The 144,179-nt window shown below is 42.8% G+C and overlaps 2 long non-coding RNA genes across 3 annotated transcripts; one reads left to right on the top strand and one right to left on the bottom strand.

Annotated features, from left to right (window-relative positions):
* The first annotated feature begins 28,649 nt into the window (after positions 1-28,649).
* LOC129136241 (uncharacterized) lies at positions 28,650-52,567 on the top strand. Its single transcript, XR_008537653.2, has 3 exons — positions 28,650-29,130; positions 29,710-29,797; positions 48,409-52,567. It is a non-coding gene; the product is annotated as an uncharacterized LOC129136241 (long non-coding RNA).
* Positions 52,568-79,689: 27,122 nt separating this feature from the next.
* Positions 79,690-142,466, bottom strand: LOC129136240 (uncharacterized). Of its 2 annotated transcripts, none has more exons than XR_008537652.2 (2): positions 130,678-142,466; positions 79,690-114,362 (listed from the first exon to the last, which is right to left on the bottom strand). It is a non-coding gene; the product is annotated as an uncharacterized LOC129136240 (long non-coding RNA). The 2 variants fall into 2 exon arrangements; XR_008537651.2 differs by lacking the exon at positions 130,678-142,466 and adding an exon at positions 115,823-116,794.
* Positions 142,467-144,179: the final 1,713 nt, after the last annotated feature.

The following is a 144,179-nucleotide window of genomic DNA, read 5'->3' as shown; positions in this document are numbered from 1 at the left end:
GGGAACCAGAGAAACCAGGTTCTTGTCATAACCCTTGGGCTATTGTCTTTCTGAATGACCCCGGGCAGGTCACAGAATTCCCAAGTCTGAATTTTGTTGTTGAAGAAATTACAAGGGTTGGATGAAATGATGGCTATCTTTCTTTCCCGCTGTCACGTTTCTCAATTCCACTCTTTCCTTGGGCTTATCTGGTACGGAACATCCCACTAGATGACATGAGGTCATTAAAAGGGAAGGGAAGGCTGAAACAGTGTGGAGCTTACGATTTAATTGAAGAAAAGAAACAGGCACATATGAAAAATACAGCAGCAAGAGTGCCAAGTCCACCGCAGACAAGACCTTGAGAAGAGCGTTTGCAGTTGGACCTCGACAGGTGGCTCTGGCTGTGCAGAAGTGGGAGGCAGGCCTGAGACGCCTTCTTAGTAGACGGGGGCTGGAGGGGAGAAGGACTCCTGGGAGTCTCGTGTTTTGAAACTGCTTCTCTCAAGAAACCATGAAGCCCATTCTCTTTCGTGAAGTGAATCATAGACATAGGACCCAGCTACAAACCTAACTAGAAATACAAACATACATACAGAAATATAAATATTAATATTTTCATAGATATAAAGAAATGTTGAACATATAAATACAGGTATCAACACACATGGAAATCAGAATAGAAACGGAAATGTTTATGCACGCGTTCTGCTGCTGTGGCCCGTTCCGGGACGGTCTTGGGCCACACAGGAGAGCAGAAAGCCCAGGTGTGTCTCCCCTCGGGAGGGGCTGGGGGACTGAAAAGGTCTGTTGGGGAACATTGCGTGTAGACATGGATATTACAGAGATAGACTCATAATGAACAGAGTGGGGACCGGAGGGACAGGCAGGAGGTGGCAGGAGCACAGAGGACCCCTGCAGGATGCAAGCTCTGGCGTTTAACCTGGAAGAAATAATACGCTTCACAGAAGACCACAGTCCTTCAGAAACCTTAGTGTGGAGCAACCCGTCGTTATAAACCACTGAATTTGGAAACATCTCTCCAGGACAGAGCTACTAATACATCCTCTAAACAGATGCAGTGCAAGCCTCTGTAGGGACCGCAGCAGGACCAGGCCAACCACGCTGCAGGGAAGGGCTTTCCTCGTGTCCACGTACACAAGGGACTTCTCTGAATGGGAGCCAGTGACTCACATGCCCATGATCCCAGGCCTGGGGGGCTCAGGAGACCTCAGTGTACGATATGCTGGTTTTCCCTCTTTTAAATGGGTACCCGCATTTTGTGCCACTTCTTGAAGTCACGCTGTTGAAGTAAACAATGACAAACCCATTTGTAATGAGCAAAGGGGATTCTACAGGTGGAGTCTAGGTGATGTTAGTACGCTGGACGTTCAACGCTGGGGGGCCTCAGGCAGACAGCTGCCCTCTGGAGTGGGGTTTTGGCTACTCATCAGGTGGCTGTGGCTTTGTGGGGCTTCACAGGTTTTCTGACCGCCGACACGAGGCTGGAAAGTTTCTGAAAATGACCACATGTGACTTGACATCGTGTTCTGTGCCCTGCTCATTCTGCCTTTTGTCTACTGCGTTCATTCCTCTCAGGTTGGTTCTTTGTCTCTCAATTTTCTTTGATTTCACCCAACCCAAGGAGCTTATTTTCAAAATCCTTCTGAAGAGGTGATTCTTTTTTCTTTCTTATTCTGATTTTTTTTACGAGAGAAGAATGAAATACAGTTTCTCTGTCTTATTCCTATGTTTTCTCCTTTCCAAATGATAATTGGTATACCATGAGGACCCTTCTAGAGCCATAAAATATTCAAAAGTGTTTTGAAAACCAGTTTCTATCTTCGAGAAACATCTCATCTGGTAGATAATGTAAAGAAATATGGCTTGGTAAATATTAAGTAGTAAATTTCTTCTAAAGAGTCCGTGGCAACGCCGTCAACTTTATTGGTGAGTCTTCTGTGTTTAGGGGTATCTTATGTAGTTTGGACTTCCAACTGAATTGTATTTTCTCTATCAACCCAATTTTAACTGAGAAAGATTTTTTTATTAGTGAAGAATATAAAATTATGTCATTGAAGTGTAGAAGGCAATTTAGAAAGGGAAGTTCCAAAATTATTCTCAATAATGACTGTCTTTAGGATAAACACGTTGCCTGCTGAGTGATTTTGAAGAAAATAAAATCAATCTGCAAATATAAATCATTGTAAGTTGAAAAAATAATTTATGTTATTTGAATATTATTATGAAAGGGGAAAGAAAGGAAGAGAGAAATGAAGGAAATAAGAGATAGTGAGTAAGATGCAGAAGTTAAACGTCAAAATTAGAAAGTAGAACTATAATGTTCTTTAGACAAAAAACATTTCACCCATAATTTCCCTCGGAAATGCCTTTTCAATCTGATTATGCAACATTTTTTTGTTCTAGGAAATTGAAGTTTTTTTTCCACTTGTAGGAAAATTATTTGCAGAACCTTCAACAGAGTTGCTTATTGATGAATCCATCACCTGTAGAGCTTCCCCCTTCAACTGTGGCCTGAAGGATGATGTTGGCTCACTTGAGGCAGTGCTAGAAATTGCCGTGTGTTCAGGGTGGGCGTAAACCTCTGAACCAGAGAAGCTTTTATAGATTTAGAGAAACTTTGTGGGGTACAGACTAAATGGGGAGACTTCATCTTCTCATCAGAGCACTCTGGCAACTGATATCTGTACCACCAGAACATTGTGTTTGCAGATTGAATGCCTGATGGTCAACAGGTTACTCTACCAGAGGCGGCACCTTCACACTCAGAGAATAAGGCACCCATGGGTCTGGTACCATGTGACCAGCACTCCTCTGTGTTGTAGAAAACAATTTGTTAAAGGGAATATTGAGCCCAGCTTGGTCTTTGTGTCATTGAAGATGAAAAGAAACAGGAGATGGAGTTTTGGGCTGTAAGTAACTTTGAAGTGAATTGAGAAGATGTGAAATACATAATATAAATAATAATGAAATAGTTGATGAGTAAGTAGTGATGTGCATAGGCCAGCCCGTGATAACAAAGCACTGGTGCTGGCCGTGTTGTCCAGGGCTGTGATGGAAGCTGAATGAAAGAAAAGAGATTGGACATGGTCTTTAGAGATTAGCCAGGATTTGGGTAAACTGAGGGGACGGCAAATGAAGAGAAGCAGGTTCAGCAGCCCCAGGGATGATTGAGCAAGCCAGGGGCTCACATAGCGTCAGCTGGAATCCAGAATGCTTCACAGAGACCCAGTTGTCAAGGGCTAAACCAAGAGGATAAACCAAGAACTTGGAATTTTCCATTAGCAGTGGAAAGCTCTAGGAAATCATTCTCCAAAATTGTAGGAGGACTATTTCCAATGTACTGATTTCATTACCTGGCAACCTCACTTCTGATCATTCCTTGTCAGAAATTGGTAATCTGGGGAAACGTGGTGGACATGCTGTTTACGAAAAAGTGAATCTGGTCTCTTCTAAAGAATGGATGTGTGAGCAGAAAAACGGGATGTATGGAGCCAATTAGCTCACCAGACTTAGACCACTGAGTTATGACATCCCAGGCTGGGGAACTGAAAACATCTGTTGGGAAATATCATATGTCTACATGAATATTGACAGAGATAGACTCATACCAGAGTGGGGACCTGGTCGTCCGTTATGAGTCTAACTCTGTCTATATTCCTGTATACATATAAGCATCCAGTGATTCATACGAGTGCTGGGGACCTGGTCATCTCCACTGTGGTCGCTATGAGTTTATCTCATATATTTGAAAACTGAGCAGAGTTTCCAAATTCGGTGATTTGGAAGCGGCACAGAACAGAACTTGTAGGAAGACAAGAGTTTAGGGCTTAGGGACTAAAGAGCCATGGAGGATAAAAGAGAGAAAGAAACAAATAGACTCTGACTTTTCCTCTCAGAGGAATAACTTACTTTGGATGCAAAGAGGATCAAAAAAGAAACTTCCAGCCAACATGTCTATCTTCCCTAATAATCTAGTCCAACAAAGTTTAATAGGAATATATTTCTATTTTCTATGATATTCAGCAATATGATATAAAATTTTAAATGTACTGGTTACCACATTAAAATAATTTAAAAGACAGACTTTAATATTTTATTTAACCCTATATATGATAATATATAAATATTATCATTTTAACAGGTAGTCAACATAAACAATTATTTATGAGATACTGTCGATGCTTTTTTTTCCATAGTAAGTCTTTGAGATCCAGCATGTATTTTAAGTTAATTGGAAGCTAATTGTTCTAGAGAATGGAAGTTGTTTTTCCTACTCTTAGGAAAATTATTTGCAGAACTTTCAACAGAGTTGCTCATTGGCAAATTCATCAGATTTAGACCTCACAACTAAGACTGTGGCCTGAAGGACTTACTGCATATCTCGTTTCTTATCAGCCACGTGTCAAAGGCTCAATGACCCCACGTGGCAGTGGCTACCATATTGGAAGGAGCAGCTCTAGGCTTGGAATGAGCAATATCAGAAAGAGGTAAAACCTCTACCTAGCATGCTCGTAGCATAGCCGTCTCAAAGACCAAACTATACAAGCAGTGCCTGCGTGTGTGCGTGCAAATGAGGGCTTTGATGCACATTGTGTGGGTGTGGTGTGCGTGTGTGTGTGGACATGGTGTGCATACATGTAGTATACATGAGTGCATGAGTGCATGCGCACAAACCTGGCCACACGTGTGCCCTTGATTCATGAGAAGCCCTGAGTTCAAGAGTTCTAGGAAAGCGTTTCAGCAACATTCTTCAGAAAAGTGCTTTACTCTCATTTCCCAAATTTATCCCTGCCCTCTGCTTCTCAGAATCATGTTTTTGAGAAGAGAAGGCTATACGGGGGTTTTCCTGAAAGACTAATCCCTTTGCCCAGTTGGAGACCATCCCCTAAAATGCTTTGATCCAAATGTAGCTGATAGACTGTGGCTTCAGAAGACTTGGACAGCACAGTATTTAAAACAAAAACAGAAGCACAGCAACAGTGGCCTGGGTGTTTAGGCAGAGCTGGGTCCTCCACATTTCATTGCTTTCTTCTACCATCTCCTCCTGCTTGCATGACCAGCCTGCCTTTGATGGCAATTCTGCTGCTTCTCCCCTAGGTATTCAGAATAGATGCCTGATAAAAGCTGAACTAGCAGGGACAGAAAACCTAGCCCACAACTCTTTGATTCACTGGCCGACTGGCTTTTGTGGAGTTGCTTTCTGCCTTCGAACTCTCAACCCAGATGATCACATCCACTCTTAGGACGTTGTTGGTGACATTTAACACATTCCACCCTGCAGCTGAGGCAGAGACTTTTCTTTTATCTGGATGCTAGAATTGCTGAGCTTCTTCAGGGCACATAATCAGGAAATGGAGAATAATTTCCTCTTCTATTTACAGCTTGCAAAGTCGGCCAGAAAACTGACAGCTAAATTTTATCCCACTTCCAGCTAATGCACATGTATGTTATTAATGCAGTTGTTTTCTGATAAACTCACTCTTCACTGTACTTCTCCAGGCTCACTCTTCTGTAGGAATTTCCTCAGGTACTTTTTAAATTTTATTTTGTTGTGCTATTTCTATTTAAGGTGCAGATTCTAGCTGTCTATTTAACTTTCTATCAACTATCTTTATTTACCTATCACCTATCTATTTATGTATCTATGTATCTATCTAACATCTATCACTATCTATCTATCTATTATCTATGTATCAATCTATCTACCTATCATCTCTCTATCTAATCTATTACCTATCTATGTATTTATCTATCTAATCTATCACTATCATCTATCTCTATTTACCTATTATCAATTACCTATCATGTATTAATCATCTATCTCTATTTACCTATTACCCAGCTATCTTTCTATGTATCTATTTCCATTTACCTATCATCTATATATCTCTATCCATTCATCTATCAATAATCTGTTACTATTTATTATCTATCTAATCTAACCCTATTTACCTATTATCTATCATCTACCTCTATTTACTTATTATCTGTCTATTGATATCTATCTATCATCTATCTCTATTTACCTATCATTTATGTCTATCTATCTATCATCTATCTATATCTATCTCTATTTACCAATTATCTATCTAGCTAGGTAGCTATCATCTATCTATTACTATTTATCTATGATCTATCTGTCTACCTATGTATTTATCTAATCTATCTATCACTATCATTTATCTCTATTTACCTGTTATCCAGATATCTTTCTATGTATCTATTTCCACTATGTATCTATATCTATCTATCCATCCATCTATCAATCATGTCACTATTTATCTATTATCTATCTATCTCTATTTACCTATTATCTATCTATCATCTACCTCTATTTATCTGTCTATCTATCAAATATCTATCTACCTACCTACCTGTCTATCCATCACCTCCCTCTCTCTCTCTCTCTCTTTCCATATACCCAAAAATCTTCAGGACACCACAGCTCCACAATCTGAGTTGTATGCACAAGGCAGCTACCATATTCTTGATTTACTTGGTGCTGAGCCACAGTTGCTTGGCTCAGAGTTGAGCCCTTGACTCAAGGCAGGGCCAGTGAGTCTTTCTCCAACAAGCTTTTAGACTTAGGATTCAGACCAATATCTCACCAGGGGTTGAGCTGTAATAGTATTAGTATATGTAATAGTACACTCAAATAATATTGCTGGTAACAGAACGGTAATAGTGATAGTAGCACTAGACTAGTAACACAGGACAGCAATACTGGTGGTAACACTAGATAGTAACACAAACACAGTGACAGTGGTGGCGAGACAAGAAGTGTGACGAGGTAAAAAAACACTCAAGCACTGTCAGCAGCCCTGCCCCCGCCACTCAAGAAGCCACTCTGGGAAGGAATGAGTGCAAATCACTGTTGTGGGGGCAGGGAGAGAGGAGAGTTGGGGAGAAGTGCTGGTCCTGTTTCTGAGGTTGAGATCAGTCTTGGCCTTTGCTGAAGTTTGGCTATTGGGTTTTGTTTTGGACTCTGTGAGACAACTGCCTCCTTTCCTAGCAGAGGCCTTTCACATGAAGTTAGTGACTGGTGGAAAAGTCTCAGCACTTACAACTAAAGAGTTACAGTCAACACACTGTTGTTCAAATAACACAACCAAGACAAGTTAGGCAATTAATAGGTTCATAAATGTAATTCTTCTGGCAAGTTTATCTCTTGATAAGCAGGCAAGACCCCACATCTGTCATTCCTTTTTTTTTTTTTTGAGATGAAGTTTCACTCTTGTTGCCCAAGCTGGAGTGCAACGGCAAGGTCTTGGCTCGCCGCAACCTCCACCTCCTGGGTTCAAGTGATCCTCCTGCCTCAGCCTCCCAAGTAGCTGGGATTACAGGTGCCTGCCTCCACGTCCAGCTAATTTTTGTATTTTTAGTAGAGACGGGTTTCACCATGTTGGCCAGGCTAGTCTCCAACTCCTGACCTCAGGGGATCAACCCACCTCAGCCTCCCAAAGTCTGGGATTACAGGCGTGAGCCACCGCGCCCGGCCTGTCATTCTTTCTGAACTAGTGCATGCTATGGATGAATTGTACCAGTTGTAGAATCTGATGGATGCAACCAGTTCTGAAATATTAAGAACAGTGCATAAGTGCAGTGTCATTTGTTTGTGAAACAGATTCACTGGCATGAAACTCCATTTCAAATGGTCATCGTTTGTCTAGAATTGTCCTAGCCTTCTTATTTTTATACAGGGCTATTGCCTCAGGCCAGCACACAAAAACAATTGTGCATACTAATTCCCTGGGAAGGTACCCTATTGGAACTGACTCACGGCCAGTCATGTAATAATTCCACCATGACCTGTCGTCCCATCGACATTTGAACAGATTGCGTGTTCTCTCATTGACCAAGCGCCAGGTGAAACAAATGGCTTGCACTTAGAGGATGGTGCCATGCAAAGCACGAACATATATTTAGACACTAAACATGCAATAATTACAGTGAAATTCTTTTACTAGAGAGGGGCATAATAACTGAAATGGGTGGAAGTTACACGCATACTAAAAATGCCTCATTCTCACACTCACTCAGGATAAAAATTTCGAGCGGAATGCTGAAAAGAATTGGTGCACTGACTAAACTGTATAAATTGTCCTCTCGCTCTTGAGTAAAGTTGAATTGACATGAGTCGAAAGAACTTATACAATCCCATTATACAATTTTACTGTAAAACAATTACCACAGCATTTAATAATATTAAACCTATGTTTATTTTTTACATTTTCTTAATTTATTACTCCATTATGCTCATAGCATAGGCTATTAATACAATTTAGAAGTGAGCTTAATACTGCAATTGGATGAAGTTTTCATGTTCTTCTTTTTTAGTTACTGCAGCAATAAAGAAGAAGAAAACACCAGAGAGGTGTCAAAATGGTGAATGTCTGTCAGGTTAGAAAAGGAAAGACTCAAACTTCCAGGGTAAAAAAAAAAAAAATTGATAAAATTACACTTCATTCTCATGAATTTTGTGATGTACTTTGAGTTTCAATTTCCAATTATATTCCCAAAGGCTTCTCTTTCATATGTTTGATAACATATAAGATTTCTGAAAAAAAAAAATTTCTAGGATTCTTTTTCACCAGGCTTTTCCCTCATGAATTTGATACTTTTTGATATTATATCTATGCAATATAACAATAATTGAACAAAAACTTTTAACAGGGTAGCTAGAAATATACTTTTTTTTTCCAGTATGCCAAATAACAGATTTCAAAAACTCCCCCAATACACTGATGATGTGACTCATACTTTGACCACTTTAATGTGTTTTTTTTTGGTATATGTAAACAAAATCTTAGAAAACATTGGTAATACACTGAGGTTAATTCTGTTTAGACATATCTCCCCTCGAGTGACTCTGGTTTGATGCCTTAAACCACATACTTCCCAACTTTCAGTTGCCATTCATGTATATGCTACCATACTCAAAAAAAAAAATCTTTGTATTCAAATGTCCTCTTTTCTATATTACCAACTTACCTCAGAATTACTTTTTTCCTCAACAAAACTACTAAACCAATTAAGCATAACTAATTGAAAAAAACATTCACAGGGTTAGAATCTGAAGTGGTCTCATATCTTTTCACATTTTATTAATTTGTTGCCTTCAGAATAAAAATTGACAGTCTTTATTTTCTAGTTCAAGAATTGCAGACATTCTTACAAATTTCCTGTCTTTAATAAGCAGGCTAAAATAACATCTTAACACACACATAATATCCTTTATAATTCATTCCTAAGTTTCTCAAGAAATGCTAGTCATGCACTTTGAGTTTCAATAACTATCTGCCAACCAGTCACCATAGGTGGGACCCCTTCTTGGAGCTGGGGCTATTGAGGACATTGTTAAACACGTATTTCCTGTCTGTGCCCATGAACAATCACATCCTAATAGTTGCAGAGCTTCATAGAAAATACACTTTCTGAAACACTTTATTGTACTTTAATGTTATTTCTCTCTCTCCTACTAGACATGAGCTCTGTGAAGTCAAAAACCACCTTGCACCCAACCCAGTTTCTGTCATTTAGTAGAGATCAGCAAATGATTGATGGATGAATCGATGAATGAATGAATCTTTAAATCAAGATATGTTCTTACTGTACAGCCTAGAAGATCTAAACTCCCTGTAAAATTATCATTGCACAGCTAATATGCCTTGTAGTCCTTTTAAATCTCTTTCTTTTTGAACCCTATTGCATTTATTTTATTGAGTCTGCTTTTGTTTTCTTAAAAGCTCAACTGAGAGTGAAAATGATACTATAGAATAGAAGTGGCTACAACCTGGTTAATTATTTGAAATTGAATTCTCCTTTAGGTATCATGATTTGGTTCAATAGGAAATCATAGACAAACTAGGAAGGTGTCCTGTGAATTTGAATGCACTGATTCATTTCTGTATCTGTCACTGTACACTTTTCTATTTCAGATATTAAGAGTTTGATGCAGCTGAGTGTTATTTGAGGGCTCCCCTATTGTGGGAAATATAATAATTAACTACCTCAAAAATATGTGAGAAGCTACTTTGGGCGTTTTATTTTTTTCAAGTCATTGATGAATACCAACCTGTGGTTCATTTGTCAGCAATTATTTAAACTAGTCACGTTCACTCACATTTAAGTTTGAATAATTGTAAGTTTCACAGTCCGTAAAGGACTGTCAAATTTATTATTTCATCTTGTATTCTCAAAAGCTTGGAGATGAGAGGTGGGAAAGACAGGAATTCATGCCCTATTTCTCAAAGGAGAAGGTTGGGAGATACTCAGTGGCTGCTATGAAGTTGATATTCAGAAATCCACCCAAGAATTCTGAACACCAGGCTCACAACTCTCTCCAGAAAGTAACTTCGCCCTAGCTGAGAGCTCAGTCACTGGGTGATCAATGTCTTAAGAGAAAAAAGACAAAGTCAACTAGATGTCCGAAGACTTAGGTGTGAGCGTGCACTCATTTCTCTAGAGGTTTTGCCTGGGCTTCTCTCCCAGGCCTGGAAAGGACGGAGGAAGCAGAAAGAAGACTATTCTTAGAATCATTAAGTGCTCTCTAGCAGATACGGTAGAGATCACGACTCGAAATGCCTGGGAGGGTTCTCTTAACTGACAGGCTTGATATAAATACATTGCTCACTGCCGATGGCACCCACTACGGAGCTTTAGGCAAAAGTCAAAGATAAAGTTGCAATCTCTAGTCAAATGCTGTACCGTGGAAGCCCAAATACTCGGTATTGAGGGGAATATATTGCTAATATGACCACATCTCTAAAGCAGGATTGTGAGAAAACTCTAACTACAAGTTGAAGAATCTCAGCTCCATTTATGTGAAATTGCTTAACACCCATTAGTTTGGAACCAACCCAAATGTCCAACAATGATAGACTGGATTAAGAAAATGTGGCACATATACACCATGGAATACTATGCAGCCATAAAAAATGATGAGTTAATATCCTTTGTAGGGACATGGATGAAATTGGAAACCATCATTCTCAGTAAACTATCGCAAGAACAAAAAACCAAACACTGCATATTCTCACTCATAGGTGGGAATTGAACAATGAGATCACATGGACACAGGAAGGGGAATATCACACTCTGGGGACTGTGGTGGGGAGGGGGGAAGGGGGAGGGATAGCATTGGGAGATATACCTAATGCTAGATGACGAGTTAGTGGGTGCAGCGCACCAGCATGGCACATGTATACATATGTAACTAACCTGCACAATGTGCACATGTACCCTAAATCTTAAAGTATAATTAAAAAAAAAAAAAAAAGAAAGAAGAAAAAGAAATTGCTTAACACCAACCTAAGAGCTAGGCTTATTGAGGAGAAATAGAAGCACTGTTGGGTAAAAGGCAAAATGGTTTATATAATGGAATATCTTGCATAACAAATGAAAAGTTTTGCAGGGCTGTACATAAGTATGTGATCAAAAGGAAGGACGTAATTCACTTTTATCTTTCCAGAATCTGCTTTGACCTTCAAACAAAATCACTCGCGTTGGTATTCTCTGTAGTACCTGCATCCTCCTCTGCACATAGTGGGTGCTTAGTAAATGTTTTTTGGTTTAATTAAACTTTCTAGTTAATACTCATATTTTAAACTATTTTGTTATAAGCTAGACTCTGGTTAGAATATGAAGAGAAATGCTTGCAAGGAGTCCATTGATGAACGCTATTTTTAATATATTTTATGAATTACCTGGTGGTGTTAAGAGAATGATTTTGCAGCTCAGATTCTGTAATTCTGTAGCTCACCAGCATTTTGTGTAAACTCAGTGAAGAACTTTAGCCTCCCTGTGCCTCAATGTCATCATTTGGGAATGAGAATCTGCAGGCTGTGAGTTGAAGTCACCTCCAACCGCATGATGACCGGGAGTTTGAAAGCAGCCTGACACCCGGCCACCAGGAACTCTAACCCTGTCAAATCTCCAACACATTACGGACAGGCCCCTGCTCCTCTGCTCATTTCTGAAACTTATTTTTAGACACTGCTTCTCCCCCACCCACCTGTCCTCACAGGACTGTGAGCTCTGGTTTGGGAACAGGGATTTGAGCTTTAGCCAAAGGGGTGTCAACGGCAGGTGCTGAAATACATCTGAACATATCTCACCCCTGAGTCCTCCTGAGGATAGAAAAAGGCACAACCTGGTATCACAGAATCTTTTATTAAGGATGTGGTGATAATTCTGAGTATTTGTTCCCTAATTTTATGCAAAGCATAGGCTGTCAGTGAGAGATCAAGAATGAGTTTATGAAACAAAATAAAAACTCCACGAAGTGTCGGGGTGCACGTAGCTTCGATTTGGAACCCCTTGAAGCGATTGTAACGCAAAGAGGAAAGTGTTTTTTCCCCACCATTTTTGTCAAAGTTTAACTTGGCGTTGCCACATCCCTAGTGTCTTGTAGGGAGGCAACATCAGCTCAAGGGAGAAGGCCTCTTGGTTTAAGGAAGGAGACCTCTGTTGAGGCTCACAGATGTCCGAGTTGCTGAATATCCTGGGTGAACAGGTAGGAATAAGAGCCAATTGGTAAGGTCTATAAAGGGATTTGACTCAGATAAAATACACCTTCCACATTAACATTTATTCCCATCATCTCACGTTAACTCTTAGGGCCTGGTTCTTTGCATGTGGGAGATGCTCAGTGGTTTTTTGAAAATCATATAGTGTTTCTTCTAACTCTGTGACTGTGAATGCATTTGTATTTTAATTGGAAGGTTAAAATACCATGAGCTATTATGGGCTATTAGGACCTAATTTTGCTGCAAGAATGAGTAGAAAAAAATGGCCCATATCTTTAATGTAGGGAAGGTAGGAGGACTTTTTGGAAAATGTAATCCAAATTTTGATCTTAAAAAGATATGAGCCATGGACTTGGATTATGCACTGTCAAAATCAGTCTAATGTGTTACTACTTCAGGAGAAAAAGTTAACCATTCTTAGAACGATCTAACCTGGTGTTTAAAAATAGAAACAAAATATTTTCCTACTCTTCAAAAGCTATGTTGCAGCTGTGCATGGGAAACTTTGCATGTATCATCCCTCATCTTGCTTTTATAGACAGACAGATACATTCTTTCAATATGGGAAGAACGGGGAACCAAATGTTAGGAGGAGGTGGCTGGAATGTCTTCCTTGTAAGAACTGACTGAAAAAATTAGAGTTCTTTTGTCTGAAAGATGAAGGCCGAGGTGAAGAAATGATCAAAGTTTGTAAATTCATGAAAGGCATTGCTAACGTGATCATGGACCTCTTAGCCAAATCCCAGAATATTTAAACTGTGGCGTCAGCCTTTGAAGTTTGAAGAGGGTAGTTTTAGGATAGATGAAAGGAAGTCCTTTCATACAGCAGAAAGGAAATTTATGGAAGTTTTCAGAAGTTACAGGCAGAAAATACTGCCTACACATTTTTAGGGGACAGGATCGATCTGTTTAAGTCTCTTGTGAGGAAGATTGTGTTACATGCAGAGCCTTTTAAGGGAATAGAAAGAGTCCATGTTCCTTATGAGACTCTCTTAGTTTCACTCTCTAGGTTATAATACATAGGGAGGAAAAATTACTTGTTCTAAGATGTTCATAATGGTTAATAAATGTTCATGTATGGAGCTAGGGTAAAAATACGAACATGACACCTGTCAGTGCCTACTCAGGCTGTGATTTCTGAAGTTTCTGTTTTTAGAAGAGATCGGTGTTCTCCAACTGGGGTCACTGGAACTTCTGTCTTCATAGGAGACCTGACTTCCATTTGCCTCTGATGCTCAGGCACAGCCCTCGGACGTGGACATCATCAAACGTCCTCTTCGCCTTGGAAGGGGGCAAACAAAATCCATATTTCAACTCCATTTTCTCACTGGGAGGAGAGGGGGCAGGTAAAACCCATATTTCCACTTCATTTTCTTTATATAGTTTGATCTCATTGTATCTAAATAATGACTTCTTAGCAACACATTCTTTTCACACGTGGGCTCTGCATCTTGATTTAGATGATTTCCACGGAAATACCTTTCCTTCCTTCCTGGCCATCTGTTTAAGTTGGACCATCATCCACCCGGGATCTATCAAGAGCCGGGCAGCACTCCGATTTCACACACGTTTCTGATCACTCTTCCTAACAATCCGGGCAAGCACACAGGGCAGAAGTCACGGACGGGCCACCTAGGCGGGCGCTCCGGCCCAAGCTTAGCAGGGACCCATGCTGGGTTCTTTAATGCCCCCTCGTCACTGCCTTGAAATTCTTAACTGTGCTTGTTCATGGGGCCTGCATGTTCATTTTGCACAGGGTCTTGCAGATTCTGGAGGGGGTCTTGGAGAAATGTCCTTTAATCCCCGTTAACAAATGAAGAAAGGAATGATCAGAACCAGCAAGCCGCTTATCTAGCACAGGGACTCACCAAGGGAGCGGCTGAGAGGAGTTGTCACCTTCGCAGAGAGGCCCTGCAGGCCGTCTTCCACAGTGGGAGGCCACTGGCCACGCCCCCAAGGAGAACACAGCGTTGTCCCCCGTGGCACTGCCGTAGGGAGGGCAGGTTTTCCAGATGCTGGGGAAGCACAGTACTTTCTGCATTTCAGTAAAGACTCATTTCTTCTCGTTGACCTTGGACGGCCCTGCCAGATAGGAGGTGGGGACTGGCACTGGGGACAAACATGGCTCAACACACTTTCAAACACGATGCACAGCCTCGATGAAGCCAGCCCTTTTGGCTCGAGCCCCACATTCCCTGCAAATGAGTGTTCTGTACTGAAGGACAATTTCCCCCTCACTGGGGCCTTCCTGTGGCCCCTCAGCCCCTGCCCCTGTCCCCAAGGCTGCGCAGGGTGTGCTGGGCACTAGGGGACAGTGACCCCGCTGTGGTATCAGTGCTCAGGAGCAGAACAATGATGCCATTTTCTTCGCTGAAAGGTCTTTTTTCAAAGCAAAATAAAATGCCCAAGGCTCGAGGGCCTTTGTTTTTTGGCTGAAATGTCTCTGTCCTCCCAGCAGGCTCCTGTTTTGTGACAATTCCTGCCAAAAGGTGTTTGACAGGCTTGGCTCCCCAGTGACCACTCCCTGGGACAGGCCTGCTGCCCACCGATAAAATAAGAGGTGCCGCCCAAGACCCCTGTCCTCTCAGGGCTCTGGTGTTTAAAGTCTCCATTGCATGTCATCCTTTATCTCCCCACAGCTGCTGCCTGGGTGAATGAAACATTTAATGCCTTGCTTCTTGTTTTAAGTGATTTTTCAGCTAATAGCAGCAGCTGAGTAGCCAGATGGAAAGACAAGGGCTAATGCAGTGACCGAAAGGTCTTTACAGTCGAGGCTGCTGGAAGAACACAAAAGAGAAGTTGTTTTGCCCAAGAAGAGGAAGGGGCGCTTGCTTTGAAACTTCCTTTGCTCCACCGTCTAGTTTGCACCATGGCCCAGGATGACCGTGGGCAGCTTTGCACAGCTGGCGTGAAGCCGTCTCTGCCATCGGGTGCCTCTGTGTTACATGTTTGAGAATGGAAGGCGGCTCCTAGGCAGTGCTGGCTGCAGGGAAGGGGACACGAACTTAGCTTAGTGCCCTAGGGTCCTGGGCTTGGCCGTCTGCATGATTTCCAGGATGACCACGGGCAGCTTTGCACAGCTGGCGTGAAGCCGTCTCTGCCATCGGGTGCTTCTGTGTTACATGTTTGAGAATGGAAGGCGGCTCCTGGGCAGTGCTGGCTGCAGGGAATGGGACATGAACTTAGCTTAGCCCTCTGCTGTCCTGGCCTTGGCCATCTGCATGATTTCTTCACAAGGGGACCCACATTTTCGTTTTGATTTGAGTCCCACAGATTTTGTCCCCAGTGCTGTCCGTTAGTGTTTCCTACCAACACTAAGGCTCAGCACGGAAGGCCCCAAACTCCTTTTCTTCATGATATGAAATCACTGCGTTTTCTACTTAAAATTAGATGTTATGTGCACGTGCACTATTGGGTGTGTATATGTCTGGTTTTTTTTTTCCTTTTTTACTTTCCAAGCCTTTTCTTATTGATATATAGTAGATGTACATATTTGGGGGTACATGTAATAATCTAATACTTCCATGTAATCAAATGGTAACTGGGATATCCATCACCTTAAATATTTATCTTTTAGTTACACTGTGTCTGTTTTTAAAGAGGTGCTTGTGAATCAGAGAAAAGAATGCTGGCAGGTGTATTTTGAATTAGAGTGATAAAAATAATAGAAAAACTTCCGAGTGAATTTCACATCCATTTGCAGTCATTGTTGCTCCATCTGTTCCAATGTAATGTGATATTTCTCACCTTCACCTTGAACGTCATGTTCTTGGATTAGATTTCAGTTTATTCACTCAGTACATGATACAATGGCTGGCCTGTTCCTCACAGGTGCATACTGAAATGAGGTGTCTTGCCCATATTATTAACATCACAGCTCCAACCTCTACTACCAGGAAGCAAAAGGCTCACTTTTTTTTAAGTTATAAATTTTGGTAAAATTTTTCACTTTTTTTAAGTTGTAAATTTTGGTAAATTTTCTTTAAAGGGACTCTGTATGGAGCCATTGACCATGCAATCTATGCGATGGGCGTGCTTGCGTTTCTAGGTGGCTCCTAATTGTAAAGGACACTAGATTTTAGAACACATGCAGGTAGTGAAATGGCTACATTTGTAAGAGGAAGAAGAAGGGCGGCAGGAGAGAGAGCCCATGTTCCTCACGGCTCTGTGTCCCAAAGCTGGCCCCAGGGCAGGTAAGGACAGGGAATTTGGGACTTGACCTTCATCTTGGTATTCGTCCCGCAGTTCTAGGGTCTGCTTTGCCAGATCCTATACGGTTGGGGGGGTGGTTTGCACACTTCCTGTGTTAAGGACCAGATAGTATCTATTTCAGTCTTTGTACACTGTAATGTCTCGGTTGCTGCTACTCAACTCTGTGGCCACTGCATAAAAGCGGCATGGGCACTGTAAACCAATGAGTGTAGCTGTGTTCCAATAGGAACAATCAAAAATAACAACAACCTGCTCCTAATGCTTGTCGGATATGATGGCCCTGATAGCTCAAGCACAAGGAATGATCAATTTTTTATACATTCTGCCATGGTGAGAGAAGGACCTAAAAAAGTCCATGCAGAGAAGTAAATGGCAAATAAGCTTCATTTATAACCTTCCCTAAGACATACATGTCTGTGCACACAGGTGGTGTGGGTGAAGGGTTAAGAAGGACTGAAAGAGGCATGGCTCTGGTTGGACTTGAGACAAATGCGTGAAGCCTCAATATGTAGTGGATGAGCCAGTGAGGGCCTGTGAGGCCTTTTCACACCTTGTGTTCCTGCCATACAGACCATGCCTCCTCCTCTACCAAAGGCCGGTCAACTCTCTCTCAAGGAGTGGACGATGCTACCCAGAAGGATTCTCTGAAAAGATGCAAATCTATTAGGAGGTGCTAATTTAATTTAACTTAGCATTAAATAAACTAGATCCACCAGGAGACAATGAAAAGCAGCTTCTTTCTTCCCCAGGTCTGTCCCTCTGCTGGCGTTTCCTCCCCAGAGATGGAATTCCAGGCAGGTTCCTGGAGGGACGGGCATAGACACCACTGGGTCTCCTGCGCATGAGGCCTCTGGATAGACTCCCTCTCAGCAGAGGGACCCAGCTGTCACGCACGAGGCCCACATCCAGCAAGTGCATACTGTGGTCCCATTGTCAGTAAAAGGGTATGGCCTCTCTCCTGTCTGAAAGATCCAGCCAGACTCACCTTTATCCTTTTTCAGGCATAAGTCAAATATTAGTCGCTTCTTCCTCAGATCCCAGGGATGTGGCTCAAGCTCTTTAACTGCTTTTTGTGAGGCTTATCTGACTTATCCTGAGGTGAGAAGGGAGAAATTCCCTTCTCCCGTGGGGTAAGCAGAGGCAGGGCAGGCGCTTTCCAAACCTCCTCAGCCCCTCACTGCTGACGTTGTCACCTTCCTGTATATCATGGTGAAGGTGATGATGCAGTGGCTCTGCCCATGGCGCTCCCCTGTTCCCCTGTCTCCACAGCCTGAGTAGTGTGTCCAGCAGCCGTCTGCAGTGGGCGAAAGTCCTTTGTGCCTGTGGTTGTTGTTGGTGGTGGTAGTGGTGCAGTTGGGAGCTTCTGCTTAAAATCTCAGGACAACAAGAGAAGCATGTCTAGCACCCAGTTACATCTGCAAACAGCCACAGCAGCAGAGCCAGCAGCTTTGCAAATGAACATGCACAAATTATTTTGCATCTGCACAGAGCAACAGCAGCGGAGCCAGCAGCTTTGGAAATGAACATGCACAAATTCTTTTGCTTCCATTTTGCTTTCTAGGTACCAGTAAGATAAGACAGAAAATCAAGAAAGGAGATAAGAGAAAAAAAAAGATGTCTGATTAAATGAGGTAAGCAAAAGCTTGCCTATCTCTTCATTGTGATAAAAAAAGTATTTTGCTTTAAGAAATGTTTTTAACTGCTATCAAAAATAATCAGAGGAGGGAAAATGTGCCCTTGTAATATTTCTGGGCTTTCTTTATGTTCTTGGGCTGTTCCTATCATTTCTCTATGAGTTTGACCTGCAGCAGGTAAGAAACAGAGCCTAATGGAGCGGCACCTTGCCTTCATGTCATCAGTTCCAGCAGCTGGTCCTTGGCTCACACTGAAGAAAGAGAATGAAGCACCACTTCCTGTGAAGAAGGGTTTGTTTTGAGACAGCATTGATCTCCTGTATGCTGCCAAGACATTATGTAATCAAGTACTCTACATTTAATGTATGCATGGTGTCATGGGGTTGCTGTCATCTTTGACAAAACAATATGCTTTTTAAATGTCTACTTTTGCAGTGTGCAGTGGCTCATGCCTGTAACACCAACACTTTGGGAGGCCAAAGCAGGTGAACTGCTTGAGCCCAGGAGTTTGAGACCAGCCTGGGCAACATGAGACCTCATCTCTACAAAAAATACAAAAATTAGCCAGGCATGGTGGCAGACACCTGTAGTCCCAGCTACTCAGGAGGCTGAGGTGAGAGGGTCGAGTGAGTCTGGGAGGTGGCAGCTGCAGCATATGGCACCCCTGTGCTCCAGCCTGGGTGACAGAGTCAGACCCTGTCTCAAAACAAACAAACAAATAAATAAATACCTACTTTGGGAAATATATATTTATAAACATTATGACCCAATACAGGTATCTCTTTCTAATCCAAAGACTGCTTCTAGTCTGTGTTCTAAATCATTTCACCTCCTCTTTGAAGCATCCTATGATCTAGGTGTAGAATGTTTTTAGATAGAACACCTTTTCCGGGGAGAGGGAATGTTTACATATCACATTGAATATCAGTTTTGTGGTATACAAAACTTGAGAGGTTAGAAGGACAGTTGTGGCTCAGCTCACCATTCTGAGGGCCTGCAGTTTGGGCTGGGTTCAGCCGGGTGGTTCTTTTGCTGATCTTCCCTGGCTCGCTCAGATAGTTTGGTCAACTGACACATTGGCTGAGTTGGTTGTTCCTGGATAGCCTCTCTCATGGGTCACATGCTCCAGCAGGCTGGCCCTGGCTCCTTTCCATGGTGTATGTGTTGTACAAAACTAAGAGAGAGAGAGACAGCAAAAGCTCCAGCACTTGGATGCTTTCGAGACTCTCCTTGCATTAGATTCATAATTGTCCCATTGGCAAAAGCAAGGCTCATGGCCAGCCCCAGATTCAAGCATGGTCATGGTGCCTGAAAGGCTTGTCTGTATCTTTTTCAATCTACCACTGTGTGCGAGTCCTGTCTGTATGGGGTGAGGCCAATGACCAAATCCATTAACCCTCCTCTCATTTGGGGGAAAAATAGTGTGGCTCACTGCCAGTGCTCATTTAACATAGACGAGCTCTTTGAGGCTAAGGAAAATCGGACTGACTTTCAATGTGAAAATAAAATATAAAAATTGTTCTTGGAGTTATCTCTAAACAGAACTAACATCAGAATTATCCGAGTAATCAGAATCATGTATTTTGGAAAAATTGGACTCACCAAATGAATCTTTGGCCAACAACTATTGGAGAATGATGTTAACATCACATATAGGAATGCTACGTTTCCTAGGATTAGACATTTTCAGCGATCGATAGTTACTACACTTTTTAAATGGAACGACCACTACTAAAAACAGAATGCTACAAATAGAATGATGTCTTTTGTTTCCAAAGTTGACATACCGGAGTGATATAAAAATAATAATAAGAGCAGGATATTTTGTGGCGAAGTTATCACCGGGTAAATACTGCAATCGCAAGCACCACTGGCAAGTATTCTTGGGGCAAATGGGAAAATGGTTAATTAGAATCAGGTTTAAATTTGTAATGTTTTATTTCTATAATATTTTTAAATTATAAAAGAAGGGCTCATTGAAAAATCTTCAAATATTAGAGAGAGACATAACATATAAAGCAAATGTCTCTGTGATGGTTATATATTTTATGTGCCAACTTGAGTAGACTGCATGGGGCGCCCAGATTAGACATTATTTCCAATGTGGCTGTGAGGGTGTTTCTGGATGACATTAGCTTTTGGATGGATGGGTGAATGCAGGAAAGCAGATGGCTCTCCCCAGTATGTGTGGGTGCCATGGAATCCATCTTCTGCCCTCAGACTGAGGTTTCACTGTTGGTTCCATGGCTCTCAAGCTTTAACATTCAGACTAAATTACCCATTTTCCTGGTTCTTCAGCTCACAGTCACATTATGGCCTCCATAATTGTGGCCTCCATAATCACTTAAGCTTATGAGTCATAACACACACACACACACACACACACAGAAAGAGACAGAGAGAAGAGAGTCTTTCTGAGACTCTGAGAGAGAGCGCCAATCGGGTATATCACTAAGAAGACACACAGGTGGGTCTTAGGATTTAGAGATGTTTTCTTTTCTGAATCAGAAGAAGCCTGCACGAAATCATATGAGCTACTGTTCATAGAACACTTCAAATGTGCATGGCAGAGCTTGGGTGGCCCCTCATATGTTAATCATTGAATATTCACAGCAGCTCTATTCCCATCTGGCATAGGAGGAGCTCAGGCCCCGAAGAGGAAAACTAACCTGCCTGGGTAGGACATGGTATCATGTGATGCCAGCCCAGGGAGCCTCATCCCAGAATCTGGGGTTTGGGCGAACATATTGTGCCGCTCTTTGATTTCTCACAGCTCCTCCCCTGGTTCTTTCTCTCGGTGTCTGTGGGCACCATGGAATCCATCTTCTGCCCCTAGACTGAGGTTTCACCACTGCTTCCACGGTTCTTGGGCTTCTTTCTCTCGTGAGCCTGGATGCAGACCAAAGCTGTGGTGGCGTCCTGTGACTCCAGAACTGGAGCACTGGTGACATTAGCCCTAGACTTGCTAAGGAGCACTGGTGACATTAGCCCTAGACTTGCTATGTCCAGACTTCTTGTTAATTGACAAGAGCTAATTTCATCTGTTTAAGTCTTTGTACTGATTTTCTGTGACTCCATCGAAACTCAGAAAATTTGCTGTGCAATTTGAATTTTTATTCATTAATATACTTCAGAGCTGTTTCCATGTGAATACCAAAGTATATGTATAGATTTACCACATTATTTATAATGTCCACATAGGATTGTGTCACATGGATGCCCAACAAATTATTAATTAGACCCATTAGGTGTAAACATTTAGGCTGTGTTCACTAATTTGCCAAAACAATGCTCTGTGGACACCCTGTGTCAAGTCAAGCGTCTTTCCCAGTGGTAGAAATTGAGATTCTGGTTGATTGGAGCAGGAAAGAAATTTACTAAAAGGATTTTTGGCAGTTCACAGCCAGCAGAACAGATAAAGTATTGATTCAGAAAATGGGATGAAGAAAAGGTTAGGCATCGAGAACTATTGCCCAAACCATGCGCAGAGGCAGCAGTGGGGGACTTCCCACCACCACCCTCAGCTGCTGCAGTTTGCGTGGGTTCCCCATTGGTACTAGTGTGTCCCGGATGCTGCTACCTCTGTTTCTCTTAGAAAAGATACAGTTTTTCCAGCCACTGCCCTACATATTTCCACTGCCTTTGCTGCTTTGTTTAACCATATCCAGGTTAGAAATGAATCAGTAGCATGATGGAGTTGAGCCTTGCTCACTCTCACACAGTTACCCAATGGACCACATCAGGAGGGCAACCATCAGCATGAGGGCCCAGCATCTTCAGTGTCTATGGTGAGTTATGGGCTCTGTTCTCACCAAGACTTACACATGGGAGATTTCTCCAGATAGAGGAAGGAGACCTTGTGTAGCCAGACTGGAAAAGAAAAGGTTCTAGGCCGGAAGCGATGGCTCACACCTGTAATCCCACCACTTTCAGAGTCCAAGATGGGCAGATAGCTTGAGGTCAGGAGTTTGAGACCAACCTGGTCAACATGGCAAAACCCCTTCTCTGCCCCAAAAAAAAAAAATCAGCCAGGCATTGTGGTGTGGCCTGTAATCCCAGCTACTTGAGAGGCCGAGGCAGGAGAATTGCGTGAGCCTGGGCGGCAGAGTCTGTGGTGAACCCAGATTGAGCCACTGCACTCCAGCCTGGGTGACAGAACAAGACTCCATCTCAAAAAAAAAAAAAAAAAAAAAAGGAAAGGATCTTGCATTCTCATCCATGAATCCATCTGAACTTGTGCAAGTTAATTTTCTGGGCAAGTCTTCAGAAGTGAGGCGTCAGGATCAAAGTTTTATATGCATTTCAAAATCGGGAGATGCTTCCAGATTTGTCTTACAAAAAGTTTGTACTAATTTATAGTCCCACTGCCAGTGGATGCAAGTTCTGATTTCTCCACACCCTCAAAACACTAGATATTTTTAGTTATTCAAATGAAATGTTTGTATAAGAAGCACTTAAGCGCCTCAAAAAATTCTTAGTTGGAATAGTCTAATCTTGCTCTGTCTGTGATTTTATATACTTAACACGTGTGTTCTCCCTTAAAACAGTAAACAACAACATTTTCAAAGAGGAATACATCTGTTAAGATACTAATAAATTTATTTTGAATCTTTCAGACGATTCCAAGTTTATTTTGCAGTATTGTATATGCATTAATAGAAATAAAAATACATCTTTATATCTGGATGCACACACACACATATATATATACACACACATAACTATATATGACTGAAATGTGTATGTTTGCATGTAGTTATATATACATAAAGAATAGCAAACTAATTTAAGTTTATTTTTTTCCTATGGTGAGATCACTTTCCAGCTAACATAAAAAATGTATTAATACATTATATGTCTAATATGCTCCAACAGAGAGCAATGAGCTTAGTGAGATAGTTATGCTAAGCCCACTGTGACTTCCATGTTGAAATATATCCTGCAGTGTTTTATCTTTGCTTCTCTTAAGATATCATGTTATACCTAAGATCTCCATTTCCTAAAGTTGTGGGTATCAAAAAATGATATTAAGGCCAGGCATGGTGGCTCATGCCTGTAATCCCAGCACTTTGGGAGGCTGAGGCAGGTGGATTGCTTGAGGACAGGAGTTTGAGACTGGCCTGGCCAACATGGCAAAATCTTGTCTCTACTAAAAATACAAAAGTTAGCTGGGCATGGTAGCACAAGACTGTAATCCCAGCTACGTCAGGGGGCTGAGACAGGAGAATCTCTTGAACCCAGGAGGTGGAGGTTGCAGTGAGCTGAGATCGCACCACTGCACTTCCAGTCAGAGCGACAGAGAGAGACTCTGTCTCAAAAACAAAACAAAACAAAAGATATTAAAAGTAATCATGGCAAAAGTCCATGGTCTAACAAGTTTGAGAGATCTTGGGTTAAGCAAATTAAACATTACTTTTCTGCAGGGCCTCTACCTGCCCTAATAGGCAAATAATAGTTTAAATCTCCAAGCCAAGAAAATAATTGGGAGCTTTTCCAATTGATAAAATAGATCTCTTTTATCATGGGACTACATCTATTTAGGGACTGTGTATTAAAAGTCCTAGTGTTAAGCGTATTCGAATGCAGGTGTTTATAGCCAGTGTGGACAACAGCCATATTGCTTTCCTGTGCCTAGACAGAGCACCTCAACTTAGTGACCCCCTAAATCTGGGGGGCTAACAGTGAATGACATCAGGTGTCCTGTGTGACGCAAACATTCTCCACCTCCCTGACTGCTGGATAAGCAAAGGATTCTCTCCATTTCATTGGAAATCAGACAACTGACATTCTTTCATGACTTCATTCCGAGTCTTGACTTGTTCGATGTGCACGATATCTAGAAACAACTTAATATTTGCATATTTATTAGTCATTTTAAAGTCCCCTTTGATAGAGCAGTTATTATTTAAATCTCATTTTGGCATCTTCTATTTTGGTTCAGTCTCCAATTTTCAATGTTATCATTTCTTTTTTTTATTATTATACTTTAAGTTCTAGGGTACATGTGCACAGCATGCAGGTTTGTTACATATGTATACATGTGCCATGTTGGTTTGCTGCACCCATAACTCATCATTTACATTAGGTATATCTCCTAATGCTATCCCTCCCCACTCTCCCCACCCCACAACAGGCCCCAGAGTGTGATGTTCCCCTTCCTGTGTCCATGTGTTCTCATTGTTCAATTCCCACGTATGAGTGAGAACATGTGGTGTTTGGTTTTTTGTCCTTGCGATAGTTTGCTGAGAATGATGGTTTCCAGCTTCATCCATGTCCCTACAAAGGATATGAACTCATCCTTTTTTATGGCTGCATAGTATTCCATGGTGTATATATGCCACATTTTCTTAATCCAGTCTATCATTGTTGGACATTTGAGTTGGTTCCAAGTCTTTCCTCTTGTGAATAGTGCCGTGATAAACATACGTGTGCATGTGTCTTTATAGCAGCATGATTTATAATCCTTTGGGTATATATCCAGTAATGGGATTATCATTTCTTAAGGGCTTGAGCAGCTTTTTGCTGCCTCCTCTCTGAGGTTTGGGCTAGAGATGAAGATGAATGATAGTTTTCACGATATGTCCTGCTTGTCCACAGCATGAGGTAGTGTCTTTACCTGCTGCCTGTGCTCTCTTTGATTGGAGTGTACTTCCCCATCATGGTCACCTATCAATCATGTGCTTATCTTTGGAATTGGGGCTTCCTGAGCCACCTTCCCCTGGGGAGGGACAGTATCCCTGGCCTCCTTAAATCCCTCTAGCCTGAGACATCTCAACCATTAGTTACTTGGCATCTAAGGGCTCAGATGGGTTTTCCAGCACATGGTATTAATATATCTCAATTTAATGCTTCTTGGACAAATAATTGAATAATCATGCTCTTGAAAGCTCTGCTTACTAGATTTGAATTTTTCTTTAGTAAAACTGGATGTTTCTGAAAATGTAGTTCTATAGTTCAACGAAATAAAGCTAGAAATGAGTTTTCTTGTCCAATGTTTCTCAGACTTAAGTCACGCATGCATGCCTTTTAAAGAAAGTAAAAGGTCCCATGGACTCACAGTGTTAAAGAGCTCATAATATAGTATTAATATTAAAATATACAATATGATATATAGATATAATAGCACAAACTTTTAAATATGTACTATATTATATATGGTATATTATAATTATAATATGGATAAACTTGAAGCGAGGTATAAATACATTATGCTTTTTAGCTTGGCAAAACAAAAGCTAATGTAGACTTGTACACGAATACAAGATTTAAAACCAATAAAATTCAAAATACCATTGCTTAATTTAATATGGCATAGTAGACTTTGCTCCTAAGGAGCTGCTATTCAAGATGCAAGTGTGACAGGGTGAGGCGTGGAGCCCTGGTTTCAGCAGGACTTTCCCACAGTTGCTATGTGATGACCAATCCACCTTCTGCTCTCCTGTAGCCAAGATTCTCCAACAACTTCTTCCCCAGTTATCATAGCACTGTCCTGTCATTTTGAGTTCACTAAGTGGAAACATTTTTTTTCATTAAGTGTATCTCTGTCTTTTCAGCATTGGGCCACCACAATGACATTAGTAATGTTTTATACCAATTTAATTAGAAATATCCATAAAAATAGATGCTCAAAAACTCAAAGGCACTATTCAGTCCTGAGGTGGTTTGAGAAGACCACATCACACACTTGTTAACATCATTGGTGAAATGAAATCATAACACCCAAATATTTTATAGGTGAGACCATTTACTGAGAACATGCCCTCATTTGAAAATCACTGCTGAAGGCAGAGGCCTCTGCATTCTTCCCAAGCCTGTATCTGCCAATGCACATTTTAGAACATAAAATTATTAACTCGAAGCAAAATGAACAATTCAGTTAATCAGAGCACATCCCTCCTTGGCCATAATGATTAACTAAGGTGTCCCTCTGGGTGTTTCAGTCCACACGCAACACTCATGGTGTCCCTCCATCAGTGGCAGTGACATGGCCATTTGGTAATGATTTCACAGCACTCCTCTCTACAGGGTGTTGTTGAACACAAGGTTTTTAAACATCAGTTTCAGTTTTGCATCTATCAAAAAAGGGGGGATAATCCTGAAAGCTTCTCAAGGTGCTGTGTGTCTTGTAAAAATTAAAGGGGGTTATGGACGTTGAGCCCTCTGTGCAGGAGCCCCACAGAGCTGGCTCTTCCCAGTTCTGCCCGTGCAATGTGGCCACTCCCGGGACCTCTTCACTCTTCTCCCAGGTCAGTCCCCATGCGGCCCTGCAGTGTTGACTTATCTTGTGCCACTGCCTTCGTCCTGTAAACTCCTGACGTGATAAAAGGATATTTTCTAAGAGGCTCTCCCATTATTAAAAGGAGTAGAGGGACCCTGACTCAGGAACGTTCGTGTGATCTTCACTCTGAAGAGTGGGTTTCTGAGAAAGTCAACCCATGTGTCCACTAAGCTTGCACACCTGTCTCTTAGGGATTTCAAGAATGGGATGTTGTGATTAACATGTGTTCAGAACTTGAAAGGGGTTGAAGCCAAGAGGTACTCAAGCATTGCTCCTCATGTGTCCTGGAGTCTCCTTATTTCAATTCTTGCCACATGGCAGAAAGAAAGGGATAAAACGCCTAAAATGGCCCTTAAACAGGTTGATGAGTCAAGCAACCTTGTTTAGACAACCTATTGGGTTGAAGACAGAATTGCAGCTTGAGAGGTAAGCCTTAAAAATGTCAGGAATCCACAGTCTAAGTCCGCCTCTTAATTAATGGGAAACTTCTCTGCCAACATCAGAAACAAGACAAGCCACCCACTAAAACTGGAAGACAAACCAAACATTTAAAATTAAAAAATACTAGAGTGGAAAGAAGGAACGGGTGAGGGGTAAGAAAGTTAGGCTTCCCTGATTATGTCTTGTTTTATAGATTTGATTGTGGAACCATACATATTTTTATATAAAACAAAATTAAACCAAAATTTACAAAGTAATTCCCAACTATTAAAAACAACAAAGAAAGGACGGGTGCAATGGCTCATGCCTGTAACCCCAGCACTTTGGGAGGCCAAGGTGGGTGGATCACAAGGTCAGGAGTTCGAGACCAGCCTGGCCAACATGGTGAAACCCCGTCTCTACTAAAAATACAAAAATTAGCGGGATGTAGTGGCGAGCGCCTGTAATTCCAGCTACTCAGGAGGCTGAGGCAGGAGAATCGCTTGAACCGGGGAGGCAGAGGTTGCAGTGAGCTGAGATTATGCCATTGCACTCCAGCCTGGGTGACAAGAGCAAGACTCTGTCTCAAAAAAAAAAGAAAGAAAAGAAAAAGAAAAGGAAAATAATTGGCGGTAGCTATGTATCAAGGTGGTAGCTAAGCCACAAGTAAAACACTGTCTTGTAACTTTAACACCATAACTGAACGGCACTAACAGGATACATATTGTGGACAAAACGAATACAGAGACATTTTAAATTATTTTCCGTGATTGTAATACCAGTGATAATACTGGTATTGTTATCTTAAGGGTTTATAGATTTCTAGATAGAGTCGATAATTAGGTTTGTGCCTTCAGAAACCAAAAATTTTAGCACAGGAAAAGGAGTGACATAAAAACTTTGTTAAAAAATTAAAAAAAAACTATAATTATAAATTTGAATTATACATATCAATATGTTTTATGGTGTATTTTTTCTTGCAAAAAAAAAAAAAGTATTTCTTAGCACTATGTACTGAAAAATCCCAGAAATAACATCTCACCCAGAAGCAGTGAGGATCACTAGGCACTCGGATTGTGATCTCTAAATACCACTTCCCATTACAGGGTGCCAGTGCTCCTTGGAGTCAGAAAACGCTGATTCCGGCTCTGGGAAGAAAGTGATCCTGGACCAGCCTCTTGCTCCAGAAGGTGAGAAAGCCTCCTGTTCTTCCGGTCATGACAGAAGGAATCAGAAGCCGACTAAAAAGTTTTTCCAGGGGCCACATAGAGACAATTTTAGCGTCAAATGATAACTACAATTGACGGCAACACGTTGGACCCATTAGGTCAGACTGATGCTGGGAATAAAGGCAGAACAGAAACATAAAGTTTTTTTTAAAAAAATTTCACCCTTTTTAAAGAATAAATTATTCTGAAAACTAGTGAAGGTAGCGCATAAAACAAGCATTTATCTCATTTTATTTGTGGAAACTGTGCTTTGGGGGAACAAATGAGTGTTGAAGGAATGGTCTTTATAGATGAAATCTGGGCAATACAAGAGGAAATCGGAACTATTAGGTTGGTGGAAAAACCGTGATTACTTTTGCACCAACCTGATAGAATATCCCAGTTGGGCAATCTCGAATGACGCAAGATGAGCGTCATCATCATCATTGCTGCCAACCCATCTGGTGAGGAGCTGGGAGAGAGCGTGGAAACACTGAGCCGGCGGCTCCATCGTTACAACGCCGCAGGCAAACAAGGGGAATTCTGGGAGAGAGCGTGGAAACACTGAGCCGACTGCTCCATCGTTACAACGCCGCAGGCAAACAAGGGGAATTCTGGGAGAGAGCGTGGAAACACTGAGCCGGCGGCTCCATCGTTACAACGCCGCAGGCAAACAAGGGGAATTCTGGGAGAGAGCGTGGAAACACTGAGCCGGCGGCTCCATCGTTACAACGCCGCAGGCAAACAAGGGGAATTCTGGGAGAGAGCGTGGAAACACTGAGCCGGCGGCTCCATCGTTACAACGCCGCAGGCAAACAAGGGGAATTCTGTGGCTCCAGTGTGATACGGTGAGGGGCGCACATCGCCGTGAACTCCTTTTTCCCCCACAAAAATCCGAATCAAATTAAGCCTCTACATTAGCGCTGTTCAACAGAAATATCACGTGAGCTATCTTACAGTATTTAAGACAGGAATCTTAAATTTTCTAGTAACCACGTTAAAAAGGTAAAAAGAAATTGTTGAAATTAATCGTATGTTTTATTTATCCCAATGTACCAAAAATATAATTTCATAATGTTATCAATGTAAAAAGTATTGATGTGATATTTTACATTTTTTCATACATCTTTGAAATCTTGTGTAAATTTTGCATTAGCAGTACATCTTCCATTGCTGATTTCTCATTGGAAATAGTCTGTATTTACAGTTTGTAAAATTTCCAGCTGAAAAACTAGATTTGTGAGCCGCAGTTGCTCCAATCATACTTGAAAATCTTCCAACAACCAAATAGAGTGTGTTTTAAAATTTACATTAATTTCAATTAACTAATATTAAAAGTTTTACAGAAGCCACATTTCAAGTGTTGAACAGCCACATGTACTAGTGGCAAGTGTGTTAAACAGCACATATGTAAATCTCGTCACCAGTCCACAGGAACGCACATGGGACCAAGAAGGGAAAGAAGATACCACGTATGTGCAGTCACTCAATTCAGAGTGTGGAAAATGCTACAGGGTAAGGAATCTGGTTAATTGCAATTAAAAAAAGAGAGAGAGATAACCTGTATATAAAATAAATTTAAGAGACTTGTCCAAGTAAATGTAATGTTTGAAATGTGTTGAATTCTGATTTAAACAAGCCAAACGTGTCTATACATATGTGTACACACATGGGCACATATATACAAACACATGCATATATATACATTTACAATCAATCTGAACACTCTTCAAGTACATACTTTATAGAATTAGTTATTGCTAATTTTTTTAGCCATATCGTGGTTATATTTTAAAAGAGAGAGGGACTATTTTGTAGAAACACAGACTGAAGTATTTACAAATGAAATGATTTCAAGTCTGAGATTTCCATAATAATCCCGGGGAGAGGAAGAGGTTACATGGGATTTTAGATGAGACAAGTTGGCCTGGGTTCATAATTGTTGAAACTGCATGATGGAGGCCGGGCGCACTGGCTCACACCTGTAATCCCAGCACTTTGGGAGGCTGAGGCAGGCGGATCACCTGAGGTCAGGAGTTCGAGACCAGCCTGACCAACATGGAGAAACCCCGTCTCTACTAAAAATACAAAATTAGCCAGGCGTGGTAGTGCATGCCTGTCATCCTGGCTACTTGGGAGGCTGAGGCAGGAGAATCGCTTGAACCCGGGAGGTGGAGGCTGCGATGAGCCAAGATCTCACCATTGCACTCCAGCCTGGGCAACAAGAGCGAAACTCCGTCTCATGATGTGTGAGTACATGGGGGTTTATTTTAAAAACTGACAGCATGTTAGATAGTAAGAAGTTTTGTCAGTGTAGTCAATAATCATAATGGTGTGTGGTTACATTTTTTAAAAGGTGGTGGGTGTGGTGGCACATGCCTGTAGTCCCAGCTACTCGGGAGGCTGAGGTGGGAGGATCACTGGAGCCCAGGAAGTGGAGGTTGCAGTGAACCAATATTGTGCCACTGCACGACAATCTGGGCAACAGAGTGAGATCCTGTCCTCGCTTCCCACAAAAAGGTTACCTATGGCTAACATAAAACAATATGAGGTCTTTGATTTTGCTGAAAACATTCTGGGAGACAATTGTTGGGGCGGTGGTGAAGCAGGAGGAAACACACTAGGGGCATGACTCAGCCAGTGGAAGAGGCACACATCCCTGCTTCCCCACCGGACCCGGCTCCAGCACTCACGGGCTGTCCCTGCCAAGATTTGGGACCTGAGGACCCAGACATCACAGCCAGAGAGAGTTTAGGGGAGAGAGCATAGCTTACGGGCAACCTTACTTCACTTAGATAAACCACCCTGGGGCTGATTCAGAGACGCTGAGACCAGCCCCTCTTGCCGTAGCTGAACGCCTCTCGCCGGGAGTCAAGGCTCAAAGTTTTGTGTTTTCCGGTGTGGTCTGGCGTGGTTTTCCAAAAATCTAAGCTGTCCTTCCTAGACTCTGCTCTGCATACTCTGCTGAGCTTGACAAAGAAATCCTGAGGTTGACAGTTACACACACCAAAGGGGCTAAACAGGAAGGGGAACATCACACTCCGGGGACTGTTGTGGGGTGGGGGGAGGGGGGAGGGATAGCATTAGGAGATATACCTAATGCTAAATGACGAGTTAATGGGTGCAGCACACCAACATGGCACATGTATACATATGTAACTGACCTGCACATTGTGCGCATGTACCCTAAAACTTAAAGTATAATAATAATAATAATAATAATAATAAAGGTTCACATTCATTAATTTCTCAACAAAAGGCAATTCCTGGATTTGTTTACTGGGAATACGTGTGAACGTCATTAAATTGGGGTGGATGAGTGCTGATTACCACCTGAATTGTTTTAGAAACCCTGGCCTGAACCTCAACTTTATCTGCCATCAAATGGAGTTACTTCCACTTGTGTCAGCCCTATTTTAAGAGGATCAATGAAGGTTTATGAAGAAAAAAAGCCTTGTCACCTACTTCCAAATGAACTAAATTAATTAAGTTGCTGGGGCCAAATCTATGACACTTTTTGTATATCGTTACTTTTTATGGACTAGTTGCTCACATGAGTTAGAACAAAAAGATGGGCCCTTTCAGCTGAGCACAATAGATGTTTGTTAACGAACAGGTATATTCATAATTTAACTTTCTTAGTTGCCAGGTCTGAATACTAGAAGTGTATTTCTGGTAAAGACCTGAGCAACTCCCAGTGTGTGGCAGGTGTGTAAAATTTGTGCTAGAATTAGTTGATAATAAATGTGCTATTTGAAGGTTTTACACTTGAGGTTACACTAAATTTTAATATAGAAAAATTAAAAATGACAACTACCAATTCATGGTAAAAATCTCTTTAGACACACAATCTTCTATATCTCTAATGAGAAATGTTTCCTCCCCTCCCATTAGGAAGTCCGTCTTGTCTTTCTTTCTGTTGAGTTCAGGGAGAGTCTCAGAGGTGTCCTCAGAGGTGTGGACAAGGTAGATGTGGGAGCTGGACGGGAGACCTGGCCTGGCCTCAAAGCATCCCCAGCAGGGTGGGCCTGAGCAAAGAGGAAATGGACCCTGTGTACATGTGCAATGTTCAATTTCACCTGTGTCCTAACATTGGCATTTCAGCCAGGGTTCTTTGAAAGGCAGTAAAGCTGAAAGGGCTCTATACTTAGAGACTGTGGGTTTCACGTGTCTTAACTGGGCTGCTACCACTCATGCACAAAAACAAGACGTCTGATCCCCTGGTCCCCATCATCCCGACGGCATGGCCCTGATCAAATGCACCAGGATGGAAGCCCTGCATCAGCTGTAGGGACAGCCCTCGGATGGCTCCCACTGCAGAGAGCGCCTCCTCCTCCAACTGCCCTTGAGAACTGTTCTGGGTCTTCAGAAGTGAAAGGGCTAACCTATGGAACTCATTCGAAAGAGGACACCAAAAGGCTTCTGTGTTTTCAACAAATTCCTCCTGTTACTATTACCCTGCTACCCCCAACGGTGAACACCTGAGCACCACGGTCGGCCAGTGAGGAATGACATTCATGGCAGGCGTTCTGTCCAAAGAACGCTTCGTGCTGGACCATGTGGGATGCATCTCAGAATCGAAAGCAGGTGCTGCATGCTAGAAATGGGCAGAGGAAAGTGGAAAAGGGGGCTGATTTGAAAAACGTGGTTCCAGTTCCTGCCCTCACTGCTTTCTAGCAGGGAAAGTTGCCTGAGGGTGGGTACAGCTGGTGAGCTCATCACTGAGTCCCACGTATCCCATCCCCTTCCTGCTGCAATGGCCCAGCAGAGCAGGCTTGTCCACACTGGGCTGCAGGGACACATGTAAGGAGGTTGTTTCTGGGACTCCTGAAGAAGAAAATCCTCCCTTAAGAGCTATGGAAAAAAATTATCTCTCGTAAATGAGGAATAGTCCAGCACAGAGATCCGGGCAGCCCGGTTGAGACTGCTGGAGTGGGGGCGGTGAGCCTGCTCAGAAGAGGGCCAGTCCTGGGCCAGCAGAGACGAGGGTCTGACCCCGGAGCCAGCAGCACCTGTTTCCTGGGAGTCCCCACTGGGACCTTCCTGCCACACGAGCCCACACAATCTCTTTAACCTTCTGCTCAGCTTGCGGTGGGTTTCTCCTGGTCTCCATGCAAGGGTTTCTCCTGATACATGACCTGAACAACAGCCAAACCCGGATCCATGACGGAGCAAAAGTGGTGACCTTGTGAATTGCAGGCACGGCCTCTTCTCATCATGGCGGTGGTATCTGCCAACACCAGGGCACCTGACAACTGCAGAGCTGCCCTCCTCACGCTTTCATGCATCATCCCGAGTTTGCCTTATTCGTTAGGAACCTGGGATCCTTTCAAATGAGAATGGAAAGTGCAGCAGCCATCCCTGCATGCCAATGTCTGGTACAATCTACTTAACAAACACTAAATAAAACAGGTTTATAATACTCAGTGCCCTTGCTAGGTCGTCTGCTAGAGAGTCGTGAAACAAACACCAAGAGTTAAACTGATCTACACACTCACTGGAAGCCGGAGGCCTGCCTTGCTGGTTTGGGGAAGAAGCTGCTGCATCTCTGTTTACTTCTGGGCCTCATCTCCTAGGCCTGATTAGGAGACTCCTGTGTGGCGTTTACAGCCACCACACACCCTCTTCCTGTTTAGGCTCTGCAGAGATTTGCAACACGTTGCATTGTATATGATTTCCCGGCTGGTAAAATTTTCTGAATGAAGTCAAAGCTTCCCATACATCGAAGTCTTATATAAAAATAATTTTAATATGTAGAGAAGGAGGTGAATTCTTCCAGTTTAGAAAAACTAAACTCATGTTCCATTACTCAACACACACCAGAGGAGAAAGACAACTTTAAGAGAAGGGTCTTGGGAGCTGCACTTAGAAGACACGTTAAACTGGGTTAATATCATTTTCTAAGGCCTCATGGTTAAAATTCTACTTGGCATTATAAGTAAAATACAAGTATATCTCACTCGCGTAATAGAAATTGCTACTGTTTCCAGAATTAGGAAGTAGTCCACCTGGGAATAATTTTTTTAAACTTATTTATTTTTTATTATTATACTTTAAGTTCTGGGGCACATGTGCAGAACGTGCAGGTTTGTTACTTAGGTATACTCGTGCCATGGTGGTTTGCTGCACCCATCAACCCCTCATCTACATTAGATATTTCTCCTAATGTTATCCCTCCCCTAGCCCCCAACCCTCTGACAGGCCCCGGTGTGTGATATTCCCCTCCCTGTGTTTTCATTGTTCAACTCCCACTTATGAGTGAGAACATGCGGTGTTTGGGATTTGAAGGCACTACGAATGCCACTTGCATAGCTTCTTGGTGGAATTGCCACCTTGTTGGGGCTGTGTACTCAGGAACACTTTTAGGGTTCCTACGGCACCCGGATGGCCAGAAGTCTCCAGCATAATGATCATAACCCAAAGACGGGAGCTGGCTCCCCTGTCCAGCATGAACACAAACTAACACAGCTTCCCATGGGCTCAGGGGCCTCAGGACTAAATGTGGAAACTAAGAAATGATAAAAGTCAATAATAGTTTATATCCAACCCTACACAGGCTTATTTTAGACATAGGACTCTTCCCTTGCTTTCTGTACCTTTTTCTATGACTTGGGTTGGCTAACTGAGCCTGAAATCACCCTGGTGCCCTCAGATTGCTACCAAAACTCCACGGTTTCTCTTATTGTCCACTGGTTATTCATATACTCAGCATTTGAAGGGTTTCACAGAGTTTATAAGACACTCTCTGACACACAATGGTATTTAATCCTCATAAAGCTCTGGGAGGTAAGAGGACATTCATTATTATTCCACTTTTGTAGATGAGGGAAGGCATGATTCTGAAAGGTTAAGGGGTTGCTTTTGCAGCTGGCCAGCTACCGTGGCTAGAAAACTGAAGCCAGAACTTGAAATCAGGATTTTAAGACCCAAATTCTATGTGAGGCTGAGGCAAGCGAATGGCTTGAACCAGGAGGTGGAGGTTGCAGTGAGCAGAGATCACGCCACTGCACTCCAACCTGGGCAACACAGAGAGACTCTGTCTCAAAAAAAAAAAAAAAAAAAAAATTCTAAGCTCTTTGTAGCATTCCAACTCTGGGTAGACACACAGTAGGGCAGAGATGATGTCAACAGGAGGCTCCGGGGAGCCAGGTGTTACTTGATCATAACCAGTTTTATAACACCTGTATTACCTGAGAGGTGACTTTACTTGTCATTGCTTATGTTAGTGACAACTTCAATCATTCATCCGTTCATCCTTGCTGATCAAGGTAGCTAGTCACAAGTAATGGTTTCTATTTTAAGAAATCACTTATTTTGGGGGGATTGGGAAGATGTTGGTTAAAGGATACAGAATTTCAGTTAGGAGAAATAAATTTAAGAGGTTTCTTGTACAGCCTCGTGACTACAGTTAATAAATACGTATTGCGTACTTGAAAATTGCTAATAGAGGAGATTTTAAGTGCTCTCATCACAAAAAATGACAAGTATGTGAGGTAATGCGTGTGTTAATTAGCTTGATTTAGCCTTCCCACAATGTACACATAAATGAAATTATCATGTTGTATACCATAAATATAAACTCATTCAGAAATTACTCATCCTGGATGTCTGCCTCACAAAGTGATTTTTCTCCTGATTACCTTTACTCATTTTGGTTTCCTTTGCCCCAGTTATTTTGCTCCCCATCCCCCCGATTTCCGCCAACTCCACCCATCCACCTTCTCCTCACGGTTATTCCAACGGGGACGCCCCTTCTTGCTGGTGGTAACTGTGAATGTTTCCCTCCAGGTCTAGCAGGCAGAACCCCACCTCTGGCCCTCTGGCCACACGAGGGAGGGATTTGCATAAACCCCTGGAAACACCTGCTAGCCCAGAAGAGGATCTTCAGCCACACTCATGAGCTCCCAACTCATTTAGTGCTGCATTTCACTTCTGTCCCCATTTTCCCAATAAAGAGATTCTCTCCTAGAAGAATGGGGAAAGTTCCATGTTAACCAATGAGAAATGGTACTAATTTGCCTTTTTCTCAAGCTTAAGAGGCTTACAACGGCGACATCTCCTAAACAAAGCTGCTTCAAGTCACAAAAGCCATGGAAAGCAACTTCCAGTACACACCTATACAGAAATATTTTTTTCTTCTCCTTTACTTGAAAATATTTCAAGGGGAACTAAGCCTAAAAGATTCTGGGCATTGGGTTGCTCAGGATACTAGAAAAAGAATCTTGCTGTTATAAACTGAGTGATCTCTGCGTGGCTCAGCATCCTCCTGGCCTCCTGTGGCCAGGCTGGAGGTCTCTCCTAAGCCTAGGTCTAGCCATGGTCCAGCAGATATCACCAATTCATATGCCATTTTCACTCAGGTCAACCAACATCCAATGCAGAGATAAGCACATGGTGAGGTTTTTCTCCTTGGGTGATCCCAAAGCAGAAGAGAAAGGGAAAGGAGAGCTGAAGGTATCTGTTCGGTCAGCCAACAGCCATCACCCAACGTGTGTTCTGGGCTGGAGGGCTTCGGACTGATCTCTCTATATGTCAGCCCTTCAATTGGTTCAATAACTGCGATGAAGAGTAGTTAATTGTTTTCTTCTTCCTATTTTTAATCGGGGTATTTGCACAGGCTTTTCAGTTTGGGTGCTCTGAGAAAGATTTATGTTTTCAGATTTCCTGTCTTCTAAATGTAATATATTGGCTACTATACAATCTGAAGATTCTGATAAGGATGGGGATGATAAATAGTAACGATCACAGAACTCAGTGAGCTCGAGCATATCAGAGTTTACCAGCTGTTTTCTTTGCCCTCTCTCTTTTACTCTTCATAACGCTCTAGGAGGATCTAGCATTTGTTCCATTCCACATTCCAGGACAACATCCAAACTAAACATGGCATTTTCTGAGAATCTTGCATTTCTCATCCCATGGACCAAATAAGGATGCTGACATTTTAAAATATGTTTAGCCCCAAACTGATTTAGTTTCAGGATAAATGAAAATGTGGAGTGCAGGGTTTCCAAAAAATTGGAAGCTTTGCAGCTACAGGCAAAGGGCGACAAACCCAGTAGAAAGCGGCGTCTTGCAGCAGAATTACTCTTTCCACATACACCTGACGGATGGGGCTTTGGGTTACTTGGTTGTTTCTGGCCAGGCAGAATGGCTGAACAGACCCAGTGAGTCCTGTGTCCACAGGGGCTTGGGTGAGGCTGCCCAGGGCTGGACTTGCTGCCTGAACCAGAGCTGTCAACCAGGCTCCCTCTGCCCCTTCAACACATCCTACAAATGCACGGGCAAGAGAGCCTTCTCCGTGGGTACCCCACCCCATGCATGCTCTGTAAATTCACACTCAGGTTAGAGTTTACATGATTATCTCTCTGTTCAAGACCACTTGGAAGAAAAAGAAGCCAATTTCCAATAGCCCAAAGGCTGTCATAAATTTCATGATTCAAACATGCATTTTTTATTTTAATTGAAATACTTTTATGGACTTCAAACTTAAGAAATTTGGAGTTAAGTTTGATGGGGTGGCATTGAACTTAACTCCAAATTTCTTAAGTTTAAAGTCCATAAAAGTATTTCAATTAAAATAAAAAATGCATGTTTGAATCTTGAATTTTATGACAGCCTTCGGGCCATTGGAAATATCAAGCTACCAATGACTTTCTTCACAGAATTGGAAAAAACTACTTTAAAGTTCATATGGAACCAAAAAAGAGCCCGCATTGCCACGACAATCCTAAGCAAAAAGAACAAAGCTGGAGGCATCACGCTACCTGACTTCAAACTATACTACAAGGCTACAGTAACCAAAACAGCATGGTACTGGTACCAAAACAGAGATATAGATCAATGGAACAGAACACAGCCCTCAGAAATAATACCACACATCTACAACCATCTGATCTTTGACAAACCTGACAAAAACAAGAAATGGGGAAAGGATTCCCTATTTAATAAATGGTGCTGGGAAAACTGGCTAGCCATATGTAGAAAGCTGAAACTGGATCCCTTCCTTACACCTTATAGAAAAATTAATTCAAGATGGATTAAAGACTTAAATGTTAGACCTAAAACCATAAAAACCCTAGAAGAAAACCTTGGAAATACCATTCAGGCCATAGGCATGGGCAAGGACTTCATGTCTAAAACACCAAAATCAATGGCAACAAAAGCCAAAATTGACAAATGGGATCTAATTAAACTAAAGAGCTTGTGCACAGAAAAGAAACTACCATCAGAGTGAACAGGCAACATACAGAATGGGAGAAAATTTTTGCAATCTACCCATCTGACAAAGGGCTAATATCCAGAATCTACAAAGAACTTAAACAAATTCACAAGAAAAAAATCAAACAACCCCATCAAAAAGTGGGTGAAGGAAATGAAGAGACACTTCTCAAAAGAAGACATTTATGCAGCCAACAGACACATGAAAAAATGCTCATCATCACTGGCCATCAGAGAAAGGCAAATCAAAACCACAATGAGATACCATCTCACACCAGTTAGAATGGCAATCATTAAAAAGTCAGGAAACAACAGGTGCTGGAGAGGATGTGGAGAAATGGGAACATTTTTTACACTGTTGCTGGGACTGTAAACTAGTTCAACCATTGTGGAAGACAGTGTGGCGATTCCTCAAGGATCTAGAACTAGAAATACCATTTGACCCAGCCATCCCATTACTGGGTATATATCCAAAGGATTATAAATCATGCCACTTTAAAGACACATGCACACGTATGTTTATTGTGGCACTAGTCACAATAGCAAAGACTTGGAACCAACCCAAATGTCCATCAATGATAGACTGGATTAAGAAAATGTGGCACATATACACCATGGAATACTATGCAGCCATAAAAAAGGATGAGTTAATGTCCTTTGTAGGGACATGGATGAAGCTGGAAACCATCATTCTCAGCAAACTGTCACAAGGACAGAAAACCAAACACCGCGTGTTCTCACTCATAGGTGGGAATTGAACAATGAGAACACCTGGACACAGGAAGGGGAACATCACACACCAGGGCCTGTCATGTGTTGAGAGGAGTGGGGAGGGATAGCATTAGGAGATATACCTAATGTAAATGATGAGTTAATGGGTGCAGCACACCAACATGGCACATGTATACATATGTAACAAACCTGCACGTTGTGCACATGTACCCTAGTCCTTAAAGTATAATAATAATAATAATAATAATAATAAAGAAATTGGGAGTTAAGTAAAACCACCTTGTTTCCAAAAGAGTTGAGGATAACCTTACAAATTTAGAATTTATACATGAATGGATTCCCCCTTAAATTATGGAACATGAGACCATTTTAAAATTATTTTGTCAATGTATTTCAGTTATATAAAACAGTTGTTACATCAGTACCAGTTGTTTCTTTCTTTTTTGCCAGAAATAAGCGTATTTTTACATGGAACGCATCTATCTTCTAAGTGCAGTTGATTGTCAATATTTGTGAATGTATGGTTTATAGTACACAGTCCTTTATAGGTATATATGTATATATATAACACATAGACACAAACTTGTCTCTTATATATAGAATCTGCCTTCTCGCTGTGGTGATTTCTTTTGATACAGACTCTGAAGTAAGGGTCCAGAATATGAAATTAAGAGCAGCTTGTGCAGTTGGGAAGCCCCTGAATTTAGAAGCCAAATGCCTGGATTCAAGTACTGAGGTTTTTCCTTTATTACCAGATTTTCCTCCGAGAAGTCACTTGACACCTCTTGTGACGGTGAATATTGAGTGTCAACTTGATTGGACCGAAGGATGCAAAGTATTGTTCCTGGGTGTGTCTGTGAGAGTGTTGCCAAAGGAGATTAACATTTGAGTTGGTGAACTGGGAAAGGCAGACCCACCCTCAATCTGGGTGGGCACCATCTAATCAGCTGCCAGCACGGCTAGGATAAAGCAGGCAGAGGAACATGGAAGGACTGGACAGGCTGAGTCTTCTGGCCTCCATCTTTCTCCCAAGCTAGATGCTTCCTGGCCTCGAACATCAGACTCCAAGTTCTTCAGCTTTTGGACTCTTGGACCTACAACAGTGCTTTGCCAGGGGTTCTCGGGCCTTCGGCCACAGACTGAAGCCTGCACTGTTAGCTTCCCTACTTTTGAGGTTTTGAGATTCAGACAGGCTTCCTTGCTCCTCAGCTTGCAGAAGGCCTATTGTGGGACTTCATCTGGGGATTGTGTGAGTCAATACTCCTTAATAAATTCCCTTTCATATATAAACTATCCTATCAGTCCTGTCCCTCTAGAGAACTTTGACCAATGCACTTCCACTGAAGCACACCTTCTACACGGGGAAGACAGCCCCGCCTCCAGCGCTCAGCCAGAGTGGCACCACCAGTGGGCAGCTGAGTGGGCTGCAGGGGAGAGCCCAGAGGTGGGCAGAGCAAGTGCACCCATGGCTGCCTGGGACCAAGTGATGATTAATGGTCATGCCTTTGATATCATGGTGTCATGGAATTTTTTGGAGAAAGACATACCTTTGATATCATGGTGTCATGGAATTTTTTGGAGAAAGACATACCTTCGATATCATGGTGTCATGGAGTTTTTTGGATTTGAAAACGTTTTCTTATAAATGTCATCTAAAGGCTGTTTCTGTCATAATCTAACCCAGGAAATAAATGTATCAAGTATTTTAGGATTAAGTAAAGGTCCCGAGAACATTAAATAACTACACTGTCATAATTGTCGGTTGCTTGACTCTGAATAAAGCCAAAGAATATCCAATGGATACAATGCAAGAAGGAAAGATGACCATTTGCCTGGATCCACCAAGTAGGTGCTCAGGGGTCTGTGAAACGTGGGTGTGGGGAGCAGGGAGTCTGACCTCAAGTCCAGCCTGTGTCTCAGGATCTACTGTGCAGGAACCATGCAGGGAGGGTGGAAAGAGAGTGGGCAGAGGGGGTGGGGAGGGGCTGATACTGGGCTCCAGGGGCCCTGAGGTGGGAGATCAAGGCAGAGGCAGACGGCAGAGTGGCCCTTGTGGCAGGGGGGTTGCAGCGCCCAGGCTGCCTAGGGCTGGATTTGCTGCCTGAACCAGAGCTGTCAACCAGGTTCCCTCTGCCCCTTCAACACATCCTACAAACGCACAGGCAAGAGCGCCTTCTCCATGGGTACCCCACCCCATGCATGCTCTGTAAGTTCACACTCAGGTTAGAGTTTACATGATTCTGTCTCTGTTCAAGACCACTTGGAAGAAAAGGAAGCCAATTTCCAATGGCCTCAATTTCCAATTTCCCTTGAGGCCATGGGAAGAGTTTATAGCTATTCCTGGAGGTGGCTGTAAAGTTCCGAAGGATCTTAGATGGGGACTGGGTGCTGGAGGGGAGCAGGAGATCCTGGAGACTGCAGATGCCCAGGTGTCCTGTGGCACCTGCTCAGGCACCCACCACAGAGCCTGAAGTAGGGGGACAGTCCAGGGCCAAAAACCTGGGATGGGTCCTGATGTGGGCACAGAGGGGACGGAGGGCCCACAGGGGTCCAGATTTGAGCATGGAGAGGATGGGGTCCTTGTGCGTTCAGGCTGCTGTCACTAAAACCACAGACTGGGTAATTTATGGGCAGTCGGCATACCCTCCTCACAGCTCTGAGGCTGAGATGTCTAAAATCAAGTTAGATTTGGTGTCTGGTCAGGGCTTCGAAGGGAACATCTTCTCACTGTGTCCTCACATGGAGGAAAGTGAAAGGCCGGATGACACAAGAACCCGGCCAGTTCCTCCAGCCTGTTCTACAGCACAAATCCCACCCCTCCAGGCAACGTCCTTATGGCCTAATCAACGTCTAAGGGCTCTTCTACAAAGGGCTGCTTTGAAGATTACATTTAGGGCCGCTTTGAAGATTATATTTCAGCTTGAATTTCAGAGAGACAACCATTCAAACCACAGCAGTGGAAGACCCACGATGCATCAGGAGCAAGCACAGAGAGGGTAGGGACCCACAGCAGACCCAGGTATGTGATTGCAGAGTCCAGGAGACTCCATGGGTGTGGCACATGGGTCACCCCAAGGGGAGGCACCTGTCCTTGGATGTGTTGAGGCTCGCCAGCTGCAGAGTTGAATATGAGTTGGACAGAGCTGGGATAGATTGCCAGTGTATCAGTATGTTTTCATGCCACTAAGAAAGACATACCTGAGACCCGGCAATTTACAAAAGAAAGAGGTTTAATGGATTTATAATTCCGCCTGGCCGGGGAGACCTCATGGTGGAAGGTGAAAGGCACGTCTCCCATGGCAGCAGACAAGTGAAGAGAAGAGAGCTCGTGCAGGGAAACTCCCCTTGTTAAAACCATCAGATCTCATGAGACTCATTCATTATCACGAGAACAGCACAGGAAAGACCCACCCCCTAATTCAACCCCCTCCCACCAGGTTCCTCCCATGACAGGTGGGAACTGTGGGAGTTACAATTTGAGATGAGATTTGGGTGGGCACACAGCCAAACCATATCAGTGAGGCAACCAGAGGATTCAACAGAGTTTAAGGAGCCTGACGGTTTCACAGAGTCTGACTATTCTGCGAGAGTGGCCAGGAAGCATGCAAGGTTCGTGAAGCACCACGCTGTGGGCCCAGTCCCCCATGCTGCCCCACTGACCAGCAGCTCCAGCAAGCTCCTTCCACCTGTGGCTTCAGCCCAGGTCCACCTCGCAGCCCAGGGCTGCAGCCTCTTCCCAGAATTATCTTCCTTTTTCACCAGCTCCTCCTCGCTGGCATCGAGTCTGAATTCTTCTCATCCATGGTCAGATGGCAGGGCTACAGTCTTATAAATGATTGAATGACTCATGGGGAAACACAAGTTTCCAAGGAAAAATGTTTTAAAAAGAAAAAATACGAGTGAGTAATGAGGGAGAGGTAGCCCTACTAGATCTACAGGAATTACCATTCTGCGATATTGGCAGAAGAATAAAGAGCTTAATCATCGGAAAAGGTTCATTTTCCCAGAAACAAATGCTAATAGAGAAAAACTTAGTGAGTAATAATAAAAGGACAATTAATTCATAAATGATGTTGAAAAGTTTGTAGATTCAGTTAGGGGGGAATAAATTAACATCCTTAATTCATACCATATACAAAAATAAACTGAAGAAGAATTGAATAGAAAATATAGACAGCTGAAACATTAAACATAACAATTTTTTTGGAAAGTGGAACATTTAATGGATGTGAGGAAGAAGAAAAGACTTTCTAAGCAGATAATTAATGGAAAAAATCATGAAACAAAACACAGACATTTGGTTACTATTCAGGATCAGCAACATTATCACCAAAGCACTGGCCTTCTCCTGGTTACAACTTTCCTTAGTGCTGGTCCTGGCCTCTCCTGCAATCAACAGCCACTGAGCTCGACCCCAGGAGTAGCCAAGAGAAAGCCTTGGGCATCCTGAAATTTCATACATTGGGATAAAGTAAAAAGCCTAAGTCAAAAAACCGTTACTGTCAAATAACTAAAAGGTATTATATATAAGAAACTGGGAAACTACGTGCCACAAAGATTATTGGCAAACCGTTTCCAACGGAAAGACAGCCCAGTGCTTAAACACAGAAAAAGAGAAATGAATAAAAAATTCCTCAACCTCACCAGTAAGGAAAAGAAACTCAAATTCTTACAACATTGAGATATCATTTTTTTTCTTTTTGCCTAATAAAGGGTGCAACCCTTTTTTCTTTCTTTCTGTGTATATGTGTGTGTGTGTGGTTTTTGTTTGTGTGTTTAATAAAACTCCCCATTGCTGCTAGAATTTTTGGTAGATGAACAATCTCATTCACTCCTGGTAAAGTCTAAGAATTTCCAAAAAGTGATGTTCTGATTTGTAACAATAGATCTGAAATTATCCATGCCCCTTCATCGGGTACCTCCATTTCTAGGAATATATCCTAATAAATAATATGACTACCTATGAAGATTTATGGGCAATAATGTTTGTTCTAGCTACACGGAACTGTTAATATCAGAAATAGTCAACACCAAGAGAATGATTAAATAGTTTTGGCATATTGTTAAGATAAAATATTATGTAGTCACTAAAAATTAAAGTTCTGAATTATTTTTAATTATGTGGAAGGCTAGGTGAAAAAAAGGCAAGCTGTAACACTGTGTGGGCAGCCTGTTCACCCCCATGTAGATATAATTGCATATTGACTTTTCAAACACAGGGAACAGCTACTCACATTCCCACAGCAACAAGGGCTGGGGGTACTTCCCACCCCCAGATAACTGAACAGTTGTTACGGCTAAGTTTACCTAACACATGTATTTTTGTTTCCTCTATTATATTTTATCCGTATTTTCCAACTTTTCTCAAAGGCCATTTATCATTTACACCAAGAAGTCAATCCATAGGGTTTTCTAAAGAGGTATCTGTGATGAAGTGACTCAGGCCTATCCACAGCCCTCCTCTTCCTCCGTCTTATTTCTGTCCTTCTCTAAAGGGTGCCAGGGGACCCTCTAGCTTGGGCATCTCGTTTTGTGGATGTGGGAGGTGTCTGTGGAGAAGACCCTCAGAGACGAGGGCCCTGTGTGGGGGGGGGGGAGAGTGGGGGGACTGTTTAAATGACAGTACAGGACCATGTATGGCCTAGAAGCATTTTCCCAAATTCTTCAACTGCATAAAGTTTTTTGAAGACTTAAGAACATGCAGGCACACACACACTGTTAAGGAGTAAGTTGTGTCCTCAGTTTTCAGGTGTTGAAGTCTGCACCTCCTGGGAAGGTGAGAACTGTGGTGATGGGGTCTTTCCAGAGTTAACTGAGTTAAAACAGGGTCACTAGCATGCGGTCTCGTCCAATCTGACTGGTGTCTTTGTAAGAAGAGGAGATTGGGACACAGAGGGCGATGGTGTGAGGACGCTGGGAGAAGATGGCGTCTACCAGACAAGAAGAGAGACCTCAAGAGGAACCAACACCTTGGGCAGGACATCCAGCCCCAGGGAGTGTGAGAACCTGCGTTCCCACTGTTGAAGCCGCCTGGTCCACGGTGCTTGGTTGCCGCAGCCTTGGGAGATGCGTGCGCCAGGCTTCAAAGGCAGCTCGTCCCTCAGCACCTCTGTAAGACAGGGTCTAATGTCAACTGCTAAGGGGGTTTCCAATTGCATCAACTCCATCCCTTCCTCCTTGGCCGTCACTGTGAATACACAGCCCCGAGCCTCTGGTCTAACCCTTGACACGAAGCGTGTGGCCTTCCTGTGAATGTCCCTGTGGTGAAAAGTGTGTTATCTCGACATGACCTGTATTTCCCACATCCAGAGCCGAAGGAATGGGCATTAAAGTTCCAGCTCTCATGTCCTCTCTCTCTATGGTCCATTCCAGATTCCACACCAAGGAATGTGGGAAACAGAGGCTAGGTTAGTGTAACTCGGCCTCCAGGGGCTGACGTGCCCTGGGTCAGCAACCGACCCTCACAACGATGCTCTGGACAGTGCTGAGGTTCTGCAGGTGCTCCGGCTTGATTTTCAGAGTGCTGTGTCAGGGGGAGACAGCAGAAAACACACTGTTTTCCTTAAAATCTCAAAGGACCGGTGGCCCCAGACACTCTGAGGCCACCAGGAGGCTTCATGCACGTCTCCAGGAGTGTGACATGTTTTCACGCCACATCTCCGTGCTCCAGCGGATTCATGAAGTTGGGAGCCCACTGCCGCCGCCTCTGGGGCTGCCTGGGGAGATGGGGCTGAAGAAAGTGACCTGCACCTGGCCTGTGCCTGCTTGGAGGTTTCTAAGTGTAGACGAAGTGTCAGAGGAGTCCATGTGGGCTGAGCTCTGGTCTCCCAGGCACCAGCATCTCATTTCACTTACAGCACAATTCCAGGAAGCGCACGGGCACCACGAGGCCCGTTCCTCCTGCTGAGATCTCCCCTTGTATCAGCAAGTGTGACTCATGGCTTCCAGCTCTGACACAAAGCCTCTAATGAATGTCAGCTAACAAGAGGCAGAGTCATGGCTTTCTTTAAGTACATTCCAGAAAGTTCTGGCAAGTTTGAGAAAATTGTGATGCCACTAAGTCGTTGGCTCTGACTGAGGCAGAGAACAAGCCAGTGAAGAGAGGCAGGGGTCGCGAGGCTGCGTGGCACCCGGGCCACACACTGGTTCCCGGAGGCGGCTGTCCTGCACGGTAACAAATCATTGGCTGCTTTCCACTCGGAAGGTCCACCAGGCAAACCTGGGGCCCTGATCTGACCTCCTCACTGGCTGAGATCACAGTGCCTGAATTCCCGTTCTGCAAAACCCGCGGTTCACAGCTGACGCTGGGAGAGAGGCTCCAGGATCTTGGGAATGGGGAGACGTTTTATGTAATCGGAGAGCAGAAATCTTCCTCCTGTGTTGGCATTAACTGATAATGCCTGGAGGGTTTTGTAATTCGAGTATGATTTGGTTGTTAAAAAGAAAACATCCATTTTATTATGTGTGTCGCCCAAATTCAAATCTCTGTCTTCTTTTCTAAAGAGAAAATATGCTAAGAAATGATGCCATTTCTCTTACAATACAGTGTTGTTTAGTCAGGAGCCACTTCTGTGAAGATCCAATGATGTAATCGACAAATATTTACTTAAGGACTAAATGAACATACATGGAAAATACCATATCTTTGATGTATAATAATAAAAGTGAAAAACAATGTCTTTGCTCTGGCGTTATTGGATAATGATGACAACAACATTGTTACACTTTGCAGTTGCAGGCAATGTCTGCCCACTTCACAGGGTTTGTTTTTGCCTCTGGAGTGAGATCATGGGATTGAGATGCAGACAGCTCTGAAGTCGGGTTAGAGCAGCTTAGGAACAGGATGAAACTTCGGATAGGCCTCAAAACAGGGTCCCCATGCAATGAATGATGCATCGCATGAGACACACAGACACACAGACAGCAGCAACAGACAGGCTGGACCCCTAACAAACAGCAGACACTCAAAACCAACGCCACCCGTGCCTGTGCAGAGGCTGCTGCTGCTGCTGCTGCTGCTGCTGCCGCTGCCGCCCTTTAGGGTTTGTGGTCCCTGGTTCTGTCATCTGCCCTGCCACACCCCAGCTGAGTGGTTGGGGAAACTGGCAGCCTCACCTGTGCCTCAGTTTCCTCATCTGTCATGGGGTGGGAACCATCCTACCTCTCAGGGGTATTTATGAGCCAACCATATATGTAAAGGGCTAAATGGTGGCTGGCATTTAGGAAGGCCTCAATTAGCTATAGAGGGAATGTATAGAAACAGAATTTAAGGCGCCCTGAGGTCAAATGGTGAAGGATGGGAACTGTGATGGGAGGCCACCTGCCCTAGTGTGGAGCATGTGGAAATAGGTAATTCAGTCAATGGCAGGGGCAGGTGTCTGCTGTTAATGGAAACCAAATAAGCATCTGGTCCGTTTCGTGCCCAGCACGGTGCCAGGCACTGGGAGGATACCAGAGCTTTGGAACGACGCTTCCTTTACAACATTCCAAGGCTGCAGTCAGGAGGACCAGATCTCTTTTAAATGATGTCATGCAAATACAGTAGAAATGCAGGAAAGGGCTTCCTGCAGAGGTCAAATTTTAATGAGGTATTAAAATATAGATAAAATATTGTGAAGAAAAGTAATTTGAATAGGCATAAGATCAGAAATTAAAATAATAGACCTAGACAGCACAGGGAATTAAATTATGGAAATGCCTAAGAGGCGTCAATCCCAAAATTGAGGCTCAAGTTAAATAATTTGGTCTTAGAAAAACATAAAGTTCAAAATATTGTACTGAACTTACACAAAAGCAGAATTTTTCATAGTATCTTAATTTCTTTTTTCGAACTCTATTTTGTCCCTAAATAGATAACTGACACAAATGTGCTGCTTCTCTTTTTGACTAAGAGTGGACTATTTTTAAGCCAAGATAATTCAGTTTCGAACTTTCAAAGTGTAAATTTGAAATTATCTTGGTAGTAACTCCAAAAAGCACATTAAATTATACACCGGCAACTACAGGCAGATTAAGGGTAGGCATTTCAGACTCGAAATACTGCTCTTGTTTTTTGTTGTTATGGCTTCATTGTTAGAGGACTATACAGGTTTTATATTTTGTTTTCTTTATGGAAATGTTTTTGGTTCAAAGGAGTTTTGTGTTTTCAACAGAAGTCATTTCATTTATTCTTACAGCTATCTCTGGAGGGTCTTGAAGAAAGAAGAAATTCTGTATTATCCAAACAGATGGTTATGAGGATCTACTTTCAACCTTCCACGTTATGTGCTGTGAATCAAGTCTTCACCCTACCATTTATCCATTGTCTCCAAGAGCTTTTGATATATAAGGAAATAGGGAAGCCCTACATATGGAAAAGTGTAAGGATTGTAGTGGTGAGATGTGTGTTCCAGACTCTCTGGATTCAAATCCCAGCTCTGCTACTCATAAGTAAGTGACTTAATTGCATTCACTTTCTCATTGGTAACATCGGGACAATAATAGGTCCTTACTGCCAGGGCTGCTATGAGGATTATAAGCAACACGCAAAAGGCATTTGGAACTAGACCCTGCTTGTGTCAAGAAGGCTATAAATACAAGGGATTTGGGTGCAGGGAAGTTAGGAGAGAACAGGGAAGGCTCATCAAGAGAGAACAGGGCAAGACTCACTGATGTGTTATTTTCATTCTGCAAAAAATTTTAACAAGTGATTACACAGCAGGAGCTACATTAAAGGCCCAGAATTTTAAAAGAATTAAAAAAAATAGATGAAGTCCTAAAAACTTCCTTGTGTATTTGAATAAAATGATATAAACAGTTCATTACAAGGTAAGGTACAATGTAATTAATCCAGTATCTTCAAAGCACTCTTGCAGCAAGGAGAAGGAATCCACGTTCAATCCACATAAAAGTAAACGTATGTTCCTACAGAGAAGTGAATGTTTGATCATGTTCTGTAGTCCAAATTCAGTATCAGAACATCCACATTAAAAAAAGCTACAAAATAGGCCTCAAGGGGTGGCCCCCCGGGCAGCGGTGGGTTTCTGCAGCAGGAATAAGATGAACAGGCTCCTGGCAATGGAAGGGAACATGGCCTGGCAGGGGTTTGTTCAGTCAGGTGAGGCTTCTAGGACAGCACATGGGCAGGTGTGTGGAAGGCCCTGGGAAGGGCACAGGAGCCCCCATGGCCCCACATTTGGTGTCCTAGGTCCCATCAACCCACAGACCACCTGAAGTGCCACAGTCTTTCAGTAATTAAGCACAGTATTCCCAGGCCTGTTTTCTGTAGGATTTCAGCTCTGCCCTGCCTTGGTATAAGCTCTGATGTCAGTGTGAGTGGGGGGCAGTGCCAACCGTGGGGACGGAGCCTGAGACCTGGTAGAGCATCCCCTGCCCAGGCCACTGAGAAGGTGCTGTTGGATGAGAAGGAAAGTTGACGAGAAAACTAGCCCATTTCAACTCCCAAGTGCAAAATTAGAAATAAACTCTCCTGAGACCAAATACGGGGCAGCCCATGGGGACATTTGGAGGGCTCAGGGCTTCTACAGACAGAGGCCACCCTGGGGCCTCTGCTCGGGGCCTGTGCAGGCTGCTGAGCAGCACAGGCCACTCTAAGGGCTGCATGGAGCTGAACGCATCAAGTGTTCTGCAGGGCCTCGTCCGAGTGATTTGCACTGTTCCCGGGCACTCCAGCTCAGAGCTAAGTCCCGCTTCAGAGTGCTTACCTGCAGCCATTAAATAATTATCAGTGTGCAAGCCTTTAGAGTTAGGCTGTCGTGCTTTTATATTCTAAACATGCTTTCTGAGTTTTTTTTTGCATCAAAGCAGTTGTAGGAAATATTAATATTTATACCACCCATGGGACACTGGGGTATGGCTGCTTCTAGCAGGAGGTCATCAGCCAGCCTCCCAGGAGGTTCAGCTCCCAGGCTCCGTCCAGCTGCCCAGTGGCTGAGGCTCAGCATCTCCACTGCCTGTAACCTACTCACGGCACACTGCACCCACGGCACACAGCACCCGGGCGCCGCTCACGGCACACAGCACCCGGGCACCGCTCACGGCACACAGCACCCGGGCACCGCTCACGGCACACAGCACCTGGGCACGGCGGCTGGGAGGCTCTGACCTCTGCAGCAGACACAGAGCTCCACTTCTTATTCTCTGTTAATTGATGCTGCCCTGTTTCATTTTAAGCATTGTTACCAGGTTCTTAAGACTATAAAAAATAAAAATTAAATAGCCCCAAACTAAACCTCACTTTATCAACATAAAAAGAGATGTGTGTGTCCGGAGGAAACGGGATCTTTTCTCTCCACCTTTCCCATTTTTGAGTCCTCAGTGATGTGAAAAAAAGCCGGTGTCTGTTTAGAATACGATAACTAGAAGCTCCGGAGTGGAGCCAGGGGTTAATGAAATTCCGGGAAGCCAAGGAGCCCGTGCTCAGAACGGGCAAGTGCCATTTCTGTCTTGTTGATATTAGAGAAATGGGTCGTGGGTGAACAATGGATCGCAATACCCATAAAGAAGAATCCACGGGAGCTGCCGCGACTCTGCGGTGAGCGCTTTGCCTGTGGGACTCTTGAGGCTGGTCAGCTTTTCAGATGCACGAGGCCTGGTGGTCCAGACAGGAATGATGATGACATCACTTTCTTCTCACCGTGTTGTCATGCGACAGGTCACAGCGGCCACTGTTGCCCCAACTACGGGCTGTTTACATTTCGGGGCAATTCAGTAAGCTAAATACTGTTAAGGTTCAAGTCCTTGTCCCTCTGAGAATCCCAAACCTCTCCGGAACCTTCAACAATTAAGATTCCTACCACAGTCTGCTGCAAAGGTCATATTTCATTTCTAATATCTTAGAAATAACACTTTTCCCAGGGCGGGTCAATTTATGATTTTAGGAGTTCTACTCCACTTTATTAAAGAAGAGGTGGTTACTTTTTAAAGCTTGAGATCTTTTTTTTTCTTGGAGTACAAATTTAGGAGCTTATTTTTCTTTATTTGTGAAAATTTTTTTGACTGTACAATGCAAATAAAACTTGGTAAAAAGTGAAATATAAATCCAAGTAAATGAGAGTTTTAGGCGTCTTAATTACTCATTCTGTGAGTAGTTTGACTCATTAAATTTATGGGACACCCAGCAGAGGCCAGGCCAATGACAGGTAATAAGATGATGGGGAGAATAAAATGGGTTAGGGTTATGGTTAGCGTTATGGTTAGGAGAGCTCACAGATTCATCAGGAGTGCACAGCCCAAAAAATTAGATTGTTTTTCAGTAAATTGTCTGGTTAGAGTACTACTGCGATACATTAGTCAAGATTGTTACCATCATACAGACTTAACCTTTTCTTTCGTTTTCTAAAATGTATGTCCATGTGTGAAGCTCTGGGTGAAGCATAACGGAGGAAGGTGCAGGAGGGTGGAGCATGGACTCCATGAAGAGGATCAGGGAGGGCGGGTCGGGGACTCCATGAAGAGGATCAGGGAGGGAGGGAGGGGGGCACCTGCACATGTGCACTCACGCGTGGGGCAGAGACCAGCACGTGGACAACCACGAGGCATTCCCAGAAGCAAAGAGGACATGAAGCTCTCATTTTCAACTCTGTAGTTAATGTATCTTCAAACTAAAACAAGAAAAAATATGCATTTTGCAACTTTAATTCATAAGGCTAGAGATTAAGGTCCCAAAACATCCTATCACAGTCAGAATGACTCTTGGGATAGGTAACTATGACTCAGATGTTTACTTTTGTCTAAACATATGCAAAAGGAAGTCAGGTTCCACAGAGTAGAAAGCACTTCCAACCTGACAGTGTCCAGGTGTGGAGAAAGCGCCCGTGGACATATTCTAAGAGCTCCTTAGGCATGACCTTCAGTGCTCTCCCCTTCCCTCCAATCACAGACATATGCCTTTGAGGAATTCCAGGTCCTCCTGTCTTGAGCATGAAACGACCATTGATGGCCCTTCCCTGCCACCAGCCCATGGCAGGCACTGGCCACAGCGCTGGGAGAACTTCTCGTGTCCCCCCAATGCCTGAGCCTTATTGGATCCAAAGCTGTTGTTTTTCAGTCCCTTTGATTTAACCACCTGGGAACAGGGCTCTTGTCTCTGCCTCCTTCAGTTATGGAGACTGTTTATAGTGCCTGAAGGCTTTCCTCTCTGAACCTGACTTCCAGAATGAGAGAGGACAACAAGACACTGAGGAGGCAGAAACCTGTCCAGGTCATCCAAGAAGCCCAAATCCCTTGTAAATGCATTCCTCGCAGCAATGTCCCCAAGAAGGCCAGCATGAACAAGACAGGACACAAATGAAATCACAGCGTGCAGCCTGCTCCCGGCGACAGGAGCCATGCATGAGTCTCTTGCCGAAATGTGGGTGATGAGTCAGTTGAGGAAGCTCAGCTGGGCAGCCCATCCCCTTCGCACACAGTGGCAGCTATGCCAGCCACAGAGCCCTGGGGAGGACGGCGAATGATTACTGTGCATGACCTGAAAAGGATCAGAGACGTAAGGCAGGCACCATCCTGGCCAGGGTGGGGACGGGCAGGTGGGGAATCAACTGCTGCGTCTCACAGTGCCTACACTGCGGTTGCCCTGGGATCCAGTCAAATCTCAACAAAACAAGGAGACAATATATACAGAAGGGTATTAGTATTATAGTATAGTATATGGTGTAGTATACTGTAATAGTAGAGTATATAGTATAGTATAATAGTATAGTATACCACACTATAATATATATAGTATATATATTAGTATATAGTATTATAAATATAATTCAAAAGATGTGCATCCATTCATTCCAGCAGTAATTCCAAGGTTTGCTGAGATCTTCCTGAGATCAATTGTGCAGCCTTTCCAAAGAGGTGAATATTAAGTCTCCAGTCCATACAGCAACTGCAAGATTAGAACAGCCCACCAGTGTACGTCAAAGATTTATCTACCTTAAGCTTCTACAAAAGAAAACCTGATTTTTTCTCACAGCAGTACATGCTGCCCATGCATAAACAATCAAAGTTAAACCAAGAAAAGATGGATACACATGGAGCTGCTAACGATTGGGAAAGGATTTGGTTACTTTATTATTTCATAATGCTGAGCTGTGATGGACCTGAGGACATCTGAGAAAAAAAAATTGCCCAAATGAAAAAATAAATAGCCTTAGAAAAAATGCATAAGTTGCGTACATCCAAATCCACACACACGCACATGCATGTATGCACATATGCACTGACATCCATGCACACGCATGCATAACATGCATGCACAACATAAATGCACACATAGGTGCACATGCGAAGAGATGCCCACATACCATGCACACACATGCATGCACACACATGCACACACATCCCTGAATACACATGTACAGCATACATGCACAACTTGAGTGTATACACGTGCACATGCATACAGATGCACACACATGTGCATGGATACACATTCACACACATGTGAACACACTATTTCTGTCTCTGGAAGGCAGATTCCTCCTTGACTATAAAGATACAGTTAAGTGTTGGTGGCAGCACTCTGGGTGCAGCAATGTGTGGAAAGAAAGGAGAGACGGCAGTTATAATTTATACAGCAGGAGGGACAACTGCCTTCTCTTCTGTATGAGTTCAAGCAAGAGGGAGAGGGCTGTAGTAAGATATTTTTTAAAAACGATAAGAGTGATGTTGCCTCAAACAAGACTCAATGCTGTGACTAGGCATGAGAAAAAATAGAAATCTGTAGCTGTTTTCTCCCACTTGACAATTTCAGATGACTGTGTTTGACTCGGGGCCTTGTACATGGACGAGTATAAACTTGTTATGTGCAGAAATTTCTTTCCAGTTGCATGAAGCCTTATATCCTGTGCATCTCAGGTGTCCAGTCATAACTCTCAAGACCGGAGTAGCCCACCTCCTCTTCTCGGGAATTAGCCACAGCGGTGAAGGGTCTAGAAACTTCTCTGTACAACTAACAAGAGAGGGCAGGAGGATGACCTGGAGGAGAATGAACAGGCTTAGAGGGAACTTAGTCACCCTTTTCAAATATTTTAAGGGATGCCAGACAGGAGAGGAGGCAGACTGATGCTTTCAATCACCAAAGGAAAGCTCTAGGAGCCAAGGATGGAAGCTCCATGGAAGCGGATCATCACTCAGCAGAAGGAAAAACGTTTTAACCGCTGAAGAGCGCCAACATTTTGGCAGCAGGGAGCTTCATGTCCCTGTGTAATGCCTTTGTAGATCTCATCCCCAAGCAGTAAAATTTACTGGCAAGCTAATTGAATTAGGGTCATGTTAACATGACACATAAATATTCAAAAAATGCATCAAATCTAGTTGAGAAAGTAAAAGAATTTGACTATTTTCACAGAGTCTGAGCATTAACTGAATCCAGTAGACTATATCACTAATACCTAATAGCAGATAATAGCAGATGACTAAGGCTAAATCCAGTGGACTATATCACTTATATATAATAGCAGATAATAGCAGATGACTAAGGCTGAATCCAATGGACTATATCACTAATATATAATAGCAGATAATAGCAGATGACTAAGGCTGAATCCAATGGACTATATCACTAATACCTAATAGCAGGTGACTAAGGCTGAATCCAATGGACTGTATCACTAATACCTAATAGCAGATAATAGCAGATGACTAAGGCTGAATCCAGTGGACTATATCACTAATACCTAATAGCAGATGGCTAAGGAAGTGTTGATGGATCTTTGAGTCACACCATGAAAACTCGAGCTCGTTGTCCGATTCATGAGCCTGGCCTCTGCTCTCTCCGGCTGTGTCGTCCACACCCCGCATGCTTGCTGGCAGATGGCAAAGCTGTCGCTGTGCCATGAAGGGGCCAGTGCAGACTGCGGGGATGGAGCTCAGATCCACTGCCTTGCTTTTCTGCAAGCGCGCGAGGCCAGTGTGAATCCTGGGGTAACAGCAGCATCCCGGCCCACATGCCCATCTTGATGAGAATTCTCTGGATAAGGGCAGCAGTCAAACAAGTGTGTGGCAAGTCAGGTGTTTGAAGTGAGAGAAGCCTATTGCCATTATCTCTGAATGAAACCAGAGCCCTCATTCTCAAACAATCCTACTTGGAAAAATATGACCTTAAAACATCATCACAACTGAAAGCCAACGAACTCTTGAACGAGTGCTGACTTTCCCAAATGCCTGCTTCGTCGGCTTTCTTGAAGGAGAAGCTAAGAAGTGGAACCTTGGCTATACATGATTGATGGCAACGACGCTAAGGAAACCCTCGCTCTCTAACACAGGCTCCACGCCTAATTTACATGGCCCCGGGAATCCAGCTACATCGGATTCAAATACAAGATCCATAGTGATGGCGTCTGCTGGGCTCTCTGCGTTTTGAATTCACCAGCATTTGAACTCATTCTTTGGGCCTCTGCTGAGATTTTCTTGTCTGACTGAGGGGATGCCAGCCTAACCGGGGAGAACACGAAAGAGAGAGTCAGCAGGTGCTGTCCTGTGGGTCAGGGCTTTAGGTGAGAGGCTGAGAGAGCAAGGCCAGTCAGAGGAAGAGGAGGAGGGAGGAGGACTCCCCAGGCACTCTAAGCTCTGCCTCCTGCTCTCCTGGGGCCAGAGAATGAATACAGGTCTATATTAACTTCAGGAATAACTTGGACCTAGATCTGGGAAGAGCTCGTTTGTGATGATGGTGTTTTAATCACTTTCACTGTAACAGTTGGTTATTTTTAAAATAGAGCTTCCTGCTGTTAATCTTGGAATCTGCAGGAGAAGCAAGTTAGAAAACCTCTAAGAGACCATACAATGTTTCAGAAGGAAAATGCAGCAAAGACCAGCCAGTCAAGCAAGGAATTCCCATAAGTCCTATCTTATCCTTTTCCTCTGGGCTCGGGGACCTTTCTGCTATTCTGTTCTTATTCCATTTGTTTTATTATTTTTTTAATGAGGAAACTGATCTCACAGCCACGTGCATTGCAGTACAGAAGGGATATTTGTCTAAGAAAGAAATGAGACCTCCCTTGTCCAATGAGATCACTTAGTGATTTATGCTCATTGAACAATTCTCTGTGATTCCAGGACTCTTGTCAGCTCCAATGCTGTGGGTGGTTTGACCCTGAGTGGGTCCAAGAAGCCACTGACATCACCATGATCAATACCCCGTGGAAAGTTCCTCTCTGCCTTAGAAGAAGGAGACAGAGGCCCTGATGTGTGGAAGGAAGCTGGCCCACTCCCACTGGACGCTGCTACAGCCTCTGAGCTCACCTGGGAGTTACCTGGGAGGGAATGTCCCCAACAGTCTCATCAGCATGAGGATAGAATTTTATCACAATGATAAAGCGTGATATGATCATTTGTCCTAGGGCACTGCTTAGAAATTGTCACTATCGGCCGGGTGCAGTGGCTCATGCTTGTAATCCCAACACTTTGGGAGGCCGAGGTGGGCGGATCACGAGGTCAGGAGTTGGAGACCAGCCTGGCCAATATGGTGAAACCCTATCTCTACTAAAAATACAAAAATTAGCCGGGCGTGGTGGCAGGCACCTGTAATCCCAGCTACTTGGGAGGCTGAGGCAGGGGAATCGCTTGAACCCAGAAGGCGGCGGTTGCAGTGAGCCGAGATAGCCCCACTGCACTCTAGCCTGGGCAACAGAGTGAGATTCCATCTCAAAAAAAAAAAAAAAAAAGTTCACGATCTAAGACTTCTGTCACTTGAGTTCTATAACCATTGTATAAATGATCGTGATGCCAGTCACTGGCATTCACGGCTTGTGTTCTGCCTAAATGTGCTATTGGATCTGGCTCTCTTTCTGGAGAAATCTCCACCCCACCCGTGTCATCATCCCAATCTTTCGCTTCAAATAAAATCTTTCGCTGCCTATAAATAGAATATCCTAATCCCATATACCAGCCAGGTCACAAGATGTAGTGAAGAAATCATTTGTAGTCAGAAGAAAAGAAATGTTGTATGCAAAAATTAAGAATAAAAATAAATTAAGGAAAACATACATGTTTCTGCCTGTCCTGATGATACACTTGCAAATTCAGAAAGTCAGCACACCTAAGGAACAAGAAAGAAAAAGACCACAGAGTGATTCAGGGACACATATTTTCAAGTGGAGAAGCGAAAGAAAAACAGCTTTAAATGTGTGATTGCACTTGGACTCAAAAGAGCACAGAATATTGGAAAGAGTAGGATCTGACTTCTTTCTAAAGACGGGAACACGAAACCCCAGTAAAGCCAGATCCTTATCTCAACAATTCTAAAAGGGAAAACCATATGGGATCCCAGAGGAGTGGACACACCCCAGGGCTGCTCACATGCACAGATGCTGTCACACAGATTTTCCTAGAATCTGTTTGTTTTGTGGACCGTTTTTCCCTTTAGTTAACTTGGGGTGTATGGAATGGAGAATGAAGTTAGCATTAAAATCATGGTGAGAGAGGAATAAACCAACAGCCCTGGAAGAACCACTGAGTTTTTAAAGGAAAAGTCACTTTAGTTTATGTTGCATTCACTTGTAGCCCCCTTCTAGACACTATCTTATTGCAAAAATGGTGGGAGAAAGGGTAATACACTCATACACTCATTTTTTTTCTTTTTTTTTTCATTTATAATTAATGCCCCCAGCTGCCTGTAAAATGGGTTTGAGGTTCCGTTGGTCCTGGTTAGTCGACCAGCTGGGAACTAAATTATTAAATAATCATTTGAAAATTAAATAACTTCATTTCATTTCTCCTTGTACTAGGACTCATTAGTACTTTCCATGGCATTTCAAATTTTGATCTAAACAGCAGTAATAACTATCTTTAGATTCCCCAAATATTGTAACCCCAAAGTTATTTCATCCCGACATGCTGGATACAGATGAGAGAAGTCTCACATCTAACATTTAACAGGCAGGCTACTGTCCTCCCAGGGAGGGGAGCGTCTGCACCACAGCCCTCACAGGCACCAAGAAACATTTAGCAGTGCAAGTAGGAAATCAATAATAATGATAATAAATTTAGGTATGTGTTTGTGGGTTTGAGGACAGACTTATTTTGAGAAAACATATACTGTCATTGGTTGGATATGAAGAAATGGAAATAACAGGACTAAGAAGTGTTTTAAAAGGATAAGTATGAGGTTAGTGGTTTACCCTGATACTCAAAGTTTGCATCAGTTAAAAAAGCTGGAGTAGAGACAGAAAAAAAGGAAGATATTTGAAACTGGACAGAGCAAAGTTTGATCTCAAAAGCAAAAAGCCAGTTTTGAAAAAGATTTAGAAGTTGCTCTGGAGTAAAAAAATCCTTCTTCTTTGACTTTGAAGCATTCATTTTTCTCCAGGGAAATTAGAAATTTCTTAGAAATGACCTCTGTTGGAGCAGCACCATGGAAAAATATCTTCACCACAAACAACTCCGTTTCTCAAGTATGTAGAGCCATTGATGCAAAATGCATTTGACTCATCGTTGGAAGAGACGTTATATTTAGTGGTGGAGCTGGTAGGATATTTTTAGAAATAGTAAAGTTCACAGAATTTTTAATGTGTTGAAGGTCTTTAGAAGATAAGGTTTTTAGGGGATGTGCAGAAGTGGCCATTCGCCATCAGGACTGGAAGGCCTCATTCCTGCTCCATAGTAACTGGATGCCTTGATATCCAGACCCCGAGACACGCCTGCAGGTCATCTCACGCTGGATATGGGGTGAGGCTCAAGCCCATCCTTAGGGTAATCTGGGGCTGGATGTGTAACATCCCAGGCCACTGCAGACTTCTTTCAAGAGCCTCCAGTAACACTTAGTTCTTTGGAGAAGAAACTATCCAAATTTCAGAGCCAGAAGGATATCAACAATCCATAGCCATGGGCACCCATCTCAACTGGAACTCGAGGACACTGAGGCACAGAGACCCAAGGGCCTCATGTCAGGCAGCCCAGAGCACTGATGGGCCCCCAGGCACATTCCTTGCAACAGGGCTGCTCTTGTTTCTCACCAGATGAAGTGAAGGAACCAGGGTGCTGCGGAGGGCGGGGGAAGCCCTCGCCACATACAAGAATCGTGCATTCTTGGTTGAAGCTGGGCTGTGGCTCCCTGAGCCCTGTGCTGTCCGGTCACCTTGCAGCTTTCCACTCAGACTTGTACAATTTTCCATGGGACAGATTTTAAAAAGTATCACCCTTCTGAGGAAGATAAGTCGGACGCCCCCCAGCTCTACCCTTCTGGGAACTCATCTGTCCACCCTGGCTCTCTGCTCCCACAGGTTTCCCTGGCTTTCCTCTCTCGCAGAGCTTCACTGGCTCTCCGTTGTTTATGACTCACCATCTCAGTTGCAGATGTACTCTTCCCGGACCGTAAGTCACTCCATGTGACGAGTCACCATCCATGTTCTCCTGAGGCCAGCCACTGCTGCTAGTGTGCATGCAGGACGAAACCGAGGCACAGCCATGCACAGAATCCACCTTTCTCTCCTTTAAAAAGGAAGCCCTTATTTCTTTTCTCTATTCCAATCGCTTTAGATGTGTAAGTGGTTTTTGGTTACGTGGATGAACCGTATAATGAAGTCTGGGATTTTAGTGCACCCATTATGCGAACAGTGTCAATTGTGCCCATTTTGTAGTTTTTTATCCCTCACCCCCAGCCACCTTCCCCACTTCTGAGTCTCCAGTGTCCATTATACCACTCAGAAGCCCTTGCATACCCATGGCTCAGCTTCTACTTAAAAGTGAGAACATACGATGTGTGGTTTTCCATTACTGAGTTACTTCACTTGGAATAATGGCTTCCAGTTCCACCCAAGTTGCTGCAAAACACATTATTTCTTTCTATGGCTGAGTGGTATTCCATCATGTACATATATCACATTTCCTTATCCACCCATTGGTTGATGGGCACTTAGGTTGGTTCCACGCCAACCTAAGTGAATTTTGCTGTGATAAACATACATGTGCAGGTCTCTTTTTGACATAAGGATTTCCTTTGGGTAGACACCCAGCAGTAGATTGCTGGATGAAATGGTAAATCTACTTTTAGCTCTTTAAGGAATCTCCATACTATTTTTCATGGGGGTTGTGCTAACTTACATTCCCACCAGAAGTGTATACGTGTTCCCTTTTCACCACATCTGCGCCAACATCTATTGTTTTTTGTCTTTTTAATTATGGCCATTCTCATTGGGGTAAGGTGGTATCTCATTTTGGTTTTAATTTGCATTTCCCTGATGATTAGTAATGTTGAGCATTTTTTTCATATGTTTGTTGGCTGTTTGCATAACTGCTTTTGAGAAATGTCTATTCATGTCCTCTGCCCACTTTTTGACAAAATTATTTGTTTTCTTTTTGCTGATTTGTTTGAGTTACTTGTAGACGCTGGATACAAGTTTTTTGTTGAATGAATAGTTTGCAAATATTTTCTCCTATTCTGTGGGTTGTCTGTTTACTCTGCTGATTATTTATTTTGCTGTGCAGAAGCTTTTTAGTTTAATTGGTCCCATATATTTATTTTGGGTTTTGTTGCATTTGCTTTTGTGGTCTTTGTCATAAATTCTTTGCCTAGGCCAATGTCTTGAATAGTTTTTCTTAGGTTTTCCTCTTAGGTTTTATGGTTTCAGATCTTTGATTTAAGCCTTTAATCCATCTTGAGTTGCTTTTTGTCTATTGTGAGAAATAGGGATCCAGTTTCTATCTTCTCCATGTGGCCAGCCAGGGAAACACTCATTTCACTCTGATTCAACAGGAACTTATAAAGCCAGAAAGTAACAATGAAGTTAAAGATTTGATTTCTCTTATCAAAGTTTCACTCTCTGCAAATTGACCTTTACAGAGGTAGTTCTTTTAAGGTACATAAAAAAAGAGATCCTGTACAAATGAATGTGCCAACAAATTACATTGGAGATGTATTCTAAAGCCATCTCTAGGTCAAATGACTTGCCTTTGGTATTTTGAACTTTTTAAGATGGCATTTTGCTCTGTCACCCAGGCTGGAGTGCAGTGGCACAATCTTGGGTCACTGACTGTAACCTCTGACTCCCAAGTTCAAGCAATTCTCATACCTCAGCCTCCTGAGTAGCTGGGATTGTATGTGCGCGCCACCACGTCCAGCTAATTCTTTGCATTTTTACTAGAGATGGGGTTTCACCATGTTGGCCAGGTCTGTCTTGAATTCCTGACCTCACGTAATCCAGTAATCCACCCACCTAGGCCTCCCAAAGTGCTGAGATTACAGGCATGAGCCATCGCGTCCAGCCTTTGGACTGTTTTTTCCTTATTTGTTTCCCATTCCATTGTAATCATTTACCACACTTCATTTATTTATTTATTTTTACACAACTAAGATACGAGCATATCACTGTATTTTAGATCTAATTAGTTATCTGAGATGTAAATAAAGGCTTTGATTATTAGGACTTGGTAAGGAATGTCTGAAGATTCATAGAATGTGCTTCATCATGAGAGCTACAAAACAGGGAATGCGAAACTGCCAACATACAGTGTATCCACGGACATGACCCATCCAGACCAGATTCCTATTTCCAAGCAGGATTGAAGATTCATAGAACGTGCTTCATCATGAGAGCTACAAAACAAGGAATGCGAAACTGCCAACATACAGTGTGTTCACGGACGTGACCCATCCAGACCAGATTCCTATTTCCAAGTGGGATTTGGAGCTGCAAGTCACATCTGAGTTCTGATCAAATGCGGAATAAGAGCTGGCCACCCATCTGCAAGTTCCTGGGTTCTCCGACCATGTACTGAGCACAGTGTTAGAAATCCTGGCATAACTCAGGCTTTTGAAATGTGGAATAAGAGCTGGCCACCCATCTGCAAGTTCCTGGGTTCTCCGACCATGTACTGAGTGCAGTGTTAGAAATCCTGGCATAACTCAGGCTTTTGAAATGCGGAATAAGAGCTGGCCACCCATCTGCAAGTTCCTGGGTTCTCCGACCATGTACTGAGCCCAATGTTAGAAATCCTGGCATAACTCAGGCTTTTGAAAGTTCGGATAGCTCTACATGTATTTCGATTTTGTTTCTGAAAATAGATTCAGGAAAAAAAAAAAACCACTTCCGACCACCACCACAACAAAATTTACCATGCTTTGTTTCCTGATCTACCTCAATAGTGAGACCAACATCGTTTTATGTGACTGGTGGTTTTGGTTTCTCATCCTATAGGGTAGAGCCACTTTATGGCACAGAGGACTCAGTCATGTGAATAAGCATCAAATCTATGAGATTCACTTCTACACCGTGCCCATACCCCACCGAGATCACGCTATCTCACCCCACCCTCCAAGTGGTCTCATCAGTAAGTCACAAAAAATCCCTGGGAAATTTGGGGATTGGCTAGTGTTACCTACAATCTTGAGAGGTCATTTAAATGGACGTATACCAAAGAGTTGGCCTGTGATCCTCACTGCATTCAACTTCAAGTCGTGATAAGCAGGAGAGAATGCAGGTGCCTTTAGAGTGGCAGGCTCAGGACCTGGGGCCCTCTTCTCATTTGTCACAAAGCCCCCTCCCTGGGTGATGGGATCCAATCTCATGGCTTAAAATCGTCTGTCAAACGTACATTTCTCTTTTAGACCTCTCTCCTACATTCCAGGTCACACATCAGACCACTGATTTCACAGTCCCAGGTGGTCCACTGGCATCTCAGAATCCCGAGCTAATGACCATTCGCTGCCACACTGCACACCTTCCAGCCGTCCCCACTTATACCAATGGCAAGTCCATCCTTGCAGATACTCAGGACAGAGACATGGAGTCGATGGTGACTCTGTCTCCGACACCTACATCTGAGGCATGAGCAAATCCCACACATACCCAGATCCCAGCGCGCCTTCCTGTTGCCGCCAGAGTTACTGCAGTGGTCTTCTAGTTAGTCTTTCTGCTTCTACCCCGTAGGTGATCAGTCCATTCTCAATGCAGAAGTCAGAGCACTTCTTTAAATCTAAAAACAAGTCAGCCAGCTGTGGTAGCTGGCAGGGTATGAGGAACAGGCAGCCATGGGCTGACTGTGTCTCTCCACCCCAGCGTTTGGCGTATAGGTGGGCATGGAAGGATGGGACTCGGAGGGTGGCACTGAGTGATCGTCTGTCTCCCCCGGTGAATCTCCGTGCAGATGGTAGGATTCTTTAAAGGAGAGAGATGGGCGGATTATCAGCCATGTTTTCATAACCCACACAAAAATACTTCCACTATTTGATAGGATTTGTCCCAATCTTCGTTGATTCCAAATATATCATACAAAAGAGGGAAAGTGCCTCTGAAGACTAAAGCTCCGCAGTCAATGGACGCATGACAAATTGCTATTTGCAGGTAACAGGGCAGCACCCTCTTTCTTTTCATCCATTTTCCTGCCACGCTGGAGTGGGATTTCCACAGCACAGTATTATCTCCATGATACAATATTTCACAGAAAAGATGCTTCAATGCTGATCAATCTCTACACTTGCCACTATGTAAGTACAATGTCCAGAAGTTTTATGCTTGAAGAAATGGGTCTTCTGCAATAAAGCACTATTCATAGGACACCTTATCATGTAGGCATCCGAAATGTCTAATACAAACACCAAAGAAAAATAAACAGCTCAGTCACCAGGAAAATCACACACAATAAAGTCCAATTTATTTAGAAGATTAATGGCATCAAGGGTAACATATTCTCTTTATTTATAAAATTTTATAGATAAATGGTACGCCCAGAATAGCTCCAGATGCCTAACAGAGTAAGAGAGTATCTGTTTTCTTCCAGAGACATATTTCATAAGAAAGTGAAGGAATAAATCATTTTTAAAACGGTAACATTGTTGGGTGAACCTAATTGAATTATTAAAAGGAAGCCCATTTTGAATTGCTTTAAATGCTTTTTTTACCCATCACTTCACCATCTTATATAGTCTAATATAGACTCCATTTTTAATTTTGTCTCCTGCTTGAAGTCAACTTTTCAAGCAGAAAGGAAACTTTGCAATCACTTGGCTCAACCCATTTTTCAGTTGACCCAGAGTTTACCTAGAGTTTTCTCAAGTTTATGGAGCCCATAAGTGCTGGATGGGTTTCACTTACTGTTACTCCTCTTCCTTAATGCCCTCGGTGTTCTGTGATTCTTATTAGTATCCAGCCCCTGTCCTTTGCTGTTTGTGTGGCCTTGGGTTTTCTAATGGGTTGGATGAGTCAGTTACAAAATCTCAGGCCTCCAACTCTAGAGTTGAACTTTGTAGAGTCTCTCAGACTCACAAAGACCCTTTAATAAACAAACTTTCCCTAGCTTAATGGAAGTATCTGATTCAAACAAAATATTAGAAATTAATCATGGCATGTATTTCTTCTTTTGTTCTACTTATCAATCAATTATTACTTCAGTAATATTTCTTGCATTGTTTTTAGTGAATTCAGCATTGATTATTTTTTATTTCTCATCCATCCAAAAGCACCTCTGGAGTGGTGTGATGTGCCGTCTACGTGGTCCTGCGTCCTTACTGGGTCAGCTCCTGGATATTTTAGAGAGCCCTCTGTCTGCTAATAGCACAACAGTTCATTTCTTTCATAGCGTCAGAGTGTTGTATTGGTTCTTTGGCATTCAGTACAACAATTAATCATTTGCGAGGCTGACATTGATTGTGTGTCCTTACGTGCATTGTGTTTTCGTGTGCTGCCCTGTGTTTCAACAGAGGCCGTGAGATGGGGAGGCATGGCCTTATTCACCACGGGGCACCTACCTCGATGCTAAGGATAATCAAGCATTAGTCTAGTGGATAGTAACATGGCAGACGCAGAAGACTGAAAGGAGGGTGAGTGGAAGATGTAGACTGCCCAAGGCGAGGCATTCCACGGAAGAGGCCTTGAGTTTGGCGTCACTGTGGTAATTTTTCTATGACTCGCATCTGGTTTTCAGCCATTTCACCTGGGAATTTCTCAAGAATGATGATTATAAAACACACTAGAGAGTTCTAGCTCTGAATATCTCTCACAAAGAAAAGCACCATTTGATGACTTAGATATCAGTAGCTGCAAGTTATGGCTACTTTTACTGAGAGTCAGGCGAAATGACAACATTTCACATACAGCTTTCTGCAAATAAGTCTTATGCTGGAAAACATGGAAGAGGGGCACTCTAGTAGGGCTAGATATCTAGCACCAAAGCTCAGGCTCTCTCGCCATTTTGCCACAGTGGATCTTCCACCAAAACTACCAATAGCAAACTCACACCATCCCAAAGAAGGTAGAATAATATTTGTGAGCATGTCATGTGGGTGAGGAAATTTCATATGCATTATCTAATTCAGTTCTTTTAGGAAGGTAGCATCTTCTCCATTGTAGAAATGGGAGAACCTTCTCAAAATTACACAGTTAGCAAGTGAGTTAATACAGATACATGAAGGCAGGCTCTCCTGAGTTCCAGATATAGTCAAAGTGAGCCATGAGAAGGTCACTAACAGAACTCGTGCAGTAATTATATCAACTTAAAATGCAAAAGAGACAGGCTGAGAGTCATCTATTAATGTCCTTAAAGAAAACTTGGGCTGGGCACGGTAGCTCATGCCTGTAATCCCAGCACTTTGGGAGACTGAGCGGGGTGGACCACCTGAGGTCTGGAGTTCGAGACTAGCCTAGCCAACATGGTGAAACGCTGTCTCTACTAAAAAATACAAAAATTGGCTGGGCGTGGTGGTGCGCACCTGTAATCCCAACTACTTGGGAGGCTGAGGCAGAATAGCTTGAACCCTGGAGGTGGAGGCTGCAGTGACCTCAGACCACGCCATTGCAGTCCAGCCTAGGTAACAAGAGTGAAACTCCATCTCAAAAAAAGAAAAAGAAAAAAGAAAACTCATGCTGCCCGGGAGACAAGAGCAGGTATCTCAAGAAGAAAAGCCTAGAACAGGCCCTGGAAGACGTGTTGCTGTTCTGCTCTGTAGATGCAATATTGCTGGGGATGTTCTGCTCTGCAGATACAATATTGCTGGGGATGATTTAAATTAAACCCCTTTACTTTGTGTCCAGCCTGGAATGTCACCCTCAGCCTTTCACTGGGCATGGCTGGGAAACATGGAAACTGCTATGGGGGCCGCCCCTGATATTTATGGACATGGATGGGACAAATCACACCAGAAAAACTTGACATCTTCTCGCAATAGAATTGTAAGATTGTTAGAAATGGGAAAGACAATACATGACATATATGTTAGTTTTAGTAATAAAAAAACATTATTTTCATGACATTTTCCTTTATAAGGAAATTCCAAATGGTTTGAGAACAATCACCATCACTTGTGTTTAAAGTAGCTACATTGTGGTGAACAAAGAAATAATGAAAAAGCCAATGGAATGATGCCTCTCGGAGGTAGCGAAATATGGTAATGATGAAGGGTGAAACACGGTAACGATGAAGGGTGAAATACGGTAACGATGAAGGGGTTAAGCTCCAGGATGCAAGCATTTAATCGAAGACAGGAAGAGGAAAATGCACAAGATAATTTAGAACAATGATTTCAAACAGAATGAGAGCAGATAAACTCAAGAAAGGAAGCTTAAGAGACCGAATCAGAGATTATTCCCTAAATGAGCTCAAATCTAAAGGTTCCTGAAGACACCAGCCAGGTTAAAATCACGTGAGTAATGCAGGAATACAGGATATTTTTCATTTCTATTTTCTGTTTTCCTAACAGTGAGCCCTGCTGCCTCTTGCTAGGTCAATATCCAAGGCAAGCATCCAGTACAATGAGCCATCCTCCTGCGAGTCACGGGCTGGGCATTCACTTGCCTGGGACACCTCGAACATCTCCAACCCAGGCTCTCGCCATCTCGCCATGCCAGTGTAAACATTGAGTTTAGTTTTTAATTTCTGCCACTAATATCATTTCTTCTTGTTTATTCAGTGCCAATTTTCTCTTTCTACTAGAAAAAATATGTTGGAAGGCTCCTATTCTCTCATGTAAAAAATAAAAATAATTATCCTTTACCTTCAGCAACTTCGTTGGGAATTAAAGCGGATGAAATGTCAACAAAGGTAACCTCATCTTTAAAAAAAGATGGGACAGGGATTTGTTTTTAAGGCAAAAGACATTCATTTATAAAAACGCCTACTTTTTTTGTATTTTGAATATGTTACTCAATGCCTCAGTCATGATCCTTTGAAATGTACCGCAAAAGATTTAACACCAAGAGACTCCCCAGCTTTCTTCACAAATACATGAAATTAGAAGGTAGTCATACAAACTTAAATCAGAAAGTCTTCTCATAGATTACAAGCCAAGTGATACAACTTTCTCTAATGGGTCAAATCTAGGAACTTGGCTATCTCCGATCTCATATCAAAGGAATTTCATGGAGACAACCACCATGTTAGCAAGAGCCCTGGCGAAGTGGACACAGAGGCTCACAGGAGAGAGCAGTCTACGCCCCCTCCCATAGCAGTCCAGAGGCGGCCCAGGTTGTGGAGGGACTGCTCCTGGAGGTCACTCCGAGACCTCGGCCCCTACCCTATGGTTGCCGCACCTCCTGCAGGATGTCTTTTCTGCTTTGCAAAGTCAAATCTGCCCCCACCACCAAGCCCGTGACCCAGTCTGCGGCCGGAGGAAGGAAAACATAAAGGCGTGTGGAGACTCCCTGAGCTCTGAACTTGCTCCTTCATCTAGAAAGCATTTGTATTTGTCCGTTTTCACTTTGCTGATAAAGACATACCCAAGACTGGGACAAAAAAAAGAGGTTTAATTGGACTTACAGTTCCATGTGGCTGGGGAGGCCTCCGAACCACAGCAGGAGCAAAAGGCGCTTCTTACATGGTGGTGGCAAGAGAAAATGAGGAAGATGCAAAAGCAGAAACCCCTGACAAACCCATCAGACCTCATAAGACTTATTCACTATCATGAGAATAGAATGGGGGAAACCACCCCATAATTCAAATTCTCTCCCACCGGGTCCCTCCCACAACACGTGGGAATTATGGGAGTACAATTGGAGATGAGATTTGGGTGGGGACACGTCCAAACCATATCAGAAGCCACGAGCTCCTACCCAGATCTACCTGCCAGCATCCAGCAGGGTGGAGTGGAGGGGGTGGCTCTGAGAGGGCAAGGTCTGTTACTAAGAGAAAAACAGACAGACGCTCTGGGGTGACAATTACCCCTCCAGGTGCAAAAGCATAATAACTTAAGATCAAGATGATGCGGTCGGGACCACTCAGAAACGAGTGAAATGGCCACTTGAAATAAGCTTGTGTTTCATTTTCTAATAAGTACAGGAAGCTTACTAAAACTAGGAGGCGGCAGAAAAGTGGGCATTCATGCCCCGGATTTTTCTTTGTCAGTGTTGCCGAAATGCATCTGTTGCTCTCCAGCCGGAAGACACCACTGGTCACTTCTCGATTCTGCTTAGCGAATGCTGGATGCAGCAGCCACGGACTGTCCCCTACCCTTCGGTTTCTCCCACATCGAATTTCTTACGCAGGGCAGGGCCAGCTCCCCTTCCCAGAGCCCTCCCCAAGCTGTGTGCAGCTTCAGGGCTTCAGAGTCCCCACCAAGTCCCAGAACCCCTGCGCTGCTGTGGGTCCTCCCTGTCCTGGCCCCCGCACCGGCCAATCACGGGATCTCCCCACGTGGCTGCTCACAGACTGCAGGCGACACGCACCCCTGCACTCCTTTGAACGCATAGGTCCCTGCGTCTTTTAATCCTTTGTTAAAAATGCTTTTCCTTTTTAATTCTTCTATACTTTTTGTTTGTGTTTGAAGTCCTTTTCCTGCTAATGACCTCACCATAGATGTTTCCCGTAATTGAAGACAGAACCACAAAGCCTCGCACACCGCCAGCCTGCATCTCATGCCCGTGAGTTTCTTATTAAAGTCTCACGCGATGTACAAACAGCTGTTTTCAGGGCGCTTTTTACTTTAGCTCCTGACACAAAGCAAGTATAATGGCAAATCACTACTAAGCACCGCAGCAGGGAGAACTAACTGCTTTCAAAAATAATCACTCCTGATGGGGTTCCAAACAATATATATGTATATTTAGGGGGAAAAAAATCCACCAGGAACATTCCTTTTTGACCAGTTGGTGAGACGGACCCAGCATAATGGCTTTCGCCCTGTGCATGGCTCCACATGACTTTGCCCTCAATCAGCTACTGCACCAGCTCAGGCAAGAAAACAAATGCTCCTTTCAGAAGGCCGGGTCAGAGGGCAGAAGGTGCATTGGTAATTGGAAGCCTCTCCAGGCAGAGGCTTCACTGGGGAGCTGGCTGTGGGCTGGCTGGGGGCCGGCTGACGCTGCAGACAAGGACAGGTTTGTCCCACAAGCTTCCCTCTCCCCGTGCTCTGCTGGAGAACCCTGCACAGTCAGCTCTCAAGGCGCATCTTTGATCTCTCTCTCACACTTCAAAGGGCGTTTTGTTCCTTCCCTCCTAAAGTCTCAGTAATATTTTCCAGGAAAGACCCAGGATGGAGGCGCATTTCACTTCTGGGTGAATCAAATCAATCTACCACCTGGACAAGAGCCTTTCCTCCTGAAGCCCAACCTGCCTTTGTGGAGCAGAGGCTCTGGTTCCATGCCCAAAAAACTGTGGCCGCCTGTGAGTTGGGAGCAAGATATTCTTCTAGGTAGTATTGGGAGTAATCAAAGAGTATTGTTGTGTTACTGTATTAGACAAAAGTGACATCATGATCTATAGCACGTCTAGAATGACATTAAAAAATCAGCAAGGCACAGCCAGGCAGCTATGATTTTAAGAAAGGTAAAAACACACCAGGCCGGGCACGGTGGCTCACGCCTGTAATCCCAGCACTTTGGGAGGCCGAGGCGGGAGGATCATGAGGTCAGGAGATCGAGACCATCCTGGCTAACATGATGAAACCCCGTCTCTACTAAAAATACAAAAAATTAACCGGGCGTGGTGGCGGGCGCCTGTAGTCCCAGCTACTCAGGAGGCTGAGGCAGGAGAATCGCATGAACCCAGGAGGAGGAGGTTGCAGTGAGCCGAGATAGCACCACTGCACTCCAGCCTGAGCCAGACTCTGCCTCTTAAAAAAAAAAAAAACACCTTGAGTAAAGATGAAGAAAAAATTGAACCATGGGAGCCATGTTCATTGTGGGTGCCGGGAAACTGCCTTTCCTCTCCCTGGAAGAGCTTCAAGAAGGAGGTAAAACTCCAGTTTCATTCTGCGAGCATTCGTGGAGGTGCGTGGAAGGGGCTGAATTGAAGGGAGAAAGCCGTGAGGAGGACCAGGTCTCCACAGGAGCCTCCCGTTCCTCTATTAGATGCCAGCAGGGCAAGGGGTCTGTCACGCAGATCCCTTGGTTTCTAGCTGGTGTGTGTGTGGTGGTGGGGCGGGGGGCAGGGGGCGGGGATTAACTATTGAAAAGCATTACAAGAAATGGCACCTTGCAGTGGTGTTGAAAATCACATTTGTGGATTTACGCTCCCTTTGTGGACAAGGATAGCAAAATTCCCAGAGGCCAAAATAGGAAACCTTTCATTTTCGCTTTTAAATTTACCTTTTTTTTTTTTTTTTCTGGAGTAGCTCAGGATATAGAACAATAGAAAACCATGCATTTGTTTCCTTGTTTTTTTGAAAGTTCACTGATAACAGAAACATTTAATCCATTAAAACTCCGGGTCTCAGCCCATTCCTGGCTAAGCAAAGCCACCTGTAAAGTTCATTAACTTTGCATAATTATCTTGCTGCTCCCTTGGCCTGCAGGGATGTTCTAGTCTTCCTGGCCGTGCCCCTGGGCCAGGCTTTCTCATCCTGGAAGAGCCTCTGCAGCCCGCAGCTCCGGGAGGTCCCACCCCTTTCCCTTCCCTCTGGCTTCCCTGCTGGGAGCTCCCTTAAATTCAATGCCTTGCACCCAACACATCCTCTCATGTGTCCAAGTGTACGTGTGTCTCCACCGAGAGGCTGTGTCTTCTTCATCTTTCTGTTCTTCACACCTGGCATGGCAGTCCTGGAGACACACACTATGAACCCAGTTAAATATCAGGGCACTGATGGGGAACTCTGCGTAAAGCCTGCTGTCTACTTGACTGGAGAGGACATGGACAAGGCATCTCGTGCTGGAACCTCAAGCATACTCCAGAATCTGTGGCTCACAATCTGGGAAGCACAGATCAGGATGGGTCTAGGAAAGCATGGGAAGTAAGAAAAAGAGTATTGCTGCATTTTTGTATTAGACAAAGGTGATGTCATAGCCTACAGCATGTCTAGAATAACATTAAAATAATCAGCAAGGTGCAGCCAGGCAGGTATGATTTTAAGAGAGGTAAAAACACCCATGAGGAAAGATTGAGAAAAAATTAAACCATAGGAGAGGCGGGTCCATCACGCATGCCAGGAAATTGCCTTTCCTCTCCCTGAAAGAGCCTTATAAAGGAGGTAAAAACAAAAAAATACAGAGCTTAAACAGAGGCTTCATGGAGGCTGAAGACGCCCCACCCCAGCCTGAAAACACCAGCACAGAATTTAGAGATTGTATTAGTCTGTACAAAACACCACTTTTGATTTTGTCTCCTGCTTGGAGTTGACTTTTCAAGAAGAAAGGAAAGTTTGCAATCACTTGGCTCAAATCACTTTTCAGTTGGCCCAGAGTTTACCTTGTGTATTAGTCCATATTCATACTGCTGTGAAGACATACCCGAGACTGGGTAATTTAAAAAGAAAAAGAGGTTTAGTGGACTCACAGTTTCATGTGGCTGGGGAGGCCTCACAATCGGTGGAAGGTAAAAGGCACATCTTACATGGCTGCAGACAAGAGAGAATGAGAGCCAAGGGAAAGAGGAAACCCCTTATAAAACCATCAGATCTCATGAGACTTATTCACTGTCTTGAGAACAGCATGGGAAAGACCTGCCCCCTGATTCAATTACCTCCCACTCGGTCCCTCCGACGACATATGGAGATTATAGGGAGCTATAATTCAAGATGAGATTTGGGTGGGGACACAGCCAACCCATATCAGAGGTTCCTCCATTATTTAGGTTAGGAAACTGGCTTTCTAAACCTGCACGTGAGATAGCTGCAGAACCCTGGAAGCTGCCATACAGCTCAGACTGGAAGCTCATGCACAGAGGGACTCATAGCTCACTCACAGCTGCTGAGGGCTTCCTGTAGGCTGGGAAGGTGCTTGATGTACTATTTTATGTAACTTTTCCAACAACCTTATGAGACAGGTGTTATTATTCTACCCATTTTATATATGTGGAAACTGCAACTCAGAGGGGCTGAGTGACTTAAGTTCTAACAGTGGGACCGGAACTCTAATGGGTGTTTATCCTTCTTAAAACTCCATCACCCTCTATAGGGGGAAGCACATGGTCCTGTGAGAGCTTCCAATGTCACACCCCAGTGCTCCTAAGAGCACTTTGTGGATCTCTCATCGATGCCTTCACACCAGGCAGCAACTTCAAAACATGCCTAAGTCACAGCAGAGAGGCTGCACCATTTTCCCTTTCATCACCTCTAGCAGTTGGTATCCTCAGTGCAGGGGAAGACAGCTGGGAGAGAAGACAGGCCCCATCAGAGCCTGCCTCAGCCATGGTGTGGGAGGTGAGCCTGGAGCAGTCATTGAGTCCTGCTTCCCAAACATGAGAAGAATAGCTGAGAATTATCTGCTCCGGCCGTTTAAGAGCTAGCATCTTGGGGCGGGGCATGGTAGTTCACACCTGTAATCCCAGCACTTTGGGAGGCTGAAGTAGACGGATCACGAGGTCAGAAGATTGAGACCATCCTGGCTAACATGGTGAAACCCCATCTCTACTAAAAAACAAACAAAAAAATACAAAAAATTAGCTGGGTGTGGTGGTGCGCACCTGTAGTTCCAGCTACTCGGGAGGCTGAGGCAGGAGAATAGCGTGAACCTGGGAGGCAGAGCTTGCAGTGAGCTGAGATAGCGCCACTGCACTCCAGCCCGGGCAACAGAGTGAGACTCCATCTCAAAAAAAAAAAAAGAGCTAGCATCTTACAATCTTCTTTTTTTTTTGTCTTTCTGAGCAATTAAGAAAAATGGTAGAATTGGCTCTATTTTTAATCTTAATTTGGAAAAAAAAAAAAAAACCACTAAACAGAGCCCAGAGCTGACTGTGCTAAGTGTTTACAGGAAGGTGTCTCCAGGCATTGTGCTGCATGTGTCACGGACATATGCCATGTGTCCTGTGGGGGGCGCCTTCCTGTGAAGGTCCAAGGGCAGAAGAACACAGGGTCCCCCTGAGCTTATCCCCCTGGGCTTATCACTGACACCTGGGCTAGGAGGACGACCTTGAGGCACTTACAGTTTTGGCCATTTTCCAGAAACATGCCCAAAATCTCCACGGCAGATGCTTTTTCGATTCCTCTTCTCAACAGCTTTCACAAAAGCAACGATCCCCCATTTGTGATTTTTCCATAATTAAACGAAGACATATGGCCGTTCTACCTGCTGCACTTCTGTGTAGGTGTCTCGTGCACTGATAGCTGCGTTCGGATCTTCATCTTTCAGCCCCGCATGGTTTTTAAAATGTCGTAGCTACATTATTCATGTCTACATTATTTTTCTTACTTGCCTTTTCCAATGTAATCCTACAGATGTGTTCTGCCCTTTTGCAAACAAGAATATATTAGGCACATTCAGTTTTCTATTGATCCTGTGTCAGGCTAAGAAAATTAGAAAACGCCCTCTCATTCTAAGAATAATTTTGCATAAATAGGCAAGTATTTCAGGCAAGACCATCTTTGGACCTGGTGCATGGTGTTTGTTCCAATGCAGAATCTTAGTTTCAATCCATTTTCTTCATTCATATGCAAGGAGATGACCCGGAAGTGATTGTGCTATTTCCCGTGGCTCCTTGCATGGATTCATTTGTCTTCAATTGCTCATGTCAGTCCTCTATTGCATTCACCTCTTCACTGCCCAGTTCTCAAATCTGGCAGCCCTCAGACTTGGGCTGAGATGTGCAGGTACCTGGGGCAGCTCAACACTGACCTAGAAGTGGCTTCCTGTCCTCTCTCGTCTTGTATAAAACCCACTGCCCCTAGCTGCCTCCAAACTATTCAAAATCCCTTCCAATACTTCGGTTGGTCTAAAGCCACTTATTAAGAGGAATTGCTTCTTGCATATAAAACTTAGGACTAAGTAGACCTGTTTTACAGAAGAACAGGGGCAACCCTGGCATCTGTATGCCCAACCAGCACCGAAGGTTATAAGCAACCCTGTTTCAACAGCCCTGTATTTGTTTCCCATTGCTAATATAACAAAAACTTAATGGGTTCCAGCAACAGGAATTTATCAACCTATAGTTCTGGAAGTCAGAAGCATGAAATGGGTCTCACGGGCTAAAAGGAGGATGCCAGCAAGGTGCATTTCTTCGGAAGTCTCCAGGGGAGAATCTGGTTTTTGCCTTTTCTAGTTTCTAGGCACTGCCTGCCTTCCTTGGCTCATGACTCTGAAGGGGAGAAAAATTATAGTTTATTTTCTCAGCCCTCATTCATAAGGTCTCAGTTGGGACACCTCTGTAACGAAAGGCAGGTTAACAGGGAAGAAAAGGCATACACATTTATTAAAGTGCATGCAGACATGATAGTCGTACACAAAGTAGGAAACGCAAAGGAGGGCCCAGATGACTGAAGCCTTTACACCATCCTGAAGTTACAGGAAGAAGTGAGGCTTGGTGCGAGGTGAAACAGGCTATGGGAGGGCGGGAGGAGGAGAGGTGCGGCCAGCAAGGTCGTATGTGACGCAGACAAAACCTCACAGGAAGAAGCAGCTCTTGGGAAGTATAGACGGTGTCCTAGGGTAGAGGTCCCTCTGTCACACCATTAAGAGTGTTAGACCTGTGGTCTCCTTTCCTGTAGTTAATCCTTCCCAGATCTGGGGAAGGGGTGCCTCAGAGAAAGCCTGTGTGCATTCGATGTTTATGTCTCTGATGTAGGCAAAACATTTTCCCTACAGATGCAAATCTCCCCACACAAGACAGCTTGTCAGAGCTGCTTTTGTTTCATGTAGCCCTTCTGAATAGCTGTATCAAAATACGCCCAAGAAGTCTATTTTAGGGTGAAACATTCTGGGTTTCCATTAACTCCATCCTTCCATCTTCAGAGCTAGCAGCAATGCCCAGCCAGTCCCTCTCATGCCGGCTTCTTTTTCTGTTTCTCTCTCTTTCACCTGCCTGCTGCAATTTAAAGGACTGCTGTGATTCCTTGGGGCTCACTGGGGAAATCCAAGATAATCTCCCCACCTCACAATCTTTAATTTAAACACAGCTGCAGAGTCCCTTTTGCCATAAAGCAACACATTAATAGGTTCCAGGGATTGGGGCGTGGACATCTTAGTGGAGTGATTATTCAGCCAACCACAGTCTGTCCTCCGATGCCCAAAGATTCAAAATGCATTTACCCCCCATGCAAAATACATTCACCCATCTCAAGGTCCCCAAGTGTCTCCACCCAATACAGTGTCTACTCAAGTCCAAAATCTCATCTGAGTCTTATGAGTTCAAAAGTCCCAGATCTCATCATCTAAACCAGGTATGGGTGAGATGCTGGGCATGATCCAACCCAGGTCAAAATGTCTCTCATCTGGGAGCCTGTGAGAATTGCATTTCTCACAAAATGCAATAATAAGACTATCCAAGGTCTTCCCATTCAAAAAATGCAGACAGGAAAGAATAAAATGAGTTCTCACCGGTCCTAAGCAATTTCAGAATCCAACCATGCAAACTCCATTAGGTTTCAAGGCCTGAGAATAATGCACTGTGGCTTGAGTCTCTGCCTCCTGCTGAGCCCTCGGCTCTGCCCTCACAGTCATCCTTCCATTTTTCCAAAGGCTGGCATGGGTTTGCAGCTAAGTAGTTTCATCCACCTGTTTTCTGCCTGTGGAGTTTGGGGAGTCTGACAGTTTTCCTTCATTTCATCCCTTCTCTGTTCTGCTCATTTCAAGCTGGCAGTGTTTCTGCTGATAGAACATTCTCAAAAACCTTGTGGATCTCCTGCAAAGGACACAGTAATTCACATCTGTAGACTGTGAGGGTTCTCTGCAGGTTTGTCCCCAGTGACCCCATCTCTACTCCTGGGCTCTGCTGCAAGGGCTGAGGGAGTTCATAAGTCACATGTTTAATTTACCCAAAGAGCCCTCGGTATGAGTGAACACTTTGACCTTTTGATCTTTCCAAGGCAGTAATGAAAGGCTGTCCAGCCATACCATACCCTTGACTTTCTCCCCAGAACATGCTTTCCTGACAGTGAGTCTCCTAATTTTGGCAGGTTTTGCAATCTGGACAGGCTGAAAATTTTCCAAATCATCAAGTTCCAATTCCTTTTTCTTAACAGTTATTCCCTGAGTTTATTGTTTTCCTCTCACATTTTACTAGAATCATTAAGAAGAAGCCAGTCCACACCTTTAACACTATGCTTGGAAGTCTCTCAGCTGACCATCCAAGTTCATCACTCATATGTCCTGCTTTCTGCAAAACAGTTCCTAAGCTTTCTGCTGCTGTAGGACACAATTCTTAAGCTTTCTGCTGCTGCGTAAGGAGCACCTTCTTTCCTCCCGTTTTCATTAACATGCTTCTCATTTTCTTCTGAGCCATCACCGGCAGCACCTCAAAGACTCATTTCCACCAACCGCTGGCTTGGGATGATGTAGGTGTCTGACCATGACACAGCCTCCTCCACTGTGCTCCTCACTCCCCTCTGACCCCCATGGGCAGGGCCTTTGACGTCTGGATTTCTTAGAGTCTCTTCAAGGCAATCTTGCCTTTATTGTCATGCTCCTTAAATTCTTCAGCCTTTGCACATTACCTGGTTCCAAAGCCACTCCCCTGATTCCAAAGCCACTTCCAAGATCTTGGTTGTTTGTTACAACAGCTCCCCACTTCCCGGGGCCAAAAGCTGTACAGGTTTCCGAAGAGATGCTGTGGCGAATCATTAAAAATATGGCTTAATACAAGACAAATTCATCATTTTACTACTCAGAAGGTCGAAAGTCTAAAATGCATTTTACTGGGCTGGAATCATGTGTTCTCAGGGACACCTTCTTTCTGGGGACCTAGAGGAAAATCAATTTCCTCACTTCTCCGTTTTCTAGAAGCCACCTGCACTCCATGGTCCCTAGGCCTTTCCTCCCTCTTCAAGGTCCATTGCTCCAACCTCTGCTTCCCTCCTCAAGTCTCCTCTCTGACCCTGATCCTCCCACCTCCCTCTTATATAATAGGAAACGTTGTGATTAAATTGGGCAGATCAGATAACCCAGAATGATCTCCACACCTCAAGAACTTAAATCATATCTGGAAAGGCCATTGTATTATGTGAGGCAATACATTTGCAGGTTCTGGGATTAGGACATGGGCATCTTTGAGGGGCTATTCTTGCTTTTATTTTTTATTTATTTTCATCTTTTATTATTTTTTATTTCAATAGATTTTTTGGGAACAGGTGGTGTATAGTTACATGAATAAGTTCATTAGTGGTGATTTGTGAGATTTTGGTGTACCCAATGTGTAGTCTCTTATCCCTCACCACCCCCCGCCCTTCCCCCCAAGTCCTCAAAGTCCATTGTACCATTCTTATGCCTTTGCATTCTCATAGCTTAGCTCCCACTTATGAGAATATACAACGTTTGGTTTCCCATTCCTGAGTTACATCACTTAGAATAATGGTCTCAATTCCATCCAGGTTGCTCCAAATGCCATTATTTCATTCTTTTTTATGGCTGAGTAGTATTCCATGGTGTGTGTGTGTGTGTGTGAGAGAGAGAGAGAGAGAGTGTGAGAGTGTGTGTGTATCACATTTTCTTTATCCACTCATTAAAGGATGGGCATTTGGGCTGGTTACATATTTTTGCAATTGAAAACTGTGCTGCTATAAACATGCATGTGCAGGTATCCTTTTTTTAGAATGACTTTTTTTCCTCTGGGTAGATACCCAGTAGTGGGATTGCTGGATCAAATGGTAGTTCTACTTCTAGTTCTTTAAGGAATTTCCACACTGTTTTCCATAGCAGCTGTATTAGTTTACAGTCCCATCAGCCGTAAAGAAGTGGTCAGCGGGCCTTTCTTCTACTGACCACAATACTGCACTCTGCTCTTCCGATATTTATGTAGACAATAATAAAAGGAAAGTTGGGCAATGAAGACTTTCAGATAATTAAAGTGTGCTAAAGTCCTTGTGCTGTTCCAGACAAGAAAAAAGAGACCAAGTTTGCACTCTGTTAGTAAAATAAAATCTTGTTATAGAAAAATAACCACTAAACATTTAAAGATAGCCACTAAAAGATGAGAGATACCAAGTCAGTGGAGAAGACAAGACTATGGAATAAAGGAAACTCTATCAAAATAACAAAGGGCAAGAAAAGAGGGGGAATAAAAGGCATGATCATGAAGGAGGTACACAGTAGGACAGTAGAGAAAATTCTAAATCCATCAGGGACCAGGAAACATACACTTTGTAATCTCATGGAAGAAGAGACGGATGTCAGTTGACTTTTCCTGCTGGTTCTGACGGTGCCAGCTGCCACGTGGTGGGATGTTCTGTGGAGAGGCCTATAAGGCAAGGGTTCAGGGTGGCCAACAGCTGAAGCTCCCAGTAGCCCACGAGGGTGAGTCTTGACAACAAGCTCAGCGTGGGTCCTCCTGGGAGGACCTTGTGATGACCACAGCTCTGTGAGGGATGGAGGGTCTGAAGCCCCGGCCTCACTGTGCCCAGTTGCCTTACTCCAAGAATTGTTAGGTCAAAAATGTTGTCTGAAGCCACTAAGTTTTAACTTTTTATTCTCAGGAAGGCTGCTCCTGAAAACTGTGAAAACACCTTTCTCAGGCTAACTCCACCTCACTGCTCTGCAGAACATGAAATTATACACCTTGTAGGACCCAGAAAGGCAGGATGCCTTTCAGCTGCCAGCTCTCCATTAGAGCCCCTATGCTCTTTGAGGGGAAGGTCTTTATGTCACTCTCCAAAGCCACACACAAATATTTTAGGGTTTTTCCTAAGAAATGATGAATCGAAACGAAAGCACAGTGCATATAGAAAGCAATATTACACCTGCCCTGTGGAAATCTTTCCACCTCCTGCTTTCTCACTGGTCAAATCAGTATTACCTGAACCCTACTCAGGGCAGACCCCAGGGGTACAGTGCAGAGGATTCTCTGATGCTCTCAGAGGCTAGAAAACCTGAGAAATGGTTTCTGCTCTTAGATCAAGTTCCATCTGTCAAGACCTGAAGGCCAGTAAGGTGAAGTCTTCTGCAAAGTAAAGACAGACAAGCATGTACAGAGAACCCTTGATTTTAAAATTACCCTTCTGGAGACTTGACACTGTCCTAAAAGCAAGAAAGCGCATTTCCAGACTTCAAGGAAAATGCTTATGAAACAGAAAATTAAGTGCCTACCTGTTCTAAATGAATGGTTTATTCAAACAAATTATATTGCATACTTTACGTGATTTTGAAAGTTAGACCCCACATACATTATATAAGAATATTATATCTCTATTCATATCTGGGGAAAGAGATACAGAAACAGAAGTCTATTCATTAAAGCCAAACTGGAAATTCTTTTTTTTTTTTTTTTTTTCAGATGAAATCTTGCTCTGTCTCCCAGGCTGGAAAGCAGTGGTGCAATTTCTGCTCACTGCAACCTCCACCTCCTGGGTTCAAGTGATTCTCCTACCTCAGCCTCCCGGGTAACTGGGATTACAGGCACACGCCACCACACCCGGCTAATTTTTGTATTTTTAGTAGAGATGGGATTTCACCATGTTGATCAGGCTGGTCTTAAACTCCTGACCTCAAGCAATCCACCCACCTCAGCCTCCCAAAGTGCTGGGATTATAGGTGTGAGCCACCGTGCCCAGCCCTGGAAATTCAATTTATAATTTAATCCATTATGGTAGCTAAAAGAAAATAAATTTTTTTTCTGTCCAGAGAATCTGAAAAATTGCAAAGGGTTTTCATACTTAAGGAAGGAGGCTATAAATGCAAGAAGAATTTGAGTTTTGTCTATGCTACTGTTTGTTTGTTTGTTTGTTTGTCTGTTTATTAAGAGAGAGTCTTGCTGTGCCCCCCAGGCTGGAGTGCAGTGGTCCGATCTCGGTTCACTGCAACTTCCGCCTGCCAGGTTCAAGCCATTCTCGTGCCTCAGCCTCCTGAGTAGCTGGGATTACAGGCATGTGCCACTACGCCCGGCTAATTTTTGTATTTTTAGTAGAGATGTGATTTCACTATGTTGGCCAGGCTGGTCTCAAACTCCTGACCTCAGGTGATCTGACTGCCTCAGCCTCCCAAAGTGCTGGGATTACAGGCATGAGCCACGGGGTGTCCAATGATACTACTGTATAGAAGAATCTACTTTGCCTCTTTGTAAGTCTTTACACCTATGCTAGAATGTACCCCTGCTGGCTTTCAGCCAGCCTCTGACGTAGGGCAAATGTGGGGAAAAGTCACAGCACAAGCTAGACTCCATCATATCCACAACAAGGTAAACTCGAACAGTTAAAGCATGGGGGTATTAAAATAATCTTACAAATCATAGTGGACATTCTCAGCTCTCATATGCATGCCAAGAATATTTTTGGGACCATAAAATATCAGTAGAGGGAATTTTAAAGATTATGTGGCCTAATCTATTAATTTCACATATGAGACAACTGAGGCTTAGAAAGATTAAAAAGATGCATCTAAGTTGCATCGTGGCAAGGTGAGAACTAGAATTCAGTCCTCACTCAGCCCTGTACACTGTTTCTTTACCTAAGTATACATATAGAAAAAAACATAGATTCTAATAACTTTTTGGACTACAGGATTTTTCCAATGGTACAGTCTTCCAAATTTAATACATTGATATTTTCTTTTCTTTTTTTTTTTTGAGACGGAGTTTCACTCTTGTTGCCCAGGTTGGAGTGCAGTGGCGCGATCTCGGCTCACTGCAACTTCCGCCTCCCGGGTTCAAGCGATTCTCCTGCCTCAGCCTCCCGAGTAGCTGGGATCACAGGCATGCACTACCAAGCCCGGCTAATTTTGTATTTTTTTTTTTGGTAGATAAGGGGTTTCTCCATGTTGGTCAAGCTGGTCTCGAACTCCTGACCTCAGGTGATCCACCCACCTCAGCCTCCCAAAGTGCTGGGATTACAGGCATGAGCCACTGTGCCCAGCTGATATTTTCATATTTTTTAAAACTTCTAAAAATATATGCACACACATAAACACATCTTGATAATTCCTATGCATTGCTATCCAGTGCTTACACATAGACGGTGCATTCTCTGGAATTCACCCTGGGTCAGAGCCTTCTCACCTCCCAGCACAAGCCAGTAGCTTAAGCCTCAGTGTCCCAGCTTCGGTGCACTGGGCAGGAGATGGGGCTCCCAAGACCACTCAGCCATGTGGTTCCTTCAGCTCTCAGCGCAGCCGAGTCCAGGCTGCAGGCTCTCCATCACAAGCCAACTGCAGAGTGACACATGTTCTCTACACATGCCGTGACTGAATATTTTGTGTTCTGAAAATATTTGGGAGTTAATTTGTGTTTTGTGCCTAGTGCTTCATGGACCGGTGCTCATTGCATCTTTACAGCCATCTACAAGGGTGTCACCATTATTTGTATTTTATTAGACTTAGAGAGGTGAAGTGACTTGCTCAAAATAACACGGTCTGAACCCCGACCCAACAGGGAGAATGTGGGAAGAAATCAACAAAGCTTATTTAACAGGTATCTGCCAAGGGTTGGAAAAAATAAGATTTATTGTTGCTCCACTGAGCAGAACACAGCCCATCAGAGGTTACTGCACCTTCAACGACATGTGCTTTTGACTGACACATCAAAACACTGGTGGCAAGAGCACTAAATAAGTTGCCTATCATACTTAATCTTTCCAGGATTCAAAGAGGAGTGTAGAGTGAAATGACCTATAAGACCCCTGAGCCTAAAATATAATCTAATGGACTCAGCTTTAAAGCGCTCATTGAGAGGATGGCCAAAAAGCAGCCGCCACAGTGCGAAGCACGATTCCTCCACCATCCGCAGTCCACTCGCACAAATACCCTCAGTGAAACACTTCTTTCTCTCCACCCACTTTTGAGTAGGATGAAATGGCACATTCCATTTTCAAAGTGGGCAGCTTGCACGTATCAGCAGTGCCAGGAATTTGAAAAACGATAACGTGGAACCCACAGTAACTTGCTGGCTGAATTTACTCACCCAGGTGACCCAGGTCGATGAGGGCTTCAGAGCCATGGGGATTTTAAATGCCGCTTCAAAGCCAACAAGGAGCAGAACCAGTGCTGATTCGTGTTTATGATAATGACATTTGAAAGGCTAAAAATTACAAAGTTGTTTACAGAGATGGACTTAGAAAATAATTGTATCTAATGTCTCATCAACATAAAAGAAAGTTATTTTGTAGTAGATGATTGAAAAGAAAAAATCTCCTTTAAAAAGGAAATAAATAGACTAGTTTCAGACAGAAACAACTTCAAAGGCAATCAGAAAATTCAGTGGAATTTTAAAGAGGGAATCTCACTCAAAGAATTCTCTAAAATTGCCTAAACTTAAAAGCATTATTTTTCTCGAGACATTTAATTTAGATTGCATACCAAACCCTGTAATAAACCTCCTGCAAAGAAATAATAATAGACCATAGGCATTATATATGTTCACTGTTCACTGCGTGTAAATACAATGATTGACCTTCCATCAACAGACAAGAGGCATAACTCCATGGCAACAGAGAAATAGAGGTCACAATCATATTTTCCAAGGCAATTTTTGGCCCTCGGGGGATTCACTGTTATACTTGGAGGCCATGTCACCTGAGAGTCAATGGGCAACGATCAAATTTCACCTTGAGCAGGTTCTTTTGTTTGCTTTCTAGTCACAAATAGCTTGGCCCTAAGTGGTGGCTCCCATTCTTGTAAGATGCGTTTATTCATCGTGTAATCACCAGTTCCCTGTAGTGGGGGCGTGGATGGAGTGTCAGAGGCTCCTGCTGGTCTTTAGGTTGTCTGGCCTCCAGGAATCCTAGAGGTAGTATTTGGAGAGATTTTTAAAAGCTTTGTTTCTGTGACCAGCAAAACCTGGATTTGACACTGAGGTCAGCCTGTTTCAGCCAGTGACGTAACCTGTCTTTTTGCCCCAATAAATTGGGAACAACAGCACTCGATGTTAGAGTTGTCGTGAAGATTAAAGAAGGTGATGATTGGACAACTCCCAACCCAATACCTGAAACTGTACCAGCACCCAGTGAGCACTGCTATTCCTGTGACTGCTGCACATTTGCCTTATCTCAGCAGTATGCCTGTGTCACTTTTTTGGTAAGACAGAGACCATTTTAAAATATGAAATATAAATATATTATTTAAACAATTTCCCCTTGGCTCATATAGGTTGAAACAGAAATTATTTCATGGGTTGTGAAGTTGAATGAGACTTACTACTAAGTGTTTATGTAACATAGGAATAAAAATTATTGTTATATCACTGGTGCAGATACATAAAATATACAGATGCATAAATGGTAATGTGTGTGTATATATATGTATAAATTTAGTCATTTCATAGATTGTGGGTAAATGACATTAACAAGCAAAATACATTAGAGAATTTCATTTGTTCTGAATAATAAATATATTACAGAAACAAAACTGCAGTATCAAAAGACAGCACTATAGCAAGTATGGATTTTGTAATAAAAGGCTTTTTTGTAGGCTAACGTCAAGACTTTCACAGTAGCTTAACTGAAGAATCTGCAAAATTTAACAGTTATTCCAATCCCTTCTATGTTAAGGATTACCCTTCAATCAATATCTCATTTTCTCTCTAAAATCTATTGAAAAAGAAAAAAAAAAAACACAACAGAACCAGGATTGTTCCTCTGGCTAATGGTGTCACACGTAAAATGCTCAATCACAGTGTGATTTGAAAAGGCTCAAAGCAGAACTTCTAAATTTGAGCTGCTATTGATTTCCCTGGAAACTGAAGGAAAGAGGCCGATTGCTATTTGACAGTGAGGTTAGAATTTTCATAAAATATTTTCTCTTTTAAAAATCCATAATATATTTCTTTTCTTTTCTTTTCTTTTTTTTTTTTTGAGAGTTTCGCTCTTGTTGCCCAGGCTGGTGTGTGTGATGCGATCTCAGCTCACTGCAACCTCCACCTCCCAGGTTCAAGCAATTCTCCTGCTTCAGCCTCCCATGTAGCTGGGATTGCAGGTGCCCACCATCATGCCCGGCTAATTTTTGTATTTTTAGTAGAGACGGGGTTTCACCATGTTGGCCAGGCTGGTCTCGAACTCCCAACCTCAGGTGATCCACCCGCCTTGGTCTCCCAGAGTGCTTCAATTACAGGCATGAGTCACCGTGCCCAGCCAAAAATCCATAATATATTTCTATAATTGTCTTCTTTACTGTGAATTCTCCAAGTCAAATAACTATGTATATTAAAACGATGATGTATATCATAAAATTTACATGATTGGTCTTTATTAAACAATCCTTCACTCTCTTCTCCTCTGAACATGATGAACCTCCCTAAGGAATAAAGTCAGGACATTTTAAGGGTTTGGGCAAATGAATCATTTCATCTTCAAGTTCAGAAAATAGGACTTCATGAAAGCAAAAGGAAATCTGATTTTCCAAGTGATATGACACATCAGGAGAAACACGGGCTTCTAAAGAATATACACACTTAAAAATGGATTATTTACAATTTTTAAGCATAAAACACACATCAGGAGAAACATAGGCTTCTAGAGAATACACACACTTAAAAATGGATTATTCACAATTTTTAAGCATAAAACAAGACACAGTGTGTGCACACACGTGCATTGCTGATTTCTGTTGCTGGAGGCACGGCGCTGTCTTCGGGTTGTCGTCATTGCTAGCTGGTCAACACCGCACTTGTGTTGTAGCCTTCAAGGCCGAACCCTGGTTTCTGACATCACTTGGCAGGGTTGCTATGGGAACAGTGGCTTTGTGTGTCCCTGAGGGAACAAAGGGGGATTGCCATTAGCGGACTTCAGAGCGGGCCTGGTGCCCTATTGGTACAGGATCGCAGAACAGCACATTCGACGTTATCGCCAAGGCAAAATTCCATTCATGCTTCACATGTCTTCTTCCAGCAAACACGTCTTTGAATGCATGTTATTGCCACAGCCTTGGGACTGGGGCCAGGACAACAGGGAGACTTTTCAGGGCTAGGCAGGGATCGCCCGTCAAGAGCAAGGGGCAGGGTTTTGAATCATGTCTTTTGTCTTCTGAATCCCAAATGACGGCTGTTTCCAGGAAATTTCAGTTTCTGTTGTCATTTTTTTTTTTTTTTAAATCTTAGGGTATGTGTAAGACTAATTTTAAAGTCTATGAACAATCAGTCAGATAGCAGTCTGACTTTCCCAACTCCTGCCCAAAACCAAAATTAGCTAAACTCAGGCACCTGGCTAATGGATACAGACCACCTTCATGAAAAATTAGGGACAATTTAAGAAATCTATTTAATAGATTTAACAATGACTTATTATTTAATAATATTTAATAATGATTAAAGTTACAGCTATTATGCCCAGCAATTTCTCTCATATAACTATATAATTGTTCACAGACAGAATATCTTCATTTAGGACATTCCCTTTATTAATTTGACCTTAACATATTTTGACTTTATTATGCATGTCATAAGTATATGATTTAGAGAAAAATTAGCACATAAATATAAGTATCATTCAGATCAAGTAATAGAACATTATTACCATTCCGGAACCCTCCTTCCTACCCTTGCAATCATAGCCCTTCAAAAGGTAACCAGGCAAGGCACAGTGGCTCATGCCTGTAATCCTAGCACCTTGGGAGGCCGAGGTAGGAGGAGTGCTTGAACTCAGGAGTTCAAGACCAGCCTGGGCAACATGGCAAAACTCAATCTCTACCAAAAAAAAAAGAATAATAAATAAATACAAAAATTAGCTGGATGTGATGGTGTGCGCCTATAGTCCCAGCTAGTGGGGAGCCTGAAGTGGGAGGATCGCTTGAGCCAGAGAGGCTGCAGTGAGCCAAGATCATGCCACTGCACTCCAGCCTGGGCAACAGAATGAGACCCTGCCTCAAAACAAAACAAAACAGAACAAAACAAAACACTATAGGTAGCCACTATTCTGATGTCTGTCATTATAAACTTATTTTACTGGTTTTTTCTTTATATAAATAGAATTATACGTATCAAAGAGAGTATACTGACTCAGCAATCTGTCTTATGGGTGTGCATCTGTAGTTATTTTTCATTGCTGTCTACGTTCCGTGGTATGACTATAAACACGATATAGCGTAATACTATTCATGGACATTTGAGCTGTTTCCAGCTTGGGGCTATTTATGGAAAAAGCTACTCTAAACATTTTCATCAATATCTTTTCTCTTGGTACTAGGCACTCTTTTCTCATGGGTACATTCAGAGAAGAGGAATGTTTGTTCACTGGGTAAGCCTAAATTCCTTTTAGTAGACACTACAAATAGTTCCACAAAGTACCCTTTCCAGGTAGATGAGGCTCTGGCCAGAGTTAATGAGAGTTCTTCTTTGTCGACACTTTTAATTGTCAGATTTTTTTTTTTTTTTTTTTTGCTTTTTTTGTGCCATTTTGGCAGGTGTGCTGTCTCATTTTCATTCATTCACTGTCATTTTAATTTGTACTCAGATGATCCTTGGTGCCCACCATTCAGAGCACTTATTTGGAGGATGTGTGTGCAGTGAAGTTTTCAGCCCATTTTGCCTTCAATTGAATGTTCTTTTCCTGTTAGTTTGTAGTAGTTCTTCATATATATATTCTATGTGTGAACCTTTGTTGAATATATATACCATAATTATCTTCTATACTGTGGTTTGCCTTTTGATTCTCTTAATGGTATATTCTGTAACACAGAGTTCTAGTTTAAAGCACTAGTTTTCAGGCTTTTTTTCTTCTGTGGTAAGTCCTCTGTGTATATGTTTATTGTTTTAGAAATCTTTGATTTCTTCAAGGTCTTCTCAGTATTTTTTCATGACCGCTTTTAGAAAAGATTTTTGATTTTTCTTATTTCAATACAAAACACCTGGAATGATTTTTGTTTATTGTGTGAGGTAGAGATCAAAGGCTTTTTAAAAATATGGATATATAATGGAAACAATCCATACTTATAAGAAAGATTGCTTTCCCTCAATGCATAGCAAAGAGTTTTTTTTCCCCTCTTCTTTCTTTCCCCACGAATCATGTGAATAGTAAGCGTGGGTTTTCTTCTGCACTCTATTCTATGACACTGACCTATTTGTCTATTCTCACACCAATCAGCACTATGCCATTTTCATTGCTGCAGCTTTAACAAGGTTTGAGATCTGAGAGTAAAAGACCCCTAAGCTTGTTTTATATTCTCAATTTGTCTTCATTATTTTTTATCCTTTTTGTTTTCATACACATTTTAGGATCAGCTTTTCAATTTGTAAAATAGAAGGGCTGAGATTATGAGAGGAGTTACACTGAATTTTTAAATCAATTTAGGAGAATAAACTTAATTACAATATTGATTCTTAGAATCCTTCAATAATGTATGCTGTTTATTTTCTTAAGACTTCTTGAATATCTCTCAGTAATGTTTACAGTTTTCTGTGTAAAAGACTCTTGCACACATTACTTTTATTCCTAGAAATTTTATTTTTTCTGCTACTGTAAAAGTTTTCACTTTAAATAAAATTTTTACACAGTTCATTAAAGTATATGGAAACACACCTGATTTCTCACATTAGCCTTTCATCGGTAATGCTGTTAAACTCACTGACTTATTCTAATAGTTGATCTGTATATCCGAATATATTTTCTATCTACACAATCATGCTGACAATGCAAAATGACAGTTTTACTTTATCTTTCCAATTCTCATGACTTTTCCTTTGTTTGCCTTATTGCAGTGAAGAGAACACCCCGTGTACTATCGTGTAGAAGTTGTAGTAGACGCTGTGGTCTTTCCAACAACAAACAAAATAAGCTTTCGAAGTTTTATTATCAAGTATGATAACCTCTGTAGGGTTTTCTTGAGATACCCTTTTTTTAGATAAACAAAATCTCTCTCTGTAGTTTGCTACCAATTTTATTTTGAATGGGTGTTGAAAATATCAAGTGCTCATTTTGTGTCTACCGAGATGCTCCTGTGAGTTTTCATGATAATATAATAAATCACATTGTTAGAATTTTAAATCTTGGCACACATTTATAGAATAAACCCAACTTGGTTGTAATGTATAATTCTTTTTGTATGCCACAGATTTGGTTTGTTAATATTTCGTCTAGGAGTTTTGTATCTCTGCTTATGAGAATAATCTGCCCGTAATTTTCCTATCTTACAATGTCTTTGTGAAGTTTTGTTATTAAGATTGCACTGGCCTCATGCAGAGAGTCCGAAGCGTTCCTGCCTTTGCCATTTTCTGGTTGAGTTCATGGATGGTTAGTGTCAGCTCTCCCTGCAGTGTTTTTAGTGATTGAATGATTCAGTCCTCTGGACTTGACTTTTCTTATTGAGAATGTTTCAAATTACAAGTTCAATTCCATCCATAAAAATGGAGTTATAAAGATTTTGTACTTCTTGTTTTAGTTCTGGAATTAGTGGTATTTTTCAAGGAATCTGCTCATGCCATCTAACATTTCAAATTGATTTGCAAAACAATGGTCATGATACTCTGCTTCCTAACCCAAAGAACCTGCAAAAATGTTCTTTTACCTGGTAAAAGGAACTTGGCAGAGATGACTAAATCGAGGATCCAGTCACGCTAATATCTCACAAGTAAGTATCTCTGTTCCACCCCTCTTCCCTGAGCTTGAGACCCTCAACACCCCAGCACAGCGCTGCTAACCAAATGTCTTACAATCTTGGATGTTCCACAGGGAGGAACCAAACCTTTGAGCCTCTACGCATCTCCCTCTCCTTCCTTTCCTGGATTCCTCTATCTCAATCAGATCATTACTCAGGTCCTTAAACCACACCTGCGTTCATTTTAGTTATCTGTTTAACATTTACTGGCTTCACATTATTTCCGCAGAAAAAAGAAAAAAAAGTGAATTTCTTGCCCAGATCTGCAAAAACTTTAAGATCTGACCTGTAGCCACCCACACCTGGAAGCTCCAGCCTTGCCTCTCCCCAGTTCACCCAGTAAGCGCTGGACACGGGGCTGAGCTGGGACTTCGATGCTTACTCTGCCTGGAAACCTCCTTTCTCTCTCCCCACTTCTGAGGCTCCGCTCAGGTGCTGTTTTACCTGAAACCCTCCAGGCTGTTCTCTCTGGAAATGCCTCTCTCTTCTGCCCTTTATCTTCCACCTGAATGGGAGGATGTCTCATTCCTAACACTCAGGACAGGTCTTGAGTAGCGTTTATCCTGCTTTGTCATCTGCATGCCCCACAGGGCTGAGAGCTCCAAGGAGCTGTGAATCACACCTCCGACTCCCCCCAGGGTACAGGAACGGGGTTCAGAATGCTCTTCCCAAAGGTGAGATACAACATGAAGAGTGGTTATTTCTGGGTTATGGGATGAAGAGTAATTTTTTAGTTTTCTTTATTAGACGTTACAAATGATCCTGCTTGGTGTTAACCACATGTGGCTTTTATAATCAGAGAAAGAAAACAAAACTGACAGTAAAAATACATAGAAGAAGGATTTATTAAGTAAAATTTATAATTAAAAATTCGTTGATTTTAAATGATGGTGCTTAGAGGGTATTACCTTTGTCTTCAAATTGGAATCCGGGGTAATGATTTGCCCAAACACTCCATTTAATTCGAGTTTTACTGTCTGTATTTTGTAACAATAAGATTATTGCTTCTATACCCTACACATGTGCAGAGAGATAAAGGAAGGGTATGTTCTTTTAACTTCTTTTCTAATCTTGGGTCCAAGTCAAGGGATTTTATTTCTAATGCTTGGTCTTTACAATTTTTCTTTTTTCTCATTTCTCCTTGATTTTCCAAAAGGGAAAAGGGGAAACTTTTGGGTTTTGGTTTCAGCATTATTCCCAAAAGACTTCAAATTAATTTACAGGACTCTGGGTTGAGCGCAGTTGCCTTTCTGGCCTGAGGGTGTAAACTTTTTCTTAGGCAAATTCCCTGCTGAGTTCCCAAAATAGCAGAGAGTAAATGTAGTCCCACATGTTTTGAGTCTAAACAGATGTATGTATGTGGATTTGTAAGTGAGTCACATCTATACTGTTCTTTTACTCGAGAGTAATTGGGCCAGGCACTGTGGCTCACGGCTGTAATCCCAGCATTTTAGGAGGCCAAGGCGAGAGGATCACCTGAGGTCAGGAGGTTGAGATCAGCCTGGCCAACATGGTGAAATCCCTTCTCTACTAAAAATACAAAAATTAGCCTGGCGTGGTGGCGCGCACCTGTAGTCCCAGCTCCTTTAGGAGGTGGAGGCAGGATAATTGCTTGAACCAGGGTGATGGAGGTTGCAGTGAGCTGAGATCGTGCTACTCACTCCAGCCTGGGTGACAGAGCGAGACTCCGTCTCAAAAAATAAATAATACAAATAAGTAAGTAGCGTAATCGGCAGAGTATTAAGGAGTCATTCTCCTGCCAGCCACGCTGAATGCACACACCCTGATGGCAGTGAACAGCGTCCACTGGATGTGAGCTTAGTGCTGAGGACCAGCACGCCTTTGCTAATGGCCTCAAAGGGAAGGCCCCTGAGGCTCGGAGAGCTGATGCCCTGCCTGGGGTCTCAGGCTTATGCCGCCGGGATGTCTCTGCTCTCCTCTGTCTCGTGACCACCATGGCGCAGGCTCTCTCTGCATCTTTCCCATCCTCCCCACCTTCCCCCTACAGTTGCCCTCAAGCTTCAGTTCCTAAAGTAGAAAAGAAATAAAAATAAAGCGAAACCAGTACGATGACTCACTGGTGAGCCAAGTATAATTTTCCTTTAATACCGCACAGCATATAAGGCTAATTTTGAGACAGCTCGCTTTCCCCCATGGAATAGCCAGATAAAGTCACTTTCTTGAGGAAACACAGCTGCTTCTAAAGAGAGGAAGAAATGACTTTCTCTGTGGTGATCGCCCGTTTGGAATGTCCCAAGGCTACATTCAGTGCCCCCTTCGCCACTTCCTCCACCTGGGAGCACCGCAGGAGTCGGAATCCCAAGTGTGGTTCATCCACAGCCTCTTTCTCATGGCCTGAAACGTGCTTTTACTGGAAAACACTCTGATACATCCTGAAGCTAAATGCTTCTTAGAATACACTGTGATGTAACACTGTGATGGAAATCATCCCGTAAAAGCCGAGTGAGGGCAAGCATTCCCCAGTCAGGCGGCGTGAGGCTTGCCTGACGTTCACGCACTTCTAACAAGAAAGGAGGTAGCTCACACTCAACGCCGTTACTTAAGTAAGGTTAATACAACAGCAGACAGGAAAAAGCACAAGAACTTAGGAAGACACAGAGCCATGGGCTCCCCGCCAAACACCTTCGGTGATTGCAATACAGAAGACGGCACGTGGAATCTGCCCTTGACTCCTTGAAAATACGATGTGACCAAGTTTTCAGTGTTAACAGGAACCGAGACAAAAACGTTCACGTATTTTGTTATCATCTGTGCTCTGGGACATGAGTTATGTTCTTGAAAATTCTGAGTTTGGGCTACATTATTTTATGAGAATTCACAATAAAACCTTATATAATTATTTGTTCTGTGATGGAAATGTTCAAAGAAATAATCTCTTCCTGGGTACAAAAGTGGACATTAGGATAGACCAGAAAGATTAGTCCTCTTTATATACAAAAACAGGTTTGGAGAGAGGATTGTCAAAGAGGTGGAGAGGCAGCCTCAGAGAGAGAGAGAGAACAACCTCAGATGAGTCATTCAACTCGGCTAAACTTCAACTTACCCAAATGAAAATGAAGATAATGATACCTGTTCTTATAAGGTCAGGCAGGTATCATTGTTATGACAGCAAATGAGATGCTTCATCTGAGAGCGCTAACCAACCTTGAGACAGTATTTAATCCCACTGAAGACACCTCTGTTCATGAGCTTTGGTGCAGAAACTAGTTTTCAGAAACAAATCAGTTTTAAAAAAGTACTTAAAATGTATTTATATAGAGTTAATTTGCATTACATTCCTAGAAACAATGTTTGGTTTTGAAAAGAGCATAGATACACTATGTTTGACTGTAATGTGATAATTGTGTTTCCAAGAAAGCTTATACTGTTAGAGATTATTTTATAAACTATTGATTCAGTGGGAAAAGTTTGGGAATGGAAGTTGGATGGTTTCAGATTTACAACTGAAAAGTTATTTTGCAGATAGGCATTTTAGTAAGTAGGTGAGTCAGTCATCGCAGATGTATAAAGATTAGCCTACACATCACGGAGTGATTCTTTCATTCGAACGCACTGATGCTTCTCACACAGAGTGGCCTTTCCCTCCGCTTTCCACCAGCATCATCAATTTCCAGGCATCTCACACATTCTAGATAATATTCTCACTCACTGTTACAATGTCGAATGCACAGAGCTACTCAAAGTGTCTGTATCGCCTGGACAATAACCCTGGGTAACAACCAATTACTGGCTTCTTGGGCAAATTCTGTTCCCAGAATAATCTACCTCTTTTTAGCCATTTAAAATAATATAACCTCTTGCTATAGAATTAATGTCTGTATTGACTTTCATTTCAATTTTTAAAATAAATTAAACTTCCCACAACCCATTTCCAGGTTAGACTGAATAGCAACAATGGTGATGATAATAATAGTAATAAAATGGATCTTACTTATTGAGAGCTTACTCTAATGCTTCAGTACCGTTCCAGTGTCACTGGTGAAGGTCATTTGGTGTTGCAGTATTTTACAGTGAACGAGCGCATCAGACAACCGCTTCTCCGTGGTTCAGCTGCAGCCTATATTCCCCGGGCTACTAAATTGTAGCCACAAACCAGGGATCCAAATAATAACAAGAACACTCCTAATCTCTGAGTGTTTAACCTAGGTGAAACTTGCTAAATACTTTGTATATAGATTATCTTATTCAACCTGAACAACAAAAGCTAACAGATAGGTACAGTTATGCTCATTTTATAGGTTAAAAACACTAAGCTTCAGAAAGGTGAGTATCTCCTCTAGGATATTACAGCTAGGAGTGTATCAAATCATGATTTTAACCTAGGTACAGGCAACTTCAAGGTTTGAACTTTAAATCATGGCTTTATTTGAGGGGAACAAAAGAATTATTATAAATAATTTTATGTGTCTCAACAGAGCAGAATGTTTGAATTTCTATTAAAGATAGACTACCTTACAAAGCGAGGTATAAATTATAAAACAAACAACTTTATTAGAGCCACACTCAGTTTGTCCATATCCTAAGCCATCATCTGCTTCCATGGAACATCTGTGAATTGGCAGAGCTGGACTAGCTGTCTGAACTCAACACAAGCTACAGACTTAAGTTTATAAAGAACTTGCATATATATTTATACACACATATATATGTATATATACACACACACATATATATATGTATATACATACACATATATACACATACACATATATTCAGAGGGAAAGTTAGGGCAGCAGGAACACTGTCCAGACAGATTTGGGGTCATGGAAAGAAAACTGTTTTCTGACCCTTTGATTTTTAATATGTGTCTTTTTTTTAACTTGTATTTTAGGTTCAAGGGTACATGTGCACATTGGTCATATAGGTAAATTGCATGTCAGAGTGGTTTGGCATATGGATTATTTCATCACCAGGTAATCAGTACCCAATCAGTAGTTTTCTCTACTCTCCTTCCTCCCACCTCCACTCTCAAGTGGACTCTGATGTCTGTTGTTTCCTTCCCTGAGTCTCTGTGTACTCAACGTCCAGCTCCCACTTATAATTGAAAGCATGTGGTATTCGATTTTCTGTTCCTGTGTTAGTTTGCTTAGGATGATGGCCTCCAGCTCCACACACGTCACTGCAAAGGACATGAGGTTTTTTTTTTCTTTATGGCTGCATAGTATTCTATGGTGTATATGAAACATTTAACCTTTGCCTGGATTCAAAAAGACTTCCGAATAAACGAAAGCCTTCCCCAACCCCTTGCCAACCATACCTCCTCAATTCAGAATAGAGACATAAAGCTCTTCTTTCTGCAGTTGCCAGGAGAAAATACTTTATGATCTAAAACCAGTGTTAAAGTTGTGTATATCTAATAACACTGTGGAGCAAATAAATTCATTTGCTTAATTAGGGGTATATCTGGTAACTTATTTATCTTCATCAAGGGTTCACTGGAAAACTACACTGCTTAAAAGTTGATCATGACGGAGATTATTTTCATATATGTTAATGCCTCCATGAGCAAATGCTATGGGCAGTTTTAAGATGTTCCAGATTAAATCATCACAGCCATACTCCTATAACAGTATTTATGGATCATAAACTATACGATTTATCTATAGTATCACGTATCTACATGATACCTGATTTATCACAGTACTAATTTCTTTACATATACTATCTCATTTGGATCTTACAACACCTTCAAATATATAGGCACTAATACCATTCTCAATTAATTGATGAAGCATTTGAGGCTTAAATAGGTAAATTGCCTTGAAAGAAAAAACTACATTCATAACCAACTGGTTAAACTTCACCATTCAATTTTTACGGCCAATAATGTAGAACTTGGGGCTTAAACGAGCCAATTATTTGCAATTATTTGCATGAGGGTTGTAGTGATCAACACCTACCTTCTGTTTCACAGTGGGCAAGTCTATGCAAACCTGTCCCCGAAGTCCAAGGAGGCTGAGAGGCCAAAGAAAGAGGCTGGCAAATCCAGTCTCTTAAAAAGAAACATTTAACAGTGTCTTACAAACAGAAGCCACGTCTGTGACTTAGGGGACTAGACAAGAGAATGGATCCCCGCCATTAGCCCCAGACCTGGAGCTCATGTACCAGGGAAAGGGTGGTTCAGAAGAGACATGCAGGACAACTGAAGTATGATAACATCACAGTTGTTTGACCTATAGGCAGGATTTATGCTAAGTGCCTGCTCTAACACAAGGAACAATCGATAAACTGAAAATCTTGGAGGCCTTCCTAGAACTGGGGTTCATCAAAGCCAACATGGGAGATTAGCTTCCAAGACAGAGTCTCTTGGCCTTAGTGGTGCTGCCTGCAGCATTCTAGCACCCACCTCCACATAAAAGCGAGAGGTGGTTCCCATTTATATCGGAGTCTTGGAAGGATCCATACATTTCATGCAGGGATGTCAGTCACGGCTGGCTGATACACTTATACAACATTACTGAGACCATAACTTTACAGTTTTTGTTCTTTCAATGTATCTGAAGGCCTGATTCTGAGAAATAATACTGCTGGGGAATTGTACAAATGATATGCATTTCATTCTTCTGTTCTTCACTGCATAAAAGAAACAAACTGTGAACTCGGACTTTATCTGCCTGACCCCAGATGGAGGAGCTTGTACTGCCTTGTCATTAGTGTTGGGCTCTTGACTTACATGGAGGGGTGCATTTCGACATGCCGCAGAAAGGTTTCCCAGGACGGGCAATCAGAGGAGGTTTGTCATCTGCTCATCACCCAGTATCTTCCTTATTAATAATACTCAAGAGGGAATTTTGTCTGAATACTTCAGAGCTGGTGGTGGGGATTGGGGGAGGTAAAAACAACAGAAAATAAAGTTTCATTCAAAAATTTAACCCGTATTTTTCAATGTTTTCTTCCTTTTTATTGATACATAATAATGGTACCTATTTATGGGGAACCTATGATATTTCGATACATACGTACAATGTGTAATGGTCAAATAGAGTAATTAGGACATCCATCACTGCAAACATTTGTCACTTTTTGTCATTATTTTTCAATGTTTTCTTCCACTTTACTGATACAAAACAATGGGACATATTTATGGGGAACCTGTGATATTTCGATACACACATACAATGTGTAATGGTAAATGAGGGTAATTAGGATATCCATCACTGCAAACATTTGTCATTTCTTTGTGTTGAGAGCACTTCTGTATTAGTCTGTTTTCATGCTGCTGATAAAGACATACCTGAGACTAGGTAATTTATAAAGAGAAAGAGGTTTAATGGACTCACAGTTCCACATGGTTGAGGAGACCTCACAATCATGGTGGAAGGTGAAAGGCATGTCTTACATGGTGGCAGACAAGAGAGAATTGAAAACCAAGTGAAAAGGGTTTCCCCTTATAAAGCCATCAGATCTCATGAGACTTGTTCACTACCACGAGAACAGTATGGGGGAAACCACTCCCATGATTCAATTATCTCCCAGTGGGTCCCTCCCACAACACATTGGAATCATGGAAGCTATAATTCCAGATGAGATTTGGGTGGGACACAGCCAAACCATATCAACTTCAAATCTCTTCTAGCTATTTTGAAATATACAATAAATTACTGCTAACTATAGTCATCCTATTGTATCATCAAACACTAGAACCTATTTCTTCATCTAACTGTATGTACCCATTAACCAACCTCTCCTTATCTCTCCACCCTTCCCAGCCTTCAGTTACCATCATCTATGCTCTGCCTTCATGAGGTCAACTTCTTTAGAGTCTACATATGAGTGAGAACATGCATGACCTGTCTTTCTGAGCCTGGCTTATTTCGCTTAGCATAGGTCCTTCAGTTCCATCCTCACTACCGCAAATGACAAGATTCCCTTCTTTTTATGGCTGAATAGTATTCCACTGTGTATATGTACCACATTTTCTTTATCCATTCATCTGTTGATGGACACTTAGGTTGATTCCATGTCTTGGCTATTGTGAATAGTGCTATGATAAAATAAATATTTCTCAAAAGGAGACATACACATGGCAAATACGAATATATTTAAAATGTTCAACATCACTAATCAACAAATACAAATCAAAACCACAATGAGATACCTTCTCACCCCAGTTAAAACAGCTATTATCAAAAGGGTGAAAAAAATCAATGCTGGCAAAGATGCCAAGAAAAGAAAACTCTTGTACACTGTTGATAGAAATGTAAGCTAGAACAGCCACTGTGAAAAACAGTATGGAGGTTCCTCAAGAAACTAAAAGTAGAACTCTGATCCAGCAATCCCACTTCTGAGTATGCACCCCAAGGAAAGGAAATCAGTGTGCCAAAGAGACACCTGCACCCCATATTTATGCAGCACTGATCACAATCGCCAAGATGTGGAATTAACATGTACTTTTGTGAAAAATTGAATTATTTAAATGCTTCATTTTGCCTTTTCTTCTAGCCTCGTGCCAGCAACTTAAATCTATCAGCGATGGAGAATACCTGGCATTGGCTTCTGCATGAGTGCCCTTTTAGTTGCTTTGTATTCTTCTACCTTGATTTTTTTTTCTGTTTTTCTACATGAGCGTTGCCTGCAGAGTTCCCTGATTGACTCAAAGTACATCTTCTATATTGCTTCAAGTAGTGCTGGTCATGAACACAATTCAGTCTTAGTCAGCTATTGGAACTGATTGACTGCAAAGTTCTGATGCCTCTTCTCTCAGCCCAGGGCAGATGGATGTGCTATGTGGGGCCCGTACAAAACAGAATCATGGAGCTGGTGGGGCAAGGAGTCAACCTCCCTCCTAGGGCCTGCAGCCTCCACCAGGGCAGAGAGCAAGTTTCTCTCAGCTTCTGCTCTCAGGTGGTGACCTGGCAGGGAGGACAGCTTGGCAGTAGGTGCAGGCACTGGATGGGGACCTCCTGGCTCCTCTCCTAGCTCTTGCAGCACCAGCCATAAGGCACTCAGATCATGCAACTTCCCTGTGTCTCCGTCTCTGCATCTTTAAAATGGGGCTAATAAGAACACTTTTCACATAGACTTATAAAGAGAATTAATTAAAAAACAAAATAAAATAATGCTTGGCTCAGAATGTACACTCCATGAACATCACCTATTACCACTTAAGAAGGGTGCGTACCCTCCAGCCGCATCCATGCCAGTTCCTGTTGTCTCACCCTGGGCCAGCGACACCCATCTTAAGTCACAATTGAGAATACAAGCAAGACACGCTGAAATCTGCCAGAATAAAGGTCCATCTTCACAGAACAAGCCTGTTTACACTTGAACCCACAGTTTTTCAGTCATATCCAGACTTCAAGGAGGGAAGAGGGCTCCACTGCAGCCTTCCTGTAGCAAGCATGGGGGCCGTGTCTGAGTCCCCTGTGGTGTTCTGTCACCATATACTGTGACTTTCAAACAACACAGTCACTTCTCACAGTGTTAAAGGTCAGAAGTCCCAGATCAAGGTTCTGGCAGATCTGGTATCTGGTGAGTATCTGCTTCCTGGGTCATAGATGGCGGCTTCTCACTGTGTCCTCACGTGGTGGAAGGAGTGAGGAAGGAGTGAGGGAGCTCTCCAGGATCTCTTTCAAAAGGGCTCGAATCCCATTCATGGGGGGTCCACCTTTATGAGTTCATCATATCCTAAAGCCCCCACCTCCTAACACCATCACCTTGGGGGTGAGAATTTCAGCATGTGAATTAGGGGGAGACTCAAACATTTACACCACAAACAGGCAAAGAGCCTGCAGCTGCTAGTGAGGCCACGGCATCTCCCTCCTGACCAATCTCCTCTTCTGCAAATTGCAGCTGCTGGGACAGGACCCAGGAGGTTCCGGAGGATCAGGAGGTCCACCTGGGAGAAGAGCTGATCGGCTAGTAGGAGAGCTGGAAAAGCAACAGACACCTCCTTAGTCCCTTCCCTGGGGCCCGGCTCCAGTCTGAGCTGTCACGCCACAGCAAAGGCATCACTTCAGGACAGCAAAGCCCCTGTCTCCCTCCCTTCCAGCTCCTCAGACTTCACCCTGGTAACACGTTTGTTTAAAAAACATATTTTTCCCCCTTGTAAAGAATCTAGGATACACGGGGTCAGCCCAGCAGTTTAGGTATCAAGAAGAAACTGCTCTCGGAGCTAAGGTAAGAAACAGTGCCTGTCTATAGCGCAAATAAAGAGTTGGAACAAGATAAAAGGCAGTGATCCTTCACCAGCCAATCTCCAGGTGGATCTCAGGAATCCTGTGTGATGTGTGACATCATCTGGGAAAGCCCCGCAGTTGCCATGGAGACGCACCTCCCAGGCCTCGGGAAGCTGCCCCACCTCTCTGCCACCTTCTTCCAGACTGGTCATGGCAGGCTGGCTCTGATCTGGGTCCCAGACAGAGGGGAATTGGTTTGCCTTTTTTCTTTTCTTTTCTTCTTTTTTTTCTTTTCTTTTCTTTGTAAACTGCAGTGACCGTGTGTGTGTGTGTTTGTGTGTGTGTGTGTGTGTCTGTGTATGCATATATATAAAGAAAGAGAAAGAGAGAAAAAAAAAACAGAGTGCCCCACGACGCAAGGTGCCCACCTTGACAAATACACTGTGGGCAGACAATAAACCCTTATGAGGTTCTGGAGTGGCAGCAGCAACGGCCTCCTGCCCTCCTGGCGGGCTGGAGCCTCCTCCTGGCAGGTGGGGTAGGGTTGAAACATCAGAAATGCCGAGAAATGTCTCGGTGCAGCCTGATTACAGAGACACTTGTGATCCATGATTTCTGCTGCTCCACTGCTGAAAAAAAGAAAAAGGCCCAGAGTGCCTCATCTGCTGTGGTTTCTCTCCCATTTAACTAAGTAAAATTGGAAACTTTTTTAAAAAGAAAGCACAATCATGTAATTAGTGCAGGCTCTCTTTTCTGGTTTTTTGAAAAGAGGCATTTTCACACACACCTTAGTCCATCTTAAACCCTTTCAACGTTCTGCATGCTCTTCCTAATTCCAGAGAGACAGAATTTTTATTTCCTTCGATCGCAGGGATACCTACAATGGAATTTACGTCTCAATTAACAGTTTGACCAAGGGTTTACCAGTGGTTGAATGGAGTAAAAATGAAGAATTCGAAGAAACGCAAAGAGAGAAAGTGGACCGCCCATAGACACCTGCTCTATGCAAATAATGGACTCCTTCCCTTTATCTTAAGGGGTCTTACGCTACCTGTTTCTATGTCCTTTGCTGGTTCCCATGACAGAAATACACACGTTTCAGACAAGATTAAAATACAAAATCCCAACCATAGCCTCATCTTTGCACACACACTCTCTCATTTCCTGTTGGTACCAGCACTTTTCTATTTTGGTCCTGGGTATGGCTCACTAACCTACAGCAGCTTCCTCATTTGCACTTGACATCTTCCCAAACAGCATTTAAGGGACAGAGCACAGCCCAGAAGGCAGAAGCGAAGGACAACTGCCAACCCCAAGGGGGAGCACGGATCTGGGAAGGAAGACACTCATGGTAAAGGTAAACCAAAGAAATCACACGCCTAGGAAATAACAGATTCTTCTGCATAAAATAGACTTGTGAGAAACTAATTGCTACAGATTTTATCTCGCCCAAAATAAACCGCAGGGAAGATATCATGAGCATACTGTAACGCATAAAATCTTGACACTTGTGCTAAAATACTCAAAATATACCCTGGAAGGTTGGAGCTTGTCTTCAGTGTTGGGTTCTGCAAATTATTTCAAACAGCTCGCCATATTTGTGGTATCACATTGAACCGGGTGTGAGAGGCAGGGAAGAAACAAAGTAGACACGGCTCTTCCTTGGAGATGTCTATCCCAGAAAGCGGTTTCCGAACAGCCCAGGAGAGAGGAAAGCTCCATTTCAGAGATGCAGACATGTTGGCCAGGACCGCGGAGGGAGGTGGCCAAAGGACCCCCTTCTCAGAGGCAGGGATTTGGAATTTCTGCCCCACGGCCTCTGGGAGAGTGGAGGCTGCTCTCGGGCAATTATCCCAAATGATTGTTTATCACTCCGAGTTCCAGAAGGCCTGGAAAGATTACATTCCAGAGACTTGATCACTGAAAATGCCCGGGTGGAAGCTGTAATTACGGCTTTCTCAGAGCCTACAGCATCTCCCCTGGGATTATTTGCATAAAGTCATTTCCTGTGGCAATTCCTGAACGCAACAGTGCCCTCACTGTCATCCTACAGGCCATGAAGAGGGCTGCCTAGGCGAGTGTTTCAGCATAAATGTGTGCTCAGCAACCTCTGTGCGGCTGCCTCTTTGTAAAAATAAACATGCGGTGGAGTTTCTCTGTCCCCCGTCAAGCCCTGCAGTTAATTATAGGATATCTGGAGTCGTCAAGCGTTCCCATGGAGCATGGAGGGAGGTGACTTTACAACTAGCAGGTTTCCATCAGAAGGTGACGGCAGTGACAGTGGAGCTCAAACTGGACTGGCGCTCCCCTTACTAGAAACCAGAGGGAGAGGAAACCAGAGCCAGGGCGGGGTGAATTTCAAACAGCCCAGGGCTGGAGCCGGAACGGGAACCCCAGCTCCACCTCATCAGGGCCAAATAACCAGCTGCTATGAGGGGGCAACATGCTATCGGGATAAAGTACATGAAACCATAGAACCTTCAACAATAGAGCGTGAAGAAAAAAACAGAAAAATAAGGCCACAGGGGCCCAGAAGGAATGCATTGCTCAGTGGCCCCAACAGAGAAAGTGGAACCACGTGAGATATTTCCATAAAACTCAGTCTACACTCTCAACCCCATGGTGGAAGTCACAGGGACTACCCTTGAAGAGGCTCTGTACATCCGACAGGAGCCTGCAGAGAAAAAGGCAAGCAGATGGGAAAGAACTGGATGCAGGGGCTTGGTGGGGACAATGTCCCCCTTCTACTCACAGCGGAGTGGGTCGGGAGGAGAGCCCTGTGGTGAGATCCCGATAGGCAGAGGCCGCGCTTCCTGATGCCTTCCTGAGGAGGAGTTCAGGAGCTTTCTCTCACTTCTCTTCTCTGAACAATGCCATGCCTGTCATGCTGCAGCTCCCTGTTCCAAACCACATGCACATGTATACATGCCTATACACACATACGTGGACACATGCAGACGTACACGTATAGGCAGCCACACACATGCATACATGCCTATACACACATGTATGTGTACACAGAGATGTACACATACAGACAGGCACACACATGCACACACATGTTCACACACAGACATGCACATATGCACACACATGTACATACACATACAAGCATGCACACACATGCTTATATAGGTGCGTACATGCATGCACACATTGTATGTGTGTACACATAGGCATGTGCACACATACATGCACATGTTAACACACATATAGACATGTACTTTCTTGCACACAAACCTACATACACATAAAGATTTACACGTGTACATGCATGTACACATATGCAAACACAGGCACAGGTACATGTACCATACAGGCATCCACATACACATGTGTACACATACCACATGGGCATGTAGACATACATACACAGAACATTCAAATTGGCTTTTTTTTGAGAGAGGGTCTTGCTCTGTCACCCAGGCTGGAGCACAGTGACATGATCATGGCTCACTGCTCCTCGACCTTCTGGGCTCGATCAACCCTCCACCTCAGCCTCCTGAGTAGCTGGGACCACAGGCAGGCACCACCACCCCTGCCTAATCTTTTCAAATTTAATAGAGACGAGGTCTTAACCTAGGTCTCACTATGATGCCTGGGCTGGTCTGGAACTCCTGTGCTCCATTGATCCTCCTGCCTTGGCCTCCCAAAGTGCTGGGATTATAGGTGTGAGCCACCATGCCCAGCTGACTTATTCTTCATATTAACTTTACTTACACTACTAATTATTTGCTTAAACGTCAGTCTGCCTCCTAATTTCCAATCTTATAGGCAAGGATGATGACCTAACACCCATCATAAATGACCCATGAAAACTTTGAGCTGCTAGATTCACCTTGACTTTTATCTTCAGCCACTTTGCCATGGGAGCCTCTTAGATGACCCTAGAGGATCTCAAACAAATGCTTCCCAAGAATGCACTCCAATAAAGTACAGAATGCCACTGTTTCCCAGGCAAGGACTGACGCCAGTGTGTGTCCAGCCACGCACAGGAAAGTAACAATGCAATCATACACACTTTCGTTTGTCATAGTGCATGATTTCTTTAAAAGGAAATACCTAAAACACTCAGACTCAGCCTTCAAGGGAGCATCACCTAGGAAAGGTTTTCTCCCCTCTCCTGACTGTGGCACAGAACGAAGAATCTCCAATGTGCACGGGGACACTTTAATGAGATTTCCGTGACATCACTCTCTTTCTTCCCGTGCCTGATGATTCACGGCAGGCTTTTCAGGTTTCTTTGGTGCAATGGTCCAATTACAAACTTTATGCAAAAACGGTGTCAGGTTACAACATGTTGCAGAAGCACACGGGCAGGACATGGGCAGATTCGTTTCTGATGGATGTTTTGTGGTGACTAAGAAGCAGCTCCCAAGAGTGAAATGTTCTCCACACGTCTCAGAACCACCGGTGGCACCTCGGCCTCTGTCACAGCAGCATCGCTGCCCACGCCAGCTGCCCATGCAAACTTTTCAGGGCAAGTGGCTGCATCCGCTGGCTCTCCTATTCCGTGCACCACTGCCCTCCTCTACACACAGGGAGATGGCAGATCACTTTTCCTCTTTCCCATCTTTGTGAGATGAGAAAGTTTTCCTTGATATTGTCTCCTGTCAAATTCTAAGGTATGGGCTGATGCATGCCTTCCAAGGAAGACAGATCAAGTTTCAAGGAAGCTCACCCCAGACCACCACTGAATTTCCAGCATTTCTACCCCAAACCTACTCTTTTGGAGATCTAACAAGCACCCCAAATGAATTTTCACATTTTTCTCCAATTCCATTGTTACAAATATTTTCATCTATTCATTTTATTTTGTATGCATCGAGCAGTGTTATAAACACAATTTTGCCCTCCCCCATAAATTCATACGCTGAAGCCCTGACCCCCACAACCTCAGAATGTGACTGTATTTTCAGACAGGACATTTTAAAAGGTGGCTAAGTTAAAATGGTTATTTTAGGATGAACCCTAATCCGATGTGACTGGTGTCCTTAGAAGAGGACATTTGGATATGCAGAGACACACAGAGGAATGACCCCGTGAGGACACGATGAAAGATCATATCTACAAGTCGTGAGAGAGGCCTTGGGAGAAACCGACCCTGCCCATGCCTTGATCTCGACTTCCAGCCTCCAGAGCTGTGAGAAAATAGATTTCTGGGTTTCAGCTGCCCAGTGTGTAGTATTTGTTATGGCAGCCTGCATAGAATAATACAAGCACTTGAGGTGTCCCCGGCATTGTTACGGGTGAAGGAGACATGGTGAATGAACACCAGGCAATGCCCTCTTGTCTTATGTTCTAGTGGAAAATCCACATACAATTTGCTGAAGATCGTAGCTAAACGAGTGAGTATATAAATGAATTAATAAATAAACTATTTTTCCGGAGTTCACAAAAATTTAAACTTGAAGTGAGAGTATTTAGATGGTTTGTTTTCTAATTCAATGTATGCCAAAGGATAAGAAATAATGAAAGTATTTTGTTCCTGTTTCTACATATTTCTTTTTCAATCCACAATATTAATGACTGAGATCTTGAAAATGATCAGGGCTTCCCATCATCAATGACTTGTAGAAAGGCAATGACCTTGTGGATCTTATCAGAGGCAGTGCAGTCCAAGGGTTACTTATGACATGGCTGTAATTCCCCATGTCTGCTGGTGATACTGTGGACTAGAACAGAGTTTCTCAACCCTGATTCCACATAGAAAGCAACCAGGGAGCTGTGAAATGCTTATGCCTGGGTCCTGCCCCCAGAGAGTCTGATGTGATGGATCTGGAGTGAGGCCTGGGCATCAGAGATGTTTAAACCTCCCCTACCCAACCCCAGCTAATTCTAAGACTCAGTCAAGACCAAGAGCTTCTGCTTTGGAACATGCCAAGTGAGGTTCCGGCATTCCCAACCCACTCCAGCTTCCCAGTAGGACTCAAAACTGCCTGCTTTGCCCATCACCTTGAATCCTTGAGCTTTGCTGAGGGTCAGGCTGCTGAGTGTGGATAGCAATCCGATGCAATCCAACAAGTCTTTACTAAGAGCCTGTGGCGATGGACAGTTCACGCAGGAATACTTATTTATAAGGTGTCCCCCTAAACTCAAGGTATTTACAGTTTTTGGGGGGTGGAGGAGGTTTAGGGGCAAGTCCAGGGGGTTGAAGCAGACAGGGAGAGAAAACATACCCATTAAGCACTAGACAGTTTGGATTATGTCTTCTGAGTGAGAACTGAAGTCGCAGGGAACCCGCTGTGAGTCAGCAGGTTCACCTGAAGCCATCCGTTTTTACCACAGTGCTGTGCTCTTACTGTTATTATCCCCACCTCATAGACTAGTAAACGAAGGCCACGTCACTTTCCCAGAGTCACATGGCCAGTGAGGGCAGAGCTGCCCTTGACCTTAGGTCTGAGACGCCTCAAAGCCTCACTCTTTCAATCATAAGACTTGGTCAATTATAGCAAGTTCTAGAAGACTTCAAAGAACAACATCAACCACAAAGGATACATACAGGCAAGTGCATGTGCCTGTCTCTGCGGCCCATTCTTTCTAACGATTTACCCACAAGCCTTTCTGAAAAGCCTCAGCGCAGAGCTGAGCCCCAACAGGCTGGAGGCAGCGGTCATCTCCTGCCTTCAGGGATGTGGCTTGATCCTAAGTGTCCTGTTAAAGTGATCAAGAACCTCCCCAACAAGACGCTCTGGGTTCTGCTCAGGGTGACTTTATCTCTTGTTCTACAAGCAACCTTTGGGTGCTGCACTCAATCCTGTTTTACTTGTCTCTCAAATCTAGTTCTTCACATGGAGGCCTGTGATGGACTCGTTCAAGATCTTGCCCCCATGGCCTGGGGACTGCACTAATTCCTCAACTCCCCCTCCAGCCCCTCTCAGTCAGACAATAGCCTCATCCACAACACCACAAATGTAAGTGTGATGCCCCCTCAGCTGGTCTTTTGATGGCATTTCATTAGACTCCCCATAAAGCCCCAAGTACTCAACAGCTCACATCCATCCCCACAATGACATAAATCTTCACCTTCCCTCCAGGGTCTTAGTTCTATAGGTTCTCATTCCTCTTCACTCTGGGGAACTGGCTCAGCTTTAGCTTTGACTAGATATCATCACTCTTTCTTATCTCTGGACCTTCACACTTTCGGGGGGATACTAGGTCTTTGGGCCCAAAACTTTATTGACTCAAGTAATTCCTAAAAGCCCATTTCTCAGAAGAGCCTTCTTGGATGTGCGAAAAAGACACAGTGCCTTCCACACACACACACTCATGTGATCCCCAGCTTGCTCTCCTGCGGGGGAACTTGTCACCACAGGCTGTGGACGCTCTGTGATGGATTCCGCATACACACTCTCGTTTCTGTGTTCACTTGTCCACATGAGCTGTACATCAGCATGGCCTTGCCTGAGATTTTAATGCTTAGAGCATGCATTCATCTCCTTGCTTCTCACCAAGAGTCCCATTCTTGGTGCAAAGCTGGATTATCAGGCGGAGGCCTGGCAGGCAGCAGAATTGCACTCTTACCTTTCAGAGGAGAGACACTGATGGAAAGACTATTTACAGATTTTGGGGCAGAGCTAAGGGTCTCAGAAGGGGTGCTGGGGCCGCTTGAGCCCAGCAATAGCAGGAAGGCTGGAGAGAGCAAGGAAGGAAATGGAGCTGCCAGCACTCGGTGGGACATGGAGCTACGGAGAAGCAGCCGACCAGCGGTGGCCACTAACACCCTGGATGGACACAGGGGCTGCCCGTGCGCTAATGCTCCAAGAGCAAAGAGAAAATACCGCATCCTCCCTCTTCTCCGTCCTCCTGTCTCCAGCCAGTGACTTTCATTGGCCAACCCCACAGGAAGGCAGCCAGCCAGGGAGCTGGTTAGTACCATCCTTTAGGGTCAGCCTCCCAGGACAAGATCAGGACGTCAGTCATGGAGAATGGGTGAGAGGCAGGGGATGGAGTGGGAAAAACCCAACACCTGTTGATTCTCAGTATAACCAGCTGGCAGAAGGTTGGGCCATCGGGAAAGGAATCATCAGATGTTGAGTTTGCTCAGATGTAACCTTGACTTAGAAAAAGTTCCTTTTGGAATATCAGCTCCAGGGAGACTGGTTGCTGTCGTGTTACTCAAGGATGAACCCCCATCAGTTCCAGCAATGCCTGGCACAGCTTACGGGCTTCATTAGTGAATTAATTAATTAAACATTTAACATGTCTTTGAGTAAAAGAAAAAGTGTTGGGTGTTTTGTGAGGGCTTCTGATAGAACAGTAGTTTGTCCATGATTTCCCACTTTCATGGGGGCAGAAGTCACCCTGGATGAGTGGGATTTATAAAGGCCATGCCCCCAAATGCATGAGAAACATGAGGCTGCAAGGCTGCCTCTGAGACTGGGAGCGAAACCCTCCTCTCTGGGTCTGTATCTTCTCTCACTTCTACATCCTCTTTCCCAGAAGTATAAATTACGATGCTCATTGAACCCTCCCAGCCTCCTCCAAATTTAGAATTTTAGAATCATTTGATTTTAAGAAATGTTTTTTAAGGTGAGCAAATTCACATCATCAATACATGTTGGCTTTAACCTTCAGATCCGGTCACAGCATTTCTGATTAAACTTCTTACCTCCCTGCTACACCAAGCCTTTGAAATATTATTTTACAGAATAGTTGCTGTTGGACATAAATAGAATTTCTCTCTTGCTCTATTCTGTGTGGCTTACTCGTATATCTTCTGTGTCCATTACCACCACTTCCTCATTCTATCTGATGAAATCTATGCTACGGGAAGACAGGCATTTTTGACTCCTTTGTTTAACAATGTATCTCAAAGAACTAGAAAAGCAGCTGACTCATATAAGTGAGCAACAAAAATGTGTTACACAAGTGAAAGGTTTCAGTGTTTACGCCACTTGAGACATTGCCCTAGATGCAGTGGGTGTTACTGTGAGAAATCATAGCCTCAACCTTTGAAATACTTGTAGTCTAGCATAGCACAGAAGAGCAGGGACTTTATTCTGAATTATCCTCTAGCTCTCACAAGAAAAAAAGAGGTGAGGAGAAACATCAGAAGAGGAGAGAAAATAAATTACAATGAGTTACCTTATTTTCCTGTAGGTATTGGGCATTTGCACTCTCTTCCTGTGAAATATATATGTATGATTGTTATTTTGTAATATTTTCACATTCATTTATAAAAGTAAAGATGTCCATTATATTTATATATCACTCTGTTACATATATTGTGAGGATGTTTTTTCTGATTCATCATAGATCACATACTTTGTTTTCCATATCACTTGCCGTAAATGTTTATTAACGAACTCGTAAATAATCATATCTGTCAACATGGTTTTAGAATGAGAGAAAATATAAACAGAGAAATGTGCCCCTGGGGGGGAAAAAAGAAAAGGAGAAAGAAAAGAAGGCTCTGTAGGTTTATGTGCGATGCTTCCAAAACCCCACAAATTGAGCTGCTCACCAGCCGTCCTGCAGTGCCTGTCCTGGGGCCCTGTGGTCACCAGAGGGTCCATGTGGGGTAAATCCTACTGTGAAACTGGGCTCACTCTCTCTGCGGCTCCTATCTGCCCTATTCTACCCATGTCTCTGCTTCTGCTATTACTGTTTTCTATGCCTGAATCCTCTTCTTCTCTCCCATCTCCTGTTTGCCTGGCAAACTCCTACTCATTCCTCAATGCCCACTCACCCACCCTTTTTGCTGTGAGAGCTTCCCGGCTCACTGATCTTTTAAGACCTGCTACTACTATGGTTGTTAAGAACAACAGCTTACACTTCCTGAGGACTTGCAATGTGCCAGTACCTGGAATGAATCAATGTCTTTATGCATTTCTCTACACTAAGTCCTCAGAGTACAGAAACCACAGCACAGAGAAGTGAAGTGCCCAATTCAGCCCAAGTACACTTTGTCATTTCTCCCATGTATCTCTTTACCCATTAACTTTTGAGGGAAAGAACCGCGTTGCTCATTTCCTCGTATCTTCAGATCCCTGTACAAGCTGAACGCTTACCGGATGTGTAATAAATATCCCTTGAAGAGTTGGGTAATTACTCTCTTGAACTCCTGGGTATCTCATCCCAACTACTCCCCCATCTGCGAGGTACCTGTTAAATTATTTTATGCCAAGGTGAAAAAAGTAAAGGTTTTGGCATTTGAAAAGAGGGTTGAATACAAAATGTAATGCTTAGCCTAAGATAAGTGGTAGAATTTTAGGTCAGCGTCACCCTGGAGGCTGCTTTCTGGAATCCTTCAATTTACACAGCTGAGTGGATTCCTTAAAGGTGCTGCGGTTCGGAGGCTTAAGAGTGGAGCAGGGCCCTCCTGCTGGCGGGAGCTGCTTCCTTCTGCCTTCGCGCCCACAGCATCCCAGGCTATGTTCATCAAAGCAGACAACACGCAGCTTCCAGTACAGCTGCTGCAGGAATGGAAAGCTAAACGATTCCAAGCGTGGAAGGGGAATGAATGCTGAGAAATATGGCAACCATGTGGGAGAGTCTTTTGGTCCTCACCGCAGACACCACGGGTGAGACACAAAGGAATCTGACTTGTAATAGAACAGGAAAGACAACAGCAGCAGCAACAACAACAAAAACAGCAATAATAAAGGTCAACACATACAATAGTCACTTTTGCAAGGTGTCGCTCTCAGTTCTTAACAGGTGCCAATTCGCCGAGCCTTCTAATAGCCTTGTGTGACAGATACTCATTCTCATTTTATGGAAGAAGAAATCGAGAAAAAGAAAGACTATGTAACTTGCTGAATGTCATACAGCTAGTAGCAAAAGATAAAAAGTGTAAAAAGGACCCTCCCACCATCATACCCCAAACACACGAATAAATACTGGAAATAAAAGGAATAACTTAAGCACATAAGATTGAAATTTACATATAACATAGAAATGGAATACAGAATGATGTGTTTTTAGATATTGGCATTCATCAGAGTTAGTGACTTTGGAAGTCACTAGAATAGAGGCAATAACCTCATCTTGAGTTAAGATTTTAATATCTTATTCGTAGTGGATGTTTTTGCATTAGTTTTGACTTTAAAATTGCATTAAGGTATTATTTGTCTTGATTACTGACTTGTTTGGCAACCCTTTAAGTGATGTTTAAGGCAAATGTGCCCAGGATGGACACAGCCGGATGGACGTGAAAGCCTCCAGAGCCCAGAGTATGAGAAACAGCGTTCCCGTGTGGGCAGCAGGTTCACAGAAGACAGAACAGATGCCTGAAGGGGAAAGGGCAGAACCCTCCAGAAAGGGCTGGAGTCGCAGGAAAAGACCACTTGGATTCCTGCCTCAACTGCTTACAATTCCAATTTGTTTTTTTTTGTTTGTTTTTTTTCTTTACAGCTGGGGGTGGAGGAAATAAAAATGCTAAATGAAGCTGAAAATTCTCTTGGATCAGAAATTAAACATAAAACAATGAGTCTAAGAGGAAGAATTTAAAACAGTAGTTTTGTAAAATTGAGTTTTAGTGTTAAGAATATTCCAGTTGGCCACCAACACTAAATAGAAATTCTTTTTTTCTTACAAGTTGGTTCTCAGATTAGTTGAGAAGAACTTTCAGTTTGATAAACTGAAGTTTGTGGAAGAGGCATCTCTCTGTATTTTAGGTGTGGTGTGCACACTCACACTCATGTAGACACCTCAAACAGTACCTTAAAAATACTTACCTAAATGACTACTCCCCAAGTGTTGAAAACTAAATAGCTGAGGAACCCAAACTTCGCTTCTCCTAAAATTTTGATTTAAAATTATAATTACTTTGCTGTCAATGCTCATTGTATTTAATAATAGAGGTAACTCATGCTTCCTAAATAGAATTTGTAAAAAGCAGAAAAGGTGGGTGAAGTTTCTAGTTTTTATTTTGTCTATTCTGTGGTCAGTTAATAAAGACTGTTGTTATAGCAGCAGTTCATTTTCTTACTTGATAAAGAAAGGACTAAATGAATATTTCTAAGTTGCCGGAGGGTGCTAAAAACACTTCAGTCTAAATTAAAATAGTTATACTATACAGTCTATAGGTTAAAAATACCGGGACTTCTATTTCTCATGTATACAGTAAAATTTTATTTATATCAGACAGTCTCCAGTTATCGCTAAATCTTCCTGATCCTACAAAACAAGAGTCAACCTACTCCAGGGTGGTACAAAATATTTACCTTCAGAAGGGGTAACACACAGCAAGGCGGGGAACCCGTGTGCCGGGGACAGGGGACAGCACTCAGTGAAGCATGTGCTGGGGACAGGGGACAGGGCTCAGTGAAGAAAGAGGGTTGCTGGACAGAAGCCGGGGAGGGGCGGACTGTGGGGGACCCTCAACTCCAGGGCCCACCTGCAGGTCTGGGAACCTTCAGTAGTTGGGAGGGAAATAAATAAATATAAATAAATTCTCTGCTTTTCTTTTTTTTTTTTTCTTGAAATGGAGTCTCGCTCTGTCACCCAGGCTGGAGTGCAGCAGCCTGATCTTGGCTCACTGCAACCTCCGCCTCCCAGGCTCAAGCGATCTTCTCACCTCAGCCTCTTAAGTATCTGGGACTACAGGCACTTGCCACCACACCTGGCTTATTTATTTATTTATTTATTTATTTATTTATTTATTTATTATTTTAGAGACGGGGTTTCGCCATGTTGGCCAGGCTGGTCTTGAACTCTAGACCTCAACTGATCCACCTGCCTTGGCCTCCCAAAGTGCTGGAATTACAGGCATGAGTCACCTCACCTGGCCATTGCTTTTTTTTTTTCCAAAGGAGATATATAAAATGTATATATTCAGGTATTTGGAGATTTTTCCTTCTGGTTAGGATATAAAACATCATAGAGAGAGACATACACAGCCTAACAGTGAGGAACAGTCAGATCATCTCTAATATCATAGGCTCCTACAGCCTGTGGGAACACTGAGGACCCAGAAGAACCTAAATGAGCCAGAGTCTGGAAGGTAAGGAGCCTGCCCCAAAGGAAGAGACGCAAGCTGCATCCCATGCCTGGTGGGGTGAGTAGGAGGTGAGGAGGTGAGAAGCCCCAGCAGGGTTTCTTACAAGCCCTGGTGGCCGGTGGCCACCTTGATGGACCGGAATCCCAGGGGATGCCGGCATATCCACTAGCCAGGGTTTCACCACAAGCCGGGGTGTCACCTGCAGAGGGACGAGCACACTTCATGCACACAATGGCCTGGGGACCCTCAAGACATCCTGCTGTGCAAAAAAAAGTCGACGTAAAGAACACCAAGAGTGGCTGCTTTGAGGTCGACTGCGAAGGGGCCCAGAGAACCTTGTGCTGTGGTTTGCAGGGATGCCCACGCCCAGGGTGGCCACACGGTGTTGTGTGTAATGAACACCTTAGCAAGAATAAAGCATTTGGGCAACCTGCCCGAAGGAAGTTGATCATGTATGAGTGCACGCATATATTTCAAGTTATTCAAAAATAATTCATTAACCTGCTATTGAAATAGTATTATTTCATAACTTTTACATTCTTTTTTTGCTCTTACTAGAGTAAAAGAAGATAGAAGCTTTAATTTAGAGGAATTCCTCTTTTTTTGTTTGTAAAACTTGCATAACAGCTAAGGTTTTGATTGTGAATCTGTATTTTCCAGGTGTACTATTAAGATTTCACTATCTATTGAGATCTCTATTTCACCACCTGGCACAAGTTTCTAAATTCATCGTTTTCTTGACCTTTTCATTTCAACCTTTGCCTCAGCAGCCTACATTTAAACTCAGCGTCAGCCTCCTCCCATAGACATGTGCCTGGTGAAGACGAGAGCTAAGGACTGTCAAATAAGTTATCCATTAAGAAATCCCAACGTGTTTGTATTCAAACTTGAGCTTCATAACTTTGAGTCACTAAGAAATGCAGTGATTTAATGAGAAGCAAGCCAGTTAAGGAAGTAAGCTGTTGAAGAGGGTTGAGTAAACATCTTAAGCAATGTGGCAGAGAATCAGAACATGGAGATTCCTAAGCCCTAAGACTCTGAATTTGAATTTCACGTGGGACGGGCTTTGCCAGAGAGATTTTTAAAATTCAGGGTGTCGTTTCAATTGAATTACAACTCTGAATTAGACATAAATCAACCCGGTCGGTTTTGGTTTCATTTTTAGCACAAAGAGCCTATCATCTCTTGCATTTCGTTCAAAGCTAATTAAATATGGATTTATGGCTCCTGGTACCTCGAATACGGGAGGACTTCCCGAACCTGCCGGCCTTGTGGGAAGGAACTCTTTTGTGCATAGTAACTGAATGTCAGACGTTTGCCACCACACTCTGCTTCAAGGAGCTAGATGTATTTTCTAGACGTGTAAACAAGTCTCATAAAACTCTCATTGTTTTCCATGCCTAGTAACAGTGTGAATTCACCACAGACTGAAACTCTCTGTTTGCCGCCAACAGGATTCCAGCACAATGGGTCCTGTTCTCACCCGCCAGGCCTTCCTTTCTTGACATTCTTGTTCTACCAAGCGTAAGCACAGTGAGCACACATGCCATTTCCTTATTCAGACCATCCTTCCCCCTCTCTGTCCCCAGCAAAAATGTGCTGTTGAGGATTTTCAGTGACAGTAGTGGGTTAGTAAATCTACTTGGGCCAAATATATGGATGGCCTGGAAAACCCAAACGCCGATTTTGTCTCGTCGTCACTGCTGTGTCCTCTCTGGAATGACGCGCTGCCCCCGCTGCAGGTTGGAGAGAAGAAATGCCCCAAACAGAGATGCCCAGTGGCTTCTGTCCACATCAAAGATAAGCCACATCGTTATGCAGAAAAATGTTCTCCTGGGAGGGGTAGGTCCAAGGCTATGAGAAAAATCTGTTTTTTCAATAATGAATGGATACTAAATGCAGTAAACTATTGTAGCACAAAATGTTGCTGTGTCTCTTGGGAGGGACATGGCAGCTTTGATACCCACAGAACGATGGTCTGTGCAGACGCAGACGGGGTCGGCTCCTGCCCTCCTCACACCTCACTACAGTTTTGAGAGACGGCAGGGAGCCAAGCCACTAAAATACTTCTGAATTTTAAAAAAAAGTGATAAAGAAAGTAATCAAAAAAGTTTTGATTAGCAAAGAGAGACTTTGTTGAAAATCCATTTGAAGAGGGGGAAGTCGCAGCATGGGACGTCCGATGTAGCATGAATAACAGAGAGAATAGAGGAGGAAGTGCTGGGAGAAATCTGGACCTTTCCCAAGAAACGGCTTCTATAGAGGGGGCCCTGCTTCTCTCTGTCGGAGGCCTCTCAGGACAGCGTCAGTGTGTTTTGAACTCAGTCCTAAGAGACAAGATTGTCAAAAAGGCATGTGTCAATTATTCTGTGGTTTTTGACTACACACACATACACACACACACTCCAAAAATATTTTATGGTGTTTCTTAGTAAACAATAAATAAAAATTTCCCTTTTTTTTTTTTTTTTTTTTTTTTGAGACAGAGCCTGTTACCCAGGCTAGAGTGAGGTGATGTGATCTCGGCTCACTGCAACCTCCGCCTCCCGGGTTCAAGTGATTCTCCTGCTTCAGATTCCTGAGTAGCTTGGATTACAGGTGCTCGCCACCCTGCCCAGCTAATTTTTGTATTTTTAATACAGACGGGGTTTCACCATGTTGGCCAGGCTGGTCTCGAACTCCTGACCTCAAGTGATCCACCCACCTTGGCCTCCCAAAGTGCTGGGATTACAGGAGGGAGCTACCACACCTAGCCAAAAATTCCCTTTTGAAACTCAGTGCATGGTTTGTATCAGGAAAAAAAAAAAAAAAGTAATAGTAGGTTCCACTCCCTGCTGCTATTGAGATGCTGAAGTCTTGTTCTGGAGCTGAGGACGGGAGCCTCTCTCTCTCGTCCTTTGCTCCCAGGAGGCATGAGCTCATCCAGGGAAAACTCCCCACATGTGGTTGGGACCCTGTCCCGCGTATGGGGATGGCTGCTGTTGCTTTCCAACACCACCTGGCAATAGTCACCTGGTTCTCTCTCCCCGGATAAAGCTCAGTGACGGGTAGCACACCTGGCCTCCATCCATTTCTCAGGAAGATGATATGGTTAAGTCCGTGCGATACTTTCCTGTGGATGCTGGAGTTTTAGTGTTCTTGATTTTGAAGCTAAAAGCAGTCACCCTTAGAAGGGATTGTTCTCGTGTTTTTGTTGACATAACAGCAAATAGGAAAACACAGGTACCTATTAACACGGGGCCAGTGACACACAGCCCGCTGCCCATATACTGGAGTCCCACATCAGTGGATTCAACCAACAGAAGATGGAACAAACTATACAAAATAACACGGCCCGGCACGGTGACTCAAGTCTGTAATCCCAGCACTTTGGAATGCAAAGGCAGGTGGATCACTTGAGGTCAGGAGTTCGACACCAGCCTGGTCAACATGGTAAAACCCTGTCTCTACTAAAAGTACAAAAATTAGCCCGGCATGGTTGTGCATGCCTGTAGTCCCAGCTACTTGGGAGGCTGAGGCACAAGAATGGCCTGAACACAGGAGGCAGAAGCTGTAGTGCGCTGAGATGGCACCACTGCACTCCAGCCTGGGTGACAGAGTAAGACTCCATCTCAAAAAAAAAAAAAACCAATAACAATAATACAAAAAAAAATACAGTACAACAACTATTTCAATGGCATTTATCTTGTATTAGATATAAGGCATGTAGAGATGATTTAAAGCAAACAGGAGGATGTGCATCAGTTATATGCAAACACTACACCATTTTGTGGATTTTGGTAGTCACTGATGTTGCGGGGAGGGTGTGCTGGAGTCAGTTCCCCAGGGATACCGAGGATGACTGTATTCAAGCTGGAACTTGGCCCACAGTTGGGAAAACATCCAGTTTTCAAGGTGGTACCTTCAGCTGTTTCACAGGAAAGATCAACTTGGCCTTTTTCTTTGGGAGCCAGACACAAAGCAGTGTCTTCCTTCAGGTTCACTGCTACAGAAAACCTGCACGTCTTTTCCCTCAATAATTGAGGTGTTGGTGTTCCTTCTCCTTCTCTGCCCACATTTTGCTCTGACTCAAATTCCTCAAATAAGAGTGAGATAGCACAGACTGGGAAAAATCCAACTCTCAGGAGAGTTCGAGGCCTGGCAGCGTCAATGGCGGGCATGTCCAAGCCTCTCCCTGTTGGAGCTGATTCTGTTCAAGACGGGGAGCAGCTGATGCTTTGGGGAACTGAAGTGGGGACCCCCCCACACACCATCTCTACTCCCACCCGCTCTCGGACCCGAGTGGGAACAGCTGTTTCAGCAAGACTGAAATATTAGACTTAGCTGCAGTTTAGTCCTGTCCTAGACTCTGCAGAACTTTTTTTGGCTCTTTGCAAGGGCGTAATGAGTCATGCATTTCACAAGCATTTTCTAAAACGGGGAAACGCCTCCCTATTTGAAATAAGATTCTCCTATGAAAAGAAACTGTGTCAAAAACACCAAAGGACTAATCCACGCACTGTGTAACTTTCATTCCCCCTGCTTGAGTCTCTGCTGAAGACCGGTTTTAACTGTTAGAAGCCTGAAACCCAATCCTGTTATAAATCAAGAAGCCAAATTCCCTTTGGGCTTACGTCAGAGCAAACAAATCAGTGCCTCCTCTAATACTAAAGATTAGGTCACAGGCCAGAGGAAACCTAACTTGCTTTGTGGGTTTAGAGCTGCAAGAGCTGTACAAAAGAAAGAAAGAAAGAGGAGAGAGAGAGAGAGGGAGAAAGAAAGAAAGAAAAGAAAGAAAGAAAGAAAGAAAGAAAGAAAGAAAGAAAGAAAGAAAGAAAGAAAGAAAGAAAGAAAGCAAGCTAGCTAGCTCTTGGCCTAACCCTTGACCAAATGTGAAGTGCGTGTCATAGGTGGATGGAAGGTCGTTCTGCTCCTTGAAATCATCATTTTTAGCAACAGATTCATATCACAGTCACTTTTCCATGATGGCATCTCCACGTTATTTTGACACTTAATAACCATCCCAGGCACCAAAAGCAATCATCAGGTTCTATCACAAGCACTTTTCTGATACCTTAAAAATTTTCAGAGTCTGGGGCTGGTAATTTCTCTTTATGTCCCTGTAAACCCCAAATCAATCTCGACTTCCCTGCCCTTTCATCCAACTGAGGCTGAGAACTTTCTCCCCAAAGAAAGAAAAGCCAGGCATTCAGAGTCAGACGTGGTGTGGACTGTTTCTGGTTAGATGACTCAGCCCATTTTTGTGGATTTCCCAAGATGCTTTCTGAAATTCTGTTGAAAAATATCTTGTGTGATCTGGTAACAAATTAAACAAAAGACAAACCACCAAGTGCTTGCCTGTTTGAAAAGGCCAACCACAAAAGACTCTGATTCACGGTGACCTATCGTGGGGGAGAAGCAGCTCTGGACCATCAGATAAATTCTAACTTCCACAAACCCCGGCTCCCTGGACTCCTTTCTGAGGCTTCGTGAAAGATAGAGGGGGGTTTCACATAACTGCATTTCAAATAACTCTAAGGCTCATGACACCAAGATACTTTTTAAGGTTTTAGAAAACTTGCCCTCCTCTGCTGACCATGCCAAGATGCACTGGTGGCTTTGGTTTGCATTATTTTGCCATCTTCAGTTTTAGAAGTATTGAGAGACAGAGGATGCTTGTTTGTTTTCATTTTGTTTTAATTCCAGAAGCTAAGTTATCACTTAATATATATTTTCTTTGACAATTAACAAAAGTGATTCATACTTTTTGTGGAAGTCTATTTTCTTTCCAGCAGCACACGCCCACATTTCTTTGGTGACTTACTCACAGAGCAGAACAATAAGCACCGAATCTGTTTTTCACCAACCAGGATTCCTCGCCAGGCTTTTCCCAGCATACTCATGCAGATGGAATTTCTGGCTCACGCTTCGTCCTTTTGCTGTTGTTGTTGTGTTTGTTGAGGTTGTTGTTGGGTGTTTTCCTCTGAACTGAAAAAGGGATATATCTGTGCTCTCCCTGATCTCTCGGGAAGCTGACAAAACAAAGAAGCGTACGTGCCCAGCACACACAGCCCTGCCCAACCCTGTGGTGTAGTTTGTCCTGCCCAAACACATGAACCACAAAGTGCGCTCATTCACAAACACACAACTTCCTTTCCTGAACAACAGCGCCTCCCGCTCCCGCTGGAAAGGGTGTCCCCAGCTGTCTGGGAGATGTCCTGCCCCGCCGCGCGGGGGTGGAATTTGCAGTTTTGCAGAGAAGTCACCAAGACGAGGGAATCTGCTCGCTCTTGGTAAAGGTGTTTTGTTGTTGTTGCCGTTGATACTATTTCTCTTTCTGGAACTGAAATGTTGGCCTTTGGAGAATTCCTGCGCTATAAGGAGTACACAGACTTGGGAAAACTTAGCACACCAAGAGAAGGAGTGGCACTATGTGTTTTGCCAAAACCCATCTGAAACTTCCTGTTTTCCACATTTGGGATGTAACTTTAACTTTTAGGGTCAGAGTTGCTCTCTCCCTGGGAAGCTGCAACTTTTTATTCCTGACTTCTTCAAGGGCTTGTGAAAGATCTCCAATGTGCTTCTAAAAAAGATACAAATGCCTTTTTAAGAAAACCCTCTGTGAGCTGCACTCATTGGATCTGAAACCAGATGCATTCAATTTGCCTTTAAGTCTTCACCAGCTCATCCTCAAGGTAAACAAAGAAAACTCAAGCAAGTGTACAAAGAATTTTATTTTGCCCTTGAAGATAGTAAAACAACTTCAGACATTGAATAGTCTGTGAACAATCAAAAAGTTACACTAACATCTAATATTTAAAATGGCTTCAGTCAGTAAGAACCTAAATGTCATAATTTTCATTCTATATAGACTTTATTAATGACTGTTAGAGTATACAATGTGTGTGTATATTTATATACATACACTGAATGTTAGAATATATAATGTGTGTGTGTATATATATATATACACTGAATGTTAGAATATATAATATACACACACATTATATATTCTAACATTCATTAATAAAGTCTATATCTATTAATGGCATTATATATATTAAAGACCTAATATATAATGATACTTTTATTGCCAAAAGGGAAAACTGCAAAAAAATAGATATTTTTACGTTTTTAAGAACAAAGTCGAGGTTAGGCATGGTGGCTCACGCCTGTAGCTGGTGGCTCACGGCCTCCAGCACTTTGGGAGGCCGAGGCAGGCAGATCATGACGTCAGGAGATCGAGACCATCCTGGCTAACACGGTGAAACCCCGTCTTTACTAAAAATACAAAAAATTAACTAAGCATGGTGGTGGGCGCCTGTAGTCCCAGCTACTCGGAAGGCTGAGGCAGGAGAATGGCATAAACCCGGGAGGTGGAGCTTGCAGTGAGCTGAGATCAGGCCACTGCATTCCAGCCTGGGCAACGGAGCGAGACTCCGTCTCACAAAAAAAAAAAAAAAAAAAAAAAAAAAAAACAAAGTCTAATGGCTCCGAAAAGATGAAAAACTCTATATTGTTAGTTGTTTCTGAATAGAGAAGTACAAATACAAGCAATGAGATAAGATTAGATTCTGTAGAAACTTCCTGAGAAGCCAGTCTCCAATCTATAATCTCCTTATTCCTTCCTTCAAATCTTAAACCAACTGAATACAGATTTTAGCTGAAATATAGCCATATACATAACATCATTTACTCTAAAAATTTCCTCCATGAAACTTAAAGTTGAAAATAGAAACACTGCCCACGTTCCCTGAAAAATCACCCTATAATTATTCCGGAAAATGCTCAGATGGGTCCTACGTGGTGTAAAGCAGAGGAAAGCTCTGACCACTTGGTGACCTGGCTGCCTCCAGCATGTGCCACGTGCATGAAAACAGGAGGGAGGCACGCACTCTGTGACGGTGCCATGGCTGGGGCCTGAGCCGCCCCGTTCCTATCCTGTCACCCCCATCTCCCGCGCAGGCTTCTAGCTGTGAGCAGTGGTTCTAGGCACCCCTGTTTATATTCACTCATGTTCCTGCAGGTGAGCTTTCATTCCTGAAGTTTGTGTAATGCTGAAGTTACAGTTTTACAAGCAACATTGAAAACGGCTTCCTGCTGTAACTTTCAGGAAGAGGAAGAGCTGTGTTAAGCCAAACTCGGGAGGCCAGTGACTGCATGTTTGCTTCCACAGGAGGCTGGTTCGAACTGCAGCTTGTCAGAGTCATGTTGCCTTACGTCCTCACAGCCAGGAGAATGTTTGTCCAGAGATCACTTTAAAAAATGCTCATCAGGTTGACAGTTATAAGACCATAATATGAGGACTTCACCCTGCTGATGAGGGAGACTCAGAGAATGAGAAAAGTACAGCTTTGGTAACTTTTGAATGAGTTCCATACTTGTCATAAACACAGACCAACCCAAGTAAACTCCAGAGTTCAACTGTGACACGCTCTTCAGCCTGCGCCGGAAAAGGCAGCGCAGTTAGGCTAATCCCAGGCTAGCACAGAGAAGTTGGGAAGAGTGTTCATCTCGCTCAGTCAGAATTCACACACAGGAAGGGGAGTGGGTGGTTACCAGGCTTAATATGTTCAATAAGGCTTTTTCTCCAGCAAGACGTGGAAATCCTTTTATAACCTGTTTTGTTCTTCCTCTAACCACTTACGTTTCTATGTGTCACCCTTTCCTTCTCGATAAAATTTTGATAATCATTTGTCCTAACAAAGCCCAGAGAGGCGTTGAAAGAAGCCCATGAGATTATGGTTAGGAAAGCACTTTTGAAAATGCTATGTAAACACAATGCTGTCACCACCTACTTGCGAAATTGTGGACAGGAACAACTGCCTTACACACACACACACCTGTGAAATACCAGACTGATTTAATCCGAAAGGAAGGTTAATTCCAAACTACTGATCACTTCTGATCATTAAACACATGCAGATACGCACAGTTAAAAAGTAGTTTTTAGAAAAGGTAAAATTATCATTCTCATACACATATAAATAAATAGATGTTTAAGAATATATTTAACTCGTAGGATGTGAGGGAATTAAACAGATGTTATAACCGATTCAAAGAAAAAATCAAAATGACACATAAAATATATGCAGCAAAGGAACATTGAGATCAACTGCAAATAAGCACGAAATTGGACGGAGAGGAGGTCAATGAAACCACTATCAGCAAGTACAGAATTTGCACATCTGTCCTATAGTTTTTGTAAGCTGCCTATAATTTACAAAGAATTGCATAGGAATGCAAAATTAATGCACAGGGTTGAATTCTGATAACCCTGAAGGGTGTGCTCTAGATCATGCAGTTTTCTAGTGAAACACAAGACTCCTACACACCCAAGCATACAGACTCTTTAGATTCATGATTGGTCATGTTTTATGGGAAGACAGCCACGCTCATGTCTCAGTGGCTGCTCCATCTACACAACACCAGTGAGCAGTTACCGTGGAGACCACCCGGCCTCCAGAGCATTTACTTTTTGGCTCTTTACAGATAAAGTTTGCCGACCCCTATTTCTATCAATATATGCATTGCAAACCATATTTAGTTAGTTATGCATTTATTTCCTAATTAATGAGTGCCCAGTGGGTGCACTGGCATCTCCCCCTTAATGGAATTCTTCTTAGCCATGGACATTTGTAAGCTAAGACTTAGGATCATCACTAAACATAAAATGATACACAAACCAAGTGGCTACCAACTTTTTAAATTATTATTTTGAGTTTTGTTAAATGTCTTATTTTTAATACACTAGCAAACAAAGATAGTGCTGTCTGAACAATGAAGATGCCCATCCAACTGTCTAATCTAGACCCTGAATACTGAAAAGGCTCTCTCCCTGACCTGACCTTGGTCAACCTCCCCTAAGCTGTCTTTCAAGGCCTGTCCTTGGGCCTATTTCTTAAGAACAAGAATCTTGTTCAAGTCAGTTCAATGAGAGTCCCCTACCCTTGATTCCAATCACTCTTCGTAGCTGATCACAACCCTCACTCCTCAGCATCCCTCAGTTGACATCTGCCCACATTGAACTGCCTTCAACAAGACTCCTGTCCAGCCCATTTATCCAGAATTTTTTCCCCTGATGTTCCCTCTTAGTAATTTTCCATTCACTGACCCCCGACCCTGCTCCAAGGCTGTAAATTCTCACTTTTCATTTTTGTATTTGAAGTTGAACCCAATGTGTCTTTCCTAGTCATTGCAGTAGTCCCGTTGAATAAGATCTTCCATGCCATCTTAAGGGTCAGCAGAACCTTTTCTTTAACAGTAGGCATATCTAGGCAAGTCATCAATCTTAGGATGGCATAAATTATATATCCCCAAGCATATGGAAGGTATGTGAGTAACTTAGCATTTCTGTTCCCTTTACCCTCTTGTATTTTTTATTTTAATTTACTTTACATTCTGCCATAAAAAAAAACAAGGATTCTGAAATCTCTAATAAAACACATTATCTAGATTATGAAGGACTAAATGAAGATGCTGGGTGGCTGGGAGACTGGGCCCCATACCTCCAGGATCACTCCTAACCAGTGCATCTTATATATATAAGTTACGGCAGGCGGGTTCCTACAATGAGCAGACCCAAAAATGCATGGTAGCTTAAACACGAAAAAGTAACATAACAGAATTATGTAAGTGAATAAATTACTGAATGATCAACATCTACACAAAGACCCTGCAATCTTCCCCATTTACCTTCTAAGTTCACCCTATAATCATCTAAAGAATATGGAGAAGAGGTTCATGGAAAGTCCTGCTGGATCCAGTTTGGAAGTAACTCACTTCCCTTCGGCTTTCATTCATTACCAAAACTCGCTGGTGTGGATGCTTCTGACAGCAAGGCAGGCTGGAAAATGTGGTCTCTACCTGCAGCAATTTCCTAATATGGGAAGCATAATATAGGCAAGTCCTCCTGGCCTCTAGACTCAGTATTAACTTATTGATTAAAGCTTGAGATTTCTGCAACAACACAAACTCTCTTATTCTATAAACTAGCCATGCTGATTTTAAAATACAAACATGCCTAAAGACAGAGATAATGATAGGAAAGTCATCCTCATTATGGTGCAAGTAGCTTATTGTAGCTACATTTTGTGATGTGGTACGGTGTTGGGAGACCATTGTTCATGGGTCTCTTGGGTTTCCTATTGTACCTACAGGTTGTGATGTGGTATGGTGTCTGTTGGGTTTCTTATTGTACCTACAAGTTGTGATGTGATATGGTGTTGTGAGACCATTGTTCATGGGTCTCTTGGGTTTCTTATTGTAGCTATAAGTTACAATGTGGTACAGTGGAGCCCATTGTCCATGGGTCTCTTGGGTTTCTGCCTGTCCTGTGAGCAGAGGCACAGGTTACCTTTGCTTTGGACAATCTTCTCAAGGAAGTTTGTAGAGTGAACAACTTGGGTGACAATGATCATGTCTCCTTCAGAGAAAAGGACCAATCCACTTGCAGCCTGGGAATATGGATCCTGCCTCCCCCTAGAGGATCATGCCATAAAAGATCTGGGACCCATCATCTTTGGTTTCCACCCTTGTGATGTAGCCCAGTGTGTATGCAAGTATCACTTGGCTTTTTGTGCTGCCTTGTGGGAACTAAGTTTTGGGAACCAGCATAATAGAAATGATATCTAGACAACTGTAATTGCTGTGATAATAAATTGTCCTTTACCTGCAACCTGGGAACCTCACATCCTCTACCAGAAACCATGAAATGGCATCAGGCTAACCAAGTTAGTGTACAAGTGGGGCAAAGTCTCAGCTCCTTCACAGATCTTGACAAGAATTAATGTCATATAATTAAAAAAAAAAACAGAGGAGGTATGTGCTTTCATCTTCACCTAGAGCCAGACTTGTCATGCACCATCTGTAGAATAAAGGTACCGATGCCTCAAGTCTTGTTTAAGACCCTAGATCCATAAGCTCATAGAAGCAAAAGATGTTGCAAGCATGTTTCTTGCTGTATATTCTTGCTTTGGAGGCAGCTAATTGTAGAATACTCATTTAGACAAATTCTATTATTTTCATCTTTATATTCCTTTATTATACTGTTTATGTGTATTAGCTATACATATTATTCCAGATGATTCTTTAGAAGTTAATGACACTGTCCTAACCATGATGCATCTTAATAGGCATATTTAAGAATATATAAAAATACGTAAGACCCCCTCACTCCAGAAAGAAGCAAATAACAAACCAAAATATATCATCACACACCATGAATGTTCAGCCTTCTCTGAGGTGTGGGAACAAGATTTTAAACCAGGTTCTCCATCCTGATTGTATCAGATGTTGATGAGATTACATCACAACAAGGATCTCGCTATGAATTTTTAAGGTGAAAATATATAACCTTAGAGTTCAAAAAAATCAAAAAGCTAATGTTGCCATTTTGGGTACAACAAAGAGTATCTCAACAAGGTGACTTTATGCAAACTCATGGGCTTCTAGTGATGAAATCAGTTGGTTTAGAGTAATAAAAGTAAATAATGGTTTCTGCGTGTCTTGAGGATTCAGTTAGTTAAATGGAATCCCTGCTGGGCTGGCTTCCCTGAGAATCTACTTGGTACATGTAAAGACGATAAAGGTCATTTTTCCATAAGCAATTTCATTGTTTTGACTTTAATCTGAAGCAAATTATCCTTCTTCGATAAAAGTGAAGTGGTGTAATCATGCACGGTACTTTCAAAGTCAGAAATGTAATATTATGCCAGAATATTAAAATCACATTCAACTCATGTCTCTGGGTATATTTGATCATAATAGGGCCCTTTCCAGTTTATGTAATCACTGGATACAACAACAGTTAACTTATCATCAGCTAAGTAAGCAGAGCCAGGGCCTGAGTGTTTGTGAATCTGAAGCTATTACCTGTGAATAACCAAGACGTCATCATATACCTCCCTTTCAGTGAACATTTCTTTATTCTCTCCGGAAATAATGAGTATGTGCTACAACAGATTTCTATCAATGTCCAATAGAATGGGAAATTAGAACCGGAAGAGCATTGTTAAAGTTTTCTAAGTCTCCTGCCTAATTTTTATTAAACCTAATGCAGTATCTCCACTTGATCAGATAGTCTATCACCATGAAGTAGAAGATTCTCAACACCTCTGTGAAATAAATACTACAATCACCCCATGTGATGAAGGGCAACTGGGAAACTGAAGGATTTTTGAATGTCAGAAATGAGGTACACATCCAAGTGTTTCTGACTCCTGGGTCAAGCTGGGATCAGGGCAGGGAAGAGGAAGAGACATCTCTAGGAAAGTGAGGATGCATCATCTGATAAGACGCCAGAAGAAATGACAAGAGCATAGGAAAATCTTTTTCCATTTTTCATGTGTCAGGAATTTAAACACGTCGCCATTTGATTTCTCTGTAATAGACAGATCCCTCCTATTCGTCCATTAAAAATTACCATGTGTGGGCTGGGCACAGTGACTCACACCAATCCCAGCACTTTGGGAGGCTGAGGTGGGAGGATCGCTGAGCCCAGGAGTTTGAGACCAGTCTAGGCAACACAGTGAGATCCCCATGTCTACAAAAAAAAAAAAAAAAAAAGAAAATATGATCAAGTGCTAAGAGAAGGAGCTATTTGGTCTCTGGGGATGTTTCTGGTCTATGTACGGGCCGCAAGGTCCTCATTCAGGGCATTCTTTGAGCATTTCTATAGAGGGAAGAGTAACAAACAAGTTGGCATGGACATGAACTTTTTTTTTTTTGAAACAGAGCCTTGCTGTGTTGCCCAGGCTGGAGTGCAGTGACACAATCTCAGCTCCCTGCAACCTCTGCCTCCTGGGTTCAAGGCATTCTCATGCCTTAGCCTCTGTCTGAGTAGCTGGGACTACAGGGACGTGTCACCACATCCAGCTAATTTTTTTTTTTTTTTTTTTTTTTTAGTGGAGATGGGTTTTCAGCAAGTTGGCCAGGCTAATCTTGAACTTCTGGCCTCAAGTGACCTGCCTGCCTCTGCCTCTTAAAGTACTGGGATTACAAGTGTGAATTCTTTTCTTTTTTTTTTTTTTTTTTTTGAGATGGAGTCTCACTCTGTTGCCCAGGCTGGAGTGAAGTGGCGTGATCTTGGCTTACTGCAAGCTCCGCATCCTGGGTTCATGCCATTCTCCTGCCTCAGCCTCCCGAGTACCTGGGACTACAGGTGCTCACCACCATGCCCAGCTAATTTTTTTTTGGATTTTTAGTAGAGACGGGGTTTCACCATGTCAGCGAGGATGGTCTTGATCTCCTGTCCTCGCGATCCACCCGCCTTGGCCTCCCAAAGTGCTGGGATTACAGGCGTGAGCCACCGCGCCAGGCACAAGTGTGAATTTTGACATAAATCAGATGGGAATAGTAGAGGTGGTTCTGTCTGGAAGTTAGGTCAAGAGAGGACAGTTTCCTCAGCACGCAGGCCAGCTGGAAGCCAAATGTCCACAGGAGTGCAGGATGGAGCAGAGAAAGCCACAGGAAGGGTTGTCAACCCCCAGATGGGTGCAGGTAACCCCGTCCAGATGGGTGCTGGTTCAGCCAGAAAAGATCATGACTATCCCAGTTTGTGAGCGCATGAGTATTGAAGTGTGAATGCGTGCATATCTCAGTGTGCGAGAGCATGAGTACCCCAGCGGTAATCTGTGTGTATTTCAGTGTGTGAGAGCGTGAGTACCCCAGCACGAATGCATGCGTATCTCAGTGTGTGAGAGCGTGGGTACCCCAGCATTAATGCGTGCGTATCTCAGTGTGTGAGAGCGTGAGTACCCCAGCACGAATGCGTGCATATCTCAGTGTGTGATAGCGTGAGTACCCCAGCGGGAATGCATGTGTGTCTCAGTGTGTGAGAGTGTGAGTACCCCAGCATGAATGTGAGCGTATCTCAGTGTGTGAGAGTGTGGGTACCCCAGCGGGAATGCGTGCGTATCTCAGTGTGTGAGAGCGTGGGTACCCCAGCATGAACGTGTGCGTATCTCAGTGTGTGAGAGCGTGGGTACCCCAGCATGAATGCGTGCGTATCTCAGTGTGTGAGAGCGTGAGTACCCCAGCATGAATGCGTGCGTATCTCAGTGTGTGAGAGCGTGAGTACCCCAGTGTGTGATCCCAGTATTTGAATGCATGTGTACCCCAGTGTGCATGCATGAGTATTCCAGTGTGTGAAAGCTGGAGACATAGTGAAGCTATGTGATTCACTCTCACAAATCAAGAACCAACAACGTGTAAGGCTGGTGGGTTCAGCCCAGTAATGCACAGCATGGTTAGTGACAAAAGAGAAGGAAGACTAAGTGCACAGCTGGCCAGGCCATTCAAAACAAAAGTGTGTAGAACCATGTGTGCATGTGTATATGTTTACCTGTGTGTGCATGTGTGTGTGTGTGCATGCATGTGTGTGCCTGTGTGTGTGTGTGGATTCTGAACCTGCCGAAATGCTTAAAGCAGACAGGATATGATGCAATTTTCTTCAACCAAAGCTGAAATGTACATTTCTCATCTAGAGTGGAAATGAGAAGATAATTTGAAAAACATGAGCATTTTGTTAAATTAATCCAGGTAGAAGGAGGTCATCAGCTGTAATTTAATAAAACTAATTGGAAATTAACTACCAATAAATAATTTGTACCCTGAGGCTTTGAAATTTACCATAAAGCAATGTGGTACTCAGCACAGCTGCTCTGCATAGCTTGAGCGGGCCCCACAGGCAGGAAAGGGTGAGGGGAAGGAAGAGCAGGAACTGCGGCCGGAAGGCTAAATCACGTCAGGGGAAAACCTTGAGTTTGCTGGTGCAGGAAATTTTGCCTATGGGAAAATGCATACTTTCTGTCTAGAGTCATGGAGTCTCCGTGTGAGGTTGGGGTGGTGAGGATCGGGCTCAAAGATAACACAAATGCATGTGTAGCCAATTGCCAAGGGGCACAGTGAACAGGGACTTGTCCTTTCCCTGTTATGGCTTTCGAATCTCAGAGTAAGTGGTGACCTGGGGAATGTGGGTGTGTGGAACCTTCCCCACCCCACCGGACCGCATTTCCCAGTAACAGGATGGATGCCATCCATTCGACTTTGCACCATCTCCAGGTCTCCAAAGACCCACGTATGACGGAAAGAAACATTTGCCAACATGAGGCCTGCCTTAGCCACCAGCAGCCACTTAGAAGACACCGTGAAATCAGGAAATGAGATTCTCAGGCTTCACAGGGTCTTTGTTAATGTTGCTTTCTTCGTTTCCTAAAATCCATTTTTTTTTTAAATTAAAAAAAAGTCCAGCTCAGAAGTAAATGGCTTAATTTATCCTAAGACTATTTTGGAAACATACACCTTCAGACTTGCAGCTAGATCTAATTTATCCCTGGACAATGGCCTTTCTGAGGTCCCTGAATCATAAACTCCATTCTCAAACCAGTCATTGAAAAAGATACAGTATATACGCTCTGCCCAAGAAATATGATTTTTTCCTGCAAGGAGACAGAAAAGAGGAAAGACACTTGAATTTGTTCAGCCTTTCCTTTGTTATTTTTATTTCAAATGAGTGGAGTGTTTTAAAAGCTTCATCTACAAAATTAGGGGGTAAAAATCACAGCTACAGAAAGCTAAAAGCATCCATCCAATGGCATCAAATATTTATGGGTGTAAACTTTGAATGAAAGATCTCAAGTCACTTTGAAATGTTTTAAGTGAATAATTAAATTTTAAAGCAACCACTGTGCCGGGCGCGGTCGCTCACGCCTGTAATCTAGCACTTTGGGAGGCCGAGGCAGGCGGATTGCCTGAGCTCAGGAGTTTGAGACCAGCCTGGGCAACATGGCTAAACCCCATCTCTACTAAAAAAGTAGCTGGGCGTGGTAGCTCGCACCTGTAATCCCAGATACTCGGGAGGCTGAGGCACGAGAATAGCTTGAACCTGGGAGGTGGAGGTTGCAGTGAGCCAAGATAGTGCCACTGCACTCCAGCCTGGGCAACAGAGTGAGACTCTGTCTCAAAAAAGTAAAAATAAAATAAAATAAAACAACCGCTGGAAGGCCTGGTGCTGTGAGTGGCACCGTCGTTGCAAGGACCACACTTGGGCTTGTTTCTGCCGCTTGGTCATGAGACAGAACAAAATCCATTGGGGATGTTATGGAGAAGGACAACGTGGCTAAACTGAAGGAAGAATTTTCTCTTTTTTTCTTTTTCTTTCTTTTTTCTTTTTTTTTTTTTTTAGAGACGGAGTTTCTCTCCTATAGCCCAGGCTGGAGTGCAATGGCATGATCTCGGCTCACCGCAACTTCTGCCTCCCGGGTTCAAGCGATTCTTCCGCCTCAGCCTCCCAAGTAGCTGGGATTATGGGTGCCCGCCACCACGCCCTGCTAATTTTTGTATCTTTAATAAAGACAGGGTTTCACTATGTTGGTCAGGCTGATCTTGAACTCCTGACCTCATGACCTGCCCGCCTCGGCCTCCCAAAGTGCTGTTATTACAGGCATGAGCCACCAAGCCCAGCTGAATTTTCTATTAACCCTGACTGAGCAGCAATAAATAGGCCACCAGTAATAGAGAACATCAGGTTAGCTGGATGGACAGCTGTCAGCAGCAGAAAGAAGGTTTTTAATTGAGGAGGAAGTTAAATTACATTCACTTAAAGGTTACATTCAGTTCTGATATTTTGATGCATGTTTTACAAAATATTGTATTCTACGGCAAGAGTTATTGCTCTCTACACTTTCCTTGGGAGGACTTACATTATGGTCCACTGTCCCCAAGAAAAACCCTTGAGGAGATACAGGCTTCAGAGTTCTTCTTTTCTTTTTCAATCTTCAAAATATGGTATATTCACCATATTTTTCCACAGGACCCTAAGCAGGGCTAGAGCAGTCATCTATTTGTAAAATACATTAATACATCTGTACTAATTGTATACATATTCAGAATAAAGGACTTAGAAAGCTTATCATCAGTATTGTATAAATCTGCTCACTTTTTGCTGCCATATATATTTTGGTGTCAGTTCTACAAATATGACTTTGTTTTCAGACTTTTCCTGATTTTAGAATTTGCACATGAGAAATCATATCTTAGATTTTAGAATCAGCCATTACCAAGGTTTAACTCTGGCCCCATCTGCTAAAAGACATGTCCTTGAGCAAACGATTTCATCAGTTTCTCTTTAGCATGTTACGATGGGGGTTAGAAAAGGCTGAGCGGCATGTCCCTGTGTGATAGTACATTCCAAACCTATGACTGGAAATAAAAAGCGTTGTATTTTCACTGAGGTCAGAAAAAAACATCAGAGCTTACTAGAAGATGCGTGCCCTCCTTCCTAGAGTAAAAGCTCTTTGAAGTAGCATTTGTATGTTTTTGTGTTTGCAGCCAGTACTCTATACTCTAATTTTCTAAAATTAAATTGAATTACAGTGAGGAAAGAGAAATTCGGTGAAGAGATGAAAAGACTCCTGAGTCATTCTGAAGGCTTCTCTGGAAGGAAGCCCTAGAATTCACTTTTGCAGTGCTTTCAGAAGAGGATGAAATCAGCCCCTTCCAGCCTCAGTCGTCCTGCCCCACAGAAGGCCTTGGGGATAATAGCCCTGAGGTCCCTTCTTTTCCTGTATTCTTAAGAATTCACAGTTCTTTTTGGAGAGGAAGATGGCAAATTAATAATAATAATGATAGTAATGTAACAATAATAATAAAACAAAGACCTACCTTAGAGTTGTCAATTAAACAGTACCAATATATAGCTCAGGTAGTTTGTGTTTGATAAGATGATTCACTTTGCACCAGATTTGAGAATATCCTGTTGTACTTCTTTGCAAATTCTTTTCTGAAACAGGATGTTTTCATTGTCTTACGATTGCTGCTATAGAAAAGAAAGGCCCTGATTTGAAATAGGCTGGTATCCCCTACTGGGAGAAAGCAGTAGTCCCTGTGTCAAAGCCTTTCCTCAAAACGAAAGTCATGTTGCTTTTGGAATGAATTCCGGGAGCTGAAGGCCTGCTGTAGCTCCCTGTAAATCAGACTTCCCGGCTAGATTAAGCACTCAACAATGCTGAACAGACCCCAAATGTTATTGCAAGCAAAATCCTATTTTAATCTGCCCTCCTGACTCTTGGAATGTTAAATTCAACTGCAACTTGGAAAGTTCCATCCCTTTGATCTCCCATCGAAGTGGGCTTATTTTTGAAGTAAAAGCTGCTTACTTTGGGATTTGACGTCTTCAAAAGTACTTTTTTTAAGTCAAATACGTTAAGCATCCTCTCTGATTCATGAAAAGGCAGTTTTTCTTTCCCTTGGGATGCTGTATTTATATGAAGGCATGGGAGGCAGGGAAGAACAATGTGGAATGTGTGAGTTTGTAAGATGTTCACATTCCCAAAATAAATGGGATCTGCTGCTTTAAGGGTAGTAGGCAGTGTGGGTAGGTGCCCGGTGCAATTGACCTCCTTGCTAGAAAATCACAGATCATTAGCACTGGCAGTGACTCTGTTATATTTACAACCCATTGCAAAACAGCAGTGAAAACAAAGCAGTGTGGGTGAAACACAGAATCTATCATCTATCACGCTTTGCCTAGTAAAGCCTCTGTAAGTGCTGGCATCTTTGCTGCGAACCCAGACAAGCCCTCTTCTGTTTGGGCATAGGATAGTTCTGACCTAGAAATGACCACCTAGAAACAGGCAGAACCAGAACACGGTATTTAGAGGAAAGAGGAGGAGGGAGGAGGAATTGGCTTAGCAATGACCCACAAGTATTCAAAGGGTGTCCTACACAATGCTGTGTGGCACCCTTGGCCAGACTGCAGGTGCCTTCAAGCTGAAGGCTTTATCAAGATAGATGGACAGGTTCTTCAGGCCCAGTGGAGCTTTACAGGGAGGTGCAGGGAGGAAGAGAAGTTCTGAGATCCTGCTGCAACCTGCCCACCGCTCTTCATTCCTGCCGATCATGGGTAGTTAGGGTATGTGACCATGCCCTCCATTCAACCTTGTAAGATTAAGCTCTTTCTCTACAATGTGACTCAACTCATAAGTGACCTTCTATGGAAATGAATTCACTTTGCAGCAGTGATTACTGTAATGACCTCTTGCTCCTCCACGGTGGCTTTCATCTGAGAAGCTTCAGCACCTTCTAAACAATAATTAGCCACATCACTATGTGGTCTTCGCAATTGAATAAATTAAGCACAATCAACCTTGAACTACCTGAATCTTAATGACTTACATGGGGCCACATAATGGCTAGTGGCACACCACGAAGAACCTGAGAACGTCCATGTCCAGTCCCTATTCTAGCCTGTGTTAAACGGTGTTATTTTAATTCTGTTTTTGAAACTATATTCTACTAACATACTTAGAAAAAGATGATTCATTGAGTTTTGTCCATCTCAAATGAGGAAAGAGAGAAACAAGGATAAACTGAAGGAAAACATAACTTGAAGAGGGGAGAAAAGAGAAGCGGGACTTATCCTCGGTGAGGTTTGGAAAGTACTGTGATTCTGCACACTTCATCTCATGACATATTTACGTTTCTAGGAATCAAGTGCTCAAAGCACCCTCATTCTAGGCCTCTGCTCTGAGTTCACACTCTAGGTGGGCCCGTTCTTCCCAAGGTGACTTCACGTGGCACTGCTCTCTCCCTTCTCCAATCCTGCAGTCCTGTCATCTTTTTAGCCTGTGTTGCTAATATTAGATGGCATACTAGGATGGAAGTTAAAGTAATTCATCCTAAGTTTGGGATTAACTTTGAATTTTTGATAAAGCCTAGCTTTTGATAGAAGGTTAGTAAATGTAAGTTGAATAAAAGGAAGAAAGGAAGGGAGGGAGGGAGAAAAGGAAGAAAGAGGGGAGAGAAGAAAGGAAAAGAAGAAGAAGTGTAGGTGAATAGAAGTATAGAGACAGAATGTTTAAGAAGTCCAGCTGGGTAAATTTGGGAATTATCCCTGAGAGGCAAGGATAGTTCATCATAGATGAATCAATAAATGCAATATACCACATGAAGAGAATGAAGGATAAAAATTACACGATCATTTCAGTAGATTCAGAAAAGGCATTTGGTAACATTCAACATCGTCTCATGATGAAAACTGTCAACACATTAGGTATTGAAGGAACATACCTCAACATCATACAAGCCATACATGGCAAGCCCACAGCTAGCATCATACTCGAAGGTAAAAAGCTGAAAGCTTTTTCTCTAAGATCAGGAGCAAGACAGGGATTCCCACTTTCTCCACTTCTATTCAACATAGTGCTGGAGTCCTAGACAGAGCAATTAGGTGAGAAAAAAAAGTAAAAGGCATTCACATTAGAGAGGAAGAAGTAAAATTATCTTTGTGTGCAGATATCATGATCTTATATACAGAAAACCCAGAAGACTCCACCAAAAATCTGTTAGAACTGTTGAATGAAGTTAGCAAAGTTGCAAGATAGAAAATCAACATACAAAAACCAGTAGCATTCTCTACATTAAAAATGAACCACCCAAAATAGAAATTAAGAAAACAATCCTGTTGTAATAGCATCATAAAGAATAAAATACTTAGGTATAAACTTAACTGAGGTGGTAAAAGCTCTATATACTGAAAGCTAAACAACTATGATGAGAAAAATTAGATAAAAATAAATGGAAAAGTATTTCATGTTCATGGATTAGAAAAATTAATATTGTTTAATGTCCACACCACTCAAAAGGATCTACAGATTCAACACAATTCCTATCAAAATTTCAGAGGCTTTTTTTTCAAAGAAATAGAAAAAGGAATCCTAAAATTCATAAGCAATCACAAAGAATTCTAATAGCCAAAGCAATGTTGAGCAAAAAGAACAAAGATAGAGGCACTCTACCTCTTGATTTCAAATTTCATTACGTGCTACGATAATGAAGACAGGATGGTACTGGCATAAAAAAAACAGACCCACAAACCAATGAAATAGAATAGAGAGCCCAGAAATAAATGTACACATATATACAGTCAATTAATTTTTGATAGGGTGCCAAGAATACACAATGAGGAAATGATAGACTCTTCAATAAATGGTGCAGGGAGAACTGAATATCCACATATGGAAGAGTGAAATTGGATCCTTGTACCATATAGAAAAATCAACTCAAAATGGACTTAAGATTTAATTATAAGACCTGAAACTGTAAGACTCCCAGAAGAAAACATTGGGGAAAAGTTTGTTGTCATTGATTGGTCTTGGCAGTGTTTTTCTGGATATGACACCAAAAGCACAGACAACAAATGTCAAAATAAACAAGCAAAATATACCTAACTATAGAGCTCTGCACAGTAGAAGAAACAATCTACAAAATAGAAAGGCAACCTAGAGAATGAAAAAAAAGTGTGCAAGTCATATATCTGATAAGGGATTAGCATCCAAAATATACAAATAATTTATACAAATAGCAAAAAAAAAAAATCAAATAACCTGATTATAAAAGGGATAAAAGACCTGAATAGGCATTTCTCCAAGGAAGACACACAAAAGATAAACAGGTTCATGAAAAAGTGCTCAACATCACTAATTATCAGTAAATCAAAAGCACAACGAGGTATCACCTCACACCTGTGAGAATGGCTATTACTCAGAAAAAAAAAAGATAAGAAGTGTTAGTTACTGAAGATGTAGAGAAAAAGAAACCTGTGTACATTGCTGGTGGAAATACTGGTACAGCCATTGTAGAAAACAGTCGGAGGTTTCTCAAAAAAAAGTAAACATAGAAATATCAAATTGTCCAGCAATTGCACTTTGGGGTATATATCCAAAGGAAATAAAATTAGTATCTCTAAGAGATCTCTGAACCCTGTGTTTGTTGCAAAGTTATTCACTACAGCCACGACGTGGAAACAGCCTCAATGCTCATTGGTGGATGAATGGATAAAGAAAATGGGGCATATTTGTACAAGGGAATATTATTCAGCCTTTAAAAAGAAGGAAATGTTGTCATTTGCAACAACATGGATGAACCTGGAGGACATTATGCTAAGTGAAATAATCCAGGCACAGAAAAATACCACATGACTTCATTTATATATGGAACCTAAAATAGTTAAATTCATAGAAGCAGAAAGGAGAGTGGTGATTACCAGGGGCTGGGAGAAGGGAGGAACAGGGCATTGATGGTCAAAGGGAACAAAGTTTCAGTTATGCCAGGTGGATGCGGTATGAGCTCTACTCTACAGCATAGCGTCCATAGCTAACAAGACTGTATTGTGTACTTAAAATTGCTAAGACAGTGGATCTTATGTGAACGCTTCATAAAACAACAAACAACAACAACTTAACAATAATAATAATGGGGTGGAAGAAAACCCTTGGAGGTGAGGGATGTGTTTACCACCCTGATGACGGTGCTGGTTTCACCGGTGGATACTTATCCTCAAACTCATCGAGTGCAGACACTAAACTTGGACAGGTTTAATTTTATGATTGCATGCCAATCGTACCCCAATCAAGCCATTTTTAAAAAGAAAGAAATTAGGAAAGTAAAAAAAATAAAAATTAAAAATTACAGAAGCCCCGTGGGTTGGCTCTACCACTTCCTAGGAAACCAACTTATAGAGCCTTTCTCTAAGTTTCAGTTTCTTCACCAGTAAAATGAAGATTATAGACATATCTTTATTTCAATATTGTTTGAAAGCTTTCATGGGATAATACACAATTCTTAGCCCTGCTGATTGGTACACAATAATTTGTAACTGTTGCTTCTATTCGTATGAAGAAGAAGAATAAATGAAATAATTATTGTTGTCTTAGAATGCATATTTTCCAGAAGAATAATTTTTTAACAGTACAGTCCCACAGCAGTGAAAAGGAAATATATGTCTCAAGGTGGACTTTTAGTAAAGGTGCAGAAGCAAGTAAATGGGAAAATAATTTTGAATGATTGAAGAAGACTTTTCTTTTGCATCCTTCAACTCCAGGTAGATATAATGAGGTCATCCCTGAGAAGAAAAATGGCATCAAACCAGTCAAATGTGCTGTACTTAACAGCTCCAGCCAAAGATTTGAGGAGCTGACACTTTACATTATTGACGAAAATATAATTCTGTGATTGCGGGTAGATATTGTATAACTTTCTATCTTCCTGGATCTCAGAACCCAGAAAATGCTTCAGGAGTTGCTTCATGTAGATTAATTGGTAATGATGAAAATTACCTAGAGTTCTAAATGTCCTCAGTATTGTAACTTCTGGTCCCCTACTACTAGGCTTTCATGGAATAAAAAGACTTCATTTTCTGTTTTCCTTACTTTTCTTCCCAGTTTATCATGCATCTGTTTTTTTTTTGTTTGTTTGTTTTTTGTTTTGTGGTCATTTTTTTTTTTGTTTTGTTTTTTTTTTTTTTGAGACAGAGTCTTGCTCTGTTGCCCAGGCTGGAGTGCAGTGGAGCCATCTCAGCTCACTGCAACTTCCACCTCCCAGGTTCAAGCAATTCTCCTGCCTCAGCTTCCCAAGTAGCTGGGATTACAGGCACGTGCCACCACGCCCAGCTAAGTTTTTGTATTTTTAGTAGAGATGGGGTTTCACCATGTTAGCCAGGCTGGTCTTGAACTCCTGACCTCAGGTGATCCACCCACTTCAGCCTCCCAAAGTGCTGGGATTACAGGTGTGAGCCACCGCGCCCGGTTCATCTGTGTTTTAAATACAACAAATCCTGCTGCCTCACTGGTGTGTACTCTCCTGAAGAGTTGTCCACGCAGGGCTAATGCATCCTGGAGTTCAGAACATGCACCTTAAAATACGCCATGTTGGCATGTTGATTATTTTGAGTTAGAAGAAATTGAGAATCAGCTGACACAGAAAAAGTTCTTTACCTCCCTTTCAGCTGTCTAAAATGAAGAACAAATTTCCCCTTTTGTAAAGGAAATTTACATTTATAAAGGAAATTCACAGTAGTTAAGGTATATATACCAGGAAGAGAACCGCTCTGAGACAACTTTGAGCACCTGAGAAACTCTTATCTGCGTCACCAGGCAACCTTTCTTCACCGGAAACCCCCTCTCACCCTCCCATAATTTGCCCCTCCCACTCCCCTGGAAGCCCCCAACCCCCATGCACATCTGTGGCTCAGGGTCATAGATAAATCCCAATCATGTGGCTGCTTCTTTCAGTCTCCTATTTTTGTGGGATTTCCATGCATATGTACATCATTAAAATTGTTTCCCCTTGTTAACCTATCTTGTATCAATCTAATTCTTAAACTAGCCACAGGACCTAGAAGGGTAAGAGGAAGCAATTTTTACTCCCCTAAAAGCCCAAAATGCCCACATCTAGAGCCCCATTAGCCCAGGATCTCTGCAGACAGGGGAAGGGGTCGTCCTGCATTGATTTCCCTCCTCTTTCTTTGCATCCATCTGCTGCTTTAGTTTAAGCATTAATGAAAGGCATCCTATCAAACTCAAAGGAGAAATACAGTCAGTGGTTTAAGAAATGGATTAACTGAAGCATCTGCACACAAAGAAACTTCAAATGTTGATGAGTGACTCATTTAATACATGTTAAGTAACGCCCTTTCTCCAACTGCTAGAGTAGAGGATGGGAACTTGATGCTCCCTTTCACGCAAAAACATCATTTGACCCGGAGACCACAGCTTTTCTCAGCAGTGCACCCCAAAGATATTTTACCCCAGATGTTAACATTTGAGCTGCAGAATGCTCAGCACATTACGGGTTCCACCGCAGTTCCTGCCTGAAATTGCCAATTATGTAGTCCAAAACACAAATCTACAAGCAAACATTTTCCATCAAATGCACTCTATTAGCCTACTTCATTGGAGTCCATTTTTTTTCAATTTTAATAATGCCATTATGAACAATGATCAGTTATACAGAGGCTATTTACAATGTTTATGAAATGTTCAAAGCCTCGTCTCATAGTGCATTAGCAGTTCACCAGCTGGGTTCCTGTTGACAGCCACCAATTAATGGAATACCTCGAATAAACTACAGATCATCCCTCTCACGGCATGTATGGGAATGGCCATTATGAAAAATGCTACCAGTGCAGGTTTAAAATTGGTATGTTGTATTTTATGCACAGAGAACATCCTGGGTTTGAGGAGGAGCTTTATGTTTATTTATTGATAGAACAAAAGTAGCCTAATATATTTTGGCTACTTAAAAATAATTACCACTTCCACTTACCCTGGTAAAGAGGGTGGTGGGGAAGTCTGAGGTTAAAGTGCGTTCACTTCACCTGCTGGAGAGCTGCCACCCCGGGTTCTTCATTTCTCCCATCCTTTGTAGCCAAGTGGCCATGTCCTCTCCTCTCCTTAACAGCCCAGGAGGGCTAGAACTTGCTCTCCTTAAAGGAGAGAGAAGTGAGAAGACCCAGAAGCAACCTGGGCTGCATCAGGATTTTCAGAGAGCAGATGTCATCTGTAAATAATGACAAAGCCTCTGAAACCACCCCATGCTTCTTGGTCTGTGTGGAACCCGGAGGCTCCTAGCCCTCTGCTCAGCTCACCCATCCCCTAAAAAGGTCTTCCTCTAGAATGAACGAGCTTCTCCGTGGGAACCCGCAGTGCCAACATCCTAACATTGCATTAGCAAGTCTGTGGCAGATTTTTGTTGCTAAAAATCTCAAAGATTTAAGGGCTCCTATTATCTTCACCCTTCATTCCCCCAATTTGAATCCATTGGTGCAATTCAGGAAGCCATATTACAGACTCTTCTGAAGTCATTTTTATGTTCTCTTTTAGCAAATTTTTAAATAATTTTAAAAATATATTGTAGGAAGAGCACTGGGTTAGGGTTGAAGACCCTTGGGCTCTAAATCTAGCTCCACTTTCTGACCTCTGCAAGCCTCGCTTTTCTGAGCTGTGGAACAGAAATAATAATACCTTCCTAGTCAACCTTCGAGGATAGTCATGAAGAGCAAATGCAAAAATGTGTACATGAATGCTTTGAAAAATCAAAAGCATCAATAAATGTAAAATGTTTATGCTCTGTCTTCCAACATGTCCTCTCAGAAGTCTCAAAATGTTCATTAAATCAACCTATACTTTCTTCACATAAAGAGGTATCCCTGCCTTCCAATGCTACCTAGAAACTGTAGAAGTTAAAATGGAAATAGGTGCATATGGGGTGGAGATAGGAAGCTAGTCCCCCAAAATCCCATGGCACATCACTGACTTGATGAATCCACGCTTGGGGCTATTCTTCCACCATGTGGGATCCAGTACCTGACTGGTCAGAAAGGGCAGACTCACATCAACAGACTCATTGGGGCTGCAAAAAAATAAGTAAATCTCAGGAACCCCAAATCACTAAGCCAAAGGGAAAAGTCAAGCTGGGAACTGCACAAAGCAAACCTGTCTCCCATTTTATTCCTAAATGAAATTGCTACAATTTTTTTTTTAATAAAGCTACCCACCTCCCTCACAATTTACCCACAAGGAAATTCCTTTTGGGCCTCAAGATCTTTACCCTAAAACAGTTCTGTTGAATTTCAACCTGGCAATGTAAGTTGCTAGCTTATCTTCACAGGTGTGGGACAAAGGACAAGCAGACCTCAAAGTCATCCCTCTGCTCACCTGAGACAAATGCACATCTGACGGCTTCCTCTGACCTACTGTTTATCTAAAAATGCAGATTCACTGAGCCAGAATAAGGTATCAGTGACTATTCCTCTACACCACTCTCACGCGTAAAGTGCGTGTTCACTGAAAGGCTGATCAAAGACCGAAAAGAATGCAACCTTTTGTCTCTTATCTATCTATGACCTGAAAGACCATACTTCGAGTTGTCCCACTTTTCTGAGCCAAACCAATGTACATCTTACACATATTGATTGATGTCTCATGTCTCCCTAAAACCTATAAAACCAAACAGTGCCCCAACCATCTTGGGCATACGTCATCAGGAACCCCTGAGGCTGTGTCACCAGCATGTCCTTAACCTTGGCAAAATAATCTTTCTGTATTGACTGGGACCTGCCTCAGATACTTTTGGGTTCACAGGGTTGGACCTGTTACAGATACTTTTGGGTTCACAAGGTGGATCCTTGTCTTACTGCCATAAATTTCCTCTTTGGAACCAGACATGAGGTCCTGTTATCCTGGAGCATGGAGACGGACGCTATTCAACAGTTGTTTAGTGGACAATTTGTGTGAGAAATGGAAATTGTTGGCTAAACAGTAACTAGGCTCAGCTGGGGGTAACTGGAGGACAGGAGGATGATGGAAACACACCTTCCACCAGAACCATGCCCTCTGCCCTAGAGGTGATGGCAGGCTTCCCGACGGTATTTAAGGTATTCCTTTCCTTAAATACCACCGACATGGACCCACCAAACTTCCTATTTTATGCCATTCTTAGGCCATGATTATGGGCCACAGTTTTTAGGATCCGCTCTGTGTCTTTGAGGTGATTCATCAGTGAGGGGTTGATTTCCAAATCTTACCTCTCAGAGAACAATCACGAATTGCTTGTTTCCAAGTCTCAGAAAAAGAACCCAGAATAGAAAGAGAATACTAATTGATTATAAAATTCCAAGCTGTCAGATACTACCAAAAAGTACAAGACAGGACTGCTATGCACCTATTGCTACAGCCAAATTCCAGAACGCTCACAACGGCAAATGCTGCCAGGGAGGTGGAGCAACAGGAACTCTCATCTGTTGCTGGTGGGAATACAAAATAGTGCAGCCAGTGTGGAAGCCAGTGGGGCGGTTTCTCATAAAACTAAACATACTCTCAAGCTATGATCCAGCTACTGCACTTACTGGTATTTCTCCAATGAATTAAAAACTCATGTCCACACAAAGACCTGCACAGGGATGTTTACAGCAGCCTTATTCATAATCACGAAAACATGGAGAAAACCAAGACGTCCTGCAGTGGCTGAGTGAATAAATAAACAGTGGAACATCCAGGCAATGGAATATGATGAAAAGAAATGAGCTGTGAAGCCTTGAAAAGGCATGGGGGATCCTTAAATGCACATTCCTAAGGAAAAGCCAATCGGATACAGGTGACTTCTGTATGATTGTAACTCTAGGACATTCTGGAATAGGCAAAACTGTAGAGATGGTAAAAGGTCAGTGGTTTCCGGGGGCTGAAGGAAGGATAGATGAATAAGTAGAGAACACAGGGTTTTTAGGGCCGTGAGACTTCTCTTTAGGCTACTGTAATGGTGGATCTATGTCATTATACAACTGCCCGAGCTAATAGAATGTACGACACCAAGAGTGAGCCTCAGGTAGGCTGTGGACTCCGGGAGGTGCTGATGTGTCCACGTGTGCTCATTGATCGGAAGAAAGGCACTCTCTGGTGGGGGAATTGATAGCTGGGGAGGCTGAGACTGGGCCTGTGTGGGGACAGGGGGTATAGGGGAAGCCTCTGTATCTTCCACTCAATTTTTCTGTGAACCTAAAACCATATGTTTTAATAATTTTTTTTTAAGTACAAGAGGCCAGTCATGGTGGCTCATGCCTGTCTTTGAGAGGCCAAGGCAGGTGGACTGCTTGAGCTCAGGAGTTCAAGAACAGCCTAGGCAACATGGTGAAACCCCATCTCTACTAAAAATACAAAATAATAATAATAATTATAATTATAACCAGTCATCGTAGCACACTCCTCTAATCCCAGCTACACAGTTGGTTGAGCGGCCAGATCACTTGAACCTGGGAGGCGGGGGCTACAGTGAGCAAAGATCATGACACTGCACTCAAGCCTGGGGGACACAGTGACACCTTATCTCAGAAGAAAAAAAAAAGGAAGAACAAAAGGACAAGAAAGGAAAACTCTAACATATTCTTAAAATTCTGACTTCACTTTTACTTTGTAAGGTGTCTTAATTTTTTATTTTCTGCTTCTATGTTAATGGGATCATAGGCCTGTCGTTCAGGGAAGACACATCCTGCTCAGGCCACAGGCCACCAACATCTCCTGCCCCTGGAAGCACCTCAGGTTCACCTGCTGGGAGAAAAATAAGTAGAGAAGGGCTTCAGACACACGTCCTGTGCAACATACAAGACTTAGAAATGAGTGTTTGCTTGGTTTTTCTCTCCCCATGATGGGGCTGAGCTGGGAGAAGGATTCCTGGCAGCTCTACTCAGTTAAATGTATTTTCTGACAAACTCAAACTGTATTTTACTGGATTCTTCATCCATAAAATTAGGTGGTTAGACTAGATCATCTCTAAGGGATTTGCCAGCTCTAAAGTGGTGCAATTCCATGATCTTATGATGTGGTGCTGAGGTTTTCAATTACATTTTGCTCAATACCAATACGGATTGTCTAGCATCCATGTGACTTGTCACAAGAAAGGGGCATTCTGTAGTATCCAAGCCAAGCCCAGTACTCAGCTTCATTTATTCCATGGCCAATTTACCCAACATTTCATTCAGCCAGATAATTTTCTGCAAAACCTAAGTTAAGAAAATGTAGCTCAGTAGAACTCAAAATAATTAGGAATGCCCAAAGTCAGTCTCAGTGTTGGATTTTGTGCTTATCCATTTGAAAATAAAGAAATCTTATTTGCAACTTATTTCAATGTCAGGACAACAGCAACAAATTCTCACTTTATATATATATATATATATATATATACACACACACACACACACACACATATTCCACTATATATAATTTTTATATATATAATATACATACATACATACGCAAACATATACACACATGTGTATATCTAAAATTAGCATACAGCACACCACTTTACAATAGCATTGTATGTATCTGACATTGCATTTATCTGTTCTAAGAAGCTAGGCAAAAAAGATACAATGTTCAAATGTTGAGCACTTTTCTTTTATTTATTGATTGATTTTTTGTATTTTTAGTAGAGACGGGGTTTCACCATGTTAGCCAGGATGGTCTCGATCTCCTGACCTCGTGATCTGCCCGCCTCCACCTCCCAAAGTGCTGGGATTACAGGCATGAGCCACCGCGCCCAGCCTTGTTGAGCTCTTTTCTAACAGCTAAAGTCTTACTAGAGTCCATTAATAACATTAGACATAAAAGGTTACATTTTGCAATAGCAAATTTGTATTTAACTTTTGTTCTCAGTACTTTTTTTCCTCTCTGTAAATTTAGCAAGAAGGGACCACCCAAAGTCATCTAACTCATATTTAGTGTATTTGGCAAAGACGTGAAAATGTGACCTATGTAAAGAAATCCAGCAATGGGGGAGGGGTGGAAACTCCATCTCAGTGGTTCACAAACTCAACAGCAGGTTCAAATCTCCCAGGCGCTTCCCAAGGCAAAGGTTGCCACCTAGACCAATTGAATTGAAATGTGTGGAGGCAGATGTCAGGCTTTAGCAGTTCCTAAAGATTTTATTACTATCACCTTTATTTTACAGATGAGAAAACTCAGGCACAGAGAGGCTGGTTAACTTTTCCAAGGCCACAGAGCATGTAAATGGTATAACTGGGCTTCAAATCCAGATCTAACTCCAGAACCTGTGTTCTTTACTGCAATGTCACACTGTCACTCGTGCACACTCATTGTAGGAAAATCAGAACATACAAAGTGCTAAAGTGCCAAGTGAGAACATCACAAATCATGCACACTCAAATAAAATCACTGTTAATATTTTGGAGTACATAATTCCTAAGTTATTTCCTCTTGGAGGGGCTTGTACATAAAATATGCTAACAACAGAGTTCCAAGTTCTTGGCTACTATATGCTAAATATATAGAGATAGGTTTATTTCACCATACATACTGTTTTGCAATGTATGTTTGTAACTACATTATATTATGAATAACTTTTTTGATGCATTTTTGCAACATGACTTAAATGAATGCAATGTTTTTGATTATATGGTGCTGTGCTTTTAAAATATTTCTTCAAATTGTTTGAAATGTCTCCCTTTTAAGAGGAGCCTGATTCTACTCCTTGCCTTGGGTGTGGGCTGGATTTAATGAATCATTTCCAAGGAACAGAGTCTGTTGGAAGTCAAGATGTGTAACTTTCAAGACTGAGCTGTATAAGGCCTTAAAAGGCTCTCTCCTTGATCTCTCTCTCTCAGATCACTCTCTCTAAGGGAAAGCATGAGCCCACGCACACAGCCCTATGGAGAAGTCCACCTGGCCATGTGGCAGCCACCATCACCAGCTTGTCAGTTACATATTTCAGTGCACTCCCTCACTGGGGAATCCACCTGCCCCAGTCAAACCTTCAGATGACTGCAGCCCAGACTGGTGTCCTGATGGCAACCTCATAGAAGAACCTGAGCCCAA

The sequence above is a fragment of the Pan troglodytes genome, chromosome 8, assembly GCF_028858775.2.
Source record: "Pan troglodytes isolate AG18354 chromosome 8, NHGRI_mPanTro3-v2.0_pri, whole genome shotgun sequence".
Classification (NCBI taxonomy): Eukaryota; Metazoa; Chordata; class Mammalia; order Primates; family Hominidae; genus Pan; species Pan troglodytes.
This window is presented reverse-complemented; position numbering and strand designations above follow the sequence as displayed.